The sequence below is a fragment of the Nuphar pumila genome, chromosome 15, assembly GCF_984573655.1.
Source record: "Nuphar pumila chromosome 15, dmNupPumi1.hap1.1, whole genome shotgun sequence".
NCBI lineage: Eukaryota > Viridiplantae > Streptophyta > Magnoliopsida > Nymphaeales > Nymphaeaceae > Nuphar > Nuphar pumila.
The window spans coordinates 29,338,943-29,483,121 of record NC_143263.1 but is presented as its reverse complement, the minus strand read 5'-3'; the positions used below and the strand labels follow the sequence as shown (position 1 = coordinate 29,483,121).

At 38.8% G+C, this 144,179-nt stretch overlaps 3 protein-coding genes and 1 long non-coding RNA gene across 6 annotated transcripts; 3 read left to right on the top strand and 1 right to left on the bottom strand.

Annotated features, from left to right (window-relative positions):
* Positions 1-34,331: 34,331 nt before the first annotated feature.
* LOC149814971 (receptor-like protein kinase At3g21340) lies at positions 34,332-51,964 on the top strand. Of its 3 annotated transcripts, XM_089988310.1 has the most exons (10): positions 34,332-34,515; positions 37,418-37,534; positions 39,735-39,857; positions 40,675-40,737; positions 42,162-42,311; positions 42,410-42,777; positions 42,869-42,995; positions 50,558-50,626; positions 50,723-50,915; positions 51,366-51,964. In XM_089988310.1, exons 1-10 carry the CDS (start codon positions 34,362-34,364, stop codon positions 51,769-51,771), a joined length of 1,770 nt encoding a protein of 589 aa, XP_089844436.1. In that variant the 5' UTR covers positions 34,332-34,361; the 3' UTR covers positions 51,772-51,964. The 3 variants fall into 3 exon arrangements, with proteins under 3 accessions (XP_089844436.1, XP_089844438.1, XP_089844437.1); XM_089988312.1 differs by lacking the exon at positions 50,558-50,626 and having other exon boundaries at positions 34,333-34,515; positions 50,744-50,915; XM_089988311.1 differs by lacking the exon at positions 50,558-50,626 and having other exon boundaries at positions 34,333-34,515.
* Positions 51,965-63,557: 11,593 nt separating this feature from the next.
* LOC149814970 (putative LRR receptor-like serine/threonine-protein kinase At4g29180) lies at positions 63,558-123,101 on the top strand. The gene is made up of 7 exons (XM_089990453.1): positions 63,558-63,611; positions 63,714-63,788; positions 63,904-63,957; positions 69,449-70,108; positions 75,253-75,313; positions 118,527-119,061; positions 120,108-123,101. Exons 1-7 carry the CDS (start codon positions 63,558-63,560, stop codon positions 120,697-120,699), a joined length of 2,031 nt encoding a protein of 676 aa, XP_089846579.1. The 3' UTR covers positions 120,700-123,101.
* A 1,790-nt stretch (positions 123,102-124,891) lies between these two features.
* Positions 124,892-127,913, top strand: LOC149814969 (LRR receptor-like serine/threonine-protein kinase IOS1). The gene is made up of 5 exons (XM_089990451.1): positions 124,892-125,170; positions 125,253-125,379; positions 126,570-126,638; positions 126,731-126,923; positions 127,345-127,913. The coding sequence occupies exons 1-5, from the start codon at positions 124,892-124,894 to the stop codon at positions 127,733-127,735; spliced, it is 1,059 nt and encodes a 352-aa protein (XP_089846577.1). The 3' UTR covers positions 127,736-127,913.
* Positions 127,914-128,163: 250 nt separating this feature from the next.
* LOC149814968 (uncharacterized) lies at positions 128,164-129,435 on the bottom strand. Its single transcript, XR_016427975.1, has 2 exons — positions 129,211-129,435; positions 128,164-128,621 (listed from the first exon to the last, which is right to left on the bottom strand). It is a non-coding gene; the product is annotated as an uncharacterized LOC149814968 (long non-coding RNA).
* Positions 129,436-144,179: the final 14,744 nt, after the last annotated feature.

The window sequence follows — 144,179 nt, the reverse complement described above, 5'->3', positions numbered from 1 at the left end:
TTGATCCCCGCCCGGCCCCAACCCCTATCTCTCTTTAAGAGGGGAAATGGGGCCTGCCTAGCCCCATTTGGATCGGGGATGGAGGAAGTGATGGAGGGTAGGATTTTGAGATGGGGCGGATTTGGCGACCTTGTTCCCTGCCCCAGTCCACTGCCATCCCTATTCTTAGACTTCTTTGACCGAATGGTTTCGGGTTTGGTCTTGGATCACTTTATCCGGAAATTAGCAACACCAAGACCTCTCTGGAATGCAGCTTCTCAGATTCTACTGGATGTTGGCTACTGGCAACATGATCATGGCCATGGCATTGCCCGGATCCCTCTATATTGGGTCTAGATTATACAGACAAGGTGGGTTTCTTTTATTAGACAAGGTAAACCATCCACCACCAAGTGGCAAATCTGACAAGTTTCACTTGTTCAAAAGCTCTGCAAACCGATGCGTACCATGCACAACCTGATAGATGTTATTTGCCTTCTCCGATAAGAGAAGTGCATTGAAGTCATCACCAACACACCAAAGCAACTCTGATCTAGCCCCCTGCTGGTCCTGTTTGAAAGAGTGAGAGAGACAATAATGAGAAGAGAAAACCTGCTTGTTCACACTTTTGTGACCGCAATATTTATATATTTTATTCAATTGGGAATACATATTTGATATACACTGAGTATAGTAAAACAATAAAAGATAACAATAACAAGATGACTAATCCACGATAATGTTGATAATGATTCACGATAATAGTGAAAGTTTCTCCATGATAATATTGTTGTGCACTTGTTTCACGCACATTGTTGTCACACATCTAGCAGCTGCATTTGAGGAGCAAATCACTGAACACTATCTTTAAATGGTAACTGAATCACTATCTTCAACAAGTCAAGAGAACTGTCTCCTCTTGGTGTGCCTACATTAGAAGAGTTGGTAATCCAGAGATCAACCTAGATTAATATCATCCTTATCATTCTGAGTTACCAATTATGAGGGACTCATCTTATCACGCCCCTGCAAGCTTAACGGGGGGGGGGGCACACATTGAGCTTGTGCCAGAGATTGACAAATTGCGTGAGAGAAAGTGGTTTAGTTAGTCCATCCACAATCCGATTATGCGAGGAGATGAACTGGACTTAAAGATGACCCTTGCGAACATGGTCTCGAACAAAATGGAAGTCAATTCCAATATGTTTGGTCCAAGCGTGAAAGATAGGGTTGGCAACAAGATATAGAGCCCCAACGCTGTTGCACCAGAGCATAGGAGGTGTGTGGGAAGGAAATCTGAGTTCACATAGAAGGGGGTGTAACCATAGTAGATCAGACGCAGCACAGGCCAGTGCTTTGTATTCAACCTCTATACTAGAACAAGCGATGGTCTTTTGTTTGCGAGACGACGAAGAGATAACATTAGGACCAAGAAAGACAATGAAGCCAATAGTAGATTTGCGATCATCAGGGCAACCCACTCAGTCCGTATCTGAGTAGGCACTGAGCTGAAGCGACGAAGGGGACTGAAGAAGTAGGCTATGAATGCGTTTTACGGCTGATCAGTGAGCATCAATCAGATGATGCATGAACTGGCAAACTTTATTGACAACAAATGTGATATCGGGATGAGTAAGAGATAAATATTATAAGCCACCAACAATGCTGCGATAAAGTTTGGGATTCTGAGCTAAGGACGAGCCATCTTCGGATAACTTAGAGGCAACACTCATCGATGTGGAAGTGGATTTGGCATCAGCCATGCACGCGCATTGGAAGAGAGTAAGAGTGTAGAGGCACTGAGAAAGGATCATGCCAGCAGAAGAAGAAAGTAACTCGATACCAAGAAAGTAACTCAGCTGCCCAAGATCCTTAATGGAAAAAGCCACACCAAGACGAGAAATAAGTCGAGAGATTGCGGTGGAGGTGTTGCCGGTGATGACAATGTCGTCTACATAAACTAAAATATATATATGAACATTGCCTCAATGGAAAATAAAAAGAGAAGCATCAGACTGAGAAATAAGAAAACCAAGTAAGAACTAAGTCGCTGGTACCAGGCCCGCGGAGCCTGCTTAAGACCATAGAGTGCCCGCTCAAGTTTGTACACATGATTTGGAAACTGGTGATGCACAATGCTAGGGAGTTGGCTCAAATAGATGTCTTCAGTCAAGAAGCTATTGAGAAATGCATTGTTAAAGTCCAGTTGACGAATGGGCTACTGAAAAAAGACTACGAGAGATAGAACCACGCGAATAGTGGTGGGCTTAACAACGAGACTGTAGGTCTCAAAGAAATCAACACCTTCCTCTTGAAGAAAACCTTGGGCAACAAGGCAAGCCTTATAACGAGCAAGTGAGCCTTCTGCATGCCGTTTGATGTGGTACACCCACTTAGAACCGACTATATTCAGCTGCGGTTGAGGAGGAACACGATGCTAGGTGTGGTTTTATGAGAGTGCAAACTCATTCTCCATGGCAGAGCGGCAGTGGTTATGCTTAATGGTCTGTTTATAGGTGGTTGGTTCAGTCTTGAGAAGATGGATACTAAAGGCCAAAAAAGAAATGGAGTACAGAGATGCTAAAAAGGATTTGGGTTTAAGGGAATCCGTCATGGACCGGGTTACCATTGGGTGAGTATGATCGGGAGGTCAGGTAAGGGGTGGAACGAGGACATGCTTAGAAGAAAGATCCACAAGGCCAGGAGAAAGAGACTCAGGTAGGGGAAAGACAAGAGAACACGACCTAGGGGATTCAAGCTAAGAAGACATGGGGGAGGGAGAGGAAGGAATCGAGTTAGGCATAGGTTCCAGAGTAGGTTAGGGTGGTGAACCAACAGAGGAGGGTGATGGCTTAACTAACACCATCATGAGGGAGACACCCCATTGATCAAGAGCATCCATAGTAAAAGGAGAGGACATTCTTGAAGGGGCAAAGTGAGATTCATCAAAGAGAACATGGCGGGAGACATAAACATGGGAAATCAGAGGATGAAAATAGATATAACCCTTATGATGAGGAGGATACCCGAGAAAGATACAAGCTTTGGTTTTCGGTTGAAACTTGGTGGAGTTGTAAGCAGTGATAAGAGGATAGCAGACACAACCGAAAATACAAAGATGATGATATTCAGGGGATTGGTTAAGGAAAAGTTCAAAAGGGGTTATGCGATTAAGGACAAGAGTAGTTAAGTGATTGATAAGATAGACCGCAATACAAAATGCATCAACCCAGAAGCCATGAGAAATAGATGCATGACTTAAGAGATTAAGTCTCGTTTCCACAACATGTCGGTGCTTTCGCTCCAGCAGCCCATTTTGTTCAGGTGTGTGAGGGCAGGAGAAACGATGAAACATGACATTGGTTTGGAGATACATCTCAAACTTGCTACTTGTGAACTCACCACCATTTTCTAATTGAAAAGATTTAATACAATACTCAGTTTGACTTTCAATAATAGGCTTGAAACTGGTGAAGCAGACAAAAACTTGAGACTTTGTTGTTAAAGGAAAAAGCCATGAAAACCGACTGAAGCCATCCATGATTAGGAGGTAAAACCAAAAACCTTCACAAGATGCAACCAGAGCGGGGCCTTAGAGATCAGCATGCAAGAGTTTAAGAGGATGTGAACTATAAGACAAGGAACGTCCAAATGAAAGTTTTTGATCTTTTCCAATAAGACAATGTTCACAAATAGTAGTACTTTTATTACTAAAGGAAATAACATTGGTAGATTTAAGGAAAGAAATGATTTTCTTGTTCACGTGCCTGAGACGCTGATGCCAAAGATCAAATATAGACGAAAGTCCTGCATAGACTGCCATCATCAAGGTGTCACTCACCTTAATTAGATAGAGGCCCATGTTGGCTTTCGATCTGTGAAGAAGAATCTTGCATGTCTGTCGATCCTTAACAAAAAATGCAAAAAGGGTGAATTCAAAAACACAATCATTGTTCTCCATGAATTTTCCCACAGATAATAAATTTTTTATAATGGCGGGCACGTGAAGAACATTCTTTAAAATAAATTGAGAGCCTTTGGAGAATAAAGCAAAATCACCAATATGAGATATGGATAACGTCTTACCATTCCCGATCATAATGAAATTGTTGCCTAGATAGGAGGATTTGTTTGTAAACTAATGATCATACATGGTCAAGTGATTGGTAGCACCAGTGTTAGGGTACCAATGGTTATCAGTTGTCGCTATAGAAACATAGATGAGAAAGCTTTGGGAATATCCCAACAGTTTTTTGTAGCATTATCGTGTTTGCTGCAATACTGGCAGATGATAGGGCCCTGTTGATTTGGGGAACTGTTGGGCAATTGATTTGAATTTTCGGAGTTAGGTTTGTTCTAAACACGACCTTGATTCCATCGGCTCCTGTAGAGCCACGTCTGTGACCTCATCCTCTAGAGGTCGTAAAGGCGGTTTGAGATGCTTTTGGAATTTTGATTTGCGTAGGATGAAGCATAATGACTCACCTTTCTTGATTGATCAAGAGATCATACAGGTCAACAAACGAGTGGCAGGTAGCTTCGGTGGTAATGAAAGTAACAAAACTCTCATATTCGATCGGAATACCATTGAGAGTGATTTGCACTAAGTCAGAATCATCAATTGAACTATTTGCAGTAGCAAGAGAGTCAACCAAAAACATGATTTTATTTAGGTATGTGTCCATGCCCATGCTTTTTTTCTCGATAAAGGTAAGATCTTTCTTCAGAAGCATGATTCTTAGCGGTGATTGAGATCCATGAGACTTTTCTAGCACGAGCTAGGTGTCTCGTGCGGTCTTGGTTCTCATGATTTGGCTAAGTATAGACTCAGAGATGGTAGCCTTAGTCTAGCTTAAGGCAAGTTGATCGGATTTGTGCCAAGTGTAGAACTCAGGATTTGCCTCTTGTTTTCGGTCTTCTAAGAGAATGAACTCAAGAGGTTGAGAAGAAGAGCCATCTACGAATTGAAGAAGATCTTGACTCAACAATACTGACTCAAATTGAGATCTCCAAAGAAGGTAGTTCTTTTTATTCAACTTTATCGATACAAGACTCGCAACAACATTCCACCGGGTTGAGGCAATGCTGGAAGCCAATGAAGCTCTCGAAAGAGTGAGAGAGACGATAATGAGAAGAGAAAACCTGCTTGTCACACTTTCGTGACTGCAAGATTTATATATTTTATTCAGTTGGGTATACAAATTCGATATACACTGAGTACAGTAAAAGATAACAATAACAGGATGACCAATCCACAATAATGTTGATAATGATTCACGATAATAGTGAAAGCTGCTCCACAATAATATAGTTGTGCACTTGTTTCACACACATTGTTGTCACACATCTAGAAGCTACATTTGAGGAACAAATCGTTGAATGCTATCTTCAAATGGTAACTGAATCACTATCTTCAACAAGTCAAGAGAACCAACTCCTCTTGGCATGCCGACATTAGAGAAGTCGATAATCTAGAGATCAACATGGATTAATATCATCTTTATCATTCTGAGTTACCGGTTGTGGGGGACTCATCTTATCAGGGTTCACTCCAAAAAAGTCACTTACGATCACTCGTGACCGAGCCATACAAGGACATTAAACGGAAAGCATCACCCCCATTACTATCCGAGAAGTCAATAGCGATCGAGAAACAACCAATTTGCACATTGGTCCCCATATAAGAGGCACTCCGTAGAACAAGCTCACCACCCGCCTGGCTGTGGGAGGGTACGCAAAATTGGCAACCCACCACAACTGATTAACCCAACTATGGTCAATATGCTGCAGCTTGGTTTTCGAGAGGCAGAAAATATCAAATTTAATTATGTCTTGATGAAGTTAGATACAAAGATTTGCTTCTCGATAGCTGCCAACCCCCTAATATTCCACATTTTGTTCTTCATCAATAACATTGGAAAAATGAAACCCCAAACACGCAAGAGAACCTTAGTGGGAAGCAAGCTGTCCAACGGCGTTTGCGACACTGTTGCACGAGGTTGTCAAAGGCGGACAAGACGTTGTCCCTCCAAGGGTCATCCAACCGCACCCCCAAGGCCGACCGCACCACATCATGATAAGAAGGCATTTTGTAGACCAGACAAATATTAGCTATAGCATCAGCCATTGCTTGTAAAGAAAATGTTTTAGCAACATTAAAAAGAATGTAATTCTCTTAAATAAATCAAGCTGCACGAGGTTGTCCCTTCAACTTATTTTTTTGAACACATGGCTCTACGAATATCTATTTTGGATCCAGGACTTTTTCTTGGAGCAATAAAAGATGTTATCTACTTCCACTTGGTGATGGAGTTATAAGAGAATTCCCCTTGTCTTTTTTATTAGTCAGAGACTCAACTTCTTCAATTTCATCATTATCCCCATCATCATCTCCAACACTAGAAAATGTAGCATTTGTCACTTTGTGATTTTGCCCTTATGTCTCTTCTTATTTCAGTGTTTCGAGCATCACTCTTGTTCGATGTCTTTCATTTATTCCTACTCTTTTGCAAGCTGAAACATTTCCACCAACTCTTGTTATATGTTCATTCAATCTAAAAACTCCTTCTAGGAATTTTCTTTTGAGGTTCAATCATGGATCCAAACTCCCATCCTGGATCCTCAGATGCCATTTTCAAATTTCACATAACACCCTTAAAATGAACTAAATAATGCTCCAATAAATCAATAATGTGATATCATTAAATATCTATAGTTCTATTCCTATGAATAAACAATATAAGAATATTTGATAATTGAAAAAAAGTAATCACAAGTTCACAACAAATTGTCAAAGTAGTCAGTTAATTATATTCTAATAATCAAACCATAAAGTTATAACTAATAAGAATAAAACCACAATAATAAGCATACTGCATAAGAACTATGAATAATTGTTCTTTTATTAAAAAAAAAACTTTGTTTAACTATTAAGGAGGAATGAACTAGGAATCATTCTTTTTATTAACAAAAAAAAACTATGTTAATTGTTAAGGCAAAGGGGGCTTTTGAGAAGGTTGGTTACATAAACTTTTCTGTGTTGAAGATGAGAGAGAGAGAGAGAGTGGTTACAGTTAGACAACCTTTTCTGTGTTGAAGATGAGAGAGATAGAGAGTGGTTACAGTTAGACAACCTTTTTTGTTTTGAAGATGAACTAAGAATGAAGATAAGAGAGAGGCTGGTTAACATAGGCACTACACTTGGCAGAGAGAGAGAGAGAGAGAGAGAGAGAGAGAGAGAGAGAGAGAGAGAGAGAGAGAGAGAGAGACGAAAGTAATTCAACATTACCACTCATGAAGATCAACAAAATGTTGAACCCATGAACTGAACAAGAGCAAAAGCCAAAACAAATAAAGAAAGCACAAGAGAAAAGAACATCAAACAAATAAAATGGGCTCATGCCAGAGCCTCTTGCCCAGATTGCGACAAAGGATAGGTAGCATCAGCAGGAGGGAGTGGAAGATCACTAAGATGCATACGCAAGATCGCATAAACAACTACCAAGATTTTATGCACCAGGTTTTGAATGTTAACTGGAATATGACGAAAATGAGCATCGTTTTGCGCCATCCAAGTAAACCACCAAGAAGTAAGCAACCATGTCCGCCAGATGAACCTCCACCTCTTGTTGCGCCTAATACAAATCGGCCCCAAGATCAGATCTAGTGCAAAGGACTCCTCCTTAACAAATACTTCCAGATGCCTCCAGGTCCTGCTAAACATTTCCATAAATATTGGGCAAGACCAGAACAAGTGAAACGTAGATTCTTCTGCAGCTTGACAAAGCACGAACCAACTTGGGAGCTGAATGCCCCATATCTTTAAATTACTGTGGGTTTGGATCTTATCGTGCAAAATTAACCAAGCCAGGACTCGAGAACGGGGAGAAGGACCCTTCGCCCAAAGCACATCCTCAGGCAACCAATCAGCCCCCAGCGGTAGCAACGATCTATAGACTTTTTTTGTGAGAAACTCTCTGCTTGGTGCCAACGCCCACTGCAACCACTGACCAAAATTTCTGGAGTCCTCAAAATGGTCTCTAAAGCAGGCTAAAGCCCTCAACCACGATTTACGCAAGTGCGAGAGTGCCAAACCTCGGGTTCCCAAACGAACCAGGATAAGAGCTGGATCCCCATATTTAGCAAGAAGCAAACTAGCACAAGGGTTATCTGGTTGGTGGACCAACCAACATTGCTTGGCGACAAGAACAATGCTTCGCAGTCTAGGCGCAGAAATGCCTAAACCAGCCATACGCCGAGGCAAGACCACCGAACGTCAATCAATCAAGTGACACTTACCCTTGAGTTGACACCCAGACCATAGAAAGCCTGCCAGCAAGCGCGTCAGCTGCTTCTCTACTCCCACAGGCATCACAAACATAGACATGAAAAATTCTGGAATAGTTGAAAGAACATGTCTGACTAAGGTTAGACGGCCAGCGCTGGAGAGATAAGACGACTGCCACGAAAGCAATTTGCGCTTCACTTTATGAAGTGTCAGAGCCCAAGCAGCTGAAGAGAGGTGCTTCACTTGTAACGACAAGCCAAGGTACATAATAGGCAAGTCAAAAATAGTGTAATTAAAAATTCTTTTTTCAGCTGCAAGCATATTGGCATTAACATTGAACATGGTAATAGAACATTTGGTCTCATTTAGAGAAAGCCCGTATAGGGAGAGAAAAAACTGAATGATAAGCTTGAACCTAAGCATCTATTGAACATTTGTATGACAAAAAATGATCATATCATCAGCATAAGTAAGAATATGACCCGGGAAATCAAAAATCTACAAAGGATCAATGAAACCCGATACAACAGCCCGCTTAAGCAAGACCACAAGACCCTCAGCAACTGCATTGAACAACAAAGGTGATAGGGGGCACCCTTGCCGCAAACCCCGCCCCAGCTTGAAACGGTCTCCTCTAAAACCATTGATATTTAACATGGCCTGGGCATTTGAGACCAGCTCTCTCACCCAACTAGAAAAATGATGACCAATACCAAAATTTGTTAACATTTGAAATAAGAATGGCCAATGCACAAAGTCAAAAGCTTTAAGAAAGTCTAATTTAAGGACAAAGTAAGGTTGACCGCTATGCTGCAAGGAATGGACAACCTCGGATGCCATGATGAACGAGTGTTGGATCCTCTTATTACGGATAAAGGCGAACTGAGAGTCTGAAAAAATCTGGTTAGCCACTGATTTCAGCCTATTCGCCAAAACCTTGGCAAACATCTGATAGAGAGCACTCATAACTGAGATTGGTCGGAATCGAGAAATATCAGTGACCTCATTATCTTTCAGAACGAGCGAAATAATAGCAACATGCAAATGATAAGGCAGTCTGGAGTTACGATGGAACTCATCAAACATGCTCACCACGTTTGATTTAACACAGTCCCAAAAGATTCTAAAAAAGTCGACATGAAACCCGTCAATGCCAGGCGCTTTTCAACCCGACAGATCCTTAATGGCCGTAAAAATCTCATCGTCAGAGAACCTTCTTTGCATAGATCTGGCTTGCTCAGGCTGAATTAAGCCAACTAGGATATTACCAAAGACACCCTCCGCAGTTAACGAAGCAGAATATAAGTCCTTAAAGTATAGCGAGACTGCCGAATTAACGTGTTGATTGAGATAAGAAACACCCTCAATGGAGATAGAAGGAACAACCTTCCTCCTATGACGATGGGAAGCATATGAGTGAAAAAATTTAGTGTTGCCATCACCAGCCGCAAGCCATTTCACCCTAGATCTTTGCTTCTAACGAATTTCCTCTTTGATCCTCCAGCTTTTCAAGAGCATAGTTAATTCTACGAATCTGGCCTGGAGACTGAGAAGTTGCAAATCAGAAAGAGAGTCAGGAGAAGACGTAGACTGATACAACGCAGAAATCTCTTGATCCCATGCGGCTATCTGCTAAAATTTCTCCACCTTACGACTATGAAGCCAAGCTTTGATATCCTTAGCTAGACGAGAAAGCTTATTTTGAACTCGGAGCGCGACCCAATGCACATCAACAGTTTTGTTCCAAGAATTAGTAATAACCGAGAGAAAATCTGGCTTCTGAAGCCACCATTCTTCAAACGCAAAGCTCTTAGTGGGTTGAAAGTCATCCCCCCAATGAGTGATGATTTGCCCATGATCCGAGATAGAGGGAGCAAACAACACACACTTAACGTCGGGAATGAGGTCCAATAAATTAGGGGTGACAAAGACCCTATCAAGGAACCTATAGCACAGACGAGACCGCATATTCGACCAAGAGAAGCGCTCCCCGGTTAAAGGAATAGGGTAGAGAAAATGTCGATGAACAAAATCTTGGAAACCTCACATAGAGGGATTAGAAATTACGAGGTTGTTAGAGTCATGGATAGCTAACAAACAATTGAAATCTTCCATAAGAAGGTGACAATCCGCGCTGCAAACGACAACCCTATCCAAATCATCCCAAAAAGTGGGCCTCATGGCGGCGAGATTAGGTCCATATACAACAGGAACTGCTACTTTTCTATCAATTGCCTGCAAATTGAAAGCAATAGATAGAGAGAAAAGACCCATATCTAGCTGAGATAAATTTAAAGACTGTTTTTCCAAGATAAGGATACCTCCTGCATGATTTGCCGCTGGCTTAAAGAAATAGTCAGCTCCCTGCCAGATGCTAGAGACGACCACGAGCGAGATGACCTCCATTTTAGTTTCACATAAAGCAAGAAGGTCGGGCTTTTACTCCCTAACCCAAGTAGCCAAAAACAGGCATTTAGTGAGACAATTTAAGACCCTAACATTCCAACAAACAGTCTTCATGAAACAAAATCTGTAAAAACCCGTGGTTGGTGGCACCGAGATGACCTTCTTGGGGACCTAACATCGATAATCGAAACAATTGAAAAAAGCCTTCTTCTTTTTCGCTGACCACCAGCACTGACAGACGACCTCAAGTGACCATCGAAAATGCCTAACTGCTCGCAGTCTGCTCCACCGAAGTTGCAGAGAGAGTCCCCAAGAATCGTAGAAATAGCTGAAATCGTAGAATCCATATCAACGACTATAGCTTGTAGCTGTGAAGAGGAAAGAGAGATATCCAGCAACTTAGTTGCATCGACAACCGTGACACCCAGGGGTTGTGGACTAGGATGCTGCTGAATCAAAGGCATAAGCAAGTGGCTACCCTGACCCTGTGCTGGACTACCGGAAGAGACCTCGTTTGGTGGAATACCAAAAGATTTGGTAGAAGAAAAAACCTCAGAGACATAATGCGATACATAAAGAGGATGAGGAACCGAGGAGCCAAGCACCATGTATCTTATTGCCAGGTTGGTTCTAACATTAAACGCAATAAGATTGATAACCAGATAGTCCGAGCATCTAGAGGGAAAAATAATAAGGGACGATTGCATATTCGTCCTTTGTCCATCACGCGCAAGCCTGCCCAACCTCACCTCTAAGCTGAAATGGCAATTGGTACAAAGAGAAGTAGATAACAGGCCCCGAGCTTGAGAAAAAACTAACGACTAAACTCCATTAGAGAAAGCATTGCTATCATGGTCAAATTTTTGTGGGCCCACCCTAGACAAAGCTTGTAATGGCGAGGATGGCAAAAATTTTCTCTGCTTCCCACGAGCATGCCTACCCAACCGCGCCACCAGTCCGTCATGAGAATTAGCGCAAAGAGAATCAGACGTCGAGCTCCATGCATTATAAATAGTGAGCGACAAATCTCCAAGAGAGTAAGCATTGATGGTAGAGCCAAATTTTTTGGGGCCCACCCTTGGCAGAACTTGCAACGGTTGGGAGATGCCATCAAATGCTGGCGAAGAGTCTAACATAGCTGGAGCAATAGACGGAAAAGAAAGCTCAAAGTGCTGCGGCCAGACCGGGACCCAGATTGACCCAATCTTGACAGCATTGAATGAATTTGCCGGGTTATGAAGATTTCCAATCTGCACCCATGGCGAGAAGGATAATTTTTGGGAAGGTCGTTCAGGATTCCGACTTGTCGGATGACGCACCACCCCAGAAAAATCTTTAGAGACTAGATTCATCCCCGGCGAATGGGAATGTGAGGGGTTAGATCGTCTTCGCTTCCAGACTGGGTGCCGACGAGAGAGAAAAGATAAGCCGCATTTATGACAATCACATCGTTTGTGGAAGTTCAAAGAAAAACAATTAGCACACCACCAATCCCTCTGCCTGGCATGACTCAACTGAGATCTATAGCGAACAACATGGAAAGAGCTTTGCCAAGTAGATGGGACCTGCTTCCATCCTCGATCAGCAACCTATTCTGGAAGCTCACAAATGAAGAAAGGAGAAACAAGCAAAGCCTTAATAGAGCACGCCTCGAGAGGCTCCTGTCTAATAGCTCGCAGGAAAAACCTAATCTCCGAAATACGAAGAGAGCCCACATCTAGGCATGATCGGAGGGACTCTGAAAGCTTAGAGAAGAACCAACGATTGAGTCTAAAAGGCAAGACAACATCCAATCCCCATCGGCGAAGCACAAAGGCTGCACCCCAGTCATTCACAGCTTCCTTGATGAACAGTAGGGCTCACAGGTTGACCCTCAATGGGAGATCAGGAGCAAGGCCCCAAAAACGGCTAGACGAGGGGCGCATAACCAAATGACGAAAGGCACCGATGAAGGAGCCTACGAAACTTTGAAAAGGGAATAAACAAGACAGAGGCACACCTGCGAGGGTCGGGGACTCCGGCGGTGATCGGCACGACCAACCAACGCAGGACAAGCTAGGGCAACCTACGTTCGAGTCTGCCGCTTGAAATGCAGAATTTGACGGAGAGAGAGAGAGAGAGCATTACTGGATAAGTAATCGATTTATATGGTTTTCTTGATTTTTGAAAATGAAAAAAATATATAATAATAAAAACAAACCATTGCATGGTTTGTAATTTGTGAAAATTAATGGAAAACTGAAAAAAAAATAATAAATAATAATACAAACCTGTTGAACCAGTTTGTATTTCTAAAAGAAAAAATTTAAAAAAATATAATAAACAAACCGGCTTGAACCGGTTTGCATTTGTTTCAAACCGGTTCCAGCCGGTTTGTTGCTTTTAAAAACCCCCAAAATCGTAAAAATTGGGCGCCTCCTCCATTTACGCCTGAAACTTCCTTTTTCCCCTCTTTCCCTCTCTTTCTCTCTTTTCTCACCATCCTCCACTAACACCGGTGGCTATTCCCTTCCCTACCTTCCCTTTCTCCCTCTTTCTCTGTCAAATCCGGCAACCGATGGTGGTGAAGCTTCAGTCCGGCGACGGCGTGGTGGAGGAGGTCGCCACATTCTCCCCAAACCCCTCAGGTTCACGGTGAGTGCTGAGTGTTCTTCTTCTTCTTCTTCTTCTTCTTCTTCTTCTTCTTCTTCTTCTTCTTCTTCTTCTTCTTCTTCTTCCTCTTCTTCTTCTTCATCTTCCTCTTCTTCTTCCTCTTCTTCCGATCTCTTCTTCTTCTTCTTCTTCTTCTTCTTCTTCTTCTTCTTCTTCTTCTTCTTCTTCTTCTTCCTCCGATCTTCAGCATTTTCTTCTTCCAATTGTTCTTCTTATTCCGATTTCGATTTCTTCTTCAGTTTCTTCTTCTTCTCCAGCTTCTTCTTTATGTTCTTGATGTTTCTGTAAAACGGAAATAAAAAGAAAGAAAAAACTGAAAGAAACATAAAAAGAAAAAAAACTCTCGATCCATGTTGTTTCTAATTTTTTTTAGTTGTCTATTCGATTGATTCCTTTGTAATTTTGTTTACTATAATCTTTTCTGTTTGATAGTTCGGTAGTTCCCTGTTTTGATTTTCTGAATTACTGATTTTTTTTCTTTTGTTTTCTGTGTGTGTATGAATTACCGATTCATTAGTTTTTTTTTTTCATCTTGTAATTTTGATTTTCTGTGTGTAGTTAGTAATTCTGAATGTTTTGATCTTTGCCTTTCTAATTTTTATTTTTACTTTGATTCATTAGTTGTTTTGATTTGATTTCTTGTTTTTTTTAATCTTGTTTTCATCTTTAGCATAAATCTGTTTTTCATTTTATTTCTTGATTGCTGTCAATTTTTTTTATTTCTGTTTTCAATTACAAATGTTCATGTTTTCAATTCAATAATGTTTTGTTGCTTTCATTCCACGCATAAATTCTTATTTTGTTTCCATTTCTTTTACTTACTTGTTCATGTATTTTGTGTTTGCTTAATTCCGTAGTCTTTTTAATTTCTGGTTTGTTCAGTTAAGTTTTTCCTGTTGTTAACATTCATGTCATGTTTTTCATTTAATGTTTTTAACCAATTCAATTCTTGTTTTTATGTTTTGTCATCTTCCTGTTTTTCAATACAGCTTAGTTTTCATATTCAAGTTCTTGTTATTTTTACATTCTGATATTGTGATTTTTCTTCATTTTCCTATTTTTTGTTAAGTAAACTGTTAGTTAAGTGCTTGTAATCAATTAGTTAGATTTCTTTCATATTTCTAGTATGTAATTAGTATTTTTTTTAGTATAATTCTACTTCTATCTCTGGTACTGCTCGTGTTCATTTGAACTGTGCAGGATAGCAAAGACTGGAGCGGAAGCGATTACGTGACACGAAGTACGAAGAGTAGAAGCTTCTTTTTACTTTTCAGTTTAGAATTAGGAATTTGATTCTGGGTTTGTAAATATTGCACTTTACGTCCTCTGCGAAGGGTATTCATTTGTTGTAATAGTTAGTTGTTTTTACCTCTTTTAAAACATTTTACATTTCAATAATTCGGCAATAAAGAATAGTTTAGACTTGTTTGTTTGAATACAACATATTCCCGTTCCCTGAGTTCGACCCGGTCTCATCCACTAGTGAGAACCGGTTTTTATTATTTGATGTCTGGTTTTCACATGTTTTTCATATAAAAATCTTTTCAAAATTACAACGATTTAAAAGAAGACATCAAATTTTTGGCGCCGTTGCCGGGGAACGGCGTAATATTAGTATTCGCTTTATTGCCTAGTTTTTTTTTCATTTAGGTTTAGAACCACGTATGTGCATATCTTAGAGACGAGCTTACTTTTCTGCACAGCCCACCTACTAGGAACCCCTTAGAGGTGACTGTGTACGATTGGTACCGTACACATAGATTTCATAATTCTTTGCATAATCTCTGTTATGTGTCACTGCGTGGTGTTTGTTTAGTTTTTGTTGTTTTTAGTTCACTCGCTTTGTGGTTTGCATGGTTTGGCCGCTTAGTGCGTTAGTTAGGTAGAAAACCCAAAGTTAGGACGTGTGCTACACCGGTCTACTCTAAGGTGTACGCAATGGCTGACGATCATCATTTAATCCGTCCTTTGAGGGAGTACTTCATGCCAAATACGTATACTCCCACCTCCTGTATCACGAGACCTGATGTAGGAGCGAGCCATTTTGAGATTAAGGCCAGTGTGATTCAAATGTTACATTCGTTTTATGGCCTTAGCAATGAAGACCCATATCGTCATCTCGACGAATTCCTTGAGATTTGCTCGACTGTGCGAATCAATAATTTTGGAGACGACGCTATGAGGTTAACTTTGTTTCCGTTCTCTCTCAAAGATAAAGCCAAGCACTGGTTAAAATCTCTTGAGACGGTTCGTATTACTACTTGGGAAGGAATGCAAAAAGAATTTTTAAAAAAATATTTTCCAATTGGTAAGACAAACCAGTTTCGTAAAGCTATAACCAGTTTTTCTCAAATTGAGGGAGAACAATTTCACGAGTCTTGGGAGAGATTGAAAGATCTTCTCTGCAAGTGTCCCAATCACCAGGTGCCTCGTTGGCAGTTGGTGCAGTATTTTTATGACGGGCTTACTGAAAAGCATCGTCAAATGGTTGATTCGTCTTGTGGGGGCACTTTTATGCTCAAGAGTGAGGACGAGGCGTGGTCTCTATTCGAGACCTTGAGTGAAAACACGATGCATCATAACTTGTCTTCACAGCTCGATAGGACTACATCTCTGTCTAGTGGTCCTAAGAAGGTTGGGATTTCCGAAGTTGAGTCCGAATTAGAATTGCATACCAAGGTTGACCAATTGACTAGGAAGTTAGATCAATTCCTAGCCAATTCTTCGAGAAATCAAGTAGAAAGAGTGTGCGAGCTATGTGCTAGCCCTGCACACTGTGTTGCGGATTGTCCGGCAGCATCATTATATCCTGAATTCGTTCAGGAGCAGGTGAATGCTGCCTAAGGTTTAGCTAAACCCATGCCTGATTCGTTTACAACATCATATAACCCAGGTTGGCGAAACCAATCTATTTCCCCATCCCATCAGCCCTCCCAGACACAGTATAGACCCAGTAACCCTTCACAAGGTTACTTGCATCCCATTTTTCCACAGGTTCATCTCCCAGCCCAACATGCTTATACTCAACCCCATCCTCATGAGCCTTCATTTAGTCAATCCTTCCAAGATAGGATATTACAAGTTTTGAGTTCCCATACGCAGTCAATAGCCAAGCTAGAGACTCAAATGAGACAGTTGGTTGAGACTTTCACTAGGCAAAGCCAGGGGAACCTTTATAGTCAGTCTGTTGTCTCAAAGGGAGAGGATTCCATGTCATTTGACTTGCAACCCACTGATTCACATCATAAGCAAGTCGAATCTATTATATCCCTTTAGTATGGAAAGGCGTGTCACCCCACTCAGGAATCGACTCATGAACCCCATATCATTTCTACTGACGGGTCGATCTCCATGATACCTCAGCAGAAGGGGCCTTACTCACAGCATACATTTTCATCATATAAAGCCCCATTTTCTCAGCCTTTAGGATCACCAATCGTTTTGAGTAAGCAAGAGGTGCAGATGCAGAAGGTGCTTGACCAAGTCAAGCCTGATCATATTCACCACTTGTCTGAAGTAGCATTCATTGGTACTCGGTCGGTCCTAGACTCTCGATTCTTGACCAGTCTCTCAGATGAGACTAATCTCCGTTCTTCATGTCAAGAGAGTCATGGTGCTACATTTGGAGGTAGAAGGGATGGAAACACAGTGCGTAGTGTCACAGATGACACTCTTTTCTATATAGAGCCCGATTGAGTCTGACTTCATGTCCATTGATCTCATGGACGATGAAGGATTTTTCCAAGGATCCGTCTGGCTGGGGACGTGAAACTTAGCGCTTTATGGGAGGCAACCCATATCTTGTATATTATTAGATTTGCTTAGAATTTATAGATTTTATTTTGTTTTTACTTTTTAGTTTTATTCATGAGTTTTTCATGTTCTTTTTGTTTCATTCATGGTTTTCATGTTTTGTCATGTATACATTGCATTCATTACATTCATAGAATGTGCACTTTTAATTCATGTCAGGTTATTCTACTCTTTTCCCTCATTTATTTCTCTCATGGGCATTCAATTAGTTTCATTCAAGCATGGGGGAGTGCCACTGGGACAGTGTCATTCAAGCATGGGGGAGGGTTTAGAATGCACACCTTGATATTTCTGTTTACGTTCTTGCACATGTTTACACATCTCTCATAAAAAGTAGATTTTTAAAGAAAGAGTTTGAACTTATATGAATGTTATTTCAAATCTGATGTTTTTAGAGGATTTTTAAGCCCCACGAAAAATTTTTCTGACATAAATCTAAAAATTATGGTTGTTTATGCGGATTTCGAAGAAATGATGATAGATACATGTTAGAATTTATTTTGAATCATAAATATGAATATGCACAGTTCTATTTTTGAAAAACTAAGCAAATGAACAAAAGCATAAAAATGAGCTCAAAAAGTGAGAAAAAGCATGCGTTAGGTTGTTTGGATAATTCCACAATCCTTAGTAGATGGAACTTAGATGTAAGTTGAAACTTTTAATTCCATTTCGAAAAAGAGAGTGGAAAACTTCGTGAACCTAAGTAACTGAGAACAGATACAAGTTGAAATATTTGACTCTCATGTTATAAAGGTGAATGAAGGAAGTCACTTTTATGTCTTAGTTGATATCTTTTGGTATGTATTGAAAAAGTATAGAAGATATTGACATTGCACAAGGCATAAAAGCAGACCACACGCAAGCTATAAGAGAAAAATAAGTGCGCAAAAAGAAAAAGCGTGAAAAGAAAAAAAAAGAGGAAAGAGCTTAAAAAGAAAGAAAAGTTCAATGCTTAGAAGTGTGATTGAGAAAACCTGTGTAGAAAACATATGAGTGAGGATAAGTAAATAATAATATATTTTTATTGGATTTTCTAAGAATAAAACATAAATAACTGTGATATTTAGAAAAGTGAAAGAAATTCTTTTTCTGTGGTGGTACATAAAAAACTCTAATTATATTTTGATTTTGAAATAACAGGAAATATTTGTGAAAATAAAGTCTTTAATTACCTACTGCTTATGAGGATGTGTAATATTATGCATACATGACAATGATGTTTGTGGGTAGCATCACTGCAAACCCTCACGAGACCTTACTCGTCCACTTGGGTAACCCAGGGGTTGAAAGGGCTTGTTGCATAAGCTAAATGCAACCGTGATTCCTACGAAAGTGAGTTTCATGATAGTCTCATTTCTTGCATTTTTCTAGTTTGCTCGAGGACTAGCAAAACATAAGCATGGGGGTATTTGATCATGCATATAATTCGGGGTTCATTAACATTTAAATATGCATGATTTTATAAAATAATGTTTCAAAAACCCAATTTTATGTTAGTTTTTGAGTAAATGTGCTTAAATGATTTAAAATTAGAAAATGCATGAAAAATAGTTTTATTTTACATTCTTATGCCTATTTTAGTTTTTGTAGTTGGTTTTAGTTTTTATTAAAAGAAAAAATAAAAAAATTGGAGAAAAATAGTTTTATATTCAATTTAAGTGTTTGTTTTTTTTTAGAAAAGAAAAAAATATAGTAGATTAGTTTTTGAAGTTTCTTTTATAAATAGTTTTGTTTTTGAAAATTTTCATAAGTAACCGATTTATACGGTTTTCTTGATTTTTGAAAATGAAAAAAATATATAATAATAAAAACAAACCATTGCATGGTTTGTAATTTGTGAAAATTAATGGAAAACTAAAAAAAAAATAATAAATAATAATACAAACCTGTTGAACCAGTTTGTATTTCTAAAAGAAAAATTAAAAAAAAATATAATAAACAAACCGGCTTGAACCGGTTTGCATTTGTTTCAAACCGGTTCCAGCCGGTTTGTTGCTTTTAAAAACCCCCAAAATCGTAAAAAATGGGCGCCTCCTCCATTTACACCTGAAACTTCCTTTTTCCCCCTCTTTCCCTCTCTTTCCCTCTTTTCTCACCATCCTCCACTAACACCGGTGGCTATTCCCTTCCCTACCTTCCCTTTCTCCCTCTTTCTCTGTCAAATCCGGCAACCGGTGGTGGTGAAGCTTCAGTCCGGCGACGGCGTGGTGGTGGAGGTCGCTACATTCTCCCCAAACCCCTCAGGTTCACGGTGAGTGCTGAGTGTTCTTCTTCTTCTTCTTCTTCTTCTTCCTCTTCTTCTTCTTCTTCTTCCTCTTCTTCTTCCTCTTCTTCCGATCTCTTCTTCTTCTTCTTCTTCTTCTTCCTCCGATCTTCAGCATTTTCTTCTTCCAATTGTTCTTCTTATTCCGATTTCGATTTCTTCTTCAGTTTCTTCTTCTTCTCCAGCTTCTTCTTTATGTTCTTGATGTTTCTGTAAAACGAAAATAAAAAGAAAAAAAAAACTGAAAGAAACATAAAAAGAAAAAAAACTCTCGATCCTTGTTGTTTCTAATTTTTGTTAGTTGTCTATTCGATTGATTCCTTTGTAATTTTGTTTACTATAATCTTTTCTGTTTGATAGTTCGGTAGTTCCCTGTTTTGATTTTCTGAATTACTGATTTTTTTTCTTTTGTTTTCTGTGTGTGTATGAATTACCGATTCATTAGTTTTTTTTTTTTCATCTTGTAATTTTGATTTTCTGTGTGTAGTTAGTAATTCTGAATGTTTTGATCTTTGCCTTTCTGATTTTTATTTTTACTTTGATTCATTAGTTGTTTTGATTTGATTTCTTGTTTTTTTTAATCTTGTTTTCATCTTTAGCATAAATCTGTTTTTCATTTTATTTCTTGATTGTTGTCAATTTTTTTTATTTCTGTTTTCAATTACAAATGTTCATGTTTTCAATTCAGTAATGTTTTGTTGCTTTCATTCCACGCATAAATTCTTATTTTGTTTCCATTTCTTTTACTTACTTGTTCATGTATTTTGTGTTTGCTTAATTCCGTAGTCTTTTTAATTTCTGGTTTGTTCAGTTAAGTTTTTCCTGTTGTTAACATTCATGTCATGTTTTTCATTTAATGTTTTTAACCAATTCAATTCCTGTTTTTATGTTTTGTCATGTTCCTGTTTTTCAATACAGCTTAGTTTTCATATTCAAGTTCTTGTTATTTTTACATTCTGATGTTGTGATTTTTCTTCATTTTCCTATTTTTTGTTAAGTAAACTGTTAGTTAAGTGCTTGTAATCAATTAGTTAGATTTCTTTCATATTTCTAGTATGTAATTAGTATTTTTTTTTAGTATAATTCTACTTCTATCTCTAGTACTGCTCGTGTTCATTTGAACTGTGCAAGATAGCAAAGACTGGAGCGGAAGCGATTACGTGACACGAAGTACGAAGAGTAGAAGCTTCTTTTTACTTTTCAGTTTAGAATTAGGAATTTGATTATGGGTTTGTAAATATTGCACTTTACGCCCTCTGCGAAGGGTATTCATTTGTTGTAATAGTTAGTTGTTTTTACCTCTTTTAAAACATTTTACATTTCAATAATTCGGCAATAAAGAATAGTTTAGACTTGTTTGTTTGAATACAACATATTCCCGTTCCCTGAGTTCGACCCGGTCTCATCCACTAGTGAGAACCGGTTTTTATTATTTGATGTTTGGTTTTCACATGTTTTTCATATAAAAATCTTTTCAAAATTACAACGATTTAAAAGAAGACATCACAATAGACGGAAAAGAAAGCTCAAAGTGCTGCGGCCAGACCGGGACCCAGATAGACCCAATCTTGACAGCATTGAATGAATTTGCCGGGTTATGAAGATTGTCAATCTGCACCCATGGCGAGAAGGATAATTTTTGGGAAGGTCGTTCAGGATTCCGACTTGTCGGATGACGCACCACCCCAGAAAAATCTTTAGAGACTAGATTCATCCCCGGCGAATGGGAATGTGAGGGGTTAGATCGTCTTCGCTTCCAGACTGGGTACCTACGAGAGAGAAAAGATAAGCCGCATTTATGACAATCACATCGTTTGTGGAAGTTCAAAGAAAAACAATTAGCACACCACCAATCCCTCTGCCTGGCATGACTCAACTGAGATCTATAGCGAACAACATGGAAAGAGCTTTGCCAAGTAGATGGGACCTGCTTCCATCCTCGATCAGCAACCTATTCTGGAAGCTCACAAATGAAGAAAGGAGAAACAAGCAAAGCCTTAATAGAGCACGCCTCGAGAGGCTCCCGTCTAATAGCTCGCAGGAAAAACCTAATCTCCGAAATACGAAGAGAGCCCACATCTAGGCATGATCGGAGGGACTCTGAAAGCTTAGAGAAGAACCAACGATTGAGTCTAAAAGGCAAGACAATATCCAATCCCCATCGGCGAAGCACAAAGGCTGCACCCCAGTCATTCACAGCTTCCTTGATGAACAGTAGGGCTCGCAGGTTGACCCTCAATGGGAGATCAGGAGCAAGGCCCCAAAAACGGCTAGACGAGGGGCGCATAACCAAATGACGAAAGGCACCGATGAAGGAGCCTATGAAACTCTGAAAAGGGAATAAACAAGATAGAGGCACACCTGCGAGGGTCGGGGACTCCGGCGGTGATCGGCACGACCAACCAACGCAGGACAAGCTAGGGCAACCTACGTTCGAGCCTGCCACTTGAAATGCAGAATTTGACGGAGAGAGAGAGAGAGAGAGCATTTCTGGATAAGATCATGGGAGGCAATTCGATGGAGGGAGGCACCATACGGTAGGCAGAGGTAGTGCCGCAAGGGGAGACACAGGTAGGTGGGAGATGAAAATGAAGGCGTGGGAGTTAGGATTATCCCCCCCCCTCCCACAACTATGTTTTACTGTTTTTTTTATTGCATGTATGTGTAAACTGATCCAGGGCCGATTGAGAGCGATCTTGGCGATTCTGGCATAAATCGCCTGATTTGTGTTGGGGCCCTATAGCAAATCGTTAGAGGGCCGATTCAGACTGATTTTAGGTAGTGTTTGGAATTTCAGCATCCATCTGGGGGAAGGAAACATGAAATCCACAAATTCAGTGGATTTGGTACTTACCACCTGCTTATTTGGGAGTACCATCAAAATTCTGGCAAAAACTTTCAAATCCATTATTGAAGCTGCTTGGGAGGATGTGCGGATTTCATAGTTACCTCTTCAGGTTCAAGGATTCCAAACAGACATGCAAATATGGTTTTTGCATTTTCCTTTGAGAGGTTACTAAGAAGCTTGGACTTGATGTACACCACCACTATGAATCCTGTGAAAGTCAGAACGAAAAAAACCAAAAATTGTTCAGTTATCAAAGGTTGTCGCCCAACTTCTCAATATATAATAACCTCTGTGCTAAGAAAATGACATAAAACAGAAAGATAAAAGAATTTTTAACCTTACAAAATTGGCAAACATAGTTCATTGTTAGAGTTGTACAAACATGACAAGGAATTAAATTTCAAAGTGAAGGTCGAGCTTCTATTACAACTAACAACTAATAGAGTCAAAGAAAAAAAAAACATTTTTGAAAAAGAAAGCATTGGTGTCTTAAATCTTACACATTTTCAGTTTCCCCCAATAAAAACTGCAAAAAGAACACCGAAAAATGGATTAGAATGGGTGTTGGCAGCAGTACAAAATGCATTTCAGAAGATCACAATCTAAGAAAATGTTAAAAGAAAAAATAATCCAATGCTTGCAGAAGACCACTACGAGAAAATTGCTAATTAGCGACGAAACTTTGCGACGAATTTTTTTCGTCGCAAAGTTGCGATGGATTAGCGAGAGAAAACCATCTGTCGCCAATATTCGAAATATTTACGACATTAATGATGGAATGTTTTCTGTCGCTACTTCACGATGGATTACGCGATGGAAAAAAATTCGTCGCTATTTCGAGAAGGAGTTTGCGACGAAAATATTTCGTCGCAAATTGTCGATGTAAAACACCCATCTAGGGCACAACATTTTTCTTTTTCCGTATCTTTCTCTCACCCGCGCTGCTCGCTCTGTCCAAACTTATGCTCGTCGACGATCGCCCCTACAACCTGCCGCTATCCGACGACCTTCCGGCCACCTCCCGCTCTCCAGCGACATCGCAATCGATCTAGGTTTCCTTCCGGCGAGCTCCCCTTTGGCAAGCTGTTGTCGACGACCGTGCCATCTCCCTCAGGTAACCCGATCTCTCTCCCTCTCTTGTTCCTTCGCTTTGCTCCCATCTCTCTAGGATCTATCTAGCGACAGCGTCGCCGATCCCCTTGCACCCTCCCTGACTTCTACTCCTTCTCCTTGGGTTCTCACCCTCGGTCCTGCGCAGCTCGTCGGAGCCCCGACATCGCGACCGACCATTATTGTTGCCCCTCTGCCTTGACTCTCTCATCCACTCTTCTCGCACACCCTCTCTCCTCTGCGTTTCTGACGACACCGCCACCACCCTCGCTCTCTGTCATCGATCCGCTCCGACACTACCATCAGGAACCGCTGGCTCCTCCCGTAGGTAAAACCCCTCCTCCACTTGTTTCTTGTTGGTGGGTCGCCAGAGCCGCCAGAGGGTCGGTTGTGCCGAGCCCTGTTGGTTCCCTTGGTTCTGATTGGAGGGCCAACAGGGGGCCGATGGCTCCCTACCATCTTCTCCCCCCCCCCCCCCCCCCCCCCCCCCCCCCGCACCCACCCACACACACACACACACCACCCCCACTTCATAATCGTTCGCCGGAGGGGTGACATTGGGCCAGTGGCCCTGCCGCACCCTCCCTCTCTTATGGGTAGTTGGACCCTATTACTGTGCTGCTGGAGCTGACAAAGCTTTTGGTCATGACATTGTCGACTCACATTACAAAGCATGCCTTTATGCTGGAGTCAACATTAGTGGCATCAATGGTGAAGTTATGCCTGAACAGGTCAATTTCTATCTCTACATGATTTATCTAGTTTGCTCTAAAGTTTGTTCCATCACGACTCTTAAATCTCAAATAGTTGCTTACTATGTTCCTGCTTCCCTAGTCGTGTTTTTCATTTTAAGATTTGTGCTTTTGTATTAACAGTGGGAGTTCCAAGTTGGTCCTGCTGTTGGTATTTCTGCTGGAGATAAGCTATGGGTTGCTGTAAACACCCCAAATTTTCCTCATCCATTCTCAAATAACCCTCCTCGTGCAGTGCCAACCCGGTTAGGTCAGTGTAGGAGTCAAACCCCGAGTCAGTTTCAGAAAATTACCATTTTACCCACTTTCATTAGAAAAACTACCATTTTACCCCTAGGTTATCCTGAACCCTAGTCAGTCAGAGTCAACAAAGCTCACTGTTCAGTTCAAAACATTTAGAATATCAGTCATTCCAAAGCTCATCTGAGCTCACAGTGAGAAGACAATTTTCATTTCTGACAATTCCTGCCAAAATGGGATCATTTCTTTAGAAATGAGTTCATTTCTCACTCAAATCCAAGTCAATTGTCTCCAAGTCAGTCATTCCCAGTCAGTCATATTCCTTAGAGTCTAGCCTGAGCTCACCAGGAGTTCAAGTGCTCCAATTTCAGTTCAAAACCATTTTCAAGTGTTCAAGAGCCCATTTTAGTCCATTTCAGCTCTTTCAGCTGAAATTGAGTTGAGTTCAGCCAATTGAGCTATTGTTCAAGCTTCGATTTTAGTTCATGTCAGTATTACTGACCTTTGTTCTAGCTCAAACCCAACTCAAATTCATAATTCACTTCACTCTAGTGACCATTCCGTACCATTTCTCTAAAAATGGCAGCTTTTCTCGGAAATTTAGACGAAAAGGTCAGTTGATTCAGTGTCTGGTCAGTTTACTTGAGTTATGAAACTCTAAAACCCAGCTCATTTCAGTTTAATTCAGCTCAAACCCCAATTTTCAGTGTCACTCTAGCTCGGTAGAGCCCGAAAACCATTTCTTGAGCTATTTTGCAAATTTTATTAATTTTAATGCTTTTTAAACTGGTATAGCTGCGAATCAGGGTTTAAAATCCAAAATTTTTTATTCAGGGTTAGCATTTCACATGTCATTTCTCATCATTTCATATCATTTCTCAGCATTTCATAATATTTCATCACATTTCATTTCAATTTCGAAGTCCAGAACTCCAGCTTTATAAATTTCAATCCAGATCGAGTTTTAAAAGCTTTCAGAAATTAACTTCAAAACCTCGGGTTTCCAAAATTGACATTTTTACCCCTGGAAGTCTAAATTTGGAAGTATTTTCTCGAGAAAAACAATCTGGATTTCTTCCAAAATCAAAATTTTGAATTCTACACTGGATTTGCTTCGCAACGGGGTATTGAACTTCAAAATCCGAGCTCATTTCAAAAACTGCCAAAAATAGCTCGTTTCGTCTGAAAATACATTTGGAAGTATTTTCTCGAGAAAAACAATCTGGATTTCTTTCAAAATTAATTTTTTAAATTTTACATTGAATTTGCTTCGCAACGGGGTATTGAACTTCAAAATCCGAGCTTGTTTCAAAAACTGCAAAAAATAGCCTGTTTTGTTTGGAAATTTTCTGAAAAGACTATTTTACCCCTTTAATCGTCAAAATGAATTTCAAAAGTAGAATTTGGACCTGCTATGAGATGTCCCATCCATTTGCATTTTCTTGTTTTAATTTATAAGAAAAAAATTATCTTTTTCTTTATTTTTTTTGTTTGTTTTATTTTATTTTCTTATTTTATTTTCCCTAAGGTGGGACCCACAAGAGGGTCAACCACCCTAGCCCTCAATCCAGCCCACTTCCTTTCTTCTTTTTCCATTTTTTTTCTTTATTTCTTTTCTTTCCCTCTTTCTTTCTTTTCTTTCTTTCTTCTTCCTTTTTCTTTCTTTCTTTCTTTCTTTCTTTCTTTCTTTCTTTCCTCCTTTTTCTTTCCCCTCTCTCCACTTACGTAGGCTTCTTTTCCAGCCCCTTCTCTTCCTTTCCCTCTCCTTTCCCTCCTTTCATTTCCTTTTCCTTCTTTCCTTTTCCTTTCCTTCCTTCTTTCCCCTTTCTTCTTTACCGCCTTCCATCTTTTTTAATGGCACAAGAGCCTCCAGCCATTCACGTATGCTATTCATTAAAGGCATTAGCTATTATTAGAAACTTAGGTTTTGAACTTATCAAAACCTAAGTTATCTTAAAAAACCAAATGGAAAAAAAGAGGCATACGGTGGCTATTCAATATCAACTTCACGCCTCTCTCTCTCTCCCTTGGTTTCTATTACACAACTTCTCACCTCTCTACAGCAGCTTCTCCTTCACCACCTCTCCTTGCAGCAGCAGCACAGCATCTTCATCAGCTTGCAGCTCTTCTTCAGCCACCACAGCAACCGGTATCACCACTTCAACCCTCTCCAACACAGCAGCCACAACTGTGGCATCCACCCTCAACCCCCTCTTCAACAGTTGTTGTTACATTTCCAGCAACCACAATACCTTCAGTCATCCCTACTGCATTCAGCCTCCAACAAGGCTAAGTTGCTTCAGCCCAAGCAACCAACTCCTCCGTTTGCATTCATTCCAACTGATGTAAATAAGCAAGGTTTTCAAGGTAAAGTGCCTATTCCTTTTATTATTTCGAGGCTTTTTCTTGCTAACATGAGTTTTTTTTTTGTATTAGGCTATGAATACCCTGTAAAACTAATTAAAACTGGATTTACATTGGTAAGAGACCTTGCTTTATGGATTTGAACAACATGAAATATTGGTTTTGTTATGACATGGCTATGCAAATGAGGTGATCCATCCGATAAATGGATTGGATCCCTCTACCACCAATAGCCAACATTAAAATGGATCATACCCTGTCAACTTTATTTTATTCTCATATTCCATGTACTTTCATATTTAAGTAATGCATTTAATTCATTTTCATTATTCATTTTATTCACTTTGTGTGGTTTTTGTTAACATTTAGTTTAGAATATATAAGTTTTCGGTTATAGGTATGATCCAGATGTTATTTTGCATAGATTACTTCATCAATAAATTTTGTAGATTTTATGATCTTTATATTTATGTGTCATTAAACTTCTGTAAAAAAATTGGATTAGCTTAAAATTCGTAACTTCATAAAAAAATAAAAGATTGACATTGGGTTTTTAACCCCCTGGAAATTTCCAATTTCTGCTTTAGCAGAAAAGAACCTCCAGCACCACCCTAGTGGGAGATTTGGATCATTCTCCAAAAATCACAGTGGATTCATAATTGAATCTACTAGTGATATGGAAATTTTTAGGTTTTTCCAAGTAGTGTTGACCTCTGTCAAAAATCGGATTTCTCAGACCCCTGGGAAAATTTCGATTTTCCTTTGTCAGGGTATAGACATACCCTAATTCATCAAGTACGCCCAATATCTAGCTCGTTTGCAAAAACTTTCAACACAAAAGTTCTTCCTAACATTATTTTCTGTTATTTCCCAAAATTCGGGAATTTTAGGATCTGTTTCAGTATTTTTCCTGGATTTTCTTTTTCTGTCTAACAGATTCCAATGTCCAAATATTCCAGAGATTTAGGTCTCTGATAACAATGTGGCCTTTTCCAAACCGTAACCTGAATCCCAATTGTGTCAAAATATCAAACTTTACCCTGTTTGTCAGGGATATTTTCCCACAATTTCATCCTTTTTACCATATGTTTACTATTTTCCCCACATTTTCTACCGAAACCTGTCTGTTTCTCCCAAATCCTAGAGTCGCCAGATTCCGATCCGACTTGCCGGAGTGGCACAGCTCCGACCATAGGTCAAAAGTAGAAAGTGTAAAAGACAAAAATCCTTTACTTACTTTCTTATGTCACCCCATAAAATTTGGGAAATTTTTATGGAAATTTGATATCCGAAATCTCCTTTAGAATCAGCATTTTAGGCAAAAATCACAAAATTTAGGCTTTTTATTTGAATTTCTATATTTAAGAATACAAAAAAATAGATTTTAGAGCTCTATTATGTTTTTAGGGTTAGTTTAGGTGTCCATGCCAAATTTGGCTTAATTCCAAGTTCATTTGCTTTATATGTTAGTTTGTCTTTAAATTCAGAAGCGAAAATCAGACGAAAATCAAGTTAATTTTGATATTTTATGATATTTTTTTTCATTTTAGGGTTTTATCATGTACATAAGCATGTAGAGTCATATTAGGGTTAATTTCAATCCCATTTGCATTTCATATTTTTCAATTTTGTAAAATTTATTTTAGAAAACCCTAATTTCAAGGCCATAGTCTTGTTATCGAGGGTATTTTGGTCATTTTGACCATAATTTCAAAATTTTAATTTATAATTCCATAAATTTTCATGCATATCATCATATTTCATCATATTGTATTTGATTTATTTTATTTGATTTTCAAAATTCCAAAATTTATAAAATTTCTTTCAGAAAACCCTGATTTCAAGGTCATCAGGGGTATTTGGTCATTTTGACCCCAATTTTGAATTTTCAAGTTTATTTTAAAAATTTATTCATTATTTCTCATGTTTATATCAAAGGGGGTATGATTCTGGGTTTATATCTGAATAATATTCGATAATTTCTCATATTTTTGAATAAATTCAGAAAAACCTACATTTTTGTGCTAACCTTATTTTCTAAGTTTTGCAGGAACATTCAAGAAGAAGACTTAGTTATTTCATTTCTTTATTTTATTCAATTCAATGTAAAAATCAATGTAATATTTGGAATAAGATTTACTTTTCTGCTTAGAATAGGACTGCATTGCATATAGTTTAATTTCTGCAAATTCAATATCTGAATGTATCATTCATACACATTATTTCAAATTCACTATGGTTGACACGAATGGCACGTGCACAAGCTCTTATGGAGTTTATAAACTCGGTGAGATTCGTATTTATGGTCATAGTCAGAATACGAAGAAAACCAAGATTTATGATCTTCGTATTAGTCACATTCAGCCTACACTCTTAGGCTAACTTCAAAAATGCACTGCATTTCTCAAAGTTTCAAAAGGATTTTTTTCAATTCCTCAATGAAATTCCCTTTTCAAATTCATATTCATTCATTCATATCATTCAAATTGCATCATTTTCCAAATCATTTCCCAATTCCATTGCAGAAAAATCAGTTTTCCCAAGAATTTTCAAGTCTTTCTTAGGATTTGATTTTCTCAGAATCCTAAGTTTTCAAATGACATTTCAAAGCATTTCCCAAGTTCAAATGAAGATTTTCCAATGTTTTAACATTCTCAAATTTCAAAATCCCAAGTTTTCAGAAATCGATCTTCTCAGAATTCTCGTTTTCCTGAGAATTCATTTTCCTTTTCAGAAATCATTTTCCAATGAATTTCTTGAGTTTATCAGAATTCTCAAATCCATTTCCTCAGAAAAGCAATCTAAATCTCAAAATCGATTTTCCAAAGTACAAGTTTTCCTGAGTATTCATTTTCCAATGCAAATTTCTGATTTCCAATGAACTTCAATGATTTTTCCAGGAATTCAATTTTCAAGTACTTTTCCAATCAATTTTCAAGCATATTTCAATTTTCCAAAGCAAATATCATATTTTCTCAAACTTGCATTATTTTTAAATTTTCATAGCACAAGCCTGATTCTTTGTGCATTCTAGGAAAAATAGAGCATAATTTAGCTGTTTGAGTCGATTTAAAGCACATAATTGGTCTTTGGTTCAATTACCCCTGGTAAAGTCGCCAGGAACGGTTGAACCTCGTACCGACAGGCAGATCCCATTCCACGGAATTTTCTCGCAAATTTTCAAAACGAAGGCGAGTTAATTTTCAAAACCATTTTCAAAACTTTGGTCGAGTTTGAATCACGAAATTCGTTTCTCTCTCGCAAGGGAGGGGGGGGGGGGGGAATTTTGCGATGATAACAGTTGCTCGCTACATTCTTGAGGTATCCAAAATTGCTTTTGTGATTAAGTTATGGGTTTTCCATTTTTTTTTTTATGTTCATATTTTCTTCTGCAATGTGCTTATGCACGCTCTTTTTCTTTGATAAAACAGAGGATCACATAAATTGTTGGAGTTGTTCTCTCCTTTGACCCAAAACCTATTCTGGTAATTCAAATATCCCTTGTCTGTTTGCATTGATTATTTTGTTTCTTTTTGGTTTGCTATCAAACATACATAGGGTAATCACAAAATGAAATTGTAAAACAGACTCATATTGGTGCATAGATATTTGCATTACTTGTTTCTTTTAAGCATTCTACTGATTGTGTCGATTAATCACAACTTTTGATTTTAGATCTTTCATTTTTGTATTTTCTCTACATTAACTAAAATGTAAAGTTTTTTTGTTTTTTGTTTTTTGATTTCTGGGATTTTGTTGATGTAAAAGAGATAGCATTGTTGTATAAACATTTGCTATTTTAGTTTTCATTCATCAATAGTTATGTTAAATTCTCTCTTTGATGAAAAACAGGGTGACTAAAACGGTGCTGGTGCTCATACCAACTATAGGTGAGTTTTTTCTCACTCATCATACAAAAGCTACGACTCCATTTTATGCCTAGTCATGAATTCCACCTTATCAATGTTGTGTTTGGTGTCCAAATATTCATAATTGCCAACTATCCAATTCTCGTATTTGGCAGCCTTTGTTAACAATTTTCTGCTCAGTAGGAAATCCATATGAAAACATTTTCTCCATATTATGCAATACTCTCTTTATATTTTTACTTGCTTTCACAAGAAAATAAAGTGCTCTCTTTTTTCTCAATATCATTCAAAATGATATGATTATCTGTTTCCTTAGTACAAAGTCAATGAGAAGCGATGGTGGAATCGATGTCATCAAGGAGGCTATTAGGAAACTAGGCTTGAGACACAAGGAGCACATTAATTTCTGCCTATGGTGAGGGTAATGAAAGGTGACTGACAGGGTGCCATGAGACCAGGTATCAACACTTTCTCATGGGTAAGTTTGTGTGTGTATGTGTGTGCAATTAAAAAAAGTTGGTTGCTAATTCATTATCAACTAGAAGCTTTCATTCTTATCTTTGTTTTGTGCATGCTGATTCATCCACTAATTGAACATTTTCCTCCCTTTTTGTTTCTTTTTCCTTTAATTGTAGGGTGTTGCAAATCGTGGTGCCTCCATCCGTGTTGGCCGTGACACTGAAAAAGCAAGAAAAGGTGAGGCCTTTTGAAGAAGACACACACTTTCTGGTGTTAGTTAATGTGTCAATAAATATGCTTTGGTTAGAGAGGTGCCTTTGGTTGGTGACTTATGTTTTCTCTGATTTCAACTCCTGCCACCTTGTGTTAGGTATCTTAGAAAGTTAGGTTTAGCATGCTTGAAAAGGCTAGGAATTCCCGAAAGATATTTGCGCAAGTTGTACATGCCAAGCTAAGGGGAAGACTGTCACCATGGCTAGGAATTCACTATGCAAGTTTTTTGACTGCCTTAGAACACACATGAGCATGATTCAATCACTATACAAGTTTTTTGACTGCCTTAGAACACATATGAGCATGATTGAATCAAGTTTTTTGACTGCCTTAGAACACATATGAGCATCATTGAATCACTATGAAAGTTTTTTGACTGCCTTAGAACACATATGAGCATCATTGAATCACTATGAAAGTTTTTTGACTGCCTTAGAACACATATGAGCATGATTGAATCACATATAAAGTTTTTTGACTGCATTAGAACACATATAAATATTTTGTTTATAATTACTAATATTTTGGTTTTCTTGTAGGATGCTGGAGATGATCAGCGTAGAGGAGCTGATGGAGGTATGGAGGGAGGGGTAGATTGAGAAAATGAAGAGGATGATGCCCCGAATCTTGACGACGACTAGATTCATGTATTTAATTTGTTTGATGTACTTGTAACTAATTATAACTTGGCAAAACTGTATTTTATTGTTTAGCTTAGAACTTGTGTTAATTTTGTTTCACTTGTATATGTATTTTTTGTGTATACTTTGTTTTTTATAAGTAGGTTATATGAATTGTATAACGGGAAATTTTTCTCGAGTTTCATATTTCAAATTTTTTTTATTTTTTTTAAAAACTAGCGACGCATTCGCGATGAATATAATCCGTCGTTAAGCCGTCGCCAATTTCAATCAGGTGATGGTTTGCGACGGACTTTAATCCATCGCTAACTTGCCAACCAAAAGTTAGTGATGGATTATATTCGAATATATTCTATTGCTATGCCGTCGCTAATTAGCGACAACCATAGTCTATCGTCAATCCGTCGCTAATTAACGACGGATTGGTGACCGATAATGTCTGTCGCAATTTAGCGATCAGGATTATGCGATGGACGTTATCCGTCGTTAAACACGTTAGCGATGGAGTTAATGATGAATTAGTGACGGATAGCATATAGCATCCGTGGCTAACTAGCGTTTTTCTTGTAGTGGACTCTCAATAAGATGTAACAATCATATATGAATAGAATGAGAAGAAAAGTCTACGAGATAATCATGATAAAGAAAACTCATGTTTAGCATACAGGCCTCTTACAATATTTGCAAAGACAGGAAAATATGGCATATATTGCAAGGAAATATGGTTAAATAGCAATGCAACAAGGTAAGCCTCAAAGTATCTATTACACAAACAAAACAAAGTCAGTCTAATAACAACAGTCTTAACCTATTATACAACAGCCAACAAGGGCCAACCAATAATTTAAATGAATTCAACTGCATCAGTTACAAAATAAATACCATATCATACTGACAACTAAAGACAGATTCCCATCCCCATAACCTCTTTCCTCCGTGCCCCTCCCCAATCTACACAACACTTTCAACCTTTCCCTCTCCTCTCCAACACCGGTATCTATGTCTGTTTGAGTACTATAAACTAGAGTTGTCAATCGAGGAAGCAGGAAGCGATATGAGAAGCAGAAGCGGGAAGTGAAATACTTTCAAAATGTTAGAAAGCTAGAAGCAAAAAAGAAAAAAAAATATAAAAAAAAAGTAAATAAAAGAAAAGGCAAGGGAAAAGCAAGCTTTCAAAAAAAAAAAAATTATGCTTCTCAACACATTTGGAAAGCACGTCTCATGCTTTCAAAACGCACTTCGAAAAAGCGCACTTTCCCAATACTTTTGGTGTTTCCAGTAACTCTGGTTTGGAGGCTTCCTCACATTTTCAATTTCAAAGCCAATGTTTTGGTACAAGATAATAAAAAATGCTTAGGTTAAATTGCTTACAGATGAAGGAGCTACACGCCCAAGTAGGTTAACAAAAGGTCCCTCAGCCAGGGTATAACAAAAAGGCAGGTAAGAAAAACATAAGGCAAGGCCATATTTGCAAAATTGCAATAAGCCCAAGACTATTTTTGTAAAAAAAACCTTGTTCTAATCTGGTTGGGATCCGCGTAACTCAAGCTTGCCAACCCCAAAAAAAAATCACCACATTTTGCTACTTAAAGTACCTTGCCAGTTGTATTTCACAACATTTTGCTATTTAACGTATCTCATGCTAGTTTTATAAGAAAAAATAAACATAATGCAAATATACTTAAAGTTTTGGAAAAATAAAAACTGTGCATAAGTAAAATTTAAATAACTTAGAAAGGGTAAATAAAAAAAGGGAACTTTTTTTTATTGGCATTAATAAAAAAAGAATTCGCAGAATAAGAAATGAACAATTAAAATGGACGTCATCTCTGACTTTCTTTATGCCCATAAAAGGGTGGAATGAATGACAGCAATAAATTGACGATCTACACGCAAAATCATAACCAAGTTTTGGTCAGTCATTTTTCCATGGTCGGATGTGTTTTACTCAAAAGTCTTGCTAAAGGATTAATTCTCGAGTTGAGATCAAAGGAGCGATTAGGCGACATGGCCAATCACATGACAGCATTGCATGGGGCCCACATGAAATACTGTCATGTGATTGGCTATGCCACTTTTGTTCGGGTTGGGATGAGGTGATACGGAAAATCATCACCACCACACACACACTTGTACCAAGGCATGTCAGTACTCCCAAAAGCCTTATGGTACCAAAAAGCAACTTATACCACTGGGGTTTGAACAAGTCTTCTATTTAAACTTGGAGCTTGGAATCATCAATTATAAGGGTCCCATTTGCCTTGGGGGTCAGAATAGCCCTCCAATTGTAAATAATTGCATTGAACAAGTCAAGGGAGAAGCTAGTTGTGACGATTCTTCTATTTAAACTTGCTTACTCCTTATTCTGGATACCATCTGCTGATCTTTGCACAGTACTCATCATGGCCTTTACCTTCTCTGCCGATTCCCACATCTTCCTAACAGACAATGGACGATGGAAATCCAAGAATAAGAAGATGGTGAATCAAGTTGAAGTTGGTTTCATTCTATTCTTGCTGGTGGCTCTCTTTGTGTCTACAGTTGATGGCCAATCTTGTAAGCTTTCTTTGCATTCATTTTGATCTTTGTTTTCCTGTTTCTTTCAAACGTTGGATATTGGATGAATAGTGGCTTCAAAATCTGAACATATGGCAATTACATCCCATGTTTTGAAAATGAGAATCCTGACCTCAGAGTGAAGTGGGTATTTTTAGCAGAGCCAACTCTTGCAAATGGGACTTGAGGTCACCAAAGTCACTTCAGTCCCATGTGTTGTTTTGGGACCAACCACTTTGGGTTACTCTTTAATTAAGTTTGGCTATTCAGATGGTTTTCATTCGTTTGGTGATGTTTAACGCCATTTTCTGGAAGCGGTAAAAGTGTCCACAGAAAAAAATTGACTCATCTTATCACATGGAAATTGAAAAGAATCTGATGTACAGCTGAGAAAAATATCACCACCATTTCTCGACCTTAAAGGGTTGTGAAGAAATAAACTGTCAGATTATTTTTTCTGACTTTTGGGGGTGGGGCCCATATATGAAACAAACACGGAGAAAAAAATCTTGGATTATTTTCCACTACTTGTTTTGTACGGTTAACCCTAGAAAAGAGGGATGAATAGTTGGAGCCAAGAGGTCGGACTATTTGTCTCGGATAATAAAGGCAGGGATACGCTGTTGTTTTCACTAATGTTCTCTTCTTCCTACTCTATAATGGGCCAGGCCTTATCAAATAACTCAAATGGTAAAAAACAGTTTACTTCATATACATTTATCAGCTTGACAGAGGACCCCGATTACCACATGGGATACCACTTCAGTGGTAGAACAGTTTCATTTTATAGCTATTAAGAAAGGGAGATAGAAAATCGGCCTGAATCGGCTTGTATCGGTCGATAGGAAATCGACAGGATACCAACTTGAATTGGCATTTTTTTAATTAATGGCAAAAATTGCCTAAAATTAAAATTTTAACATTGTTTAAAGGTTTTAACATGTATCATGTTGTGATAGAAACAAAATATTTTTAATATTGGATATTTTAGAAAACCTTTCTTTTCTCCACTTCACCAGCTGGATACGAAGGAAAGAATCATTCATATCTAGAAAGGGGGTCACCTGCATTAATGACTTAGGTGGAGAGCAGGCTATACTATTTATTATATGAAAGAGCCCCTCACCTTCTCTTATTTAGTCCTACAACGGTGAATCGATGGATGGATGGCCCTTTTTCCAACTGTAAAAGGGCCCTCCCCTGCAGACCGCCTTGAGATTAAAATCATGCCAAGTTGAAAATCATATATATATATATATATATATATATATAGAGAGAGAGAGAGAGAGAGAGAGAGTTGAGAATTTAAAAATATATTTGATGAGTTAGGTGGAGTAGACTAGTCTCATTATGAAAAGAGCCTCCCACCTCTAGTTGCATATGATGAATTGAGGGAGGAATGGTCCCTTTTTTAAACTATGAGAGGGCCTTCCATTCCTCAGCTCCTCAACCTTAAAAGAAAGGGCTGACCACTCGTGTCATTTTCCTTTTTGTCTTTAATTTAATTGGTAATGTTTCTTTGGGTTTGAGAATCTCATGCTAAAATTGCTTTAAAATGCCACTATTTGTTCGTGTTCCACTTGATAGACTTTCTCGAACAGCTCAAGGATTTGGATAATAGCCTGGATCCCAATGAGTTTCATGAAATTATATCAAATCTAGTATAAAATATTAATGTTATTAGTGCATCTAACAAAAGAAAATTGAAACATGGCTTTTTATATGTAAACAATGAAAACCTATCAGACTTGATTTGAGCCCAATCAAGGATCCAATATAAAATATTATTGATTCTAGCATAACATGACTAAACCAATCCAAACATGATAACGGTTGAGAGAAAGAGACCTTCCCCATTTTAAATAGTAATAGACTCCACCGGTGGAGTCAGTTCCACCACTTGATCCCTTCCATTCAGGGGCGTAGCTAGGATTCATGTGAGGGGGGGGCAAACAGGGGTGTAGAAAAAAAAATATTTGTGTAATAGTCGGGGGGTTCGGGGGCAGCGCCCCCAGAAATTTTTTTTTTTGAGATAAAATAAAAAATGGCTACAATTATTAATAAAAATCTATTTCATATGGACAAATCAAACTATTTGCTGCAGTAAGGGCTGGGCTAAAAAATGGATAAAAATCTATTTCATATGGAATCAGGGCAGGGCTAGGACTGGGCTTTTAAAAAAAAAAAAATTTTTTAACTGTTTGGGGAGGCAGGACTGGGCTACAGCCCAGTCCTGCCCCCCCCTAGCTACGCCCCTGCTTCCATTTGGTATGACCCGATTTATGGCGAAATCATCAAAGAGAGTGCTGATTTCACAATGGAGGCTGATGATTGATGGCATGGATGGTTGTCATTTGGAAACACAATGTGTTTTATTAAATGACCTCGTTTGTCATCCATTTGAGTTCGTTTACTCTTTACTGTTAGAGGAATTGGATCCAATCTATATCTAAATGGATTAAGCCCACGCGCCGGGAGAGACCTCTCCCACATGGAAACCTTTATACACGTTGGAAAAGGTTTCTCTCGCAAAGAAACCAATCAAGATAAGAATAAAGAGATTAAGAAGGTTCAAAAGACAAACAATTCTTTGTTGTTAAAGATTCCTTAGATGAAAGGGTTACAAAAACTTTTGCAACTTATAATTATTTAATGGAACCTCCTCTCTCTAAAATTAGTTGAGAGACAAAGAGGAGATAACCTTCCTGTGGACATAGGTGTGTGTGAAATGCATCCAGTGATTGTGTGTGCGCTTTCATTTACAATAACCCACTAAAAGGAAATGAGTTTCATTCATCCCCATCTTCATACCACTTTTTGAGATTTCATTGATGCAAGTTGTTTAATTTGATCAAATCAGACTCAATGGTACATTTATTAACTAAAAGAGAGCATTTTCCAGCTCCAGCACAACCACCAGACAGCAGTGGAGAGTATCAATCGCCGCCAGCTCCACCACCGAACCAAAATGGCTCTCCTCCATCGTCGCCAAGCTTATTTGCTCCAACATCTCCACAACGTATGCTCCGTACTTCTGTAGCAATGTTTGATGCAGTGTATAGCTAGCACGTCCATGATGTCTGAAGTGAATATATATATATATATATATATATATATATATATATAGAGAGAGAGAGAGAGAGAGAGAGAGAGAGAGAGCACCTCCATTTCCAACAAAAACTGGTTGTACGAGTTTGTTACACCACATATGTATGGTATGACCGGTCTCTTCATAAAATACAAATTTTTTTAATGTTTTGAAATCATCGTTACCATTGATTGTGCTAGCAGCCAAGCTCACCAAAGTGTTATGTCATAATTTCACAATGGATGTTGATGGGTGAAAGCACGGAGCAAGTCATTTGACAAAAACATTTTACAAATTTTTCTTGTTTTGAATTCACCACCGTCCATCACTTAAATCACCACCATTCACGGTAAAAGCAATGGAGCCCACCAAAAGTGCTGCAGAACAATTAGTGGCGAAGTGATAGACAATTGTGATTTCAAAACACAAAAAAATAAAAAAAAAATGCGTTTTATTTATTTATTTTAGTCGAAATGGGGTTAGACAGACCCCCTTCCAATTCAATATATGTTTTATAAGCTAAGTGGGTGCCAATCCGGGAACGGTCTTTCCATGAATGGTTTATACTAGCACCCTACTCAAAAATTTCTTTTTACAATACTGAAATCTAACTTGTAACTTCTAAATGTTCTTCAGAACGCACTACTGAACGGCGTTTCAAAATGATATTGCTATTTTTATTATTATTATTTATTTTCTTCTCCGTTATTAATCAAAAGAGTGATTGTCACACTACTTAAGAAAAATTCAAAACTTAAATATTCACCATACTTACAGACTAAATTGAACAGGTGAAATAATTTTTTTCTCAAATTAAACTAAGAGAGTGGTTTAAATGTCTAAAATTTTGTGGGTCTTAATTACTGAACTAGAAATATGTCATTTCCAACACTTTTTTTGCAAATCCAACCATGTACATATGATTGGGATGGTGAATTTGCTAGGAATCAGCCATTGGATCGTGTATTTTCAATAAAAAATATAATTTTTGAATGCTTGAATATTTACGAAGATTATGAGCCATTGATTTTAAAGCTTTAAAAAAATCTCATTTATGCATCAAAATCGGATGATTCAAGAGTGAGTTATTATAAAACCAAACATGTAGGTTAGATCAGTATGGTTAGATTCAAGAGAAAAGAACAAAAAAACCATGAAAAATCATGGCTCATACATTAGTTCTGATATTTTCAATTCTCATATTCTAGTGACTATATACAGTAATGTGCTGATTCTGCCTACTTTCTGGTTTTTCTCCCTTCAAAATCATATTTTTTTTGATATTTTTTCACATTTACACCATATATGTGATCTATAGTTTTGTTTTGTGGGAACTGGAGTTTGGATCACTAGAATCTGAATTGTATACAGGTTTTTCTAGTGATCCAAAATCAACGTTCACGAAGGTAATAGTTTTTTTTCGGCTCATAAAACATATTTTTTGTCAAAAAAACATAATTCGAGAGTTATTCTTACTAAAGCAAGAATGCTAAATACATCTAACGGTTCAAATTTATCATAAAATGCTTAAAAATATAATACACAATAGGGTAGAACAAAAAATGGGACTTAATACATATAGATGAAAATGTGTAGGTGCATGATAGCTTTTGAAGCGTAACCAGAACGAACTCGTGGGGAGCATCCATCATGTTTGTGATGAACACTCCCTGTGTGAGGTTTCATGAAATTGAGTGTTGATGTCATAATTTCACAATGGATGCTAACGGGTGATAGGACCGAGCAAGTGAATTGACAAAAAGATTAATTTTCTTTTGTGTTTTGAAGTCACCGTCGTACAACACTTCAATCACTATCACTTATTGTTGGAGCCCACCAAAAGTGCTGATGTCATTATTTGAGAATGAACGGTGGTGATGGACTGTTGTGATCTGTTGTGTTTTGTCAATCATCTGTCCTCGATAACTGATGGCATTAAGGGTGGTCGTTTTGGTATCTTGTCAAATCACTTGATCTGTCCTCCTTTCAAGTTGCGTTCACTCTTTACGATAACCCACAAAAGGTTGGAATTTTAGTTTATTAGCTTTGCCAAAACAGCACCACTAGTAGTGGGGAGCAAAAAATGGCATGATAATGGTACTTTTATTGACTAAAATATCTTATTTTCCAGTTCCATCTCCTTCACCTCAGTCTCCACCACTGCCACCACCACCACCGGCTCCAATTGGGTCACCTCCGGAAGGATACCCGCCACCACCGTCGAGTGTATACCCTCCAAAAGGATTTTCACCAGGTATACATTCGTACTTCTCTTGACATGTTTGATGTGGTGTACAGCTAGCGAGTCTCCAATCTTAAGTTTACTTGGTGGATCTTCAACCTCTTATGTTTATCTCAGTATCAATTAGTTTACCAGGTTGATCAGAAGATGAATAAAAGCGATATTTACGTTTAAAGCGGCTATTTATCGCAAAAAATTTGTGTATTTTTATTTTTAAATATTTTTTATTAATATTTTCTTATAAAAAATAAATTTTATATTTTTTAAATTATTTTTTTATTGCCAAGATTTTACCAAAAAACCCCCAAGATTTATGATTTTTTTTTTTTTTATTTCTTGGGAGTTTTTGAAAAACGAAAAATTGCCGTTTAAAACGTTTGTACTATGGGTATGACAGGTCTCCATGCAAGATACAAATTCTTTTTTTTTTTATGTTTTGAAATCATTATTACCACTGATTGTGAAACAGCCAAGCTCACCAAAATGTTGAAGTCATAATTTAACAATAGATGTGATAGGTAAAACATAATATTTTTTGTGTTTTGAAATCATCACCGTTCATCACTGCAATCCCCACTATTCATTGTAAAAGCAGTGGAGCCCACCAAATGTAGTGATGTAATTATTTTAGAACGGATGGTGGTGTGATTGAATTAATGGATGATTATGTTTTCAAAACTATATTGTTAGATCCCTGTCCTGTCCTCGTTAAGTGATGACACGATGGGTGGTAATGTTTACTCTTTACAATAACCCACAAAAAAGTTGTCTTTTCTTAAAACAGCACCACTAATGGTATGTTTATTGACTAAAAGGTCTTATTTTCCAGTTCCTGCACAGTCCCCGGACAATTGGTACATACAATCTCCAGCACCGACGCAAGCATACCCAGGTACATTCCTACTTCTCTTGACATGTTTGATGTGGTGTACAGCTAGCGAGTCTCCAATCTTAAGTTCACGTGGTGAATCTTCATCCTCTTATGTTTATCTCAGTATCAATTAGTTTACCAGGTTGATCAGAAGACGAATAGATGTACAAAAGTTATTGACCAAATTCGGAAAACGCCATACCACATAAGTTGAAGCCAAGTCTGAATACAGATTTGAATGCGGTTTGGACTGATACCTACCAAAAACAAAAGGTGATAAACTTTCACTTATGGGTCGGAGGTCCAAGCAATCCTGATATATATATATATATATATATATATATATAGAGAGAGAGAGAGAGAGAGAGCACCTACTCACACCTATTAGAAATCATAGCTGTAGGATGTATATCTACTCAATCAGACCTTATAGATGTACTTAACACAATTTATTTGATAGGAATCATATTTTGGATTATGTTTAATGATTCTAGATCATATCTATAGGGTCTGATCAACGAGAAAAACACTCAAAATTTGAAAACTTGAAGTTTGTATTAGGTGGGAGTACGTGATCTGGGAACACCTTGTCATTACTAATATATATATTGAAGAGTATCTCCCAATCTTTTATGTCCAAAACTATTTTAAATGCTTTTAAAAAACATAGTTGCATGTGTTGATTTTTTTTTTACTTAATCCTAACTTCGTCATCAATGCTTATTGACTAATAAGAAACCTTATTTCTATTTGACTAATTTTTCGTACAATATGAGCCGTCAATTTCTGATCGCTCTATATAAACATGCAAAGATGAAAAAGTCTAATCTAGCATGTTTTGTACTAAATAATCTAACACATGAGTTCATATTAAAAAACATATGAAACTTTGTTCGTTTGATGCCATTTAGGATGATTTAGGAGATGAGAGCCTTGGAGCTACTCACTAATATATATATATATATATATATATATATATATATATATATATATATATATATATATATATATAGGCCCATTGGGATATGAGAACTAGGCATTTCCAATTTTTTTTCTCAAATCCAACCCTGTACATGCACTTAGCATGGTCCTTTTGATGTGAATAGACTGTTGGATCATGCAACCTAAATCCTAGTAGAACCCCATGGATCTAAAATTGCTCAACCTGGGCCTGAAAGAGAATGGTTCGTCTAATTCAGGTGGGTATGTAAAGCCGATTGGACCCTCAGTTGGATGATATCTATCTGACCACCTGAATGTCTGCCGATGTCATGAAGCCTCTCTCATTCCTCATACATTCTCATGCACGATGTTGTTTGAGATTGACAGAACCCACAACGTTACTGCGCCCACACCCTATATTTAAGTTACGAGATGGGAATCATCTCATCCTTTTCTTGAGCGGATAATCTGTGACATAATCTTGTGTGTCTTTTGATTCACAGGACATGAGACTGGTCCAAAGAACAAGAAGAACACTCCAGCGTGGGTTTTCGTCTTGATATCCATTTTTGTCACAGTGAGTCTGATTGGAATACTTGTAGTGGCATTTATGCGCAGAAAGAAAAGGGCCACAGAAGCAAGAGATCGAGCAGGTGTGTACCCATGTCGAGCAATAGACTTTTAAGCTGTAACTAGTGTGCGTGCACCTGTGTTAGTGTGTGCGTCTGATTACTGTTCATGACCCTTGCAGAAGCAGGTGCTTGTCCCAACCCAAAAGACCCCACAAGTGGAACAGCAACAGTCTTTCGGGGACTTTCAACTTCCTTATGTTGTAGCTACACTAAGTCTTCAAGTACTGGTAACTTCAAAATAGTTGCTGTTGAGGAGAACAAATCACAAGAAGCTCCAGCAACAATACCAACTAAAGCTTCAATAGTACGGTCAAGTGCTTCGAATTTTAGCTATGCTGAGGTTAAAAGGATCACTAATAACTTTGAAAAGGTTATTGGCCATGGAGGGTTTTCAACTGTCTATTATGGCTGCCTTAATAATGGTTCTGCAGTTGCTGTCAAGATGGTGAAGGATTCATCGTCAGAAATTCAACAGTTTAATGCAGAGGTTGGTATAGAGAATTAATGCATTCAATCGATGGCAAGAATACGTAGGTATATGTTATAATAATTCAGAATTCTATGACCATTTTCTGCAGATTGAGATCTTGCTAAAAATCAATCATAGAAACTTGGTTTCTTTAGTCGGGTTTTGTGAAGAAGGTAATAACGTGATTCTCGTATCGGAGTATATGTCCAATGGAAATCTCTCGGAGCTACTGTCAGGTATGATGCTTCAATAAGACAATCCAATATGAGATGCAGATGATTGTTGATGGATGTCAATGCTGCAATTTCTTCTTTGTATGCTCTAGAAGACATCAGAACTAAGTTTTTCTTTTATTTGTATGCTCATCAAGTACTACCCTTGCTCAGTTGTGAGCAAAAAAAAAATGGCAGTTTCCCAAAACTAAGTTTTTCTTTTATTTTTTCTATTTCTATAAGTTTGTGGGTATTACGTTCTCTACAAAAGTTTACCTATATTAAAAGTTGCATGAACTTTTCGTGCCTTAAAGGGCAAGGTCCTAAAGGCCCTTACATTTTGGGTTAATTTGTACATCTCTTGGTCTCTCAACTTATCTTTTTAGTACTTGATGAATTTAACCTTCAAGAGTAAAATCGACTTTGACCAGCGCATTAATGAACTTTGACTTTGCAATGTTTTTTTTTTAAATTTTATTTTGATCCGTTTGAACCTTGACCTAACGTCTTTGCATGAACATTTATCGTTAACCTTTGACTCGATCAAGGTCTATCTTGAACTTTATCGGATCATTTAGAACCCTTTTTGGTGCCCCTCTTTGTTTAACCATTTGGGCCTATTTGGGTGGCCATTTTGGTCAGCCATGGCACATAATAACTGATCATTAATTTGGACCTCTTAAAGGCTCTTTATGATGGTTGGGGCCTATATAAACCCCAACCCTCTCTCAAGCTCTCCTCTCCTCTCTTTCTTTATATCGAGTTCTGTCTCTCTCACAAGCTTGACTCTCTTGTGAGATCAAGATCTGGTTGTAGTTTGGATTCATTCTTGAGATTAAAATTCAGTTACAGTTCAGATATATTCCTGAGATTCAGATCTGATTGTACTTCAGATCCATTCTTAAGATCCATATTCGGTTGTTATTCGGGTCCAAATCTGGTTGTTCGAATCCATTCTTAAGATCAAAATCTTGTCGTCGTTCACACCCTTACTCACTTGAAATCTGGATCCATATTCATATATAAACTCAGGATCTAAACCCAAATTGAGCCTAGATCATCAAATCCTAGTCAAAAGGTTCTTTAAGGTGGTTCTTGTAGAGGTTATCATTCTCACCTAGTGCAAGTCATGGATTGATTTTTTGCTAGTAGGCGAAAGCTCAGTTGTATCCTAGGAGCATAATTGCATGAGTACCCTTTACACCAAAGTAAGACAACTATCGCTTGAAAGATAGCACATGTATACATGTGCCTCCGAGTATACTTGGTTCAAGCTTAGTTGCTTGACCGACAAAGTGAAGCAAAATTTTCAATAATTTTCAAGCAATAGTCTTGCATATGGCAACTGTGAATGTTGGAAACCAGGATGGGGCCTATATAGACCCTAACCCTCTCTCATTTATCTTATCCCTCTCTTAAGCTCTCCTTTCCTTTCTCTCTCTCATGAATTCTCTATATCAAGTTCTTTCTCTCCCACGAGCCTGGCTCTCTTATGAAATTCAGATCCATCTCTGAGATCCTGGTTATAGCTCAAATCCATTCTTGAGATCTAGATCTGGTTGTAGTTTAGATTCACTTTGAGATCCAAATCTAGTTGTTGTTCGTATCTAGATCCGATTATTGTTCAGATTCTGTTATTGTTTGGATCTACACCCACGTGGAGGCTGGATCCATACCTATATCTAAATTCAAGATCCATACCCAAATTGAGCCTAGATCATCCTATCCTAGTGAAGAGGCTATACAGGATGGTTGATGTCGAGGTTATTGGTTTCACTTAGTGGAGGGCATCGACCAATTTTTTGCGAGTAGATGAAAGCTTGGTTGTATCCTAAGAGTATAGTTGCACGAGTACCCATTGCACTTAAGTAAGGCAACTATCAATTGAAAGATGTCTCAGTTGTGAGACCCACAAAGTAAAGCAAAATTTCGAACATATCCTACATGGGATATGGTACTCCCAAGAAAAAAATTACTCAATGCTTGGAAAGTAAATTTCTAAGTTAAGCTAAAGTAGTTAGTATGTTTTCATGTGAGAATGTGAAAAAATCCTGAATAAAAAAATCCTTACTTGAAATTTGGATCCATACTCATATCTAAACCGTGGATCTAAACCCAAATCAAGCCTAGATCATCAAATCCTAGTCAAAAGGCTGTTCAAGGTAGTTCTTATAAAGGTTATTAGTCTCACCTAATGCAAGTCATGAATTGATTTTTTGCTAGTAGGCATAAGTTCAGTTGTATCCTAGGAGCATAGTTGCATGAGTACCCTTTACACCTAAGTAAGACAACTATCGCTTAAAAGATAGCACATGTATACACATGCTTTCGAGTATACTTGGTTCAAGCTTAGTTGCCTGACCGACAAAGTGAAGCAAAATTTTCAATAATTTTCAAGCAATAGTCTTGCATATGGCAACTGTGAATGTTGGAAACCAGGATGGGGCCTATATAGACCCTAACCCTCTCTCATTTATCTTATCCCTCTCTTAAGCTCTCCTTTCCTTTCTCTCTCTCATGAATTCTCTATATCAAGTTCTTTCTCTCCCACGAGCCTGGCTCTCTTATGAAATTCAGATCCATCTCTGAGATCCTGGTTATAGCTCAAATCCATTCTTGAGATCTAGATCTGGTTGTAGTTTAGATTCACTTTGAGATCCAAATCTAGTTGTTGTTCGTATCTAGATCCGATTATTGTTCAGATTCTGTTATTGTTTGGATCTACACCCACGTGGAGGCTGGATCCATACCTATATCTAAATTCAAGATCCATACCCAAATTGAGCCTAGATCATCCTATCCTAGTGAAGAGGCTATACAGGATGGTTGATGTCGAGGTTATTGGTTTCACTTAGTGGAGGGCATCGACCAATTTTTTGCGAGTAGATGAAAGCTTGGTTGTATCCTAAGAGTATAGTTGCACGAGTACCCATTGCACTTAAGTAAGGCAACTATCAATTGAAAGATGTCTCAGTTGTGAGACCCACAAAGTAAAGCAAAATTTCGAACATATCCTACATGGGATATGGTACTCCCAAGAAAAAAATTACTCAATGCTTGGAAAGTAAATTTCTAAGTTAAGCTAAAGTAGTTAGTATGTTTTCATGTGAGAATGTGAAAAAATCCTGAATAAAAAAATCCTTACTTGAAATTTGGATCCATACTCATATCTAAACCGTGGATCTAAACCCAAATCAAGCCTAGATCATCAAATCCTAGTCAAAAGGCTGTTCAAGGTAGTTCTTATAAAGGTTATTAGTCTCACCTAATGCAAGTCATGAATTGATTTTTTGCTAGTAGGCATAAGTTCAGTTGTATCCTAGGAGCATAGTTGCATGAGTACCCTTTACACCTAAGTAAGACAACTATCGCTTAAAAGATAGCACATGTATACACATGCTTTCGAGTATACTTGGTTCAAGCTTAGTTGCCTGACCCACAAAGTGAAGCAAATTTTTTAATAATTTTCAAGTGATAGTCTTGCATATGGTGATTGTAAATGTTGAAAGCCAGGATGGAGCCTATATAAACCCTAACCCTCTCTCATTTATCTTATCCCTCTCTTAAGCTCTCCTCTCCTTTCTCTCTCTCATGAGTTCTATGTATCGAGTTCTTTCTCTCCCACGAGTATGGCTCCCTTGTAAAATCTAGATCCATCTCTGAGATCCTCGTTATAGTTCAAATCCATTCTTGAGATCTAGATCTGGTTATAGTTTAGATTCACTTTGAGATCCAAATCTAGTTGTTCAGATCTAGATCCAGTTGTTGTTCAGATCCATTCTTAAAATTCAGATCTTGTTGTTGTTTGGATCTATACCCACGTACAGTCTGGATCCATACCTATATCTAAACTCAAGATCCATATCCAATTTGAGCCTAGATCATCCTATCCTAGTGAAGAGGCTATACAGGATGGTTCATGTTGAGGTTATTGGTTTCACCTAGTGCCGGGCATAGATCGATTTTTGCGAGTAGATGAAAGCTCAGTTGTATCCTAAGAGTATAGTTACACGAGTACCCATTGCACCTAAGGTAACTATCATTTGAAAGATGCCTCCATTGCGAGACCCACAAAGTGAAGCAAAATTTCCAACATATCCTACATAGAATATGGCACTCCCAAGGAAGAAATTACTTAGTGCTTGGAAAGTAAATTTCTAATTTAAGCTAAAGTAGTTAGTATGTATGTTTTCATGTGAGAATGTGAGAAAATCCTAAATAAAAGAATCCTTACTTGAATTTTGGATCCATACTCATATCTAAACTCAAAATCTAAACCCAAATCAAGCCTAGATCATCAAATATTAGTCAAAAGGTTGTTGATGAAGGTAGTTCTTGTTGAGGTTATGAGTCTCACCTAATGCAAGTCATGGATTGATTTTTTGCTAGTAGGCAAAAGTTCAGTTGTATCCTAAGAGCATAGTTGTATGAGTACACTTTATACCTAAGTAAGGAAACTAACGCTTAAAAGATAGCACATGTATATGCGTGCCTCTGAGTATACTTAGTTCAAGCTTAGTTGTCTGACCCACAGAGTGAAGCAAATTTTTTAATATTTTTCAAGCGATAGTCTTTCATATGGCGATTGTGAATGTTGAAAACCAGGATGGGGCCCATATAAACCCTAACCCTCTCTCATGTATCTTATCCCTCTCTTAAGCTATCCTCTCCTTTCTTTCTCTCATGAGTTCTCGGTATCGAGTTCTTTCTCTCCCATGATCTTGACTCTCTTGTGAAATCCAGATCCATCTCTAAGTTCCTGGTTATAGTTCAAATCCATTCTTGAGATCTAGATCTGGTTGTAGTTTAAATTCACTTTGAGATCCAAATCTAGTTATTCGGATCTAGATCCGATTGTTGTTTAGATCCATTCTTAAAATTCAGATCCTGTTGTTGTATGGATCTATACCCACGTATAGTCTATATCCATACCTATATTTGAACTCAAGATCCATACCCAATTTGAGCCTAGATCATCCTATCCTAGTGAAGATGCTATCCTTGTTCAAGGTGGTTCATGTCGAGGTTATTGGTTTCACCTAGTGTAGGGTGTAGGCTGATTTTTTGTGAGTAGGCAAAAGCTTGATTGTATCTTAAGAGTATAGTTGCACGAGTACCCATTGTACCTAAGTAACACAACTATCGTTCGAAAGATGCCTTAGTTGTGAGACCCACAAAGTGAAGCAAAATTTCCAACATATCCTACTTGGGATATGGCACTCCCAAGAAAAAATTAATCAGTGCTTGGAAAGTAAATTTCTAAGTTAAGCTAGTGTAGTTAGTATGTTTTCATGTGAGAATGTGAGAAAATCCTAAATAAAAGAAGTGACAAAAGCAAATTAGTCGAGAAGTAAAGGTAGAGTGCTAAGCGCTCTGACCTCTTCCTAACTTGACTGAGATCCAAATAAGAAAACTAAACTAAGTAGCTAAACTTCCTAGAGACTTACACTAGAAACAATCTAAAACTATAGAAAATGATATAAAATTACATAGAGCAGCCTTTCCCTGAAGCAAAGGACAAGGAGGAAGGATGGTGCAACCAATGATATACAATCCCTCGTTTTCAATCCTGAAAAGAGGGAAAAAGACTATTAAAAAATTCTTCTCACAAGCTAAAAAAGAACCCTTAATGAAGAATTTTGACAGACTTTGTTTGTCGCCAGAATGAGCTTAGAGGTAAATTATCCATTTGCCACTAGGTTAGTTAGCAACAGATTTATTATCTTCTAAGCCTGCTAATGGCAGATCCATTATCTATTGCTAGACTACGCCAAGGGGCATTCCACGGGTATTTCAGGCATTTATAGGAGTATTGGTTCAAGAAGCCGAATTCTTTTAGTGTCTACAGTTTCAAAGTCATACGAAACAAATGATCAAGAATATCCCATTTTCATTTGGGTAATATAATTATTGATGGTGGCAAGGCAAACAAGTAGACTACCTTATGCAAAGACCGTTGCAAAAATGATCCCAGCAAATTCCCTAGTGTATGTATAGATAGATAGGATTTTAGGACCTAAAAGTAAATGACTTTAAAATTTCTGAAATTTCTACATTATAAAGTCCAAACTACACATCAAAAAAATTTGATCCAAGGGTCTATGTATACTTTTCAACCATAGAGATCACCCTAAAAATTGTCAAAAAAACACACATGTGATTTTTGAAGGTGGGCACAGCTAGGTAGACCCTTTAGTAGGACAATCCCCTTTGTCCTATGTATATATGGGCTAATATTGGCCACTAATGAAGGTACATAAATCATAGGTACGGAACACAGACGTATTCAGCATGATTTGTTTGCTAAAGGTCAATCCTTAGATCATGCTTTTCTGATGTAAAAATGTGATCTTTTGAGTTATATTTTTTTGGCACATTGTGAGCGCCATTGATTTTTAGACCCCTTTAGAAACCTAATTACTTGTCATAATCGCATGGTTCAAAACAATTTTCTTACAAAACAAACCATGTAGATTACTTCCATAACATTTGATCTACAAAATATTAGAAATTTTTGAAGAAAAAAGTGCTTTCTACTCAATAGTTCGGTACCTTCAATAGTAGCCAATATTTTTTTTGATAGGCAAGCTGGGGTTAGGCAGACCCTTACCAGTTATACAACCATACCAATGGGATTTGAACTTGCGACGTCCAAAAACAAGGTGGTGTGCACTCACTGCTCCTAACCAAACCAATGGGATTTGAACTTGCAACGTTCAAACACAAGGTGGCGTGCACACACTGCTCCTACCAGACATCCGGAGCCCTGTTGGTAGCCAATACTAACCCTATCTATATCTATATATAGAGGTTTCTCTTTGACTTGGCATGAGCTGGCCTTGTTGCCTCCCAGGTGAAATCCTGTAATAGCTGCTGTTTGTGCAATGCTAGACTTCATATTGACAAGGACGAAAATGAAGGTTACTTATTCTGCATTGTGCAAGAGCATATAAGGATGATATCAATGTAATTGCTTTTCAATATTTAGAACCAAATGAAGTACTACTATACAAAGATTGCAGCAACTTTCGTCAATATGAAAAAAAGGCTTAAATGATAAATAGTCCAATATGGAAAAACGAATAGATCCATCATAGCTATTGTTCCCGAATGAAATAAACAGGTTAGAGAAAAAATAGTTCATCAACTGATTTTGGGCTTCACCCTAGAAGGGTTTTTGTGCTTTCGTAGGATGACCTCAATATTTGTTGCACAAGACGTTAGAGTAGAAAAGTATCCGGACATTTGATTATACTCCTTGAAGAAAATTTCATATAGAATAAAATTTCATATGGCATTTTTTTTTTCATATTTTACACGGGGAAACCGCAGCCCGGGGAATGGAGACTTAGTCCGTGGCTAAGACCCTCAACCCCCAGGGCTTATGCTGGGTTTCGGATTATGCAAGGGTTAGCTCCAACGGGAATCAATCCCGAACAACTGGTGGTATGCCAGCCAAGGCCCCCTCCAACTAGGCTGACCCCTTGGGGTTGGATACAAGCATTTTGTACTGTGATCTAATTTTTTGAAAGATTATTTGGCAATGCCATCTAGGCTGTTGTTAAATAGGCAATATTTTCTGCCAGGCGAGAAAAACATAGGGGGAGCATTGACCTGGCAACAGCGGCTTCAAATCGCACTAGGTGCTGCAAAAGGTTGAACTTTTTACTTTGCTTGCTTAATTATTTTCTTTTAGACATCGCCTTTTTTCCCTTATTTTTTTTTTTATAAAATCATCGTTTAAATTGCAGGTTTGGAATATCTACATTCAGGTTGCAAGCCAATGGTCATACATAGGGATGTTAAGACAAAAAATATTCTCTTGGATGAAAATCTAGAAGCCAAATTAGCAGATTTCGGGTTGTCTAAAACTGGAGCTGTTGATGGGTCTACATATTATGCAGCAACCCAAGTTGCAGGAACATGTGGTTACATAGATCCTGAGTATGACTCAACATATATAGAAAACTTATATTCTTTCTATTCATGTTAAATTTTATGCCTTGATTCCTTACTTGGGATGTGGATGTCTGATAGCTCAATATTATTGATTTCCGCAGCTGTTCGAAAGTATATATCATAGGAACTGGTAATATTAACACAAGCACACACATGACAGCTGTGAAAAAGAAGCACATCAATAAAGGGAAAAGGGAAAACATATTCTTTTTCTTTTTGAGAGAGAGAAGAAATTCACTAGTCAAATATACTAATAGAAGACAAGTAGTAGCATGTGATGAGAGATCAACAGAAAACAGCGGAAACGGTCAAAAACATAATACAAAGGGAACACGTATTCATCTATACATGTTCTCCTTGAGCATCCATGCAATAGGCCAACATTTCATGAGTTAGCTGAGAAGCAGTTTCTCATCCATGCTCAATTTTTCACAGGTACTACTACACCCAAATCCTCACCAGGAGGAGCGACGTCTTCAGTTTTGGTGTAGTTCTTTTTGAACTTATAACTGGGAAACCTGCAATATTTTCCACAGGCAATGACCGCTATAATCTCGTCCAATGGGTCAGACCCAGGATTTTTAGGGGAGACATGGAGAGCATAGTTGATCCTAGGCTGCAAGGTTATTACTGCAACATCAACTCCATATGGGAAGTTGTTGAAATAGCAAAGAAGGCCACCGAACAGGCTCCAAATGCGAGACCCGAAGTGACCGAGATTGTGAATGCTTTGAATGAGGCAATGAAGATGGAAAATTCATGGAAGTACGGAGTTCCAACATCAGAAAATTTCAGCAGTTTTTCAGGAGTCGATACACTAGCTAATCCATTTCCAAGGTAATCTCATGCTTGTCTACTGCTATCACAAATACCTACCTACTTTTAATTTCGAACTGTTTCACATGAGTATCTCTTCCCAAGTGAAAATCACCAAAGGTTTAATTCTCCTCCTCAAGTCAATTTCCTCCTGGACATTCAAGAATATGTAATGTTATTGGTATTTCAATGAAAGCCTATAAATTGTGATTTGTTTCTTGTTTTTGCTGTTCGTTTTATCATGTGTTCGTACGTTTCCCTCCTAGTACACCTTTTTTTTTTTATTTTACTGAATCAGTAGGAGATTATACAAATCAGGAGGACGAGTGTGATGAGATATCACAACAGCCCAAGAGCAGTTACATGAAAAAAAAAGAAGAACAAGAGTCCCTCAAGGGGCTTGTCAATTGAACTGGATCCACACACGTGGTTTTCGTTATTGTGGGTGGTTCCTACAAAGTATCGGTATACAATACTTGAATTGGCGATGTAGATGCAATAGCAGCATCTGTCCCCAAAAAGATCACCGCTTTTACTTTCCTTTTATGATAAATACAATTGTGATAGCCTAATATTTTCCTATGGTTGGATGGTTATGCTGAATGGTAGATTTTCTTAATCTGCCACTCTTTGGTAATGGTCTTCACCTCTTGGGCTTAAAGTTCTGATTTATGATAAACAAACCACTCAGATATGCCATCAAGAAAGCCACTGATAAGGTCCAGTCCAACTGTCCGACTTGGGCGTCTTTCTAGTGTATGCTCGTCCCACTTGCAATGTACAAGAATAATGTCTTCCAAAAACAAATGTTCCGTACCTCCCATCATGCTGTAGCTATAACAGGTCAGGCATTACTCAGCCCGAAACTGGTCCTTTAACGAATGAAAGACATGATCAGATCCATCTGACGTGTGTTGACATTTTGAATCGGGTCCAACCCTGACGACTCCATTTGACACGAGGCACTAATGAAGGCTTTAGTGGAAAGTTATTGGAGGAGTTAAGTGAATGCGAAGAGTTCACATTCAATGTGACATATAAAGCGTTCACATACATGAATGCCATGTATGTAACCCGATACTCTCCTCCCACTATAAATTGAGACAAGGTTGCTTGATGAGGGCAACCAAGGTGTCCTTGGGCTCATTGTAGGCGTCGATAGGATAAGGAGAACACCGTACACTTACGCCAACACTCATTTCATCTTTGGTGTCTACCGGTATGTATTCTTGATTTTACATTTCGGTTATATTTTAAGAACGCCAATATTGGGTTATGGGCCCACACTTTGCATTCGTTGGGCATGTGGGTGTGTCGGCGTTCATGCGACACTCAACAGATTTTGTATCGGAAAACTTTTCTCCCGTCATATTCCAATTTGGTTTTGGAAAGTCGGATGGCGACGAAGGAGGAGTTGACCAGGGCACCACCACCTGCGGGTTGACAACTGTTGTTTCCATCCCACAAAGGAGGTGATGGTCGCCGCGATGCCAAAATCCCATTTTTTGCTATGTTTTTTTTAAGGATAAATGTATTATTGAATCAGTAGGAGATTATACAAATCAGGAGGACAAGTGTGATGAGATATCATTGTTGGACATATGGATCGGGTCTAACCCATTAAGTTACCCGATTTGACATTAAAAGCATAGTGGGGTAGTGGGTTGCATAGTGGAGGATGGTTAATGCATAGTGGAGGAGGTTACGTGAATGTAGAGTGTCCACATTCACTGAACCACCTCCCTTACCTCCACTATATAAAGAGGTGGCTGGGCAATGTATGATGAGAAACGATTGCCATATAGTATAGCCTAGCGTACATTCAGTTCAGTGGGTTCAGGGTCCTGCTCATCATCGACCTTAGGTCTGGGCTCATCGTGGGCGTCGACAGGCTAAGGAGAATGTCGAATACCCTCCACGCGCTCTATGGCAACTACATGTATGCTTTCTGTGTTTGATTATGCAGAAAATGCCAACATTGGGTTATAGGCCCATGGACTACCACACATTCTGTTGCACGTGCAGGCGCGTAGGGCCTTTCGGTGTTGTCTAAATTCTGGCCACGCATCGGTACTGCTGACCGCATGTTGTTGTGGGGTGACATGGGTCACAGGTCATTCCGACAGCCTGCCGCAAACAACGACAGATGATAGCGAATGGTTTGATCTTTGTATTGATCTTTATCTCCCTCACCAGCATCTTTAGTATGGATGGCAGTGGACCGGGGGAAAACCAGGCATCGTCTCACCTAGTTCCATTTGGACCACGGAGGGAGGACATGAAATGGAGATGGAGGTGGGGATAAAGGTTAAAATCAAAACCGATGTGGGGATGGACTTACGCTTTCTCCCATCTTGTCCTCTCCACGTCCTTGATCCCTGCCCTGCCCCAACCCCTATCTCTCTTTAAGAGGGGAAATGTGGCCCGCCTAGCCCATTTGGATCGGGGACGGAGGAAGTGATGAAGGGTAGGATTTTGAGATGGGGCGGATTTGGTGACCTTGTTCCCTGCCCCGGTCCATTGCCATCCCTATTCTTAGACTTCTTCGACCGAATGGTTTCGGGTTTGGTCTTGGAGCACTTTATCCGGAAATTAGCAACACCAAGACCTCTCTGGAATGCAGCTTCTCAGATTCTACTGGCTGTTGGCTACTGGCAGCATGATCATGGCCATGGCATTGCCCGGATCCCTCTATATTGGGTCTAGCTTACACAGACAAGGTGGGTTTCTTTTATTAGACAAGGTAAACCATCCACCACCAAGTGGCAAATCTGACAAGTTTCACTTGTTCAAAAGCTCTGCAAACCGATGCGTACCATGCACAACCTGATAGATGTTATTTGACTTCTCCGATAAGAGAAGGGCATTGAAGTCATCACCAACACACCAAAGCAACTCTGATCTAGCCCCCTGCTGGTCCTGTTTGAAAGAGTGAGAGAGACGATAATGAGAAGAGAAAACCTGCTTGTTCACACTTTTGTGACCGCAAGATTTATATATTTTATTCAATTGGGAATACATATTTGATATACATTGAGTATAGTAAAACAATAAAAGATAACAATAACAAGATAACTAATCCACGATAATGTTGATAATGATTCACGATAATAGTGAAAGTTTCTCCATGATAATATTGTTGTGCACTTGTTTCATGCACATTGTTGTCACACATCTAGCAGCTGCATTCGAGGAGCAAATCACTGAACGCTATCTTTAAATGGTAACTGAATCACTATCTTCGACAAGTCAAGAGAATTGTCTCCTCTTGGTGTGCCTACATTAGAGGAGTTGGTAATCCAGAGATCAACCTAGATTAATATCATCCTTATCATTTTGAGTTACCAATTGTGAGGGACTCATCTTATCACGCCCCTGCAAGCTTAACCGGGGGGCGCACATTGAGCTTGTGCCAGAGATTGACAAATTGCGTGAGAGAAAGTGGTTTAGTTAGTCCATCCGCAATCTGATTATGCGAGGAGATGAACTGGACTTAAAGATGACCCTTGCAAACATGGTCTCGAACAAAATGGAAGTCAATTCCAATATGCTTGGTCCAAGCGTGAAAGATAGGGTTGCAGCAAGATATAGAGCCCCAATGTTGTTGCACCAGAGCATAGGAGGTGTGTGGGAAGGAAATTTGAGTTCACATAGGAGGGAGTGTAACCATAGTAGATCAGACGCAACACAGGCCAGTGCTTTGTATTCAACCTCTATACTAGAACAAGCGATGGTCTTTTGTTTGCGAGACGACGAAGAGATAACATTAGGACCAAGAAAGACAACGAAGCCAATAGTAGATTTGCGATCATCAGAGCAACCCACCCAGTCCATATCTGAGTAGGCACTGAGCTGAAGCGATGAAGGGGACTGAAGAAGTAGGCTATGAATGCATTTTACGGTTGACCAGTGAGCATCAATCAGATGATGCATGAACTGGCAAACTTTATTGACAACAAATGTGATATTGGGATGAGTAAGAGATAATATTATAGGCCACCAACAATGCTGCGATAAAGTTTGGGATTCTGGGCTAAGGACGAGCCATCTTCGGATAACTTAGAGGCGACACTCATCGATGTGGAAGTGGGTTTGGCATCAGCCATGCACGCGCGTTGGAGGAGAGTAAGAGTGTAGAGGCACTGAGAAAGGATCATGCCAGCAGAAGAAGAAAGTACCTCGATACCAAGAAAGTAACTCAGCTGCCCAAGATCCTTAATGGAAAAAGGCACACCAGGACGAGAAATAAGTTGAGAGATTGTGGTGGAGGTGTTGCCGGTGATGACAATGTCGTCTACATAAACTAAAATATATATATGAACATTACCTCAATGAAAAATAAAAAGGGAAGCATCAGACTGAGAAATAAGAAAACCATGAGAAACCAAGTAAGAACTGAGCCGCTGGTACCAGGCCCGCGGAGACTGCTTAAGACCATAGAGTGCCCGCTCAAGTTTGTGCACATGATTTGGAAACTGGAGATGCACGATGCTAGGGAGTTGGCTCAAATAGATGTCTTCAGTCAAGAAGCTATTGAGAAATGCATTGTTAAAGTCCAGTTGACGAATGGGCTACTGAAAAAAGACTGTGAGAGATAGAACCACGCGAATAGTGGTGGGCTTAACAACGAGATTGTAGGTCTCAAAGAAATCAACACCTTCCTCTTGAAGAAAATCTTGGGCAACAAGGCGAGCCTTATAACGAGCAAGAGAGCCTTCTGCATGCCGTTTGATGTGGTACACCCACTTAGAACCGACTATATTCAGCTGCGGTTGAGGAGGAACACGATGCTAGGTGTGGTTTTGTAAGAGTGCAAACTCATTCTCCACGGCAGAGCACCAGTGGTTATGATTAACGGCGTGTTTATAGGTGGTTGGTTCAGTCTCGAGAAGATGGGTACTAAAGACCAAAAAAGAAATGGAGTACAGAGATGCTAAAAAGGATTTGGGTTTAAGGGAATCCGTCATGGACCGGGTTACCATTGGGTGAGTATGATCGGGAGGCCAGGTGAGGGGTGGAACGGGGACAGGCTCAGGAGAAGGAGCCACAAGGCCAGGAGAAAGAGACTCAGGTAGGGGAGAGACAAGAGAACATGACCTAGGGGATTCAAGCTGAGAAGACGCGGGGGAGGGAGAGGAAGGAATCGAGTTAGGCATAGGTTCTAGAGTAGGTCAGGGTGGTGAACCAACAGAGGAGGGTGATGGCTTAACTAACACCATCATGGGGGAGACACCCCATTGATCAAGAGCATCCATAGTAAAAGGAGAGGACATTCTTGAAGAGGCAAAGTGAGATTCATCAAAGAGAACATGGCGGGAGACATAAACATGGGAAATTAGAGGATGAAAATAGATGTAACCCTTATGATGAGGAGGATACCCGAGAAAGATACAAGCTTTGGTTTTTGGTTGAAACTTGGTGGAGTTGTAAGAAGTGATAAGAGGATAGCAGACACAACCAAAAATACAAAGATGATGATATTTAAGGGATTGGTTAAGGAAAAGTTCAAAAGGGGTTTTGCGATTAAGGACAAGAGTAGTTAAGCAATTGATAAGATAGACCGCAATACAAAATGCATCAACCCAGAAGCCATGAGAAAGAGATGCATGACTTAAGAGATTAAGTCTCGTTTCCACAACATGTCGGTGCTTTCGCTCTAGCAGCCCATTTTGTTCAGGTGTGTGAGGGCAGGAGAAACGATGAAACATGACATTGGTTTGGAGATACATCTCAAACTCGCTACTTGTGAACTCACCACCATTATCTAATTGAAAAGATTTAATACAATACTCAGTTTGACTTTCAATAATAGGCTTGAAACTGGTGAAGCAGGCAAAAACTTGAGACTTTGTTGTTAAAGGAAAAAGCCATGAAAACCGACTGAAGCCATCCATGATTAGGAGGTAAAACAAAAAATCTTCACAAGATGCAACCAGAGCAGGGCCCCAGAGATCGGCATGCAAGAGTTTAAGAGGATGTGAACTATAAGACAAGGAACGTCCAAATGAAAGTTTTTGATCTTTTCCAATAAGACAATGTTCACAAATAGTAGTACTTTTAATATTAAAGGAAATAACATTGGTAGATTTAAGGAAAGAGATGATTTTCTTGTTCACATGCCCGAGACGATGATGCCAAAGATCAAATATAGACGAAAGTCCTTCATAGGCCGCCATCATCGAGGTGTCGCTCACCTTAATTAGATAGAGGCCCATGTTGGTTTTTGATCTGTGAAGAGGAATCTTGCATGTCTGTCGATCCATAACAAAAAATGCAATGGGGGTGAATTCAAAAACACAATCAATGTTCTCCATGAATTTTCCCACAGATAATAAATTTTTGATAATGGCGGGAACGTGAAGAACATTCTTTAAAGTAAATTAAGAGCCTTTGGAGAATAAAGCGAAATCACCAATATGAGATATGGATAACGTCTTACCATTCCTGATCATAATGAAATTGTTGCCTAGATAGGAGGATTTGTTTGTAAACTGATGATCATACATGGTCAAGTGATTGATAGCACCAGTGTTAGGGTACCAATGGTCATCAGTTATCCGGTGTAGAAACATAGCTGAGAAAGCTTTGGAAATATCCCAACAGTTTTTCGTAGCATTATCGCGTTTGCCGCAATACTGGCAGATGATAGGGCCCTGTTGATTTGGGGAACTGTTGGGAAGTTGATTTGAATTTTCGGAGTTAGGTTTGTTCTGAACATGACCATGATTCCATTGGCTCCTATAGAGCCACGTCCGCGACCTCATCCTCTAGAGGTCGTAAAGGCGATTTGAGATGCTTTTGGAATTTTGATTTGCGTAGGATAAAGCATAATGACTCACCTTTCTTGATTGATCAAGAGATCCTACAGGTCAACAAACGAGTGGCAAGTAGCTTCGGTGGTAATGAAAGTAACAAAACTCTCATATTCGATCGGAATACCATTGAGAGTGATTTGCACTAAGCCAGAATCATCAATTGGACTATTTGCAGTAGCAAGGGAGTCAGCCAAAAACATGATTTTATTTAGGTATGTGTCCATGCCCATGCTTTTTTTCTTGATAAAGGTATGATCCTTCTTCAGAAGCATGATTCTTAGCGGTGATTGAGATCCATGAGACTTTTCTAGCACGAGCTAGGCGTCTCGTGCGGTCTTGGTTCTCATGATTTGGCTAAGTACAGACTCAGAGATGGTAGACTTAGTCTAGCTTAAGGCAAGTTGATCAGATTTGCGCCAAGTGTAGAACTCAGGATTTGCCTCTTGTTTTCGGTCTTCTAAGAGAATGAACTCAAGAGGTTGAGAAGAAGAGCCATCTACGAATTGAAGAAGATCTTGACTCAACATTACTGACTCAAATTGAGATCTCCAGAGAAGGTAGTTTTTTTTTTATTCAACTTGATTGATACAAGACTCGCAACAACATTCCACCGGGTTGAGGCAATGCTGGAAGCCATTGAAGCTCTCGAATGAGCTTGTGGCTCTGATACCATGAAAGAGTGAGAGAGACGATAATGAGAAGAGAAAACCCGCTTGTTCACACTTTTGTGACTGCAAGATTTATATATTTTATTCAGTTGGGTATACATATTCGATATACACTGAGTACAGTAAAAGATAACAATAACAGGATGACCAATCCACAAAAATGTTGATAATGATTCACGATAATAGTGAAAGCTGCTCCACGATAATATAGTTGTGCACTTGTTTCACACACATTGTTGTCACACATCTAGAAGCTACATTTGAGGAACAAATCGTTGAATGCTATCTTCAAATGGTAACTGAATCACTATCTTCAACAAGTCAAGAGAACCAACTCCTCTTGGCATGTCGACATTAGAGAAGTTGGTAATCTAGAGATCAATATGGATTAATATCATCCTTATCATTCTGAGTTACCGGTTGTGGGGGACTCATCTTATCACGGTTCACTCCAAAAAAGTCACTTACGATCACTCGTGACCGAGCCATACAAGGACATTAAACGCAAAGCATCACCCCCATTACTATCCGAGAAGTCAATAGCGATCGAGAAACAACCAATTTGCACACTGGTCCCCATATAAGAAGCACTCCGTAGAACAAGCTCACCACCCGCCTGGCCGTGGGAGGGTACGCGAAATTGGCACCCCACCACAACTGATTAACCCAACTATGGTCAATATGCTGCAGCTTGGTTTTCGAGAGGCAGAAAATATCAAATTTAATTATGTCTTGATGAAGTTAGATACAAAGATTTGCTTCTCGACAGCTGCCAAACCCCTAATATTCCACATTTCGTTCTTCATCAATAACATTGGAAAAATGAAACCCCAAACACGCAAGAGAACCTTAGTGGGAAGCAAGCTGTCCAACGGTGTTTGCGACACTGCTGCACGAGGTTGTCAAAGGCGGACAAGACGTTGTCCCTCCAAGGGTCGTCCAACCGCACCCCCAAGGCCGACCGCACCACATCATGATAAGAAGGCATTTTGTAGACCGGACAAATATTAGCTATAGCATCAGCCATTGCTTGTAAAAAAAATGTTTTAGCAACATTAAAAAGAATGTAATTCTCTTAAATAAATCAAGCTGCACGAGGTTGTCCCTTCAACTTATTTTTTTGAACACATGGCTCTACGAATATCTATTTTGGATCCAGGACTTTTTCTTGGAGCAACAAAACATGTTATCTACTTCCACTTGGTGATGGAGTTATAAGAGAATTCCCCTTGTCTTTTTTATTAGTCAGAGACTCAACTTCTTCAATTTCATCATTATCCCCATCATCATCTCCAACACTAGAAAATGTAGCATTTGTCGCTTTGTGATTTTGCCCTTATGTCTCTTCTTATTTCAGTGTTTCGAGCATCACTCTTGCTCGATGTCTTTCATTTATTCCTACTCTTTTGCAAGCTGAAACATTTCCACCAACTCTTGTTATATGTTCATTCAATCTAAAAACTTCTTCTAGGATTTTTCTTTTGAGGTTCAATCATGGATCCAAACTCCCATCCTGGATCCTCAGATGCCATTTTCAAATTTCACATAACACCCTTAAAATGAACTAAATAATGCTCCAATAAATAAATAATGTGATATCATTAAATATCTATAGTTCTATTCCTATGAATAAACAATATAAGAATATTTGATAATTGAAAAAGAGTAATCACAAGTTCACAACAAATTGTCAAAGTAGTCAGTTAATTATATTCTAATAATCAAACCATAAAGCTATAACTAATAAGAATAAAACCACAATAATAAGCATACGGCATAAGAACTATGAATAATTGTTCTTTTATTAAAAAAAAAAAACTCTGTTTAACTATTAAGGAGGAATGAACTAGGAATCATTCTTTTTATTACCAAAAAAAAACTGTGTTAGTTGTTAAGGCAAAGGGGGCTTTTGAGAAGGTTGGTTACATAACCTTTTCTGTGTTGAAGATGAGAGAGAGAGAGAGTGGTTACAGTTAGACAACCTTTTTTGTGTTGAAGATGAGAGAGATAGAGAATGGTTACAGTTAGACAACCTTTTCTGTTTTGAAGATGAATTAAGAATGAAGATAAGAGAGAGGCTGATTAACATAGGCACTACACTTGGCAGAGAGAGAGAGAGAGAGAGAGAGAGAGAGCATTACCGTAGGCAGTAGGCACCGCTGCAGGCTACTGGATGGGATCATGGGAGGCAGTTCGATGGAGGGAGGCACCAGACGATAGGCAGAGGTAGTGTTGCGCCGCAATGGGAGACGCAGGTGGGGGGGAGATGAAAATGAAGGCGCGGGAGTTAGGATTATCACCCCCGCCCCCCCCCCCCCCCCCCCCCCCCCCCTCCCTTCCCACAGCTATGTTTTACTGTTTTTTTTTTTTGCATGTATGTGTAAACTGATTCAGGGCCAGTTGAGGGCGATCTTGGCGATTCTGGCATAAATCGCGTGATTTGTGTTGGGGCCCTGTAGCAAATCGTTAGAGGGCCGATTCAGACTTATTTTAGGCAGTGTTTGGAATTTCAGCGTCCATCTGGGGGAAGGACACATGAAATCCACAAATTCAGTGGATTTGGTATTTACCACCTGCTTATTTGGGAGTACCATCAAAATTCTGGCAAAAACTTCCAAATCCATTATTGAAGCTGCTTGGGAGGATGTGCGGATTTCATAGTTACCTCTTTAGGTTCACGGATTCCAAACTGACATGCAAATATGGTTTTTGCATTTTCCTTTGAGAGGTTACTAAGGAGCTTGGACTTGATGTACACCACCACTATGAATCCTGTGAAAGTCAGAACGGAAAAAACCAAAAATTGTTCAGTTATCAAAGGTTGTCGCTGAACTTCTCAATATATAATAACCTCTGTGCTAAGAAAATGACAAAAAACAGAAAGATAAAAGAATTTTTAACCTTACAGAATTGGCAAAAATAGTTCATTGGTAGAGTTGTACAAACATGACAAGGAATTAAATTTTGAAGTGGAGTTCAAGCTTCTAGGACAAATAACAACAGAGTCAAAGAAAAAAAAAAACCTTTTTGAAAAAGAAAGCATGGGTATCTTAAATCTTACACATTTTCAGTTTCCCTAATAAAAATCTGCAAAAAGAAAACCGAGAAATGGATTAGAATGGGTGTTGGCAGCAGTACAAAATGCTTTTCAGAAGATCACAATCTAAGCAAATGTTAAAAGAAAAAATAATCCAATGCTTGCATAAGACCACTACAAGAAAATTGCTAATTAGCGACGGAACTTTGCGACAGATTTTTTTCCGTCTCAAAGTTGTGACGGATTAGCGAGAGAAAACCATCCGAAATATTTACGACATTAGCGACGGAATGTTGTTCGTCGCTAATCTGCTGCTACTTCACGACAGATTACACGATGGAAAAAATTTCGTCGCTATTTTGCGATGAAAATATTCCATCGCAAATTATCGATGTAAAACTCCCATTTAGGGCACAAATTTTTTCTTTTTCCATATCTCTCTCTCTCACTCGTGTTGCTCGCCCCGTCCAAACTTGTGCTTGCCGGCGACCGCCCCGACAACCTGCCGCTATCCGGCGACCTTTCGGCCACCTCCTGCTCTCTGGCGACATCGCAGTCGATCCAGGTTTCCTTCAGACGAGCTCCCCTTTGGCAAGCTATTGCCGAGGACCTTGCCATCTCCCTCAGGTAACCTGATCTCTCTCCCTCTCTCGTTCCCTCGCTTTGCTCCCCTCTCTCTGGGATCTATCCGGCGACAGCATCACCGATCCCCTTGCAACCTCCTTGACCCCTGCTCCTTCTCCTTGGGTTCTCACCCTCGGTCCTGCGCAGCTCGTTGGAGCCCCGGCATCGCGATCGACCATTGTTGTTGCCCATCTGCCTTGACTCTCTCATCCCCTCTTCTTGCACACCCTCTCTCCTCTGCGTTTTTGATGACACTGCCACCACCCTCGCTCTCTATCATCGATCCGCGCCAACACTACCATCAGCAACCGCCGGCTCCTCCCATAGGTAAAACCCCTCCTCCACTTGTTTCATGTTGGTGGGTCGCCGGAGCAGCCAGAGGGCCAGCTCTACCGAGTCCTCTTGGTTCTGATCGGAGGGCCAGCAGGGGGCCGACGGCTCCCTGCCATCTTCTCCACCCCCCACCCCCACCTCCACTTCATAATCGTTTGTCGGAGGGGCGACAGTGGGCCAGTGGCCCTGTCGCACCCTCCCTCTCTGATGGGTAGTCGGACCCTATTACTGTGCCGCTGGAGCTGACAAAGCTTTTGGTTGTGACATTGTCGACTCACATTACAAAGCATGCCTTTATGCTGGAGTCAACATTAGTGGCATCAATGTTGAAGTTATGCCTGAACAGGTCAATCTCTATCTCTACATGATTTATCTAGTTTGGTCTAAAGTTTGTTCCATCATGACTCTTAAATCTCAAATTGTTGCTTACTCTGTTCCTGCTTCCCTAGTCCTATTTTTCATTTTTAGATTTGTGCTTTTGTATTAACAGTGGGAGTTCCAAGTTGGTCCTGTTGTTGGTATTTCTGCTGGAGATGAGCTATGGGTTGCTCGCTACATTCTTGAGGTATCCAGAATTGCTTTTGTGATTAAGTTATGGGTTTTCCATTTTTTTTTATTTCTGATGCTTATATTTTCTTCTGCAATGTGCTTATGCACGCTCTTTTTCTTTGATAAAACAGAGGATCACAAAAAATGTTGGAGTTGTTCTCTCCTTTGACCCGAAACCTATTCTGGTAATTCAAATATCCCTTGTCTGTTTGCATTGATTGTTTTGTTTCTTTTTGGTTTGCTATCAAACATACATAGGGTAATCACAAAATGAAATTGTAAAACAGTCTCATATTGGTGCATAGATATTTGCATTGCTTGTTTCTTTTAAGCATTCTAATGATTGTGTCGATTAATCACAACTTTTGATTTTAGATCTTTCATTTTTGTATTTTCTCTACATTAACTGAAATGTAAAGTTTTTTTGTTTTTTGATTTCTGGGATTTTGTTCATGTGAAAGAGATGGCATTGTCGTATAAACATTTGTTATTTTAGTTTTCATTCATCAGTAGTGTAATAACCACGATTTTTTTTAAAGCTTATGTGATTTGGGCCCAGGATCCAAGTCGCGGATTCGGGACCCATAAAGGGGTCTTTATATATATATTTATTTCGTAAAACCTATATGTACTTACGTAAGTGCAAAATTCTTAATTAGGCAAATTATTCAAGAGATAACTATGTATATAATGTATATAGGGGCTTGGGATCCACATTTTGGATCCAATACCCAGATAGGATCCATTTGGATATAGGTAAAATACCCTATATATTCGTATACCTGATTAAATATATATAAAAATATATATTATATGAGTATTTTTAGGGGATCCAATCCGTGGATCCATACCAAGTGGGAGGCAAGGGTCCGGTCGGGTTTGGATCCTGAGCCGCAGGTCGCAGACCCGGACCCGGCCCTCTCGTTAAAATATATATATATATATAAAATTTAATTTAAGGGCAAGAAGCTCTTGGACCCGGGTCGGACCCGACCCGGATCCGTAACCCGATAGGGTTTTTAAAACCCTATATCGGGCTGCATTTGTTTTAAAAGAGGGAAAGAGCAAGAATCGTGCCTAGGGCACGATTCCTGCCCTTTCTAAAGGGGGAAAGGAAGGAAGGGGGAGGGGGGGGTCGACTGGCGTAACCGATCCCCACCCATCTCGGCATGGAAGGGGGGGGGGGGGGGGGGGGGGGGAATCAACCGATAAAAGGGAGTGGAGAGGGGGTCTCTTCCCTCGTCTCCCTCGTTTCTCCCATCCCTCGTTTCTCTCTCTCTCTCTCATGTGGGCGAGCATTGGGGAGGTGGAGGTCGCCGAAAAACCGCAGCCACCAACAACCACCGCAGCCACGGTGGGTACCCTTGTCACAGCAGCCGCAAGGGACGCGACTGCAGCTTTCGATCGCCGGAGAGTTCGCCGAAAAATTTCGTCAAGAGGTACGGGCTCTCTCTTGAAATCAAATAAGAAATGGAATGTAGATTGAATTCCATGTAGCACCTCCATGGAGGTCTATGAAAAAGGGAATAAAATCGGGTATATATTTCTCTTTTGTGCTAAACAAAATACATTTCATGAAAAAAAAAGGAGAGAAAAAAAAAAGGTTATTGTATGCTTACACCATGATATTCACGTCCTTCTGTGGAGGATCCTTGCTATGGATAGTAGGGATGCATATAAACTCGAGTTAAATGACCTTTTATGCATGTAGATAGAGAAAAATTTCTGTGCACATTTTTGTTGTTTTGTAACACACATTCTGTTCTGGCCTATGTTCACAGCACACGTAGATGCATAAGAGCCTTATGTATGCATAGATATGATTTACCATAAGTGTATGTACCAATATAAATCTGGTCTTGTACAACACACCTAAAACAGACCATGTACGAGATACATGGATCTGTTTGGAACACACACACACACACACACATATATATATATATATATATATATATATATATATATATATATATATATATATGTGTGTGTGTGTGTGTGTGTGTGTGTGTGTATGTGTGTGTGTGTGTATGTGTGTGTGTGTGCGTACTTATACATATATCATAATCCATTAGTATGAATTGGACCCATTCATTACCACTTTTGGTGATGTCTCACAGTCCGATGAGTGGAAAGAATATACACATATTTACACCCTATTGTCATGAGAAGTTTATCAATGAAAAATTCAGAGTTAGTATGTTTAATCTGGCAGCGTCTACCGATTCTTCATGTGATTGTGAAACCCATTTCTGTAAGATGTATGTAGATGGACTGGTGTGAATTCTGTTTAAAGTAAATATACGTGACTGATACTATTACATGTAGAAAATTTGGTAAACCTTTCAAAAAAAAATGTTTTCTGCTGAATTACAACTATGAACTGCATGTGCATCTGATGATTCTGATCAGTTGGTTGGCCTGGTGTTATAGCTGCAGGTTTGCATCTTGGGGTCTTTTTATTTCTTTTAGTTGTCTGTAGAATTATTAGTTCAAAAGGTTTTCTAAGCTACAACATCATATAATGCTGGGTTCAGCCAACATCATAGTAATATTGTTGAGCGTTTATTATCTATTGGCAGTTAAGCTGCAGATTGTTATAAATCATGTCATGCATTTAGCCTGATTGGTACTCGTGCAAACTCAGATGCTATTCATTATTTAGTTGGATTGACTTTTTCACGGACCATTATGTTGGGTTGACCACATGTCTCTGGATAATGAAACTGGGTTGAACCCTAGTCAATTAAGTCGGCAAAGCCTGAATAGCCAATTTCAAGAAAAATCTTATATAAACTTGATGTTATTTTAAATCCATAATTTGACTCATAGTGTGTGTTCTAAATTTCCAGACCCTAGTTGTGGGCAGGTAAGTTGTCTTTCAATACATGTTACGAATGGAAAGTCTCATGTTTTGACTATGTATACCTCTACTGGTGTTATGTATGTTCCACATGCCTATTGGTTGTGTTATGCTTATTCAGGGTGATGTTTTATTATGTGCTTAAACTTGATAAATAATCCTTGTTCGAAATTATTGTTGTAAGTGAGTGTACTTGTGCATGTACACATATGGAATTTAGATGCTTTTGCAGGGTCAAAATGGCATGGTTGTTTGTATGTTTTAATTGGATTGATTCATGAATGAACTCTTGTATTGGACACGAGTATGTGCATGTCATGAAAACATGCATTTAATGTGGGTGTGTGAATTTATGCTTATGCCTATGAAATTATTGTTTTATGCACAACTTGCATACATGAATGCGCATTGAAAAGCATGTGAAAAGAATGCATAAGTGGCATACTCTTTAGGATTCTTTGCTTATGAATGTAGTGATGATCAAATTGGATCATCAGGGGCTGGGTGAGCCTCGAGAACCAGTTGTTCTCGAATTTAGTTATTTTGATGCATTGCAACAAATCAAATGTGATATTAATGTTTTACCGCACTGTTCTATGTGGTCACGGGCTGTGGTCCCGTGAAGAAGCTTAGCATGCTGATGTGCAAGCTTATGTTATTAATTTTGCATGTAAATTTGCAAATGTAAAGGAAATGAATTAATAACCAGATAAAAGAAAGTAAAGAACAGTGTAATTCACTTTCTCCTTAATGTCTCTGCTTTAGCGTGAGAATCTTGGATATTGCGGTTTAGGGGAAACCGTGAGGATACAAAAACTCCGTGTGCGTTTTGTTGCCCCTGAACCCGATATTGAGGTTCTTCTCCTGACCACGGTTTTAGGGAGAGTTCGCCACTTTACCCGGGAGTGGTGTGTTAGTCACAACTGTGAGTTTGTTTGGTATACCAAGAAAGTGGCGCCAGTGGATGCTGTTTTCTATGGTGTCCTCGACTTTGGATGTTGTTTTCCAAGGTTCCGATTGATGGTGTTGTTTCCTGATATCGGTCGAGGGCTAAGTTTGGAACCCGGTAATAAAATACAAATTGTGTGTTAAGCTACCCCGGGAACCCTACTTGACCTCGGGGATTGTACCTGTTTGGTGTATCCGCAGGCAATGGTAAATTAAAAAGAGAAATTTAAAGATTGTGTGCATTTAATAAGACATGCATATGGAAAGAGGGGGAGCTTAAATGAGAGATAATAACGGTTCATGCATCGCACATAAGTCATGCATATTCTTGCTATGCATTAGTTCATGCATGTTTACCTGTTCACTTGGTTGTTATATGTGGATTATTGCATAATGTTGATCTCGTTTGCATTTAATTGCCTTATTGATTTAATTGTGATCACTGTTACATATTTCGTGTTCCCTCCTGGTAAATGTTTAATTATTCATGAATGGTTAATTGTCTTATGAATTGATTTTAACCGCATTCCTCAAAATATTACATGGATCTTGTTTATGCTCTTTTTCTTATTTGATTCATTAGGGAAACCTGTACGCAGAATTCTTCGGATTTCTGACCATCTCATTTTATTGGTTTTTCCCAGACACAAGTGATCAGTGAAATTGACTCGCTTCTGAGGGGATACGAGGGTCACAATTGCTTCAGACGGCTTCACTTACGGACATCGTGGCTATACTTTTATTTTCTTTTAGTTCTTCTTATTTTCTGTAATTTGTTATTTCACTGTTGACATTGAACATATTACTCTTATTGATTCATTAATAAAAGAGTTCAGTGGATTGGTTATGAGTGATAAATGTAAGTTGGTTTGTGGTTATCCAACTGAAATTGGAATTGTAGGGACCCCAGGTCTCTGGGAAGTTTTCCGCAACTCTTAGAAAAAAAAATTCTGCATTTTTCAAAGGTATGAGTTGGGGTCGTTACAGGTTTTGTATCAGAGCCACCACAAAGACTTACACTTTTATCATCTTTTTGTGTTAAATTTCTAAATTTTGGTATATGAGCCCTGTCCTGAAGCGTCGACAAGTGTGACTCGTCCTCCAGAGCAGTCTTCTTCACTGGTATGGCTATTTAATACTTTTACTTAAAGTATGTGAATTTTGTGTGATTGATTGAAATTATAGTTTAATATTCTTTGTTGTGAATTTAAAAGTCTTGGGGTGATTTCATGAACGATTATTGTTCGTGATCAACCCTAAGGGGGTAGGATCAGTAGGAGTCTAATTTGTAGAGAGGATGTACGTTGTAGATGTCGCATTATACCCGCAGAGGTGCTTCGTCCTCTACTGCTGCTCCCGCGAACTGGCAGGAACAAAGAGACTTTATGATGGAAGCCATTCATACCTTGACGGAGACCATGACGGCTCAGGCGACACAAACAGTGCAGGCGTTGCAAGCGGCCCAGAACCTCCAGGCGGCACAGGCTGCACAAACGGCCCAAGCGGCACAGGCTGCACAGGCAGTCGCGTAGGCAGCGACTCGTGACCCTCCTGTCAATATTGCTCCAAACGCGGGTGGAATTTCTTTCGAAAGGTTTCTGAAGTTGGATCCGCCAACTTTTTCAGGAGAGGCAAACCCAGAGGCAGCGGAGAACTGGGTTGAGGAGTTGGAACGGGTGTTCGACGTCCTGTCTGTTCCTGAGGACAGGAAGACATCTTTTGGCACGTACCGTCTGAAGGGCGATGCCAAGAAGTGGTGGGACACCCTGCGAAGGGTAAAGTACGTCGATTGGGACGAGATCCCCTGGGAGACATTCAGGGAAGAGTTTCTGGACACGTATTTCCCCGCATACGCTGAGGAACAGATGCAACGGGAGTTCCTTGATTTGACTCAAGGAACCATGAGTCTGGTAGATTACACTACCAAGTTTCGGAACCTCGAGAGGTACTGTCCGAACCTCTTCAGAAATAAGAAGGCAAGAGCGTCGAAGTTCGTGCACGGACTAAAGGATGGATTACGAGCTCGTGTACTGTCGGGTCGGCCTCCTACCTTGGCCGATGCGATCGAGTCAGCCACGGTTTTGACCAAGGACTGGGAGAGGTCTAGGAATGTATCACAAAAGGGAGGCACGAATAGAGGAAATGCTTCAGGCGGAAAGAGGAAGGACCCGCCGATAGGCGAAAAGACTCAGGTTGGCAAGAGGCAGCGAACCCAAGAAGGACGTCATCAAGGTGCGCATCAAGGACAACCTCAGCAGAGGCAACAACAAGGGAAAGCCCAATCAATGTGTCGTAGATGTAATGAAAGTCATCCTCAGGGTTTTTGTCCGATGTTCAAGGGAGTTTGCTACCGGTGCCAGCAGCCAGGGCACATCGCTCCCTACTGTCCAAACCCGCCAGCAGCTCAGGGGGGACAGCATCAGCAACTACAACAACAACAACCACAGAGACCTCAGCAACAACAAGGCCAACGAAAGACCAACGGGAGAGTTTATGCTGTTACGACTACTACACAGGACGATCAGGTTGATCTGGTCTAAGGTATCTTCTTTGTTGTCAATCGTTAGGTTCGTGTGATGTTTTATTTTGGCACTACCGATACTTATTTAGTACGTTTTAATTTCGAGGACGAAATTCTTTTAAGGGGGTAGGGATGTAATAACCATAATTTTTTTTTAAAGCTTATGTGATTTGGGCTCAGGATCCAAGTCACGGATCCGGGACCCATAAAGGGGTCTTTATATATATATTTATTTCGTAAAACCTATATATACTTACGTAAGTGCAAAATTCTTAATTAGGCGAATTATTCAAGAGATAACTACGTATATAATGTATATAGGGGCTTGGGATCCACATTTCGGATCCAATACCCAGATAGGATCCATTTGGATATAGGTAAAATACCCTATATATTCGTATACCTGATTAAATATATATAAAAATATATATTACATGAGTATTTTTAAGGGATCCATGATTGGATCCATTTGGATCCAATCCGTGAATCCATACCAAGTGGGAGGCAAGGGTCCGGACGGGTTTGGATCCTGAGCCGCAGGTCGCAGACCTGGACCCGGCCCTCTTGTTAAAAAAAAAATATAAAATTTAATTTAAGGGCAAGAAGCTCTTGGACCCGGGTCGGACCCGACCCGGATCCGTAACCCGATAGGGTTTTTAAAACCCTATATCGGGCTGCATTTGTTTTAAAAGAGGGAAAGAGCAAGAATCATGCCTAGGGCACGATTCCTGCCCTTTCTAAAGGGGGAAAGGAAGGAAGGGCGGGGGGGGTCGGCTGGCGTAACCGATCCCCACCCATCTCGGCATGGAAGGGGGGGGGGGGGAATCAGCCGATAAAAGGGAGTGGAGAGGGGGTCTCTTCCCTTGTCTCCCTCATTTCTCCCTTCCCTCGTTTCTCTCTCTCTCTCTCTCGTGTGGGCGAGCATTGGGGAGGTGGAGGTCGCCGGAAAACCGCAGCCACCAGCAGCCACCAACAACCATCGCAGCCACGGTGGGTACCCTTGTCACAGCACCCGCAAGGGACGCGACTGCAGCTTTCGATCGCCGGAGAGTTCGCCCGAAAATTTCGTCAAGAGGTACAGTCTCTCTCTTGAAATCAAATGAGAAATGAATGTAGATTGAATTCCATGTAGCACTTCCATGGAGGTCTATGAAAAAGGGAATAAAATCGGGTATATATTTCTCTTTTGTGCTAAACAAAATACATTTCATGAAAAAAAAAAGGAGAGAAAAAAAAGGTTATTGTATGCTTACACCATGATATTCACGTCCTTCTGTGGAGGATCCTTGCTATGGATAGTAGGGATGCATATAAACTCGAGTTAAATGACCTTTTATGCATGTAGATAGAGAAAAATTTCTGTGCACATTTTTGTTGTTTTGTAACACACATTTTGTTCTAGCCTATGTTCACAGCACACGTAGATGCATAAGAGCCTTATGTATGCATAGATATGATTTACCATAAGTGTATGTACCGGTATAAATCTGGTCTTGTACAACACACCTGGAACAGACCATGTACGAGATACATGGGTCTGTTTGGAACACGTATATATATATATATATATATATATATATATATATATATATATATATATATATGTGTGTGTGTGTGTGTGTGTGTGTGTGTGTGTGTGTATGTGTGTGTGTGTGTGTGTGTGTACTTATACATATATCATAATCCATTAGTATGAATTGGACCCATTCGTTACCAGTTTTGGTGATGTCTCACAGTCCGGTAAGTGGAAAGAATATACACATATTTACACCCTATTGTCATGAGAAGTTTATCAATGAAAAATTCAGAGTTAGTATGTTTAATCTGGCAGCGTCTACCGATTCTTCATGTGATCGTGAAACCCATTTCTGTAAGATGTATGTAGATGGACTGGTGTGAATTCTGTTTAAAGTAAATATACGTGACTGATACTATTACATGTAGAAAATCAGGTAAACCTTTCAAAAAAAAATGTTTTCTGTTGAATTACAACTATGAACTGCATGTGCATCTGATGATTCTGATCAGTTGGTTGGCCTGGTGTTATAGCTGCAGGTTTGCATCTTGGGGTCTTTTTATTTCTTTTAGATGTCTGTAGAATTATTAGTTCAAAAGGTTTTCTAAGCTACAACATCATATAATGCTGGGTTCAACCAACATCATAGTAATATTGTTGAGCGTTTATTATCTATTGGCAGTTAAGCTGCAGATTGTTATAAATCATGTCATGCATTTAGCCTGATTGGTACTCATGCAAACTCAGATGCTATTCATTATTTAGTTGGATTGACTTTTTCACGGACCATTATGCTGGGTTGACCACATGCCTCTGGATAATGAAACTGGGTTGAACCCTAGTCAATTAAGTCGGCAAAGCCTGAATAGCCAATTTCAAGAAAAATCTTATATAAACTTGATGTTATTTTAAATCCATAATTTGACTCATAGTGTGTGTTCTAAATTTCCACACCCTAGTTGTGGGCAAGTAAGTTGTCTTTCAATACATGTTACGAATGGAAAGTCTCATGTTTTGACTATGTATACTTCTACTGGTGTTATGTATGTTCCACATGCCTATTGGTTGTGTTATGCTTATTCAGGGTGATGTTTCCTTATGTGCTTAAACTTGATAAATAATCCTTGTTCGAAATTATTGTTGTAAGTGAGTGTACTTGTGCATGTACACATATGGAATTTAGATGCTTTTGCAGGGTCAAAATGACATGGTTGTTCGTATGTTTTAATTGGATTGATTCATGAATGAACTCTTGCATTGGACACGAGTATGTGCATGTCATGAAAACATGCATTTAATGTGGGTGTGTGAATTTATGCTTATGCCTATGAAATTATTGTTTCATGCACAACTTGCATACATGAATGCGCATTAAAAAGCATGTGAAAAGAATGCATAAGTGGCATACTCTTTAGAATTCTTTGCTTATGAATGTAGTGATGATCAAATTGGATCATCAGGGGCTGGGTGAGCCTCGAGAACCAGTTATTCTCGGATTTAGTTATTTTGATGCATTGCAACAAATCAAATGTGATATTAATGTTTTACCGCACTGTTCTATGTGGTCATGGGCTGTGGTCCCGTGAAGAAGCTTAGCATGCTGATGTGCAAGCTTATGTTATTAATTTTGCATGTAAATTTGCAAATGTAAAGGAAATGAATTAATAACCAGATAAAAGAAAGTAAAGAACAGTGTAATTCACTTTCTCCTTGATGTCCCTGCTTTAGCGTGGGAATCTTGGATATTGCGGTTTAGGGGAAACCGTGAGGATACAAAAACTCCGTGTGCGTTTTGTTGCCCCTGAACCCGATATTGAGGTTCTTCTCCTGGCCACGGTTTTAGGGAGAGTCCGCCACTTTACCCGGGAGTGGTGTGTTAGTCACAGCTGTGAGTTTGTTTGGTATACCAAGAAAGTGGCACCAGTGGATGCTGTTTTCCATGGTGTCCCCGACTTTGGATGCTGTTTTTCAAGGTTCCGATTGATGGTGCTGTTTCCTGATATCGGTCGAGGGCTAAGTTTGGAACCCGGTAATAAAATACAAATTGTGTGTTAAGCTACCCCGGGAACCCTACTTGACCTCGGGGATTGTACCCGTTTGGTGTATCCACGGGCAATGGTAAATTAAAAAGAGGAATTTAAAGATTGTGTGCATTTAATAGGACATGCATATGGAAAGAGGGGGAGCTTAAATGAAAGATAATAAGGGTTCATGCATCGCACATAAGTCATGCATATTCTTGCTATGCATTAGTTCATGCATGTTTACCTGTTCACTTGGTTGTTATATGTGGATCATTGCATAATGTTGATCTCGTTTGCATTTAATTGCCTTATTGATTTAATTGTGATCACTGTTACATATTTTGTGTTCCCTCCTGGTAAATGTTTAATTATTCATGAATGGTTAATTGTCTTATGAATTGATTTTAACCGCATTCCTCAAAATATTACATGGATCTTGTTTATGCTCTTTTTCTTATTTGATTCATTAGGGAAACCTGTACGCAGAATTCTTCGGATTTCTGACCCTCTCATTTTATTGGTTTTTCCCAGACACAGGTGATCAGTGAAATTGACTCGCTTCTGAGGGGATACGAGGGTCACAATTGCTTCAGACGGCTTCACTTACGGACAACGTGGCTCTACTTTTATTTTCTTTTAGTTATTCTTATTTTCTGCAATTTGTTATTTCACTGTTGACATTAAACATATTACTCTTATTGATTCATTAATAAAAGAGTTCAGTGGATTGGTTATGAGTGATAAATGTAAGTTGGTTTGTGGTGTGTGGTTATCCAACTGAAATTGGAACTGTAGGGACCCCAGGTCTCTGGGAAGTTTTCCGCAACTCTTAAAAAAAAAAATCCGCATTTTTCAAAGGTATGAGTTGGGGTCGTTACAAGTAGTTATGTTAAATTCTCTCTTTGATGAAAAATAGGGTGACTGAAACGGTGTTGGTGCTCATACCAACTACAGGTGAGTTTTTTCTCACTCATCATACAAAAGCTACGACTCCATTTTATGCCTAGTCATGAATTCCATCTTATCAATGCTGTGTTTGGTGTCCAAATATTCATAATTGCCAACTATCCAATTCTTGTATTTGGCAGCCTTTGTTAACAATTTTCTGCTCAACAAGAAATCCATAAGAAAGCATTTTCTCCATATTGTGCAATACTCTCTTTATATTTTTACTTGCTTTCACAAGAAAATAAAGTGCTCTCTTTTTTCTCAATATTATTCAAAATGATATGATTATCTGTTTCCTTAGTACAAAGTCAATGAGAAGCGATGGTGGAATCAATGTCATCAAGGAGGCTATTAGGAAACTAGGCTTGAGACACAAGGAGCACATTAATTTCTGCCTATGGTGAGGGTAATGAAATGCGACTGATAGGGCGCCATGAGACAGCAGATATCAACACTTTCTCATGAGTAAGCAACTGAGCTTTTTTTTTTTTTTGTGTGTGTGTGTGTGTGTGTGTGTGTGTGTGTGTTCAATTAAAAAAAGTTGGTTGCTGATTCATTATCGACTAGAAGCTTTCATTCTTATCTTTGTTTTGTGCCTGCTGATTCATCCACTAATTGAACATTTTCCTCCCTTTTTATTTCTTTTTCCTTTAATTGTAGGGTGTTACAAATCGTGGTGACTCCATTCGTGTTGGTCGTGACACTGAAAAAGCAGGAAAAGGTGAGGCCTTTTGAAGAACACACACACACACACACTTTCTGGTGTTAGTTAATGCGTCAATAAATATGCTTTGGTTAGAGAGGTGCCTTTGGTTGGTGGCTTATGTTTGCTCTGATTTCAACTCCTGCCACCTTGTGTTAGGTATCTTAAAAAGTTAGGTTTAGCATGCTTGAAAAGGCTAGGAATTCTCAATAGATATTTACGCAAGTTGTACATGCCAAGCTAAGGGGAAGACTGTCACCATGGCTAGGAATTCACTATGCAAGTTTTTTGATTGCCTTAGAACACATATGAGCATGATTGAATCACTGTGCAAGTTTTTTGACTGCCTTAGAACACATATGAGCATGATTGAATCAATATGCAAGTTTTTTTACTGCCTTAAAATACATATGAGTATGATTGAATCACTATGCAAGTTTTTGTCTGCCTTAGAACAGATATGAGCATGATTGAATCAATATGCAAGTTTTTTGACTGCCTTAGAACACATATGAGCATCATTAAATCACTATGAAAGTTTTTTGACTGCCTTAGAACACATATGAGCATTATTGAATCACATATAAAGTTTTTTGACTGCCTTAGAACACATATGAGCATGATTGAATCACATATAAAGTTTTTTTACTGCCTTAGATCACATATGGGCATGATTGAATCAATATGCAAGTTTTTTACTGCCTTAGAACACATATGAGCATTTTATTTATATTTTGTTTATAATTACTAATATTTTGGTTCTCTTGTAGGATGCTAGAGATGATCAACGTAGAGGAGCTTATGGAGGTATAGAGGTATAGAGGGAGGGGTAGATCGATAAAATGAAGAGGATGATGCCCCGAATCTTGACGACGACTAGATTCATGTATTTAATTTGTTTGATGTACTTGTAAGTAATTATAACTTGGCAAAGACTATATTTGATTGTTTAACTTAGAACTTATGTTAATTTTGTTTCACTTGTATATGTATTTTTTGTGTATACTTTGTTTTTTATAAGCAGGTTATATGAATTGTATAACGAGAAATTTTTCTCGAGTTTCATATTTTAATTTTTTTTTTTAAATTAGCGACGGATTTGCGACGGATATAATCCATCGCTAAGCCATCGCCAATTTCAATCAGGCGATGGTTTGCGACGGACTTTAATCCGTCGCTAACTTGCCAACCAAAAGTTAGCGACAGATTATATCCGAATATATTTCATCGCTATGCCATCGCTAATTAGTGAATGCCATAGTCTGTCTCCAATCCATCGCTAAACACGTTAGCGATGGAGTTAGTGATGGATTAGCGACGGATAGCATCCGTCGCTAACTAGCATTTTTCTTGTAGTGGACTCTCAATAAGATGCAACAATCATATATGAATAGAATGAGAAGAAAAGTCTACAAGATAACCATGATAAAGAAAAGTCATGTTTAGCATATGGGCCTCTTACAATATTTGCAAAGACAGGAAAATCTGGCATATATTGCAAGGAAATATGGTTAAATAGCAACGCAACATGGTAAGCCTCAAAGTATCTATTACACAAACAAAACAAAGTCAGTCTAATAACAACAGTCTTAACCTATTATACAACAGCCAACAAGGGCCAACCAATAATTTAAATGAATTCAACTGCATCAGTTACAAAATAAATACCATATCATACTGACAACCAAAGACAGATTCCCATCCCCATAACCTCTTTCCTCCCTTCCCCTCCCCAATCTACACAACACTTTCAACCTTTCCCTCTCCTCTCCAACACCGGTATCTATGTCTGTTTGAGTACTATAAACTAGAGTTGTCAATCGAGGAAGCGGGAAGCGATATGAGAAGCAGAAGCGGGAAGTGAAATACTTTCAAAATGTTAGTAAGCGAGAAGCAAAAAAGAAAAAAAATATAAATAAAAAATAAATAAAAGAAAAAGCAAGGGAAAAGCACGCTTTCAAAAAAAAAAAATTATGCTTCTCAACACATTTGGAAAGCACGTTTCATGCTTTCAAAACGCACTTCGAAAAAGCGCACTTTCCCAATACTTTTGGCGTTTCCAGTAACTCTGGTTTGGAGGCCTCCTCACATTTTCAATTTCAAAGCCAATGTTTTGGTACAAGATAATAAAAAATGCTTAGGTTAAGTCATGTACAGATGAAGGAGTTGCACGCCCAAGTAGCTTAACAAAAGGTCCCTCAGCCAGGGTATAACAGTAACTTCATTGTTAACCTCAATGATGATTTTGAGAGTTAACAAAAAGCAGGTAAGAAAAACATAAGGCAAGGCCATATTTGCGAAATTGCAATAAGCCCAAGACTATTTTTGTAAAAAGAACCTTGTTCTAATCTGGTTGGGATCTGCGTAACTCAAGCTTGCCAACCCAAAAAAAATCACCACATTTGCTACTTGAAGTACCTTGCCTGTTGTATTTCACAGCATTTGCTATTTAAAGTATCTCATGCTAGTTTTATAAGGAAAAATAGACATAATGCAAATACTTAAAGCTTTGGAAAAAAAACTGTGCATAAGTAAAATTTAAATAACTTAGAAAGGGTAAATAAAAAAAAGGGAACTTTTTTTTTATTGGCATTAATAAAAAAAGAATTCGCAGAATAAGAAATGAACAATTAAAATGGACGTCATCTCAGACTTTCTTTGATGCCAATAAAAGGGTGGAGTGAATGACAGGAATAAATTGACGATCTACACGCAAAATCATAACCAAGTTTTGGTCAGTCATTTTTCCATGGTTTGATGTGTTTACTCAAAAGTCTTGCTAAAGGATTAATTCTCCATTTGAGATCAAAGGAGCGATTAGGTGACATGGGCCAATCACATGACAGCATTGCATGGGGCCCACATGAAATACTGTCATGTGATTGGCTATGCCACTTTTGTCCCGGTTGGGATGAGGTGATTACGGAAAATCATCACCACCACACACACTTGTAAGGAAGGGTGGTGTATGTTCGCCCCCGATGATTCACTGAATCCCACGTCTGTGTTCGGGGGATCGAATGAGCGCCACGTATTCATGCACATGGGGCTCGTATTCCCGTGTATGTTGACATAACTTTGCATCGGACTCTGGTGCTGTTGCAAAGACTGAGTCACCCTTACTTGCTTTTCCTGCCCTGAAATGACGGTTCGAGGAAATGACAAAAATATCCTCCATTCAAAAGTTGTGAAACGACCGGTCGATAAAAAGACAAAAAAGTCCTCCATCCAGAAAGTTTGATGTTAACCATTTAAAGTGGAGACGTTCCCTATTCATTAAACCCCTGCGCCATCTGCTGTAACAGTTGCTCCCATTATCAACCAAAACTTTGCCTTCGTCTCCAGTCTAGCTTTCTGCCTTGTTTTTTATCTTATTGTACAACACACTGTCGCCTTCTCGTGCCTGCCTTGCGTTACAAAACATTCCAGTGTCTTCTCTTCATTTTTGTTGTCGTTAGGCATCATGGTAGAAAGCAAAGATTCACAAACATTCCTTCCAGTGCCATTAAGGCAGCGTGAGTAGCTTTTCATCTCATCATGCGATCGATGAAGAAGGCATGTTGTCTTATGTGCCATTAAGGCATTGTCTTGTTATTGCAGGTAGATCTTGTTCTTACGAAGGTTGGAAACTTATCGATATTTGTAAGACGCTGGAACCTATTGACAAGAATGCTTGTTTGTAGATGCTAGGAAGGGCCTCTACCCCATCAGGTATCCTACATTCATTCATCGTATGCATTGTATCTCAAACCGTTGTATTAGTAACAGACTCCCGTTTTTGTGAGATACATTTTTGTTAATTAATATCGATTTGTTTGCTATTATGCTCAAGTTCTTCCTTATCGATTTGTAATTTATTGTGCGATATATTTATCAACCTTTTAGATAGTATGGTTTTGTATCATTGATTTGTAAGTTATTATGCTGAACTGCCGCATCGATTTTCAATATCTTACAAATCGCTATGCATACATATCGTTTGTGTAAGATATTATATTTCATGTAATATGTATTTGTAAGATATTTGTACACAGACTTTGAAAACATGTGGATGCAGAAACACATCGTTACAGGAATGGCGGGGCGATTTTCGCATGCATATCGCTGCTCTCTCAGCGACTTCTATTGAACTCGCTTTAGAGCCTCGTGGATATTATGAGATCGTTATCGTCAACACACATGTACGACATGTGTATTTTATTGGCATGGTAAGCGATAAGTCGATGCTCAGTATAAGCAAACATCAAACTGCACTTGATTTGATACTGTCATGCATTAAATCGTTGCTTTGACTTGCTTAACCCTAGTGGTATCCGTTGTTATATGCATCCTGATTAAATCGTAGTAAAGCTATGCCGCTTGCTAACCCAAATTGATATATTGCTTACAAAACATTCCACTGTCTTATTTTATTTGACGTTGTTGTTAGGCATTATCGAAGAAAGCAATGATGCACAAACATTCCAACCAGTGCCATTAAGGCAGCGTGAGTAGCTTTTCATCTCATCATGCGATCGATGAAGAAGGCATGTCGTCTTATGTGCCATTAAGGCATTGTCTGGTTATTGCAGGTAGATCTTGTTCTTACGAAGGTTGGAAACTTATCGATATTTGTAAGACGCTGGGACCTATTGACAAGAATGCTTGTTTGCAGATGCTAGGAAGGGCCTCTACCCCATCAGGTATCCTACATTCATTCATCGTATGCATTGTATCTCAAAGCGTTGTATTAGTAACAAACTCCCATTTTGTTAGTTAATTTCGATTTGTTTGCTATTTTGCTGCAAAACACAAATTGATATATTGCTTAAAACATTATTGAGCTTATCATCAGGTTGTAATAAAGACGATGTAGCTGAATCCATCGAAAGATCTAGATAATTGAATATCTATACTTATGACGCAACTGAAGTATTGAACATCTGCACTAACAATTCACATGAAAAGAAGGGTGCAGGCATTAGACCCACTCTTGACTTGAATGTTCCAGCGGAAGAAATGCAATTCAATGATGAGTTAGACTACCATGACAGTGCACATAATACAAGTGTAGGCCCCGGGAATGTACACGGAAGTACACTTGACTTGAATGTTCCAGGAGAAGAAATGCAATTCAATAATGAGGTAGATTTTGATGACAGTGCACATAATAAAAGTGTAGGCCCCGGGAATGTACACGGAAGTACCCTTGACTTGAATGTTTCAGGAGAAGAAATGCAATTCAATAATGAGGTAGATTTTGATGACAGTGCACATAATAAAAGTGTAGGCCCGGGAATGTACACAGAAGTACACTTGACTTGAATGTTTCAGGAGAAGAAATGCAATTCAATAATGAGGTAGATTTTGATGACAGTGCACATAATAAAAGTGTAGGCCCCGGGAATGTACACGGAAGTACACTTGACTTGAATGTTTCAGGAGAAGAAATGCAATTCAATAATGAGGTAGATTTTCATACAGTAGGAACTGGGAATGTACATGGAATTACACGTGACTATGTTCTTGTAGAAGGAATGCAGTTTAATAACGAGGAAGATGCATATAAATTTTACAATGATTATGCCTTAAAAGTTGGCTTCAGTGTGAGAAGGTTTTCTTGGTCAAAAAATGCACAGGGTGTCTTGGTTAGAAAGACATATGTCTGTTCCAAGCAAGGTTGGAAGAAATCAATGGGAAATCCAACAAGGAGCATGCCAGAATCAAGATGTAGATGTCAGGCGAGATTGGTTTTGAGAAGACATCTGAATGAGAAATTTGTCGTGTGTACTTTAATCAGTGATCATAATCATGATTTATTTGCATCATTTATGACTGGTATGCTAAGGTCACATCGTAAAGTAACTGTAGCGCATGCTGCAATGGCTGAAATAGCCGATAGCGCCGGCATTGCACCAAGGAAGATATACAATTTGTTTACCCGCATAGATGGTGGTCGCGAAAATGTGTCATTCACTCCTTTGGATCTAAGAAACCACTTGAGAAGGAAGATGACAGATAACATGAAGAACGGAGAAATATGTTGTTTGGTTCGCTACTTACAGAATAAATCAAGCAATGAACATGGTTTCTTTAGTGCAATGCAAGTGGACGAAGATGGATATGCTGTGAATATGTTTTGGGCAGATTCAAAGTCTAGAGTAGATTATGAATGCTTCAATGATGTGCTTGTGTTTGATACTACAGTAAAGATTAATACTGAACAGTGGCCATTTGCGCAGTTTGTGGGAGTGAACCATCACGCACAGAGTTGTATATTAGGCGGTGCTTTTGTGTATAACCAGACCAAGGAAAGCTTTGAGTGGTTGTTCAGAGTATTTACACAGGCAATGAACGGGAAGCATCCTAAAACTGTACTTACAGATGGTGATCACGCAATTGCGGCTGCAGTGCTTCATGTGTGGCCAGATGCACAACATCGCCTATGTTTGTGGCATATCTTTCAAAATGCAGCAAAGAACATAGGACACATATTTAATCAGAATACAGGGTTTGACAAAACGTTTATAAGGTGTGTACTTTATAGCGTAGACGAGGTCACTTTTAAGTTGGATTGGGACAAAATGATTAAGACATACGACCTTATTGACTGTCTGTGGTTACAAAATTTATATGCAGAAAAAGAGAAGTGGGCATTGGCATATGGAAGACAATACTTTTGTGCATGTATGATAAGCACACAAAGAGCCAAATCTATGCATGCCACCCTGAAGAAAACCCTGTATTCATGTTTAACAATGTTTCGTTTCATGGAACAATATGAATTATTTGTAGAGGGTCTAAGACAAAATGAGCTTGAACAAGACGTGAAATGCTTCAATACACGACCTCAAACTTTTGGCATGGAAATATTGATGCGACCTGCAGCTCTGTATACACTAACTGTATTTGAATGGATCAAGAAAGAGGTGTTGCATGTCATGAATTGCAAAATAGAAGGACTCGTGCAAACCGAGAATATGCACAAATACCATATTTTTTGTCAGGGCGAAAAGCATCAGGAAAGGCAATAAGCACATGTCACGTACAATGTTGACAACGGAAGGGTAGAATGTTCGTGCAAAATGTATGAATTCAAAGGCATTCTATGCTGTCATGCATTAAAGGCACTCAATCAAGAGAAGATACAAGAAATACCTGAGTCTTACGTAATGCGAAGATGGACCAGACGCGCGAAGATTGAAATGCTCGTTATGAACAATGCGAGTAAATCTGGTGTTGACGAGAAGTGCCACATAGCCTCTCGTTACCAACAACTGTGTAGGTCATTCATGCATGTTGCTGATTTGGCATCGAGAAGTGAAGAAGGCTATGCATGTGTGAGAAAAGTTGCAACGGAGTTACTTGAAAATGTGGAGTTAATTCACATTAAGTCCGTTGCAGCGAATGAATACCAGACGAAGATAATGGGATCGAAAAGCGTAGGTCAAAATCATGTTTCGCTTGACACTCCTGAGAAGTTTCACCGAAGCGTAAACATTATCTTCAACAAGTCAGTAGTGAACGTTGTTGATTATGATGGACACATTCATGAAGCGAAGGGTATCAAAAGAAAACCTGCCTCTGATCGCAGTCGTCGGAGGGCAAAGGGTGCATTAGAATTGGTTGGCAAGAAGAGGAGTAAGAAACAACCTACCTGTAATAAAAAACAACAAGGCCCTTGCAATGAACAGGTATGTAAAACATTATATTGCTTCCCATTGCGATAAGCTTGTCAAATAGCTAACTCGTGTAGTGTCCATCATGCAGCAATACCATACCGAAGTACCACCAAACGTTGAAACCTACATTCCTCCCGACCTGAGTTCCGGCAACGATCGCTACAGTTTTACAAGTCTTTTGGTATGTAATCAATGTTGCGAGTAGGTATGCATTTCTTGTGAAACTTAATTCAGTGTCTAATATTTTCTCTTTCATGACAGACTCTGATGCAATCGACAGATAGGTATGGGACACAGGAGTCTTGTGTGGGCCATTAATTTAGTTGTTATGCCTCTTTGCATGCCCCGATCTCCACAATGTCGGATTTGTTTTTGCGTTTACAGTCATTTGTCACTGACGACTTGCGGTCTGTGGTTGGATTTTCTTAAATCGATAGATAGCGATTTTTGGCTTCTGCATGAAGTCGATCGATGACATCACTGTATGGAGATTTGTGATTATCGTTGATTAGCGATATGTGGCATCGCAGCGAAGGGATTTGAGTGTATTGTTCGAATGTCGATCAAAGCGGGATGACAAAGGTTGTACAAGTAAGTTTTTTTCGGCCAATGAGCAAGGTTGCGTTCCATTTTATGATCTAAGTATGTTATCACCTGCACGGTTGAAAGCCTACTTGGACCATAAAATGAAGCGCAACCTTGGTCAATGCCCCAAAAAAGCTTACTTGAACAACCATTGTCATCGCGCTTAGATCGACAGTCGAACAATACCCTCAAATCGCTATGCTGCGATCCCACATATCGCTAATCTTCGATAACCACAAATCGCCATACAATGATGTCATCGATCGACTTCATGCAGAAGCAAAATATCGCTATCTATCGATTTAAGAAAATCCAACCACGGACCGCAAGTCATCAGTGACAAATGACTATAAACGCAAAAACAAATCCGGCATTATGGAGATCGGGGCATGCAAAGAGGCATAACAACTAAATTAATGGCCCACACGAGACTCCTGTGACACCTCCAATTGCCTTTTGAAATCATTATTGTTATCCTGTGAAATGTTGTATCCATATATTATAAATAAAAGGCTAGTCAATGTGTCTTTTCTCTTCCTCACTTCATTTCTTAAGATATGTGGTTCAACCCGTGGGTTTTTTTTTTAGATCCGTGGGGTTTTTATGGACAAACGTTCACTATCCATTTATACTAGTATCGTTTAACACTGCAAATCGGCGTTGACTAACACCCTTTACAAAGGTCGAGTATTGCTGCACAAATCGCTATTCAACGATAACCACAAATCGCCATGCAGCGAATATGAAGTGGAATTACTCAGTTAAAACGGATAACAATAAATGTTTGATTTGTCGTACAGTATTCATTGATCATGTTGGTTGAGCAATACATCTTTTAGGTCATAAATAGTCGCACGAGTACTAGAAGCTAGGTTTGTCTTCTACTTCGTGAACCAGCAACAATCAAACAGACGGTTCCTTCATACATACAAACCTACACAGACGAAGATAGCTACACGATCAACAATGGCGAATCATGGGTATATTGTCTACACATCGTCTACATTTTCATCAAAATCCGTCTGTTTCATGCCGTTTTCGCGATTTGTGTTTTGTGTACTGTATAATGTAATTTCATATCGTTTGTTGCAATGTCCGCATTCATTTCAGTCGAACATCCACCGACGAAGTTGGGCGAAAACTTAGTCAATCACTCCTGGAGGACATCAATAGAATGCAGAGTGAATTCGCACAATACAACATGATCAGTAATTTTGTTAGTATGAAACTAGTAGCAGTTGTCTCTATACGTAAGCCATGTGCACGTCCGTTAACAACAACATATTTCTGCAAACAGACTATATCTGATTTCGTCAGTTATATTAAAAGCAGCGCACCAAGCCAGACTGTATGTGTCGTAAGCCCGTATTTCATGGTATATCGATTTTATTTTATGTTGTTTTCCGTTATTGATTTATTCCAATTGATTCGTATGTTATCGTTATTGTTAGCAATGTTTGGGTTTGCAGACTATCTTACGCTGTTTGCCATACTCTAGTGGATTTCAAGACGGCATACCTTATTGGGTTAACGGTAATCACTGCAGAGACCCTTTGTCAAGTGAAAAGGTAAGCAAATAAACCTACAGTGCAATATTACAGCATAACAAGTGCTAACATCAATTTTTTCGATCTATTTGCAGATATTGATTCCTACACTATGGCAATCTGAAAAGCATTGGGTCTTATACGTGATGGATTTACGCGAAAAACAACTATGGTGTTACAATTCGTTGGAAGTTCACAGTGGTTTACGGCTAAACATTTCCCATCTCGTAAGTTTCAATATCTATGTGAGGAACAAGTCGTGTACTGGGGTCATGAATTTACTATCGGTCGCATTATTCTTAGATCGGTTTCCTCAAAGCCATTTTGGGAGTCGATGCTAGCGAGTGGATCTATCGCACGGCATACAATGCTCCTTTACAAGATAATGGCGTTGATTGCGGGGTATTTGTAATGAAGTACATTGAAGCAATATACAATGGTGCAAAACCCTTATTCGACGTTGTATGCCATTTCTTCGCCTCCGTTATTGGGGATTAAGTGCATGTCTATTGCTTCTACCTTACAATCTGTTTTTACAGGTTGATATACCCGGATTCCACGAAGAACTCTGCAAAAAATTGACGTCCTTTCTAATTGCGGAGGAGAAAGTGAAGGAGGCCTCGCGAGCATCTAAAAGGCTTGCAATTGATAAAAGATGTGCGCTCAACCGGCGTGGTTGACAGTCGCTGAGTGAGACTGTGATGTATTTTAATGAACTTCTAATGTTCGAAATGATAATATTCAACATCGCTATGAAATGTTGTATGCTTAAACATCGCTTTATTGCTGGCATATGAAAAAACTGCTACCACCATGAAAACTTGTCGGTGTGAATATTATCGATTTGTTGGTTCCTTATTCACGAAGCAAAGTGGAAGTGTGTGTTGTGTCAATCAAATATTAATGAAACGTCCTATCACCCTCTGTCAGTTTTCAAGTATATACGTCAGTTTCATTAAAACAAAAGCAAATCTTCAGTAAAAATGCACTCCGCATTAATGAAAATGAACAATGTGGGGGCTATTCCAAATATTAATCAATGCGATTGGACCGAATTTTTCGATCTAAAATAAATCCAAAAGTACGTCCACACGCGTCCCAAGAAATCACCTTAGGCGTACCTTACCGTAGGTTCAGCAATACAGCGATTTCTGAGAACAAACACCAAAACCAGTAAAAATGGACTCCGCATTAATGAAATTGAACAATGTGGGGGCTATTCCAAATATTAATCAATGCGATTGGACCGAATTTTTCGATCTCAAATAAATCCAAAAGTACGTCCACACGCGTCCCAAAAAATCGCCTTAGGCGTACTACCTTAACGTAGGTTCAGCAATACAGCGATTTCTGAGAACAAACATTTCTTATTGATACGTTCACTGAATATGATTTTTAGAAATATCTATCTCTGTACAGTAGTTTTCATTACTGAAGAACAACTTCTACCAGCATTGGTTATGCGCATACGACACAAAACTATTTCTGATTACGATTTACATTTCGTAGAACACCCGTCACCGGAACGAGATGAACACCCGTCACCTGAACCGCGGTTGTGCTGAGACCTCCTCGCTAGGGAGAGGAAGACGACGTCGTGGAGCTTCTGCTGGCCATCCTCAGTGCGACTGCACCGACTGGGTTGCTGTCGAGGAGGAGGGCGAGAATGGTGATGGCGGAGCTCCTTAGGTTGTACAGACAGAACAATCGATATGTTTCACTTCACATATTTTGTCTGTCGTTCTTTTTAAACTCAATCAATTGTTCGCATATTTCGTCGCGTATTTCCGGCATAATATCCTGCAACAAAACATGTAATGTGAAATGAATATATAACAGAAATAAACAATAACATCGGATACAAAGCTCATACAGCGTGGAAAGTAACATTTATTCCATTGTATATTGCTTCAATATGCTTCATTACGAATATGCCGCAATCGACCCCATTACTTTGTAAAGGAGCATCGTCAGCACAGAGCAACATCCACTCGGCAATGTCCACACCCACAACCTCGTTAAGGAATCCCGCCTGTGATAAAAGGATAATATATTACACTCTGGTCCACCTCGAATAGCTACGATTCACCTATGGCCACAATCTTACCAAATGCATAGCGTCGCGTTCTACGCCACTGTGGCAGTCCAATGAGTTGTAGCACCATAGTTGTTTTTCCAGAAAATTCATCTCGTATAGGACCCAATGGTCGGGATTTTGCCAGAGTGTAGGAAGTAAAATCTGCGAATCGAAAAAATAATTTCTCATTCCAGAGACATATCGTGATGGGGATGTTACGACTAAACCTTGGAGAAGAGGTTTGTTCACTTACCTTTCCAAATTTCGAAATGTCTAGGCACTCATCACCGTTGTTCCAACAAGGTTCTGCATCTTTGAATCCAATGTTGTATGGCTTTTGCCGGACGTACATCTGTTGCACGAAATAGTAAGATTTAACCATCAAGAAACTTGAGTACGTAATAAAAACAAAGAAAACAACAGCGGAACAGCCATACCATGAAATAAGGGGTGATGATGCGTACTGTATTGTTGGTTGGCTTGCTCTGGATGTAATGGACAAAATCACACATTGTCTGGTTGCACAAATTAACGAACTTCAAAACATACAAACCGGAACGACCTAGAAATTGATAGTGGTTAAATACTTACAAAATTACTGATAGTGTTCCCAACTGCAAATTCTTCTTGCATCTGCTCGATGTCATCTACGCACTCGTCAGGGCGTTGCCGCCCAACCTTGACTGTGGATGTTGAACTGTGTGCACCATGAGCGTGGTATTCAGGATTCGACATTGAAATTATTGTGTACAGTAAACAATAATAGTCCAAATACGACATGAAAAGGCAAATGTTGACTAAACCGCTCAGGCGTTTCAAAAAATATACGTCTTAAGCGCTAATGCTGGTACTGTGGATGCGGTTGTGTTCTTCTTCGGCGCCGTGTCTGGCCGTTTTGCTCCCATCGTCCTCTCTGTTGCCGCTGTGCCTGGTCGTTTTGCTCCCATCGACCTCTCCGTTGGCGTCGTGCCTGGTCGTTTTGCTCCCACCGTCCTCTCCATTGCCCCCGTGTCCGGTCGTAGTGCTCCCATCATCTCTGGCGCCGTGACGGGTCGTATTGGCCCCGTAGTCGTCTTCTTGGATGCCATGGCTGGTCGTACTGCTCCGATTGTCCCCTTCTTCGGCGCCATGCCTGGACGGAGATATCGATGGCACCTTTGCAACGCAGATACGGAAACGCCGTCCTCAGTCAAATACAAAGGTAAAGTCCTTTAACGTCCCGCCCTTTTTCGAAAACAGACCGCTAATTAAATGCGTTTTAAATAAATAAAAATACGTTGTTTCGCATGCCGCCCTTTTTTCGATACCCGACGCCAAATTAAATGCTTGCTTTCGAAGTATTTAAAAATACCGATCTCCACAAACTGCCCTTTTTTCGATACAAATAATTAATAATACGTCATCTAACATGCCGGACATTTTCGGAAAACAGACCGTTAATTAAATGATTGCGTTTTAAATAAATAAAAATACGTCTGCCGCCCTATTTTCGATAGCCGCCGCCAAATTAAATGATTGCTTTCGAAAAATTTAAAAATACGTCTTTCCACAAACAACCCTTTTTCGATAGAAATAATTAAAAATACGTCGTCTCACATGCCGGACTTTTTCGAAAACACCACTGAAATTTAATTATTATCTTTTAAATAATAAAAACCCCGTCGTTTGTCGGTCGCATTATAACAAGCTTTTGGGTATGAATAATCTTTCATGATTATTCTATTGATTATCGTATATGAATACATCGATATATTCATGCAACGACAAACTCTTTTCTTATCGCTATTGACTGTTATCATTTACGCCGTCAGAACTCGTTAAATTATTGTTCAAGGCTTACATCGCCAATCCTTATTGCGATATTCTTTCGAGGCGGAGACAAATACAGCGATTGCTAAACAGAAATGATATATCTTAGCGATGCTAGAGAGGTTAGGCAATGCCACGATTTTTGAACAAACATCTATTTTCGATTGAAGTTTATTTATTTCAGAGATCCACGGACGAAAAGATGTAATAAAAAAGAATTAAACAATAAAAGAATGTCACGTTACTACAACTCATTATACAATTACAACAAAAACCTAGCGTGATAAAAATGAAAAACTATGATTTATTCCGAGGCACTTGACGAATCAGATGAAATATCATAAAATTGTCTCTCACTTTTTATTTGTGCACTGTCTATCCTGCGTGGCATCTTCGTTGCGAGACATTTATTAAGAAAACTGGTCATCATCTCTACCACTGAGTTTAATTGAATCCCCATAGTGCTTACTTCTGCCCTTAATTTCTTATTCTCCCTCTCCACAACTTCGAACCTTGCGGCAGAGACAGTGTTCTCTTTTAGTGCAAGTGTTCGCTCTTCCTCGCGATTTGTTACTGAGGGACCAGTCGTAGTAACCGGAGAGAGACGACGTTTTGGTTGTAGAGGCTGGGCTGCAACATGAGAAGGGGAAGTTGGGAGGCATGGGTTCACAATTTTTTCAATCTTCCAATTTTGCCGCATTGGTTCCCAATACCTTTCGAAATAGAAGGGATCAAATTGTCGTCCTTCATGTGGTTTCGAAATAGAAGGGATCAAACCACCTGAGTTCCAATTTAATAATTCGTCCCTGTAGCGATCGGGCCAATTAACGTTCCTGCCACCACCACTATTCAACTTCCTTCTCACTTCCAAAGGCTTATTTGAGATAGACTGCTCCAAGCCAGATTGTAGAAGAACTTGACTACCTTGCTGCAACTCGGCTTCAAAATTGCAGAATAGCCACAAATCGCGGTAAGCCAATCTAGTAGCCACCGCAACAACGTCTTCATCATCGTCCTCCCCATCTTCATAAGGTCTCCACATAACCTGTACATTGGTAATTCTTTTTAATAAAGAATGACAAATATGTTAACATTTATTTACGCATGATATGGCAACAACGATATGTACTACGGAAGACAATCCTGCAGCGATGGATACTTAAGAATGCTCAACATTACAACGATTTATAATATATTAACAATTTTAGAACGTTTACCTCGTTTAGTTGCAGCCCATCTAAAATGGACTTAGCATTATAAACTGCGACGTTTATTCTAGCCCAACGACCGATCTTTGGAAAACCACAAATTGGAGGGCCACAACGAGGACGCAATGGGATAATATGTTCCAACGCCCAGGCCTAACAAAAACAATATTATTAGTAACACCACAACCTGCAATAAGATTGTTCTACAATTACTAAGTATGTAATCAACAAATACCTGAACAAATGGCCAAAATCCACCAACTGTTTTTGTACCGTTACTCGCACGGTGGAGTTGACTGTACAAGTGTGCGAGCATAGCGGCACCCCAGGCATAGTTGTCTACTTCGTCTAAGTCTGTCAGGTACTGCAACCACATGGAACTTATTCTCGAACCAGAACAATCGGAAAATAATGTAAGACCAAAAAAATATAGAAGGAAGCCGCGCAACTCTTGGTCATCTATTTCAGATGCACAAGTAGCGGAGTGGCCTTCCCATTTATTACGAAAAAATGAGACCTTCATTGATGTGGAATTTATTCCACCAGAAATACATTGACTTCATTCGTCCACCGACATTCCTAACAGGGTCATGGATTTCTCCCTTGGCTTATAGTTTGAATGTCGTAACAGGACAGCACTGCCATCGCACTTAAGGCCAGTGATCCTCGCCACATCTTCTAGAGTCATGGTGATCTCAAAAGAATCAAACTGGAATGTGTTCGTCTTATCATTCCATTTATTTACCAGGTGGGTCATGGTATTCCAGCAAGTTTCAAAATATTGTTGGTCCAAAAGGCCACCGAAGTGCATATTTCGTAATCGGTCATTCTGATATGCACTCAGCTGACCATACCACGACAGAACTACAGGCCATTGACACCGACCTCCGAGCTTTTCACCTACTGCTCTACTTCTCCTGTGAACTCCCTGTAACACAAAATAACATATTATTCCTACCAATTGTAATTTAGTTCCATTTGTACTTATAAATACTATTCTACTAACTGCTATAAATAATATTGGTTGCAGACAAACTATCACAGTAATCGCTATACAAATTAATACCTAACACAGTAATCGCTATACCAAAATCGCTAAACATGTTATTAAATCTTCACAGACAGAACAAATATATTTACCTTGGCCGCTATTTTCTGCTGTTTTCCATCCAACCTGGGACTTTCTGGTGGGTCCACTGCCTCCAATTGCATTTCAATCTCCATCTTTACTGGCTCCACCATCGCATGCCTTTTTCTCGCCTTCCTTTTCTCGCCCTCCTTCTCCATCCTTTCTCTATCCTTCCTTTTCTCATCCTCCTTCTCCTTCCTTTCTCTTTCCCTTTTCTCCTCATCCTCATTCTCCTTCCTTTCTCTCTCCATTTTCTCCTCTTCCTTTTTCTGCTTCCTTTCTCTCTCCCTTTTCAACTCTTCCTTCCTCTGCTTCCTTTTTCTCTCCCTTTTCTCATCCTTCTCCTTTTGCTTCCTTTCTCTCTCCCTATTCTCCTCCTCCTTCTCCTTCTCCTTCCTTTCTCTCTCCCTTTTCTCCTCTTCCTTCATCTGCTTCCTTTCTCTCTCCCTTTTCTGCTCCTGCATCATTTCTCTCTCCTTTTTCGCCTCCTCCTTCTCCTTCCTTTCTCTCTGCTTTTTCTCCTCATCCTTCTGCTTTATTTCTGTCTCCCTTTTCGCCGCTTCCTCCTGCTTGTTCCTAAACCTTTTCTGCAATTCCTCCTCCTGCTTCTTCCTTTCCCTTTCCTTTTCTTCCTCCTCCTTCTCCTTCCGCCGCCTTTCTTTCTCTTCCAGTTCTTGTTTTCTTCTTTCCTGGAATTCTTCCTCCTGCTTCTTCCTTTCTCTTTCCTTTTCTTCTTCCTCCTCCTTCTCCTTCCGTTGCCTTTCCTTCTTTTCCTCATTCTCCTTCTCCTGCCTTTGCATTTCCTTAGCTTCCTCAAACTCCTTCTCCCTCATTCGCCTTTCCTTTTCTTCCTCATACTGAGGAATATTCTGTTCCTTCTTTTCCTCCTTCTTATTCATTTGCCTTCGCCTCTCCTCCTCCTTCTTCAGTAGCCATGCCTTCTTAAACATTGCACTGCGCTCCAAGCCTCTCCTCTTACATTCTGCTGCAGTTTCATCCATTAAATATCTAACATAACTTTGAAACTCCGCATTCTTCTTCATCTTTTCCATCACCTGTGCGTTAATCCTCCGCCTTCTATTTATATTCTCATCAATATTTCTTGCCTTTGCCTTATCTTCATCATCCTTGTTCTGCATCTTTCGTTCTTCAGAGTTCTTCCTTTGGTCCGCAGCCTCGATATCTGATGGATAATCCTCCGCATAATATGATTCCAAGGCTTTTTCCCTGTCTTCATCGTTCTCAATCTTAAGTATATTTTGGTATCTTTCAAAAACCTTAGATAGATGGGACTGGCGGATCACTTCTCTAATAGACAACCCATAGAACGACGGGGTATCTCTAATCTGATGAGGCGCAGACATTGCTAACCTGCACAACAATTACACGATCATCATGATTAGAAATCGTTGGAATATTTGGGTTCATAAGAAATAAATCGTTGTATAAGAAGCAATCTTCAGATTGAAGAAACACATCGTTACACAAAACTCACCGAAACGATGGGAATTTGGATATTCCAACTGTAGAGTAAGCAGTGGTAAGACAGAAACAGATGCTCTGGAACAAAGGGAAAGGATGCTCCGACGACTGCAGATGAAAGCAAAGAATCTTCGGTAGAGTGCTTAGAGAGAGAATGGATTGTTTCGAACTATTTGAATCCTACAACATAACGCTTGCTACATACGCAAACTCTGCGGAACGTTCGTTGGCGCGATAACGATGGAGGGCAGTTTTGTCCTTTTTACGAACCGACGGCTCAGTTTTCTAGAAAGAGGGCATTTATGTCCGTTCGAGGAAGATGAAGCGAATGGCGGTAAAGGGTACTGAAGTCTTTGTTGCGGCACCAAATTACGATGCAGTATGATGCGGACTGTCATCGGGAACCATGCCGGTCTCGATCGTATACGTGGCGCTATTTGGAAGCCCCGAACATGAGATCTCAGTACCGGCCCTGTTCGGGGGGGGGGGGGGAGGAACATATAACCTGCTTTGCACTTGTAACAAGGCATGTCAGTACTCCCAAAAGCCAGATGGTACGAAAAATGCCTTTGAGAGGAGCCTAAAAGCAATGTTACTAGTATCGGAGCCAGTTATTATTCAACGTAACTGGTTTGAACCACTCACTGTGGCACTTCTTCTATTTAAACTTGGAGCTTGGATTCATCAATTATGTAGGTCCCATTGGTCTTGTGGGTCAGAATAGCCCTGCAATTGCAAATAACTGCATTGAACAAGTCAAGTCAAGGGAGAAGCTAGTTGTGGCAATTCTTCTATTTATTCTGGATGCCATCTGCTGATCTTTGCACAGTACTCATCATGGCCTTTACCTTCTCTGCCGATTCCCACATCTTCCTAACAGACAATGGACGATGGAAATCCAAGAATAAGAAGATGGTGAATCAAGTTGAAGTTGGTTTCATTCTACTGTTGCTGGTGGCTCTCTTTGTGTCTACAGTTGATGGCCAATCTTGTAAGCTTTCTTTGCATTCATTTTGATCTTTGTTTTCCTGTTTCTTTCAAACATTGGATATTGGATGAATAGTTGCTTCAAAATCTGAACATATGGCAATTACATCCCTTGTTTTGACAATGAGAATCCTGACCTCAGAGTGAAGTGGGCATTTTTAGCAGAGCCAACTCTTGCAAATGGGACTTGAGGTCACCAAAGTCACTTCAGTCCCATGTGTTGTTTTGGGACGAACCACTTTGGGTTACTCTTTAAGTTTGGCTATTCAGATGGTTTTCATTCGTTTGGTGATGTTTAACGCCATTTTCTGGAAGCGGTAAAAGTGTCCACAGAAAAAAATTGACTCATCCTATCACATGGAAATTGAAAAGAATCTGTTGTACAGCTGAGAAAAATATCACCACCATTTCTCCACCTTAAAGGGTTGTGAAGAAATAAACTGGCAGATTATTTTTTCGGCTTTTTGGTGTGGGGCCCATATATGAAACAAACAAGGAAAAAAAAATCTTGGATTATTTCCCACTACGTGTTTTGTACTATTAACCTTAGAAAAGAGGGATGAATAGTTGGAGCCAAGAGGTCGGACTATTTTTCTCGGATAATAAAGGCAGGGATACGCTGTTGTTTTCACTAATGTTCTCCTCTTTCTACAAGATAATGGGCCATGCCTTATCAAACAACTCAAATGGTAAAAAAGCAGTTTACGTCATATACATTTATCAGCTTGACAGAGGTCTCCGATTACCGCATGGGATACCACCTCAGTGGAAGAACAGTTTCATTTTATGGCTTTTAAGAAAGGGGGATAGAAAATAGATACGATACTAACTTGAATAGGCAATGTTTTAATAAATGTAAAAAATTGCCTAAAATTAAATTTTTAATATTATTTTAAAGGTTTTAACATGTGTCATGTTGTGATAGAAACAAAATATGGATATTTTAGAAAACCTTTCTTTTCTCCACTTCACCAGCTGGATACGAAGGAAAGAATTATTCATATCTAGAAAGGGGGCCACCTGCATTAATGACTTAGTTGGAGAGCAGGCTATACTATTTATTATATGAAAGAGCCCCTCACCTTCTCTTGTTTAGTCCTACTACAACGGTGAATGGATGGATGGATGGCCCTTTTTCCAACTGTAAAAAATATGCTAAGTTGAAAATCATATATATATATATATATAGAGAGAGAGAGAGAGAGAGAGAGATTTGAGAATTTAAAACTATATTTGATGAGTTACGCGGAGTAGACTAGTTTCATTATGATGAGAGAGCCTTCCATTCCTCAGCTCCTCAACCTTAAAAGAAAAGGCTGACCACTCGTGTCATTTTCCTTTTTGTCTTTAATTTAATTGTTAATGTTTCTTTGGGTTTTAGAATGTCATGCTAAAATCGCTTTAAAATGCCACTATTTGTTCGTGTTCCACTTGATAGACTTTCTCCAACATCTAGAGGATTGGACAGGTCAAGTAATTTCACAAAAGAGAAATGCTATGCAGACCCCTTGGAGGTCCGACTTCACTGACCAATAATAATTTCATACTACTAAAAGCTCCTCTATTGGTAAAGCCGGTTCTACCCTTTGAAGTCTTTCATTAAAAAATAAAAATAAAAATGAATATTTTTCTCTCATTTTTTCTGCTTTACATCTAAAGCTTCTTACTTAATGATTAGGTCTCTTGAAGTCTCCCACTAAAAAACAAAACAAAAATGAATACTTTTCTCTCATTTTTCTGCTTTTACATTTAAAGATTCTTAATGATTAGGTCTCTCTCTTTTCAACCTTGTCATGAAAATAGATATTACTTTTAGGCTATGTTTGAAAACTGATGGGGTTGAAAGATTGGATTACATAACGGTCGTAGTGGTCATTAGGGGGTGGCAAAACCTGACACGACCCGCCAACCCGCCTAAGAGGCGGGTTCGGGTTAAGCTATAAACGGGTTCATGTCATAAACGGGTCAACCCGGCTGACCCGTGTTTATTAACGGGCTCGGGTTCGTGTTAGGGGTATGCCAACCCGGCTGACCCGTTTAATAAACGGGTTAGGCGGGCGGGTCAACCCTCCAACCCAACCCGCCAATCCGACAACCCGACCTGCCAACCCACCCGCTAACCCGCCAACCCGTTTACCCGACCCAACCCGTTTATCAAATGGGTTGCCGGGTCGTGTCGGGTTACCCGTTTAAAAAATGGGTCGGGTTCGTGTTTGCCACAGCCGATCCGTTTAATAAACGGGTCGGGTCGGGTTTAGGTTGAGGTATGCTGACCCGCCAACCCGCCGGGTCGACCCGCCAACCCGACCCGATTGCCACCCCTAGTGGTCATGGATTTAGCAAATCCTCAAACTCTTTAAAATCCATTAAGGATTCCCCACTTTCATAGTTATGTGGTTTGGGATGTAGCTTTTACCCTCATAAATGAACTGAGAAGGTCACCGGCGTGAATTGAAGTTGACAAAGTTCATGTTTGGTTTCCAAACAATTTTGGAAGTGGAGATTCCACACTTACCACTCCGGTGACCTTGGTTAGTCACTTTCCAAACTAAGCCTTAGATTCATTCAATCCTGATATTAAAGTGAAATTGGCTTATACCTTCTATCTCTATGCAGCATAGGGTTCATAAGGATTAGACATGAATCAGATCATGCTTGATATGAAAAAAAAAATTAAATTTGTACAATGGATTTGGATATGAGCTTGGATCCCAATCAGTTTCAATGAAATTATATCACATCTAGTATAAAATATTAATGCTATTAGTGCATCTAACAAAAGAAAACTGAAACAAGGCTTTTTTTATATGTAAACAATGAAAACGTATCAGACTTGATTTGAGCCCAATCAAGGATCCAATATAAAATATTATTGATTCAAGAATAACATGACTAAAGCAATCCAAACATGATAACTGTTGAGAGAAAGAGACCTTCCCCATTTTAAATAGTAATAGACTCTACCGGTGGAGTCAGTTCCACCACTTGATCCCTTCCATATGATATAACCGGATTTATGGTGAAATCATCAAAGAGAGTGCTGATTTCACAATGGAGGCTGATGATTGATGGCATAGATGGTTGTAATTTCAAAACACAATGTGTTTTATTAAGTGACCTTGTTTGTCCTCCATTTGAGTTCGTTTACACTTTACTGTTACAGGAATTGGATCCAATCTATATCTAAATGGATTAAGCCCACCCACGGGGAGAGACCTCTCCCACATGGAAACCTCTATACACGTTGGAAAAGGTTTCTCTCATAAAGAAACCAATCAAGATAAGAGTAAAGTGATTAAGAAGGTTCAAAAGACAAACAATCCTTTGTTGTTAAAGATTCCTTAGATGAAAGGGTTACAAAAACTTTTGCAACTTATAATCATTTAATGGAACCTCCTCTCTCTAAAGTTAATTGAGAGAGAAAGAGGAGATAACCTTCCTGTGGACATAGGTGTGTGTGAAGTGCATCGAGTGATTGTGTGTGCGCTTTCATTTACAATAACCCACTAAAAGGAAATGGGTTTCATTCATCCCCATCTTCATACCACTTTTTGAGATTTCATTGATGCAAGTTGTTTAATTTGATCAAATCAGACTCGGTGGTTCATTTATTAACTAAAAGAGAGCATTTTCCAGCTCCAGCACAGTCACCAGACACAGGTGGAGAGTATCCATCGCCGCCAGCCCCGACCGGTTATGCTCCACCATCTTCACAAGGTATGCTCCGTACTTCTGTTGCAATGTTTGATGCAGTGTATAGCTAGCTCGTCCATGATGTCGTCGGCTCTCTTATGTATAGTCACAATCTTAAGTTTACCAGATCGATCTTCAGTCTCATATGTTCACCTCAATATCAACACGAATAATTGTAGATAAGATATTGTCCAAATTCAGATAACGCTAGATCACATAAGCTGAGGCCTAGTCTCAATACAGATCTGGATGCGGATTAGACTCAAATCTACCAAAAATAAATGGTGATGAACTTTAATATATGGATCGGATGTCCAAGCCAACCTGATCCATGTGCACCTTTACGGTCGATGTCCATGATAAGATGACTTCTTCCAACCTGATTCAGAATGAAGTTGGATATATATAACTTTGTTAGATATCTTAACACTGGATTTGGTAATGCCAATATCCGGGCCAGATTTAGCCCATTCACTTATCCATATTTTATACAAGCAGACCTAAAAGGGGAGGCTAATTAAATTGAGGGAGATACATGGACACATGGAGAAAAACTTGAGAGGGTGGTGTATGTTCGCCCCCGATGATTCACTGAATCCCACGTCTGTGTTCGGGGGTCCCAAAAAGCACCACGTATATAAGCACATGGGGCTCGTATTTCCGTGTATACTGACATCACTCAGCATTGGAGTCTGGTGTGATTGCAAAGACTTAAGTACCCTTTCTTGCTATTCTTGCCATAAAACGACGGTTTGAGAAAATGACAAAAATGTCCTTCATTCAAAAAAAGAAAACAAACGGTTCAAAAAAAGGACAAACATGTCCTTCATCCAGAAAGTCGAGGGTGATGTTGAGCCTGATTCATAGTTTTTGCCCTTACAGGAGGGGGTTTGGGGGCTCCTCCCAGCGTGGGTAGCATCATTCAACTTGATGAGTTGTGGAGCCTGATTTAGAGTTTTTGCCCTTACAGGAGGGAGGTCCGGGGGCTCCCCCCTGGTGCGGGTCCCGCTGCGCGGTCAACGGGCGGGGTTCAGGGGAGGCAGCCCATGTCGAGGGCAGCGTCCCCGGACCAAATTTTTTTGGGGCCTTGTATAATTTTTTTATTTTCTTTCCCTCTTTTAACTATTGAAAAAAAGCAATAAAGCATTTTGTTTAATCGTGGGGCTCATGTTTCTTTTGGTTGTTTCTTGCTCGAGGTTTTCGTAATACCCCTTCTCACGATTTTTCTATTTTTCTTTTTTCTGTTTCTTTCCCACAATTTTTTCAATGACTCATATGAAATAGCAGATTCATGAGTACACACACTTGTGTGTATTTGCAAATTCATAAGCACATGCACTTGCATGAAATTCACAAATTCATAAACACACACTCATTCGCAGATTCACAAGCACACACTTGTTTGCATTCGTAAATTCATAAGCACACACTCATATGCGTTTGCAGATTCATAAATAGACACTTGTATGAAATTTGCAAATTCATAAGCACTCACTCGTATACCTTTGCAGATTCATAAGCACACACTTGTGTGCATTTGCAGATTCATTAGTACACACGTGAAATTCACAGATTCATAAGCACACTCTTGTATGCCTTTGCAAATTCACAAGCATGCATTCATGTGTATGTACAGATTTATAAGCACATACCTGTGTGCCGTATGATCAATCCTATATGAATATGTGATTTTGCTCATACTTAATATTATATATTGCAAAAATCGATCTATATACTTAATTACATTTTACATGCTTGATAACATGTATGCATGTTGCATGATCAGACATATATGTTGTATGATTAGATCTGCATGCTTTATTGAAAATTTATATTATATATGACAGATTCATATGTCGTGTAATCAGATCTACATGCTTAACCAATTTTTTTTTATGGTTGATGTGAAAATATACATGCATGTGATAAGGTTTGTGTGCTATATGATTAGATCTATCTACTTAACTGGGATTTTACATGATAGATGACATATTCATATGTCGTGTAATCTGATCTACATGCATAACCACATTTTTTTCATAGTTGATGATGAATATACATGCAAATGATCAAATCTCCATGCTATATGATCAAATTTATCTACTTAACTAATATTTTACATGATAGATGACATATTCATATGTCATGTAATTCGATCCACATGCTTAACCAAAATTTTTTCATGCTTACTGATGAATATATATGTGTATGATCAGATCTATCTACTTAACTAAGATTTTACATTATAGATGACATATTCATATATCGTGTAATTAAGTCTACATGCTTAAATAAAAATTTTCATGCTTGAGTACACTTACACCTGTGGTATGATCAGATCTACAAGTTATATATTGAGATAAGTGTGCTCGAAGGTAATATAGATTTACATGTCATGTAATCTTATTTATATGGTTAAATATTTTTTTCATGCTGGATAATGTGTACAAGTTGAATGATCAGATCTGCATAATGTATAAATAGATCTGCATGCTTAAATGCAATTTCAAATATTATATGATAGATTTACATGTCGTGTGATCATATTTATATGACTAAATATTTTCTAAGCTCAATAATACGTGTACATGTTGAATGAACAAATTTGCATTATGTATGATTAGATCTACATGCTTGAATGTAATTTTACATATTATATGGCAGATTTACATGTCATGTGATCATATTTGTATTATTAAAATATTTTTTCAAGCTGGATTATGATACGTGTACATGCTGAATTATTAGATATACATGATATATGATCAAATCTATATGCATAAAATTTCACATATTATATGACAGATTTACATGTTGTGTGATCATATTTATATGATTAAATACTTTTTAAAGCTAGATAATACGTGTACATGATGAATGATCAGATTTGCATGATATATGATCAGATCTACATCCTTGAATGCAATTTCAAACATTATATAATGGATTTATATGTCTTGTGATCATATTTAAATGATCAAATAATTTTTTTCATGTTGAATAATACGTGTATATGATGAATGATCAGAAATACATGCTATATGATCAGATCTTTATGCATGAATGAGATCTTACATGTTTTGTAATCAGATCTACATGCAGAAATGCATTTTCCATGCTTAATCTCACATGCAGAAGCACAAAAAACTCAATACTATAGACATAGACTGTGTCAACCTTAACTAAGGCTAATAGAAGCCAACTACAAATTTTTTTATGCACCTAATTAGATTATCTAAACCTATATGTGCCCCTATGGCACTATGCACATGCACAGAGAGATTATACTCCCTACTTCTTGGACAAATCAAACTTGAATATAATGCCCTTTCTCACTTCGTTTTGCTCATCTCCTGATTGGTACACAACCTTGTCTTTATTCATTCTCTCATGTATGAATTAGTGTGAATTCTCCAAGGTGTAAGGGAAAGAATGAGAGAGAGAGGAGGCTCATATGAGATAGAGGGAGATTAAGAGGGATCTAACGTATGGGAGAGCAGAGAGAGATAGAATAGTAAGGGAGAAAAATGATAAGCTACTTATCGTTCAAGGTGATGGCATCACCTTATGGAATGCATTGAACTTTTGTCAAAACTGCCCATTTAATTAAATGATAAAAGCTTTTTTCCCAAATCTTTTTCTCAATTATATGTGAGAGATTCTTCTTAATATTTTTTTATGATTTCACATAGTTTTTATAACATTAGCTTATGCTATATAAGATATAATATGTTAATTAAATTAGCTTCCATAAAAAAATGGAAATAGGGAGGTCGATACTCCCTTTCCTTTCTTGTCTAGAGGGGAAAAATTTTAAAATCAAATCCCTTAATAAAATTTTGTTTCTTTCCTTTTTTATTTTGTTGACCTCTCTTATGCATTTTTTATATTTTAGTCATCATCTCTAAAAATCATGTGGAATTAATCTACTTGCCAAAACCATATTTCTTCTTTATTTTCCATATGTCATTAAACATAATTTGATTTATGATAAGTGCATCCCACCAAGGGGACAACCCACTAACCTTAGGTTTATAATAACTCTTGATATGAGTTGGATTCTATCCTAATTTGGATCGACCTACGATCGAATAAAAATCTCAAAATTTGGATTTTTTTTAGATCCAAAGTCCAATTCTAGATCTAATGTAATTAGATCAGATCTAATTTAATTGCCTTGGATTAAATATAATTGGATAGGATTCGAAATAAAAAATTATTGTATTTATCTAATACTAGAATGCCACAAATAAAACAACTTTAACTAAATTCTAACCTTTTTTTTAATTCCAATTCAAACTCTAGTTAAACTTGAATTACAATTCTACTGAAATTCAGGTTATTTTCACATTGTATGTTAATTTGTTATTTACTATTATTTAACTGTGGATTGAACCACTTAAATTTTTGTGTGTAAGGTTCGGATTATGATTCAAAATTCAGTCTAGTATGGATCTTGAATATAAAGAGTGGAGTCCACCTTCAGAAATATTGACCCAGACATGAAAATCATTTAAATATTCATATTTAATCAGTAAAAAATTACTAAAATTTCTCAAAAGTTACATCCTTCTCCCTTTAAAAAGAATTTTGTCCTCGAAATAAGTTATACAAGTTGTTCAAATAAATGGGGGTATTTTTCTCGCATTGTCACCTCAGGTTCCTAAGTACATCCTTATATACTGTGATGTTGTCATCGCACTTTAACAAGTGAAATGGTCTTATTTCTTAATGTTCATTCTTTGCAATCCATAATTTTTATAGGCTTTTCTTCTATAGACAAGTGCTACTGAATATCTACATTCTCGAATTGAATCACAAGAGATGGGTCATGTATGTATTTTCTCAACATCGATACATGAAAAACATTATGAGTGTGTGTAAACTGAGAGAGCAACTCCACTCGGTAAGTCATTTCACTGATCTTCTCTAAGATTACAGAGAGACTGACGAATATGGGACTTAATTTATACTTTTAACCGAATCTCAACACACTTTTAGTCGGAGGCACCTTCACAAAGACAGAATCTCCCACCTCAAAGGTGAGTTCTTTGTGTTGTTGATCAACATAACTCTTTTGTCGACTCTAAACAAAGCATAATCAGTCTCGTATCATTTGTATCTATTGAGTATAATATTGGAGTACTATTGAAGATTTCACAGTTCACTCACCAACCTCATCCCAATATATCGATGATCTGTAGGATCATCCATTCAAGACTTTGAAATCAATCATTTTCATGATTGCACAATAGCTATTATTGTATGCAAACTCAACTAGTACCATATGAGTATCCCACTTATCCTTCCAGTCCAACATGACAGTATGTAATATATCTTTCAAGGTTTATGTCGTTCTTTTTTACTCACCATCGGTTTGATGATGAAAAGTCATGTTAAACTTTAGTTTAGATCCCAAAGCTTTTTACTACTGATCTAAAAATTAAGATGTAAATCATGGGTCTCAATCAGATATAATGGAGACAGGAACTCCATGCAGTCGCACTATCTCTTTTATATATAAGTCTACCAAACTTTCAAGAAACTTTCCATTTTGAATAGGCAAAAAGTGGGTTGATTTGGTAAGTCGGTCTACCACAACCCAAATGGTATCATGGTGTTTACGGATTCATGATGAACCCATCACAAAATCTATCATAATATCTTTCCATTTCTACTAGAGAATCTCCATCAACTGCATTGTTCCCCAAGTCTCTAGTGCTCAATATTGATTTGTTGATAGGTCAAGCATTTCAAGACATATCTAGTGACATCTCACTTTATGTCATTCCACCAGTACTCACGTTGTAGGTCTTTAAACATTTTTGTACTACTTGAATGGATGGTGTATTTACTATTGTGTGCATGTCCTAACAATTCTTCTCGCAATTCTGAGTTACTTGGCACCTAAAGTCTCCCTTGCATTTATATGATCCTATCTTTTTTTAGACGAAAAGAGGTATTCACTTACCAGGAAGTGTCTTCATTTTCTCGTACTGAGGGTCTTTTAATTATTCAGCAATGACCCTGCTTTGAAGTTTTGGTTGAGTTGTCATACTCGATAGCCTTATCACCTTGGTTGCTTGAAAATGACTTTCATTCAACTAAATTTGCTAACAATTTTCACTCTCTCTTCACCAAACATGCTAAAGTACCTCCAGCCTTATGGATAAGGGCATCGATTACTATATTTTCCTTCCCTTGGTGATAAAAATAGTGAATTCATAGTTTTTTATGAATTTTAGCCACCTTCTTTGCCACATATTTAGTTATTTTTGTGAGAACAGTTACTTCAAACTTTTGTGGTCTATGAACACTTCAAATTGTTTACCACCGTACAAGTAATGTCTCCATGTCTTTAGAGCAAAGACAACTGCTGCTAATTTTAGGTCGTGAGTCAGATGATTCCTTTTATGAACCTTTAACTATCACAATGTATAGGCAATAACTTTCTCATGTTGCATTAAAACACAACCTAGTCCAGTACTAGATGCATTTATGTATACTATAAATCCACCATTTTCTGATGGTAATACCAATACTAGTGCCGTTGTGAGCTTTGCCTTTAGTTACTGAAAACTTTCTTCATATTTCTCATTTCATAGAAATTTTGCTCTCCTTCTTAGAGTTTCATCATGGCCATAGCAATCTGCAAGAAATTATGTATAAATCATCTCTAATAACCTGTTAGGCCGAGAAAGCTTCTCAGCTTGCTTATATTCTTTGGTTGTACCCAATTCATTACCGCTTCAACCTATTACATCATTCATAATTTATCTATGATAATTTTACTAAGGTAATGAAATTGAAAAGAAATTTTTAGTAAGGATAGCCTTTCACCTTTGTTGGGTCCACTGAAACTCCATTCTTCAAGATAACATGTCCTAAGAACATGACTTTATTGAGCCAAAATTCATATTTTAAGAATTTAGTTTACAACTGATGTGCTCGAAGGGTTCCCAAAACAATCCTTAGATGTTTTCGATGTTGTTCCACATTCTCAAAGTATACTAAGATATCATCAATAAAAATGATTATAAAGGTATCCAACTAGGGCTTAAATACCCAATTCATCAGGTTCATAAAAGCAATTGGGGCGTTTGTAAGTCCGAACAGTATCACCATAAATTCGTAATGCCCATATGTTATCTAAAATGCCATCTTTGGAATGTCTTCATCTTTGATCCTAAGTTGATGGTACCTAGATCTCAGGTCAATTTTTTAAAAGACATTGGCCTTCTGCAGCCGGTCAAATACATCTTCTATGTGTGCCAAAGGATACTTGTTCTTAAGAGTGACCTAGTTATATATTTTGTAGTTGATGCATAACCTCATAGATTTATCATTTTTTACAAATACGACTAGTGCTCCCTTAGGTGATATACTTGGTCACATGAATGCCTCTTCTACTTTTGAGAGGTATTTGTAAGTAAAATTCATGAGTAGGTGAGATATGTGGTTGAGTTTGCAAGAAGAGAGATGGTGGGTTGAGCTAGAGTCTAACCCTTTTCTCAAAAAACGTTCCTCTAGGTTGACCCTTGTCCCTCTCTAGTTTCGTGGGATTTTTTACAAATTTAGTAAGCTACTTTATGCTCTTAAATCATCCCAAGGTGGAGTGTTAGGCAAAATCGCACCCCCCCCCCCCCCCACCCCCCTTGGTTGGCTTAGTTGGTTTCATTCCAACTAAGTCTAACCAACTAGTTACTTTTAAAATAATGATGTTTTATTTGAAAGTTCTCATTTGATTTGTTATTACTTATAGAAACCTCAAATTATAAAATTTCCATATTGGGTCTTCTAATTGGATCTGACTCCAATTGGATCCGATCTAAGTCCAAACTCACTTGATTTATTCAATACTTAGCACTAGGCTTTATAAATCATAGTTTTGCTTAATGCATCTATGTACTAAATTTTCATCAAGTATTAATTCACTACTATAGATTTTTTTTGATTTTTTCTCTGTTAGCAAATTGTTATTATTATTATTAGTAGTAGTATTTATTTTCTTAGTTATTAATCAAATCAGTGATTGTCACACTACTTAGAAAAACTTCAAAATTTAGATGTTCATCATACTTACATACTAAATTGAACAGGTGAAATGATTTTTTTCTCAAATTAAACATAGAGAGTCTGATTTAAATGTCTAAAATTTTGTGGGTCTTACAGAACAAAAAATATGTTATTTTCAATACTTTTTTTGCAAATCCAACCATGTGGATATGATTGGCATGGTGAATTTTCTAGGAATCAACCATTGGATCTTGTATTTTCAATAAAAAATATAATTTTTGAATGCTTGAGTATTTACGAAGATTGTGAACCATTGATTTTAAAGCTTTGAAAAATCTCATTTATGTATCAAAATTGGATGATTCAAGAGTGGGATCTTATAAAACCAAACATGTAGGTTACATCCACATGGTTAAATTCAAGAGAAAAGAAAAAAAATCATGAAAATGATGGCTCATACATTAGTTCTCATATTTTCAATTCTCATATTTTAGTGATTATATATATATATATATATATATATATATATATATACAGTAATGTGCTGATTCTGCCCACTTTCTGGTTCTGGTTCTGCTCCCTTCAAAATCATATTTTTTTGGTATTTTTCACATTTTACACTATATATGTGATCTATAGTTTTGTTTAGTGGGATCTGGCTTTTGGATCGCCAGAATCTGAATTGTATACAGGTTTTTCTAGTGATCCAAAATCAATGTCTATGAAGGTAATAGTTTTTTTCTGGCTCATAAAAAACATATTTTTTGTCGAAAAAACATGATTTAAGAGTCGATTCTTACTAAATCGAGAATGCTAAATACATCTAATGGTTCAGATTTATCATAAAATGCCTAAAAATATAAGACATAATGGGGTAGAACAAAAAATGGGGCTTAATATATATATATATATATATATATATATATATATATATATATATATATATACATGAAAATGTGTAGGTGCGTGATCACTTTTGAACATGACCAAAACGAACTCATGCAAAGTGTCCATCACGTGCGTGAAGGGCACTCCGTGTGAGGTTTCACCAAATAACACCTTTAGCGGTGGCAAAAGTCACTGCTAAAAGTTTCAATGCAGAAACACTTCCATTGGGCATCCATACCTTTAGCGGCGTGTTATTTGGCGGAACCTCGCACAAAGCATCTTTTGTGCATTGCACGAGTTTGCTTTGGTCATGTTCTAAAGTGATCATGCACTTATATATATATATATATATACATATATATATATATATATATATATATATATATATATATATATATATATATATATATGAAAGAGAGATAAAGACACACCTCCACTTTTAACCGAAACTGATTGTACGAGTTGGTTACACAACTTATGTACAGTATGACATTTTTTTATGTTTTGAAATCATGATTACCATTGATTATGCTAGCATCCAAGCTCACCAAAGTGTTATGACCATAGGCGGAGCTGGGGCAGAACTGGGTTGTAGCCCAGTCCTGCCTCCTGAACCAATTAAAAAAAAATCTTAAAAGCCCAACCCTGATTCCATATGAAATAGATTTTTATTTATTTTTGTAGCTCAGTCTTAGCCCAGCCCTGACTGCAGCAAATAGTTTGATTTGTGCATATGAAATAGATTTTTATTCATAATTGTAGCCAATTTTTATTTTATCTCAAAAAAAAAATTCGTGGGCGCTGCCCCCAAACCCCAAACTATCACACCAATTTTTTTTTTGCTACAACCCTGTTTGCTCGCCGCCCCCCTCCCCCCCTCACATGAATCCTAGCTACGCCCCTGGTTATGACATAATTTAACAATGGATACTGATGGGTGAAAGGACAGAGCAAGTTATTTGACAAAAACAATTTACAATTTTTTAGATTTTTGAATTCATCACCGTCCATCACTTCAATCACCATCATTCACGGTTAAAAGCAATGGATCCACCAAAAGTGTTGGAGAACAATTTGTGGTGATTGAAGTGATTGACAAGTGTGATTTCAAAACACAAAAAAATAAAAAAAAATTGTGTTTTATTTATTTATTTTAGTCGAGCTGGGGTTAGACCAAACCCCTACCAATTCAATATATTTTTTATAAGTGGGTGCCAATCAAGGAACGGTCTTTTCCATGAATGGTTTATCACAGCAGATTATATGTTCTCCCCCGAAGAGAGCATTTAGCTACATCTTGTGTTCAGGGGTCCCAATGAGCACCACGTATTTAAGCATGTGCATCTCGTATCCCCATGTTTGTCAGCATTAATTAGTGTTGGAGTTTGATGCGATTGCAAAGACTTAAGTACCCTCTCCTCCATTGGTGCCAAAAAAAATGAAGATTCTAGAAAAGGAGTGGTTGTAAAGATTTAAGTGCCCCGAAGATGATTATTTAAGACCCAGTCTCTGCACTGCAGGATTATCCGAGAAAGAAATCTCCTCTGGAGGAGGCCATGAACATCAACCCTCTCACTCTCTCTCTCCCTTCTCTTTCTGCTTCTGTGCATATCCAGCAGAAGATCCTACATTGCTCCATCAAGCACCGACTGACCTGCACATTGACTGTTGTGGAGCTTGATTCAGAATTTTTGCCCTTACAGGAGGAGGGTTTGGGGGCTCCTCCCAACGTGGATAGCATCATTCAACTTGATGAGTTGTGGAGCCTGATTCAGAGTTTTTGCCCTTACATGAGGAGGGTTTGGGGGCTCCTCCCAGCGTGGGTAGCATCGTTCAACTTGATGAGTTGTGGAGCCTGATTCATAGTTTTTGCCCTTACAGGAGGGGGTTTGGGGGCTCCTCCCAGTGTGGGTAGCATCATTCAACTTGATGAGTTGCGGAGCCTGATTCATAGTTTTTGCCCTTACAGGAGGAGGGTTTGGGGGCTCCTCCCAACATGGATAGCATCATTCAACTTGATGAGTTGTAGAGCCTGATTGAGAGTTTTTGCCCTTATAGGAGGGGGGTTTGGGGGCTCCTCCCATCGTGGGTAGCATCGTTCAACTTGATGAGTTGTGGAGCCTGATTCATAGTTTTTGCCCTTACAGGAGGGGGTTTGGGGGCTCCTCCCAGTGTGGGTAGCATTGTTCAACTTGATGAGTTGTGGAGCCTGATTCATAGTTTTTGCCCTTACAGGAGAGGGTTTAGGGGCTCCTCCCAACGTGGGTAGCATCATTCAACTTGATGAGTTATGAAGCCTGATTTAGAGTTTTTGCCCTTACAAGAGGGGGGTCTGGGGGCTCCCCCTTGGCGCGGGTCCCGCTGCGCGGTAAACGGGCGGGGGTCTAGGGGGTCGCTCCGGGTGGGGGGCAGCGCCCCCCGGACCAAATTTTTTTGGGGCCTTGTATAATTTTTTTATTTTATTTCCCTCTTTTAACTATCGAAAAAGAGCAAATCATGTTTTGTTTAATCGTGGGGCTCATGTTTCCTTTGGTTGTTTCTTGCTCGAGGTTTTCGTAACACCCCTTCCCACGATTTTTCTATTTTTCTTTTTCTGTTTCTTTCCCATGATTTTTTTAATGACTCGCCTACATCGATTTTTAGTGATATCGGGTCTCCAACGAGCCCCACAGCGATTTATAGTATTGTTTGGTCTTCCAACAGCAATTTCTAGTATTGTCAGGCCTTCCTACAACAATTTGTAGTATTTTTGGGTCTCCAACGAGCCCACAATGATTTATAGTGTTATTCAGCCTTCCAATAGCGATTTGTAGTATTGTCGGGCTTTCCTACAGCGATTTGTAGTATTTTCGGGTCTTCAACGAGCCCCACAGCGATTTATAGTGTTATCCAGCCTTTCAACAGCGATTTGTAGTGTCTTCTGCAAATCACTATAGCGATTTATAGTGTTTTGGGGTCTCCAACGAGCCCCACAGCGATTTATAGCAGGTAGCAATTTACAACGATTTGCTTACTGAATAACACTACAAATCGCTATAGTGATTTGTGGAAGACACTACAAATCGCTATAGTGAGATCCAACAACACTATAAATCGTTGTGGGGCTCAATGAAGACCCAAAGACACTACAAATCGCTATAGTGATTTGCGGAAGACACTACAAGTCGCTGTTGAAAGACCGAATAATACTAAAAATCGTTGTGGGGCTTGTTGGAGACCCGAAAACACTATAAATCGTTGTAGGAAGGCCCGACAATACTACAAATCGTTGTTGGAAGGCCGGATAATACTATAAATCGATGTGGGGCTTGTTGGAGACCCCCGCTCGCTGACCGCGCAATGGGACTCGCGTTGGGGGGGAGCCCCCAGACCCCTCTCCTGTAAGGGCAAAAACTCTAAATCAGGCTCCACAACTCATCAAGTTGAATGATGTTACCCACGCTGGGAGGAGCCCCCAAACCCGCTCCTGTAAGGGCAAAAACTATGAATCAGGCTCCACAACTCATCAAGTTGAACGATGCTACAGTCAGTGTACAGGTTAGTCGGTGTTTGATGGAGCAATGTAGGATCATCTGCTGGATGTGTACAGAAGTAGAAAGAGAATGGAGAAAGAGTGAGAGGGTTGATGTTCATGGCCTTCTCCAGGGGGAACTCTTTGTCTCCCTTGATTTCTTCTCTAGAGAGAGAGAGAGAGGGTTTTACAGTGTTTTACAGAGAAGGAAGAAGAAGAAGATGACGATGAAAAGTTCAAACAGACATTTTTGATGGCTCAGGTTCGTTTCGCCGGATGACCATCGGATCGTTGGCTCACCATCGTTTCGCCGGATCACCATCGGATCCTCGGCTAAGGTTCGTTTCGCTGTGTAGACTTTGAAGAGTCAACATCATCCTCGACTTTCTGGATAAAGGACATGTTTGTTCTTTTTTTGAACCGTTTGTTTTCCTTTTTTGAATGAAGGACATTTTTGTCATTTTCTCAAACCATTGTTTTATGGCAAGAATAGCAAGAAAGGGTACTTAAGTCTTTGCAACCACACCAGACTCCAATGTTGAGTGATGTCAATATACACGGGAATACGAGCCCCATGTGCTTATATACATGGTGTTTTTTGGGACCCCCGAACACAGACGTGGGATTCAGTGAATCATCGGGGGCGAACATACACCACCTTCTTATGGTTTATACTAGCACCCTATTCGAAAAATTCTTTTTACAATAGTAGAATCTAACTTGTAACCTCTAAATCTTCTTCGGGGGTCATAGAAGCAACAAAAGAATGTTGAGTCCATGTACCCTACCTGCCAAAACTAGCACAATACCACTCTCCCTATCTCCAAAATTACCTTCCCTACAATGCACACTACTCACCATCCTCTATCTTTCCGGGGCTGACCCATCCATGGGGAGGAGGGTCCCAATCCTGTAGATATCATCATCTCGTTCCCTCAATGTTTTAAAGTTCTCATTACCTGTTCACCACCCCAAAAAATGTCTTTTGTCAAATCATGTATCTATTCTCGATTGGTGACAGCGCGAAGGTTGGTAATATTTGAGAGGGTTGTGTATGTTCTCCCCCGATGATGCACTGAATCCCACATCTCGTATCCGGGGTCTGAATGAGCACCATGTATGTAAGCACATGGGGCTCGTATTCTCGTGTATGTCGATATCTGAGTCTGATGCAGTTGCAAAGACTTAAGTACCCTTTCTTGCTATTCTTTCCATGAAACGATGGTTCAAGAAAATAAAAAAAATGTCTTTCATTCAAAAAAAAGAAAACAACGGTTCAATAAAAGGATAAAAATGTCCTCCATTCAGAAAGTCGAGGATGATGTTGACTCTTCAAAGTCTAAACAGCGAAACGAACCTGAAGTGCTCTCTCTTTCTTTTCTGTTTGAACTTTTCATCATCATTTTCTTCTTCTTTCTTCTCTGTAAAACACTATAAAAACCCCTCTCTCTCTAGAGAAGAAATTAACGGAGGCAAAGAGTCGGCGATCCAATGGTGATCGTCATCCTCTTTCTGCTAGTAGTGGTCGAAATGCGCTGCTCTCATCCAACGAGCAACTGACTGCAATAGCTCCTCCTCCGCCTTCGAGGAATACCTACAACTAAATCTTCCTTCAGTACACCTACAACGAATACAGCCTCTGGCTTCCCCATCATGAACCTCAAGACTGCCATCGGGATGGCTGGCGATTATAGCCTGATCACGGCAAAGTTTGTGTTCAAGAGAGCGGTGTTCGGCATCGTGATTTACGAAAATTGCATCATGCCAAAAAAATGGCAAATCACAAAATCGAGTAACGATTTATGAAAATCGCATAGAGAAAAAAAATAAATGGCAAATCGCTATGCGATTTTCGTAAATCGCTATATCGAGTAGCGATTTACGAAAATCATGTAGCAAAAAAAATGGCAAATCGCTAAATCGAGTAATGATTTATAAAAACCGCGTAGCGAAAAAATGGCGAATCGCTAAATCGAGTAGCGATTTACAAAAATCGCATAGCAAAAAAAAAAGCAGAAAAATAGTAGGAAAGGGTGTTACGAAAACCTCGAGCAAGAAACAACTGAAGGAAACATATGAGTACCACAATCAAACAAAACACTTTATTGCTCTTTTTCGATAGTTACAAGAGAGAAAGAAAAAAAAAATTATACAAGGCCCAAAAAATTTTTTTGCTCTGGGGCGCGCTGCCCCACAGAAACCCCCTGTTAGGGTCAGTCCCCCCTGGACCCCCGCCCGCTAAAACCGAGTCTCAAACATAAGCTCAAGAAAAAATTTGGTCCTGGAACCCCCCGCCAGGGACGGGTCCCCCGGAACCCATGCCGGGGGGAGCCCCCAAAACCCCCTCCTGTAAGGGCAAAAACTCTAAATCATGCTCCACAACTCATCAAGTTAATTCATGTTACAGTCAGTGTGCAGGTCAATCGGTGCTTGATGGAGCAGTGTAGGATCGTCTGCTGGATGTGCACAGAATCAGAAAGAGAAGGGAGAGAGAGAGGGTTGATGTTCATGGCCTTCTCCAAGGGGGATTCCTTTCTCAGATAATCCTGCAGTGCAGGGACTGGGTCTTAAATAACCATCTTCGGGGTACTTAAGTCTTTGCAACCACTGCTTTTTTAGAATCATCATTTTTTTGGCACCAATGGAGGAAATGGTACTTAAGTCTTTGCAACCACATCGGACTCCAACACTAAGTGATGCTAACAAACATGGGGATACGAGCTGCACATGCTTACATACGTGGCGCTCATTGGGACACCCGAACATGAGATGTAGCTAACCGCCATCTTGGGGGGGGGGGTGCACATTTAACCTGCTTCGGTAATATTTTGTATTTTGTCAAATCACTCGATCCGGCCTCTTTTAGGGTGCGTTTACTCTTTATAATAACCCACAAAAAGTTGGTTTTTTAGTTGATTCGCTTTGCCAAAACAGCATCGCTAGCAGTGGTCAATAGGGACCAAAAAATGGCATGATAATGGTACGTTTTATTGACTAAAAGATCTTGTTTTCCTGCTCCATCGCCTTCACCACCGGGTGCAGACTCGCCTCCACCGCGGGATGTATACACTCCACCACCACCGTCGCAACCAGGCTCACCTTATAAACCAGGATATTTACAAGGTACATTCATACTTCTCTTGACTTTTTTGATGTGGTGTACAGCTAGCGAGTCTCCAATATTAAGTTTACGTGGTGGATCTTCAGTCTCATTATCTCAGTATCAATTAGTTTACCAGGTCGAGCAGAAGACGAATAATTGTACAAAAGTTAGTTTACCCACCTCGCAAATTTCGTGAGCTGTTTTGCTATGAAGTTAGAGTTTGTACCGATACTTACCAAAAACAAAAGGTGATAAACTTTCACATATGGATGTGATCTAGGATATTTCAAAGTTTAAAAATCAATGGCCCAACGTCTTTGTAAATATTTAAATCACATTTTTCATAAAAGATACATGATCCGACAGTCAATTCCTAGCAAATGATCCACACAATGCATATGGTGGATTGGATTTGCAAAAAATCATAGAAAATGCCTAGTTCATACTCTCGTTCACATATTTCCAGTAAACATATTCTAGGGACCCCAACACACACACATATATATTATATAATGGCAGAGTCCAGACCTAAGTTTTCAGCCATAAAACATTAGTAAGCTACTTTATGCTCTTAAATCATCCCAAGGTGGGGTGTTAGGCAAAATCGCCCCCCACCCCCTTGGTTGGCTTAGTTGGTTTCATTCCAACTAAGTCTAACCAACTAGTTACTTTTAACATAATGATGTTTTATTTGAAAGTTCCCATTTGTGTTGTTATTACTTATAGAAACCTCAAATTATCAAATTTTCATATTGGGTCTTCTAATTGGATCCGACTCCAATTGGATCCGATCTAAATCCAAACTCACTTGATTTATTCAAATCTTAGCACTAGGCTTTATAAATCATAATTTTGCTTAATGCATCTAAGTACTAAATTTTTATCAAGTATTAATTCACTACTATAGAAATTTTCTGATTTTTTCTCTGTTAGCAAATTGTTATTATTATTATTATTATTTATTTTCTTCTTAGTTATTAATCAAATCAGTGATTGTCACACTACTTAGAAAAACTTCAAAACTTACATGTTCATCATACTTACATACTAAATTGAATAGGTGAAATGATTTTTTTCTCAAATTAAACACAGAGAGTGATTTAAATGTCTAAAATTTTGTGGGTCTTACGGAACTAGAAATATGTTATTTTCAATACTTTTTTTTGCAAATCCAACCATGTGGATATGATTGGCATGGTGAATTTTCTAGGAATCAACCATTGGATCTTGTATTTTCAATAAAAAATATAATTTTTGAATGCTTTAGTATTTACGAAGATTGTGAACCATTGATTTTAAAGCTTTAAAAAATCTCATTTATGTATCAAAATTGCATGATTCAAGAGTGGGATCTTATAAAACCAAACATGTAGGTTACATCCGCATGGTTAAATTCAAGAGAAAAGAAAAAAAATCATGAAAATGATGGCTCATACATTAGTTCTCATATTTTCAATTCTCATATTTTAGTGATTATATATATATATATATATATATAGTAATGTGCTGATTCTGCCCACTTTCTGGTTCTGTTCCCTTTAAAATCGTATTTTTTTGGTATTTTTCACATTTTACACTATATATGTGATATGTAGGTTTTGTTTAGTGGGATCTGGCTTTTGGATCACCAGAATCTGAATTGTATACATATTTTTCTAATGATCCAAAATCAATGTCTATGAAGGTAATAATTTTTTTTGGCTCATAAAAAACATATTTTTTGTCGAAAAAACATGATTTAAGAGTCAATTCTTACTAAATTGAGAATCCTAAATACATCTAATGGTTCAGATTTATCATAAAATGCCTAAAAATATAAGACATAATGGGGTAGAACAAAAAATGTGGCTTAATATATATATATATATATATATATATATATATATATATATATATATATATATATGTGAAAATGTGTAGGTGCGTGATCACTTTTGAACATGACCAGCATGCGGAGTGTCCATCACGTGCGTGAAGGGCACTCCGTGTGAGGTGTGTGAGGTTTCACCAAATAATGCCTTTAGCTGTGACAAAAGTCACTGCTAAAAGTTTCAATGCAGAAACACTTCCATTGGGCGCCCATACCTTTAGCGGCGTGTTTTTCGGCGGACCCTCGCACAAAGCATCTTTTGCGCATTGCACGAGTTTGCTCTGGTCACGTTCTAAAGTGATCATGCACTTGCGTGTGTATATATATATATATATATATATATGAAAGAGAGAGATAAAGACACACCTCCGCTTTTAACCGAAACTAGTTGTATGAGTTGGTTACACTATGACCGGTCTCTTAACAAAATACAATTTTTTTTATGTTTTGAAATCATGATTACCATTGATTATGCTAGCAGCCAAGCTCACCAAAGTGTTATGACATAATACTGATGGGTGAAAGGACAGAGCAAGTTATTTGACAAAAACAATTTACAATTTTTTAGTTTTTTGAATTCACCACCGTCCATCACTTCAATCACCATCATTCACGGTTAAAACAATGGAGCCACCAAAAGCAATTAGTGGTGATTGAAGTGATCGACAAGTGTGATTTCAAAACACAAAAAAATAAAAAAATTTGTAATTTATTTTATTTATTTTAGTCGGGCTGGGGTTAGACCGAACCCCTACCAATTCAATATATCTTTTATAAGTGGGTGCCAATCGAGGCACGGTCTTTTCCATGAATGGTTTATACTAGCACCCTACTCGAAAATTTCTTTTTACAATAGTAGAATCTAACTTGTAACCTCTAAATCTTCTTCGGGGTTTACAGAAGCAACGAAAGAATGTTGAGTCCATGTACCCTACCTGCCAAAACTAGCACAATACCGCTCTCCCTATATCCAAAATTACCTTCCCTATACTCACCATCCTCTATCTTTCCGGGGCTGACCCATCCATGGGGAGGAGGGTCCCAATCCTGTAGATATCGTCATCTCGTTCCCTCAATGTTTTAAAGTTCTCATTACCTGTTCACCACCCAAAAAAATGTCTTTTGTCAAATCATGTATATGCTCTCGATTGGTGACAGCACCAAGGTTTGGTAATATTTGAGAGGGTGGTGTACTGAATCCCACATCTCGTGTTAGGGGGTCCAAATGAAAGCACATGAGGCTCGTATTTTCATGTATATCGACATCACTTAGCATCAGAGTCTCTTGCGATTGCAAAGACTTAAGTACCCTTTCTTGTTATTCTTGCCATAAAACGATAGTTCAAGAAAATAACAAAAATGTCTTTCATTCAAAAAAAGAGAAACGGTTAAAAAAAGAATAAAAATGTTGTCTATTCAGAAAGTCGAGGATGATGTTGACTCTTTAAAGTCTAAACAACGAAACGAATCTAAAGCACTCTCTTTTTTTTTCTGTTTGAACTTTTCATCGTCATCTTCTTCTTTCTTCTTCGTAAAACATTGTAAAACCCCCTCTCTCTTTCTAGAGAAGAAATTAAGGAAGGCAAAGAGTCGGCGATCCGATAATGATCGTCATCCTCTTTCTGCTAGCAGTGGTCGGAATTCTGCTCTCGTCCAGTGGACAACCGACTGCGACAGCTCCTCCTCCGCCTTTGAGAGACACCTATAACAGAATCTTCCTCCAGTACACCTATAACGGAGTACAGCCTTCGGCTTCTCCATCATGAACCTCAAGACTGCCATCGGGATGGTTGGCGACTACAGCCTGATCACGATGAATATCGTGCTCAAGGGGGCGATGTTCAGCATCACGATTTACGAAAATCGCGTCGTGCCAAAAAAAAATGGCAAATCGCAAAATCAAGTAGCGATTTATGAAAATCGCATAGCAAAAAAAAATGGCAAATCGCTATGCGATTTTCGTAAATTGCTATATCGAGTAGCGATTTACGAAAATCACGTAGCGAAAAAATGACAAATCACTAAAGCTGGTAGCAATTTATGAAAATCGTGTAACAAAAAAAATGACAAATCGCTAAATCGAGTAGCGATTTACGAAAATCGCATAGCGAAAAACAAAAAGCAAAAAAAAATGTAAGAAACGGTGTTACGAAAACCTCGAGCAAGAAACAATCGAAGGAAACATATGAGTACCACGATCAAACAAAACACTTTATTGCTCTCTTTCGATAGTTATAAGAGAGAAAGAAAAAAAAATTATACAAGGCCCAAAAAAAATTTTGTTCTGGGGGGCGCGCCCCCCCTAGACCCCCGTCCGCTAAAATTGGGTCTCAAATATAAGCCCAAGAATAAATTTGGTCTGGGGGGCAATGCCCCCCCCCCCCCCCCCCCTCTAGACCCCCGCCCGCTGATCACGCAACAAGACCCACGCCGGGGGAAGCCCCCGGACTCCCCTCCTGTAAGGGCAAAAACTCTAAATCAAGGTACTTAAGTCTTTGCAACCACTCCTTTTCTAGAATCGTCATTTTTTTTGCACCAACAGAGGAAAGGGTACTTAAGTCTTTGCAACCGCATCGGACTCCAACGCTAAGTGATGCTGACAAACATGGGTATACGAGCTGCACATGCTTACATATGTGGCGCTCATTGGGACCCCCGAACACAAGATGTAGCTAACGGCTATCTTCGGGGGGTGCACATATAACCTGCTTCAGTAATATTTTGTATTTTGTAGAATCACTTGATCCGGCCTCTTTTAGGGTGCGTTTACTCTTTATAATATAACCCACAAAAAAGTTGGTTTTTTAGTTGATTCATTTGCCAAAACAGCATCACTAGCAGTGGTCAATAGGGACCAAAAAATAACATGATAATGGAACGTTTATTGACTAAAAGATCTTGTTTTCCAGCTCCATCGCCTTCACCACCGGGTGTAGACTCGCCACCACCGCCGGATGTATACACTCCACCACCACCGTCGCGACCAGGCTCACCTTATAAACCAGGATATTTACAAGGTACATTCATACTTCTCTTGACTTGTTTGATGTGGTGTACAGCTAGCGAGTCTCCAATATTAAGTTTACGTGGTGGATCTTCAGTCTCATATGTTTATCTGAGTATCAATTAGTTTACCAGGTCGAGCAGAAGACGAATAATTGTACAAAAGTTAGTTTACCTACCTCGCAAATTTCGTGAGCTGTTTTGCTATGAAGTTAGAGTTTGTACCGATACTTACCAAAAACAAAAGGTGATAAACTTTCACATATGGATGTGATCTAGGATATTTCAAAGTTTAAAAATCAATGGCCCAACGTCTTTGTAAATATTTAAATCACATTTTTCATAAAAGATATACATGATCCGACAGTCAATTCCTACCAAATGATCCACACAGAATGCATATGGTGGATTGGATTTGCAAAAAATCATAGAAAATGCCTAGTTCATACTCTCGTTCACATATTTCCAGTAAACATATATATTCTATGGACCCCACCACACACACACACACACACATATATATATATATATATAATGGCAGAGTCCAGACCTAAGTTTTCAGCCATAAAACAATATACGTATCTCAGAATAAAGTTTAAGTGGACCATTATTTTTCTCTTGGAACTTGGAGAAATTGAACGAAAATGATAAAAAATTGACAGGGTTTCTCAACCTTGACTGTGGACTCCAAGTGGGTTCAAACTACACCAGCGAGACAGGCCTAGTTTACACTTCGGATGACGGGTACACGGACAATGGGGTGAGCAAACAGGTCGATTCTAGCATTGCCAACAGCGTCCCAAGGATGTACCAGACAGTCAGAGCCTTCCCGGATAGCAAGAGGAATTGCTATGATCTATCACCCATGAATGAGGGGAGCAAGTACCTGGTCCGTGCCTCTTTCATGTATGGCAACTACGATGGTTTGAGCTCACCACCAAGTTTTGACATCTATTTTGGTGTGGACTTGTGGGATAGTGTAAAGCTGGACAATGAGTCCCATATTTTTTGGACTGAGGTGACTGGTGTAGCTCGTTCAACGGCCGTAAGCGTCTGCCTTGTGAAAACAGCTAATGGAATACCTTTCATTTCTGGGCTGGAGGTTCGACGTATCGAGGGAATCTTCTCACCTGCCAACCTTTCCCTCTCTGTTGTGACGATCATGAGAATAGATGTTGGAGCATCCACCGTGACAAGGTGAGCAACTTATTCCTGTGATAAAAGATGAGCTTCTTACCACCGAGGTGGTATCCCATGTATTAAGCGGGATCCTGTGTCACGCTGAAGGCCCAGGATCGAATCCCTCTGCCATATGGGGGGTGTCTGAAAGTGTATGTTATAAAGCAATTCAAGGGAGCAAAAACATTACCCATGACCACCAATAGCAGGGTTACTGTGCTGTTGCCAATGGGGTCGGCTTAAGATATAAGTTGAAGGATGTCATGAGTTCAATACCCAAGAGGGGCATCCTTTGCCCTATTGCAAAAGCAGCAGGTTTCATGTGCAAACAATAGGTTTGTGGTATTAGGTGCAAAGGTGATAAGAATAGAAGCTGGTACAGTTGGGCTCTCACTACAGTTCTTCTAATGTGGACCTTCGATCCATCTTATGATATCCGTTTCATTCTATCATCTTGGAGGGTAAGGGGGTGGCTGAGGGGTTTTAACTGTCTGAGGGCGAGCCTAACTGCAGAGCAACAATCTCGCTGTGGACCTTGCCAGCTGAACCGGGGTTTTCCCTTGATAAAAAGAAGAGGGTAGAGCGGGAGAGTCAAATTAATTAATTATAGCCGATAACAATAAGTAACAAGATGTCACCCAAGCACTCAAAAGAACAGCTGAAAGCATCATGAAGAAAATGCAATAGAAAACAAGAGCTCACACTCTATCCTACACTAAACTCAGCAAAAAAAATTCATACTTAATATTTTAATATACAAACTATATTTATTAAGTGATATGTACAAATTAAAGGGTTAAACTCAGACATTAACATACTAATATATCCATAAAATTAATAAAAATAGAACTATTAAAATATAATCCGTGCTAACGCTGGTAATGTGTCCTTGAGACATTGGTCAGAACAAGCCGGAAAACAGGAAGAACAGACTTAAAGAAAATGTAGTTGTAGCCAAAGAGCAACAAAATTAACTTACAGCTCCAACTTTCTGGGCAAGCTAGACCTCCAATCCTTGATGTCACTATGGTTCTCTCGATAAGGGAAATCCGTTTGAGCTGCAGGTACCCAGATGATCGATTTGATCGCATATGGACACCAGATGATGATGCATACGGGATCCCACTCAACACAACTCAGAAAGTAAAGGAAGAGACAAGATTGCGATTTGGATTGCCTTCCCGTGTAATGCAGACTGCCGTCTACAAGCTCCTCAATCCACCCGATCGCATAGACATCACTTGGCCTACTGATCCCAATGCCAGTTACTATATCTTCTTGGCATTTGCAGAGCTGTTACAGTACCCCAAAAACGAAAACAGAAGCATCATTATAATGAAAAACGGAGAGGAATGGGGTGATTCTTTTATTCTTGACTACCACAGTAGCTTTGTGGTGTACTCACCGGAGCCCATGACCCAAGGGCATTTTTTGATGTCGCTACAGCCAGCCGACAATACCACATATGGTCCTATGCTAAACGCATTCGAGGTTTACAAAGCTGTTAGTGCTTCGGCATCTTCCACCTTTCGCCAAGATGGTGTGTGGCTTGAAACTTATTTGCTATGCTTTCTTTTCTTCTTATATAGCAATCTGTCACATGGATACGGCTGCAGATACGAGGATTCAGCCATTTTTGTCAAGTTTCCAATATGACTTGTATATAAACTTATAAAGGGATACGGAGCGGCAATCAAAACAGAGTATCCGTTTGACATAGATGGCAATAGAAGCTAAATATAGATCTATCACTAATATATACAATCTCTTTTTTGCACTTGATTTGCAGTCGAAGCGATGGTGGCAATAAAAAAGTATTATCAACTGAAGAAGAGAAACTGGAGAGGTGATCCATGCCTTCCACAGAATTCCTTTTGGGATGGATTGACTTGCAACTATGATAATGCCTCGGCACCAAGAATAATTACTCTGTGGGTGGCATTCCGCTCTATACTTTCTCCTCAATAGAATTCTTTTTTTTTTCCTGTCTTTTCTTATTCTTTTTTTTGGTAGTTCATGATTTATAATAATCAGTAGCTCATTCCATGCACCCATTCCTTAGGGATCTTTCTAATTGGGGACTAGACGGCTACATTACAGATTTCATAGCAAATTTGACATCGATCAAATCACTGTAAGCATAACACACCATGAAATGGTGATTTTCTACTTGGTTTGTTTTGTAACTAATTCCATTCTCATGTTCACATTTCAGGAATTTGTCAGGCAATAACTTGAAGGGTTCAATACCTGGTTCTCTAGAGAATCTAAAAGATCTATCTGTACTGTAAGCATAATTCTAGTTTTTACTTTTTTTCTCTTTTTTTATTTTTGTTAAGGTAATCAACTTTATTTGGTGGTACAAAAACTTGACATACCCGGGTGACAAGTCATCAGTACAGAGATAACCAATGTCAAAATCAGGTAACTACATAACCAACAACTGCAAACCGCAGCATGAACTTTTTAAAGCCCTCATAAGCCACCTAACCAGGTATTTGGAGCCCTCATGGGCAAGTTTCATTTGTAATTGAACAAGAAAAGAAGTGCAGAAAACTGAGCAGAAGCATGTAACTGCATAAACTATAATCCCCAGTATAACAGGGGCTTTTTCCCAGTTCTTGATACTTTTTCTTGCATTGTCAGTCCTTCCACCATTGATACTAGCAGCTTGTTACGATGAAATTCAACGGATTACTTACAGAACCTGCACAGCTGATAATGGCCACTATTGTCTGACCTCTGTCCAATACTTTTATTGTTGTAACATCAAAATGGCCGCACTACCGACTCCCCCAACACAAAATTTACTTGCTGCTTTGGCATACAAAGGACTCACTGCTCATCTAACTTGTCCTCCACTACCAGCCTGCACCCAATGCCAATTCTTCAGCCTTGCCTGCCATAACATCTCCACAAACGAGTACTCTTAACTGTTGGTAACTTGGTATTCAACTCATCTCTGCCAAATCTTCTGCCACCCAGCCATGAGACATCTCGACCTGCCCATTTAACTCCAATCCATATTTTCAATTCGCCTGCTGTAAGCTATATTGAATTGCATCAACATGTTTTATACTTATTGTCAGGTTAATTTTAATGCACTGTAGTGTAGAATAGTTGGTTCGAATGTGTTGCATGGAAAATTGGAGGTAATCACATTTAAAATTTTATGTGGAAGTCTAGTTTTGAAATAAATACCTTGAAAGCAACGGGGAACTTACAAAAATCATGGGCTGAATGCAGAGATTTGTCGAGCAACTATTTGGCTGGACCAGTTCCAAATGCTTTGCAAGAGAAACAAAGCAAAGGATTGCTAGTATTGAGGTTTGCTGAACTCCCTTGACCATGTATAGTTTGTATTTTTCAGCAAGAAGCATCCTACAAAGTATTTTAATTCGATACAACACTACAAGAAAAATGCTAATTAGCGACGGAAATTTGCGACGAATTTTTTTCGTCGCAAATTTGCGATGGATTAGCTATAAAAAATTATCCATCGCTAACATTCGAATGATTTGTGGAATTAGCGACGAAAAAATTCTGTCATGAATCCGTCACTAATTAGCGACGGATTCGCGATGAAAAAACTTTCATCGCTAATCTATCTCAAATTAGCGACAAAAGTAGCGATAGATCAGTTCTTTCGCTAACTAGAGACCAGAAATTTGTGATGGACGTTATCCATCTGCTAAACAGTTTAGTGATGGATAGCGTCTGTCGCTAATCCACAGTTTTCTTGTAGTGCAAGGACTAAACCAAATATCTACCACTATTTGATATAGGTTTGGTATCCAAAAGGGAAGCAAGAAGAGTCACCGTTGGATCTGGGTCGTGCCTACCACCATTGCAATAGTTCTCCTCCTGATATGCATTCTGGCAATCACAATCAAGTTGAAGACCAAAAAGCCACCAGGTGCGCCCATGCTAAGCTACAGCCTTAGGATGTTCTTGGATGCATCAATTGGTTCAAAGAAGTTTTCAAACATCAAATGGCCAAACATGGAACTAGTGCTTGCATGCTGGTGTTGCATACCTTTGCGGAAACAAAAAAAAAATCAAAACTTAAATTTTAAACTCCAAGAGGGTGTTACAACACTTTCTTCTCAAGTTCTCAAGCTTGAGGATATAGACTTTTGCTTACAAGAATCCACTCTTTGTGCTCTCCTACTGGTAGAAGAAAACTTAAGCCTTTTATCTCTCACAATGAAGAAGAACCTCACATTCTTATCTCTCACCACGTGTCTCCCGACTCAAAACTAATACGCTTATCCAGAGAATGAGACGCTCCCGTTCGAGTAACCACAGCTTTACCTTCGCCCCGAAACCGTCTACACGTCAAATTCTCGATTGCCTTCTCTTGAAGTTGATGTACTGATGGTGTTGACATCTGCTAGAAATATTGAGCTTGTTTTGTTTCTTTTCAATTCAAATTTCTTTTCTTTTACTTCAGATTACTATCTGGAAAGTTGGCTCGTTTCTTCTTCAACTTTCTAAACTTTCATATTGCAGCTTCCACTTGCCGTGCTGCAAGATTTCATACACCTCATTTTTCCGGATCTCATCCTTTTTTTTCTCTAAGAGGGCTGCATGGTTGATCTATGTAGGCTGAGTTTAGTGCAACTTATATCCAATTGATCAGCGTTTTATAGCATATTGAATCCATCACTCGTTCTTAATATATGTGGCAGAAATAAGATCCTTTCCCGTGCATAATGTTGTAGATAAAACCCATCATTTCTGCACAGAATACTGAATACTTATAGGCAATATTGTCAGACTGGGATGATCTCAACTTTTCCAACTATCAAAGCAGCTGTTTCTTGAATGCCAATAAACTTTAAGACAGTATTCTCTATCGTTTGATTGACAGAAGCTCTATCTTAGAAGAGCGCATTATCTGTTTGGGGTTTGGTTATGACATCCATTTTTTATGCAGTGACTTTTTTTTAGACTGTACCATGTGAGAGGCATCTCTGAGGATATTATCGTCAGAGGTGCCTTGGATACAACCCAAAACACCACCATTTTTTCTTGTTTTTTAGCCATTCATTGTTTGTGTTTTAGATGTTCATCTATATGATGAATGGCACACTGAAACTTTTTTGTGGGACCAGTCTGAGAGATGTTTTCAACCATGGTGTTTGGGTTGCCGTTCATCACATGAATGAACGACATCCAAGGCACCTATGACAGGATTACCGTCTGAGGTGCCTCTGACCTGATCCTCTATCTTTTTTCTTTTTTCCTTTTTGTCCTCAAAATTTCATTAAAATAGTGTCAAGAAGTTACAAAAGCATGACTATTTACGAGGTGTTATCTCCACAGAAAGTAATCGATTGATCCTCAAAATAAAGCAAAAAGTAGGATAGGAAAGTCCAAGATACAACAGAGCAAAGAACCGCAACCAAGACCAATAATAAACAGGTGAAGTAGGTCCAGGAGCGAGCATTGTATCTGAAAAGCTATATCAGATGAGCATCGCATACTTCACCTGCTTAGCATTAGCCTCTGCAATGATTCTGTGAGGATTAATTTTTGGTAGTATTTGTATTTTTATTTGCTAGCGAAAAGTTTCAGACTATATCTGTGTTGCAATTTTGTGTGTGGGATGTGTGATTTCTGCTCGTGCTCCCTCCAGAATCAGCTGCACATAACAACTTGCGAGAAGCCACAACTGAAAAGCCAAAATCCTTACATGGACCTTCAAGTGCCCTGAATACTAGCTATATTGAGTTTTTTAGTGTCGCTAATAACCACGAAATAGAAGCTGCAGAGAAGAACAAATCACGAGCAGACACAACTGAAACACCGAGTAGACCCTTACTTGGAGCTTCAAGTCCCTTGAATGCTAGCAGTAGAGTTTTTTAGTATCACTAATGACCAAGAAATAGACTTTGCCAAGGAGAACAACTCACAGGAAGCCCCAGCAAGAGCAGCCCCAGTAGTACGTTCAACTGCTTTGAGTTTTAGCTATGACAAGGTTGTAAGGATCACTAATAACTTTGAAAAGGTCATTGGCCATGGAGGGTCTTCAACTGTTTATTATGGCTGCATGGATGGTTCTGCATTTGCTGTCAAGATAATAAAGGATTCATTGTCAAAAGCTGAAAAGTTCATTGCAGAGGTTTGTATGAAGAATCAATGCATTCAACTTATGGAAAGAATACATAGCTATACGTTGTTTGACATTTGACAAATTTCAACAGATTGAGATCCTACCAAGGATCCATCATAGAAACTTGGTTTCTTTAGTCGGGTATTGTGAAGAAGGTAATAACCTGATCCTTGTATCCGAGTACATGGCCAATGGAAATCTCTCCGTGCTACTGTCAGGTATGATGCCTCAATAAACCATAATACAGTATGAGATACAGATGCTTGTTGATATATGATAATGCTGAGATACAGATGCTTCTTAATGGTTGAAAGTGCTGCAATTTCCTACTTTATGAAAACGTGAAGACAGTAAAGAATGCCTAAGAGATTTCCAAAAAAAATGAAAAACCTAGATTTCACATGTTTAAGAGAAATAGAAGATAAAACCAAACCTGGTTTAGATACTTAAGTAAGATTAAGCAAGCAACACCCGGAATGATGTTTTGCAATCAGCAAACAGTAAATCCACTGCTAGTACATGGGACTGGGAGTAGAGCCAGCAATTTTCACAGATGGGGGCTAGAACTCATATTTTTGTCTTGGATCCATTTGAATCCAAATAAAGTCCTAACTGCAGTACTTTTAGTGTATTTTTAGGTCAATAGGCCAAAGAAACTTTAGTATTTTCCTAGTTACTTGTGCTTCTACAGGTAACTTTAAGGAACTGTTAAGAAAATGTTTTCAATATCAAGGATAAAAAGTGCAGGATAAAAATATATTCGAGAATTTCAGTATATTTAGGAGGTTCCCACGTTTTTGGAGGCAAATCTAGCTTTTGTAAATTTATTTGCACAGGTAATCTGTCAAAGACGCAAAATCAGAGGCACTCAATGTGACCCACAAATTATGTATAAGAGAACTTTTAGTGGATGGGGGAAGCCTGCCTCACTCTTGAAAATTTGTGACATCAACTATTAGAAAATTATGCTAGGAATAAGACAAGCTACATTTTGTGCACTTGGGTAAGTCCCTATAGATGACCAACTTCTTATCAATATTGAGAATGCAGTGAATACTGCTTTAAACAATCCAAAACCCCTCTAAATGTTAAAAGAGTGCTCAAAAGAACCTTCTAAACTCATTTAGCTGAACAAATAATAAATAGTCCAATCACCAATGTTGAAAAATGAAATAGGTCCATCATATTTATTGCTTCCAAATGGAAAGGTCTCCAAAATACAGACAACAAATAGCTCGTGGAGAACACTTGCAAAGCATTTGTACTTTCCAAGGATGACCACCACTCTGTTATGCTTGATCTTTCCACATCTTGAGTATAACTATGCCAGCATATTCTATTCTTAACCTTGAAGAAAAATCCATCTGACTGGATATGAACATTTACAGTAAATAACACTTTTTGCCAGGCAAGTCAAACATGAGCAGAGCCTTGACCTGGAATCGACGACTTCAAATAGCACTAGGCACAGCAATAGGTTTGAATCTGAAGCTTTCTTGCATAAAGTTTCTTTAATTTGGACTTCTTTTATTTCTCCTATAATTTTTCATGAAATTGTTTTGACTGCAGGTTTGGAATATCTACATACTGGTTGCAAACCAATAGTCATTCACAGGGATGTTAAGTCCACAAACATTCTTTTAGATGAAAAACTAGAAGCAAAATTAGCAGATTTTGGGTTGTCAAAAAACGGAACTGTTGATGGGTCTACACTTCATGGAGCAACCAAAATTGCTGGAACACCTGGTTACATAGATCCTGAGTATGACTTCTTCGTAAAACTTGTCTTCCCTATTTTAAATGCCATAGCCGTAGTGTACATTCATTTAAAGAAACGGAAACTATGTATCATACATGTCCGAATCCTCAAAGTTCTCAATCCTGACAATCAATATTCTGGCTTCTAAGTATTCTATAGCTGTTTTGGAAGCATATAACAAAGGAACCATGGTAGTAATAATTTCAAGTTTTCAACACACACAGCACACACACAAAACATGCTGTTTGGCAATGAGCAGTACTATGTTTCCATGATCTATAAAGCACTAGAGGAAAAGAAATTACATCAATAGAGGGGAGCACACATGTATCTTTTCATAGTTTCCTTGAACATCCATGTAAAATATCAACATTTCACGAGTTAGCTAAGAAACAATTTTTCGTCCTCGTTTGTTTTTCCACAGGTACTACAATACGGAAATGCTCACCAGAAAAAGTGATGTCTACAGTTTTGGTGTAGTGCTTTTCGAGCTTATAACAGGGAAGCCTGCAATATTTTCTATAGGCAAACAACACTTTAATCTTGTCCAATGGGTCACACCCAAACTTTTCAGAGGCGATATAGAGGGTATAATTGATCCTAGGATTCAAGGTTACTGCAATATCAACTCTGTATGGGAAGTTGCGGAGATAGCTAAGAATGCCACTGAACGTGAAGCAAAGAAGAGACCTGCAGTGACTGAGATTGTGAATGCTCTGAAGGAAACTTTGAAGCTGGAAGTTTCACAGAAGGAAGTGAGTCCACCATCTGAAAATTCGGTAGTGCATACATCAGCTAATCCACTTCCAAGGTAATTTATGCTTCTGTACCGCCATTACAAATGTCTACCCCACTTTCAATTTCAAACTGTTTCAGAAATGTACGGTATGTCGTCCCAAATAAAAACCTCCCAAGGTTTTTGCTCCTAAAATTAAACACTCGAGAACATGTATTGGCATCAATGAAACCCTGCAAAGGTGATTGAGCGTGTAATCTTCTACCAGAGAGTTCCTTCACAGTTTGAATTTTACATGCTTCAAATTCCAGGAGCTCCCACCAAACACATTCCTTCAAGAAAGCAAGCATTCTGGATGCATAAAACAAAAAAATTCTAAACATAGAAGAATCAAAAGTTTGAAACTAAACAGCGCAAGGACTCGAAATTTTATTTCTTTTTTTTTTGGTAAAAGATGTGATAATTTGTTAAGCCATAAGTTTACAAACATTTGGCTCCTACCAAGTAATTCAAGACTCATGCAACTATCATGAAAAATTAATGCACCATCCATATAGTCTCAAATAACCACATTCCTTTCGTACAGTTATGATATATTTTGTTTGAAAAACACTTCCGTACAAGAAATAATAATACAGCGGATCATGATCTCATTGTTCTTGGCTCTCAAAGAGAAAAGAAAAAACAGAAGATATCACACCATATCATGATCTAAAAGAATCACCACCTCGCGAATAAGCTACTTTAGCTCTTGGTAGAAGCACTTTTTGTTTCGCTTCTGGCATTCTTGGTTGTCGGTATTTTTCTGTAAACTTCCTTTATCCTGAAAGAAAGCAAAAGATCCAACCCGAACCCAATGGCGCAAGCTACAGCCATAATCAAGAATACGATCCGGTAGCAATGAGCTCCGACGCAGGTGTTGAAGCCTTCGGGCTCTGGGGTTGCCTGAGCATCATAAAGGATCCCTGCTAGAAGACCCGAGAATAAGTATGAGGATGTTGTAGATGAGACCATAGTATTTGAGGCCAAAGAACTCAGAGGCAGTCAGAACCGAGACGGCAATCCGAAAACCATAACATATCCCCCCCACGATCGACACAATGTAGAGGGATCCGGGCAATGACATGGCCATGATCACGTAGCCAGAATCTGAGAAGCTGCATTCCACAGAGGTCTTGGTGTTGCTGATTTCTGGATAAAGTGTTCCGAGACCAAACCCGAAACCATCCCGAAGAAGCCGAAGATTAGGGATGGCAGTGGACCGTGGCGGGGGACAAGGTCTCCACCCCCGCCCCATCTCAAAATCCTACCGTCCATCCCTGCCTCCATCCCCAGTCCAAACGGGGCTAGGCGGTGTGTGTGTGTGTGTGTGTGTGTGTGTGTGTGTGTGGGGGGGGGGGGGGGGGGGGGGGGGGGGGGGGGGGGGGCGGTCCACTGACTTGGTCGGGGGTGAGGGCTATTTAGCCCTCACGGTGCGCCTCCTTCCCCCACAGACGAACCAGAGAGAGAGCGTAAGAGGGAGAAGGGCGGTGAAAAAAAAAACAGAGGGCTTACCGGCGACGGCAAGGTAATCGTCCTCCTCCTTCTTTTCATCTTCTTCGTCTTCGGCGGGTTGAGGGCCGGCAGCCATGGCTGCCGGCGAGTGTTGCAGAAAAAAAAAAGGGGGAGGGGGGGGGACTGTGTGTGTGTGTGTGTGTGAGAGAGAGAGAGAGGAGGGGGCCGGCCTCTCTGCTGCAAAAAGGGATAGAGAGGGCCGGCTCCGACGGCCGGCCCCTCTCTGACAGAGATGAAGGGGAGACGGAAGGGAAGCAGAGTGTTTTTGCTCATGCCGACATCGTGGCCGTCTGTTTGCATTTTGGATGAATGCCACGTGGTTTTGTTTTTAAAAATGCAAATCGGATGGCCACGATGTCAGCATGAGCAAAAAGGCTGCTCATGTTCAGCATGACCTGATCTGCTTCCAGACGGAAGGGTGGGTCGCGCCCAGACCGAGTCAAGCCAGTGAATAAAAAAAAATAGTTGTCTGGTTCGGCCTGGGTGCGACCTAGGGGTGGCAAAACCTGACCCGACCTGCCAACCCGCCTCTTAGGCGGGTTCGGGTTTGGAAAATATGAACCCGTTTAATAAATGGGTCGACCCGCCTAACCCATTTATTAAACGGGTCAGGTTCGTGTTAGGGGTATGTCAACCCGCCAACCCGACTGACCCGTTTAATAAACGGGTTAGGCAGGTGGGTCAACCCGCCAACCCAACCCGTCTACCAACCCGCCAACCCGACCCGTCAACCCGCGAACCTGCGAACTCGTTTACCTGACCCAACCCATTTATTAAATGGGTTGGCGCGTCGTATCGGGTTACCCGTTTATTAAACGGGCCGGGTTCGTGTTTGCCACAGCCGGCCCGTTTAATAAACGGGTCGGGTTCGGGTTGAGGTATGCTGACCCACCAACCCGTCTGGTCGACCCGCCAACCCAACACGATTGCCACCCCTAGTGCGACCTAGATCGAACCGTGGGGTTATGTATTTATAAAAATAATAATAATAATAAGTGAATAAATAATATTTTTAGTCAAACCGGTTTATCCAATCAGACAGTTTTGAATACGGACTAGTAATAGGCCTGGATCCAATTAGATAGTTTTAGATTTAGATCAAAAGTGGATCTGGATCGAGTTATGAGTTTCGTCTGAATTATGAAAATAATTTGAAATGACTAAAATGCCCCTATAAAATATCCAAAATCCATTTTAGTGAAATTCACATAACTTTGCACACTGAACTTAGAATTGAATGAGGTTTGGTGTGTTGGACTCGTATCGCAGAAGGAAATCTGCTTATCTACTAATTTTAGTCAAATTAGTGATGCAAAAATTGAGGACTCTCGAGTCAATTCGAAAAAGGTTTTTTAGTAATTTTATTTAAAAGATAAGCGGTTTTGTACATTAATGCAAATGTGCTTATTTAATGACCAGATTCTACTGCTAAAACATCTTGAGACTCGATTGCGACTAAAGCATCATATTTGTATTTGAGGTAAGAGATATTATAAATAATTTTAGATGTGAATAAACCTTTTTACGTTGCATGTTATTATAATATCGTGAATTAGCATAATAACTTTTGAGTGAGAATATGATATGCTTTGAAATGACCATACATGGTATTCTGAGATGATTGCATACACATATGAGTTGTGATATACATATTAATTATGGTATATCATATATATTAGACAAATATTATGTTTGTGATAGCATGTAAGTGTAATTGATAATAACATGCATTGTGATGAGAATGTCTTTAGATTGGAGTTCCAATTAGTCTATTCATGTTATATACATGTATATATTGAGATTGGCATGCATAACTCCTTAAATCTCGAAAGTGATGACCTGTGGTAATAGCTACCTGGTTCACGGCAAGAGTGCAGCCACCATGGAGAGTGCGTCACCGGTGATTTAACGATGTGGAGACCTTATATCATTGCGTGCTTAGTGTGAGTCCTAATGTTATCATGAGATTAAAGAATGAGATCTGTCGTGATCATTTCACCATGTCACTTGTAAGAAAACAAGTGCAATACGAGTTTGAGAATATGGGTTTATATGTTGAACTTAACCTATGACTTAGGGTTAGACTCATACAGTGTTTGAGGACTCTAGAGGACCATGGATTGTTGAGAACTATCATGGTTAGGATGTAGAATGAACCATACCAAGATTGAGATTGAGCCTGACCTCCCGGTGGAGTCCCCTTCTTGTTTCACTACAGTGCCTAGTGGTCCGGAGACCACTGGGAGTGTATGGTCCATTGTTTGGCCAACATATAGAATTGGGGTATTCTACATGGGTTGCTACGGCTATGACCGGTATAGCTGACATAGGATTAGTTTGGTGTGATCAGAGTGTTTAAGAGGGTGATGGGGGGGGGGTTAATTAAAACATACAAACTTGTGTGGTGTGTCGAAAACTAAACTCAGACTAGGGGCTTAGAACCCACTACAGTTGTAAGTTTAAGTATTTATTTGCTTATAATTATTTCTTACTGGGTTGTAGATTCACCTTCCTATTTAATTACAACTGTAGGTTTTAGGTACACTAGTACAGGCAGGACTTGATTGACTTCTTCTTCGACAGAATATTTAGAACTTTTTCCTTTCATGTCATTAAACAATAATGTATTTGTTATTTTCTTTTGTTATGAATGATGAACATTATGAAAAAAAATAAGTTATTGAATGATAATGAAAAAATAAAATTTTAGCCATGTTTCTCTGTGTGAACTCTGTACTCTTTTCTTCTAGGAAGTAATACCAACCGAACTCAGACTTTCGAAGTCCCAGATTGGGGTGTTACACCTTCGTTATTCTCATCAAGCAACCATGTCTCTTTATAGATTTTTGAGAAAAGCCTGTAGTGGGAGGTTACCACAATCAATGGTTATCCTCCATGGGCAATTGCATTAACTACCTGGTACTCCCATGAGTCATGTTATCTCATGATGTACCCATGTCAAATCGGGTCACATCAGGTTAGATATGCTCTATATTCCAATATTCTACCACATGACCCATTGATATGAAAAAATACTTCATCAAGGTTTTATTGTTGTCTCGATTCAATTTTCATGTGGGTTCACATGCTATCCTGTATCACAAAAATGAATTATACGAGTGATGGAGATAAACACTTTTTTATGAAATATTATATTTTCATGCACTATAATATAATTCATTTTCAGTGTTTTAGCGTGTTAAAATTATTGTTATGAATAGGTTGGTCTCTAACTCATTATATTGGTCCTTTAACATTGTTATTCTATTATTCTCTCGACCCAAATAAGAGATCCTTTATGCAGAATCAATAATACATAAAACCATAGATAATCAATTTAGGTTCACAAATGTGATCACATATAACCATAATATATTGTCATACATTAGAAGAAATCAAACATACTCGTCTCTTTTACATGTTGAGAATATAATCACGGTGCTAGCCCTTTAGAAATGAAAATTGCAGTCATTTCCTTTATGCCAATTGCATCAATACATATTAGATGATTCTTAGTACTTTCTTTAATAATAAAGTACTTTAACTCTATGTGTCGACACAAGGTTGAGCTTTTGTTGTTATTCAAGAAAGATACGATAACTTCATTATCATATAAGATCTTTAGTGGCCTCCCAATAGAGTCCACTTTATCAAGATCCATAATGAAGCTTTTAATCCATATGACCTGAGATAAAATCTTGTATAGATCAATAATTTTCGCTCCAATGGCTTTTAGAAATTCCTTCACTATCCCGTAGAGAGAGAGAATACCTCAACTATTCTTAGTGGCTCGCTATTACAAAACCAATATGCTAAGATTATTTGAGCACTCTCACTTCTCATAAACATCTTTCTAAGTGCTCCCACTTCTCATAAACAATCTTTACAGCGGTTGTTCTATTCTCCATATGTAACAAGAGGGAATTCAGCATTGTACCTTTAGGTACGAACATGCTTCATGGGCTGGTATACATATCTACTGTTACGCCTTATATGAATTTGGAATACAATGACCTACTTTTGGGTATAATCATTGATTCATAAAGTCACACACAATCATAATACTAAATCTTAACACGGTCCAAAAAAATCTCAATTAACATAACTCATATCACTTTGGTAATTGCATGAGTCAGGTGATCGAGGTTTTTTACCGCAAACATATTCGTATTATGAGCATGCTCATGCACACATGATAATGCATGCATATTGATGATGAAATATGTATTATATCATAAAAAAATATAGGTTCATGCTTTAACTTATATGTATATATAAATTTTGATGAAAACACATCATATATATCATGAATTTAATCATAATTCATACTTAAATATCATACATAACTTAAATAACATCAAATGCATGTAAAAAGTCATGCTTTCATGATAATAAACACCTATAAAGCATGAAAAATAACAAAAATATGCTCTTTTGAGTAAAACCCGAGGTCCACATGCTGAAATCATTTTAAAAATGCTCTGAACTAGTCTGAAATGGCTTCGAACCGATTGACTAAGAGCCTGAACCGATCTAAAACATGTACAAAAGCCTATAACCCTTAAAACCGAATGAGAAAATCCTTTTTCCTTTACTGATTCATGAAAACAGGGTTCTATATTGAAGAATTGGTGAAAAATCGATAAGAACCGATCAAAAGGGGCTTTGAACCAGTCCCGGAATGCTCTGTATCGGTTATAGAACCGGTTCAGGTGTAAATAGTACATGGTCCTTATTTTGGACCCGATTCAATTAAATCTGGATTCAGATCCTGTTTCAGTTGATCTCAGGTCGGTCCCCTAGGTTCAGATCCAGTCTGGATGTAGACCTGTTTATGACCAGGTCCTAAGTTGGAACCCCATGATGCAGACCCGATCTGGATCTAGATCAAATTTGAATTCACAAACTGATCTAGAACTAGACCCAGTCCAAACATGATCTGGGTCGTCGAATCGATTCAGATCTGAATCTGATTCACAAAGTATTCTTGTTAGATCTGGATCCTCGACCCGGTCCAAATCTATATTCGGGTCAGATTTGAAGACTGGATTTAGACTGTCTGGATCAGACACGGACTCGAAACCTCAAATGGGCCTGGGTAGGATCCAGATCATCAAACTGATCTAGATCCAAACCCGATCCAAACAACACTTAAGTTGAATCTGGTCCACAACCTGATCTAAATCTAGATCCAATCCATAATATATCTAGGGTGAATCTGGATCCACGACTAGGATCAAAATCTAGACCTGGCCCATAAAAGATTTGGGTTAGACCTGGATCTTGGGTCCAATTTGTTTGAGTCAAACCTAGACCCAGAACCCAAATGGGTCTAGGTTCGGTCCAGGTTTCTAGGTAAGAGCCAGACTTTGTGTGACACTTGTAAAATTTTATCGCCAAATTAAACTTGAATTTCATGTTCACAAGTTGGTATGATGATATTCTCATTGTTTTGTCTTTTATTCTTATTTGGATCCTAGATATCCTATTCGAATCTTCAATATTGGATCTTGGATATCCTATTTGAATCTTCGATATTGGATCCTGAATATTTTAATTGGATATCTAATAATAGATTTCATTTAATGGTTCAGATCCTTAATATCAGATCCTCGATATCATAGTAGATTTGATATTGGATCCAAAGTGTATTAAGTGGATCCATGAATTTTAAATTGAGTCTTGGAAGGAATTTTTTTTATATGGAATTCATAGCATTTTATTTGGATTAATAATAGTTTACCGAATGTTTGGATCCCAAAATTAGTACCCCAAAAAACTGGATCCAAAATACCTTATTTGGATCTTTGACATCGGAATTTCGATGTCTTAATGTAAATTTTACATTGAAATGATAAGGGTCCAATTAAAATTTTTATTTTGGATCCATAGTAATTTATTTGGATCCATACCAGAAGTTTTAAATCCGTGTAATATAATATTCAAGCTTTGGATCTTTGGGCGGATCTGGATAGCTAATATGGATCCATGAACATATTGGATTGTAGATCTATATCACACTAGCACACATTATTGCATGGTCCATTTGAAAAAATATATAGAGAAATTAACGTGTGTCACTTATAAGTGGGATTAGGGTTAAACCCTAATCATGTGAATATGTTAGCAATGAAAAAGAAAAGTGAAATACATTAAAAATGAAGTGCGTGAAAAACAAAAAAAAAGTAAGACATGTTAACCCTAAAAAAAGGTTTTACTTAAAAAGAAAAGGGAAAACATGAAAGAGGGGAGGGGGCTATTCACGCTGAGTGGAGAGAAAAGGGGGGAAAATCGACCCAACTCTCTCCTACGACCCCTCTCGTCTTCCCCATTTTCTTTCCCCAATCCTCTCTCACACAACCCTTAAAAGCTCCCTCTCCCTCTTCCAATGGTTATTCCTCTCTCTTGTGGTCTCTCTCTCTCCCTCTCTTTTGCACGGTTCAAAAAGAAGAAGTTTCACGTTTTCATTGCAATAATAGGGGAAGGCTCGATTCACCGCACCCAATCAAGATACGGTCTCTATGATTTTTGTCTTGTGCTTTTTTTCAAGGATTATACAATGGCAAATCAACACTAGAGAGTATCTCTGGAAAATTTGGTTATGTGTGGAACTAGATTACAGTAATCTTCTCTAAAAATACTAACTGGCCTACTATAATGATTTTGATAGACCGTTCAACCATTTATCATCACCCGGCTCATTTGGGATTGGGTTGGGTGTTTGATCTGTTTAATTTAGAGATAAACGTGTTTCTATTAAGGGAAATCTGAGAATCTCTAATCAGATTAGGCATTAAATTTGTTGTTAATCACAAAATGGACTAGATCTATGGGTAAAAATTGTATTCTATTAGCTTTATTTTTTGTTGGTAACATGATATGCAATCTGATGGGGCTGCATTTATTACTTGATAAATGCAGTGCTTGAGATAATAAAATAGAGGTTGTAATTTCATTTAAAGACTCTGAAAAGAATTCTGTTACGAACCTACATCAATTACTTTTCCCAAATTTTAACATAAGTTGATTTAGCAGTTTTGAATGTATGCCTTTCTTTCTATGTCTCATGTCGAGGGAATTGTGATGACAACAAACCTTGTAGTAACATCATTTTTTTCATTTTTTCTTGAATGTTATTTCCTATTAATATGGACTGGTATATGTATATGTTTTTTTAGCATTTTAATTAAACTGCATACTTGGGTACTAGCCTTGGTTATTCCTTTCTAATCGCAGGACTGTTTTCCTGTAAAAAGTGTGGTTAATTCAATCAGATTATACCTAATATGAATTATTATTGCTTTAGATATTTATATTTTCTTTTGTTTCTCGTTGGCTGAAGTCTTGAATACCGTATTGCACTACTCCGTAGGCACATCAAATTCTTGTTTCAATATGCAGAAAGTTGGTCACACTAAAATTTATTTTTGTCAAATTACAAGTGTACTGAAATCAGACACTTAGAAACTAAATATCTTTTGCTGATGATAGGTGTGCTCGGTTTAGTTGCACAAAAATTATTTTAACTATATATTGAACTTTGTCATACACAACAACATATACAAGCATTTTAAACAGGAATTTTGGAATGAATGTATACAACAGTTTTTGTGTTGAGTCATAAATAAAAGTCCATACTTGTATGCTTCCTGAATTACTTCAAATTAGAGTGAACCTTATGTCTTGCTACTCGACACCTTTGCCTTAACTTCAGTGAATGAATTTCTATGTATAATAAATGTAGTGACAGGAAAGACATTTTGTTTTAAGTCTAATAACAGATATTAACTTTCTATATTGAGTTCATTTATAGCAACAAATTTTCTGCAATTAGGGCAATGATAGAAATCGTTGACTGCGTAGTTGTAAATTTTTGTGTGTGTAATATTAAAATCCATGATTAAAAATCTATCTATTGAATTAGATTCTTTTAGTTTGGAAGTAGAATTTGGTGAATATTCTGCTCATTTTTGTTCTGCTCAGTTTGTTTGATGAAACACTCAAGATGAGAAATGATATATTAACATAATCTACATCATAATATGTGCGAACTACATGTGTTCCTATGAAATTGTCACTAAGTAATAACAACAAACTGCTGAAAAAATTTTCAAGGATGATATCCTTACATGTAAGGTCTGCTTTTAAAAGTTTATGCCAACAACCTTACATAAATTTTAATTATATATAAAATGTACAGTGGAGTACTTTAAGTTCTTGTGTATAAAACTTGTAAATTGTACATTATACCAATAGTAACATTTTGTTTGTAAATACTTTAATGCAAAGGACTGACTGTATGTGCCTTGCTCCGATAAATTTCTAAGTCCAAGGTTGAGTGATATTAGAATTGTTCCTTATGAAATGACTATAGGTATGAAGTGTTACAATTACCTTTAGGTGATTAACTTGAAAAGTAACTTACTTACAATTCCCAAAGAATGGTTATATAACCGAGCCTATGGTCGGTTTGATGTTGGCTCATGGGTTGCCAAGCCAAGGAATAGAGGGTTCTGCATTGGCCCTCGAGTTTATAATGTTAATACAAGTATATATAAATTTTATATTTTGCCTGACTGGTTTAAATGTATCGGGGCACTTGTGCTCGTCCGGTTTGAAGGTACCGGAGCATACTGGGTGAGATTAAATAAATAACTTAATAATTAACAACCTACCTACTGAAGGTAGAAACCTCTGGGCTTACTATACCATGGTGGTATGATTCATTTCATATGTGAGTACCTGCAATATTAAGTTATTGGGTTCAAATCAGGGAAAACCCTGAAAAGTTGGGTAACAAAATTAATATGATAAGCAAACTACTCAGACTCGGGCTTACCTTGGACAGGGTAGGTGGTACACAATTCTAGAGATATTTGCTATTTAGCTTCGAGCGACAATGACTCATTGGTTCTCAGTCCTCAAACCTCAGAGTTAGGAGACTCGGACCACCAATTTGACATGGCGGTATATCTAAGTTCTTCTGCAGAAGTTAGGATGCATCATGTTTTGTTCTGTCTTCGAGAGGTTCTCTCAGTTATTAAATTGCTCCTTTAGGTTTTCAGTTTTAGTTAGACATTCAGGTTAATAAAACACCCACGAGACAAATCCCATTTGAAATGGATGGTGTGAGTTTGTCAAATGCTCGACAAGCCGCTACATTAGCGGCGCATAAACTATGTTCGTCAACCAAGTTTGTTCAGTGGTCGTAACGTAATTGGTTTTTTTGGAAAAACCTGTAGTCTCTTTTAGTAGACTACACTTGACGGCCGGGACTAACAAGAATTAGCCGAAGTGTTGTGTTTGTTCCATCACGACGGAAGTGAAAAACATAATAAACCCTCAAATATTTTCTTCCTTAGCCTGCGAGTGCATGCGATATAATTAAAGAGAAACTTAAATTAAATATTTTATTTTCTTCATTCATGTAAAATTTATGAGATTCTGTACTTAAATTTGTTATCATTTATTTGTCTTATTCATATATCAGAAATCAATTGTACTATTAGTGTTCCTGTGATATTCATTTAATTATTTCATGATTATGCCATAACTTACAATTCATTGAATATCTAATATCATTACACATCCTTGTTACATTGTACACATGCGTAATCATAGTAGTCCTACTGTTTCGACTAGTTGTAGTTCAATACAATTACTATACCATTTTGAGGTAAAGAATAGAGAAATGGGAGTGATTGTGGGATGATATATAGGCCATGATGCACAAATTTTTGATGTTCTCGAAACAATAAGAAATAGATTAGTTATTTTCATTTCTGTTATCGTAATGTTCTGAGCATTTGGTATACAGTTAAATTTTATTGGAAATGGAATGAATTATGTTGCCTTGATTTCTGTGTGACGTACTATGCTTAACCTGAAATGGTTTGAATAGTTCTGCCGTTATAAAAAAAAATCTTGAAATTTGAGTTAAATTTTGGGTTGTTACACTTCGGGTCCAAACCCGATCTGGGTCCTAGATCGGGTCCTCTTGCGACGTGGATATGATACCCAGTCCTAGATCGGGTTAGGGATGGCAGTGGGGCGGGGCGGGGGACAAGGTCTCCACCCCCGCCTCCATCCCCGGCGGGGAATGGATTTTATCCTCCATCCCCGCATTCATTCTCGTTTCCCCGTTTCATGTCCTCCATCCCCGGTTCAAACGGGGATGAGGCGGGGCGGGGCAGGGATATTGCAAGGAAAAATGGTCGGTGCGGGGAACGGGGCGGGGCGGGGAAAAGTGCACGTCCATCCCCGCCTCCACCGCCGGACGGGGATGGATTTTAACCTTCGTCCCCGCCCCCATCCCCGTTTCATACCCTTCATCCCCGGTCCAAACGGGGCGGGGCCCCGCTTTCCCCCGGTCCACTGCCATCCCTAGATCGGGTTCGTGTCAGGTTGATAAAGGTGGTTGTGCTCAGTCATATGTAGCCCTTCGGCAGGCCAAACACCGCCCCCTGCTCCACCGAAAGTTGCAGGTCACTGGCACTGCCGTGTTCATCCAGGTTGTGTTGTTCCCGCCCATACACAACACCACACACATCTGCCAGTAAGGTAGAGGGGAGATCCACTGGCTGACGACGAGCCACTGGACGCCGTAGCCGATGAAGCCCTCGAGGGAACCCATGAGGAGGATGGCCCCTGTACCCAGACGGCGGTCACCAGGCCCAGCCATTTCCATGCCAAGAGGGATGCCGCGCTTCGCCTGACCACAACCCCGTCGTCTTTCACCACGGGAGCGCACCGTTTTAACCTGTTGCTTTGCTGCTTCCTGCTGCGGGAAAATGATGGGCGGGGGTGGGTTATAGCTTTGCTGCTTCCTGCTATTGGAAGATGATGATATATTTTCTGGATAGATTGTACACGAACCCAGACCTTCAAAAAGACACCACCAATACGTACTCTGAGGAACTCAATAATAATCAATAGAAAAGCAAAGAAATTGTTGTTTTGATGTTTTAGCTTTTCCGTTGGGAGCAATCAGTTACCGAGAAAACTGTTATACGGTAGGATATTATACTATGATTCATTGCAATTTTCACGATGTTGGAGTTTCCTAGAGAGATGGTTGCATAAAAAACTGACATAGATTGGAGCAAGATGTGCAACTGGAACCATTCGTTTTTTATGTTTGGACTTTTTCCATTATTTTAATTTTGGTATCAAGTTTATGGATTTTAGTGAGAGATAAATACATTTTCCATTTTCTCTATAAATATTTATGTAGAATCTCAGTCTGAAAGATTGATTATGTTTCTATGAATATTTGCTTTAATTTCTTACATACTTTCGTTAGATTCTTAGCTTAGCTTGACCTAGCGTAGCATAGAGTTGACATAGATCGCGGTGTTGATGTGCAATCCCACTATGAGTTTCCTACATCAAAGTAGTATTATAGCAGGTTTCTCCACTGAATTGACTCGTTTAAAGTGACAGGAGAGTCCAGTGTTTGAATCAATGATCAAGGAGATCAACGGTTGCATTTATCGACTTGATATCAAAGTGACTGCAGGATTCGCAGAGATGGATCAGGAGATCATACAAATCAGAGAGCCCTTAATGATTTGTCTGCTAATAGTAAGGCTAAGATGTAGAATCTTCAATATCATACAAATGTGAACCAATGAGTGGGCAAAGGTTCAATAACCTTAATCCATCCCCCCCTTCCATCGTTTGAGGCTTCTCCATGATGAGAAGCACTGAATCGGTTCAGCTGCGAATGGTTAGCTTAGTCTAGTAACCTGTGTTTTCCAACCAGTTGAACTGCTCTCAAGAACCAGTTTTGGTTGGAAGAACCGGCTTCACCATTCAAACTTTTTTTATGGGCAATGAGAGAGAGAGAGAGGGGGGGTCATGCATGGGCCAACCCAATGAATAACTGAGCTTTTCCAATACCTAGTTTGCTTTGCTAGCTATTTGACCAAACCAGGTTTTGGATGCAAAACTTGTTTGACACTCAAAACCAGGTTTTCAACCTGGTTTTATGTGTCATGGAAACTAACAGAATCGGATAGTGATCCAAGAATTTTTTTCAAAAGGTCAGGCGCTTTTCATAAAATTTTGAAAAGTCAAAATGGTCACAGGTAATTTTGCCAAAAGCTAGGCACCTATGTGACTTTCCCACTTAAATATGTGTTAGCAGCACATTGTATTGAAGTTGTTTATCCTATACAAAAACATGATTTGCGTAGGTTGCAATGAAACAAACAAACAAACATAGAATCTAAAATGGTTGGTTTCTAACAAATTAGCAGCAGTTTGAAACTAATGAAAGAGGTGAAGGACAATCATGGGAGAAAGTGCGATTATAATTTTGCAATTTGTAAATAGTAACAATTAACAAGTTTCCAAGTTTTCATGAATTCAATTAATTATCTTTCTATTTTTCATATAAAATTAATGTAACTAATTAGTTAGATAGTAATAATTATCAAGCTACTATGCAATAATTACTTCTTCTTTTTTTAATTTTTAAGTTATTACAGAATTATTAAATAACTCAGGCCCATTGACCCGGACCGGTACATAAGGGGCCCGGTCCTAAAACTTTGCCCCATATTATCACTTATTATCATCTCTCACATGATGTTTGGTAGATAAATTGGTTTCTTTCCGTCATTTGACCTAAAAGTTTTAGTACAGTTGTAATATTATGGAAGTAACTGGTTGACACCATCCCTTAATCTTATGTTATTCGAACAACACGGATTGACAATCAAACCGTCTATCCGATCATGACCTCAATGAATCATAATTCATAGAAAAACTTTGTTTGTAGTTTTTTTTTTTATGTAAAAAACTAAAAATTAAGATTCATATTTTCTCATCTTCTTAGTTAATCAAGTCAGTTGTGTAGGTCAATCAAATTGCTTGACTTGGTAGAACTGCCCTTGGTTTCAGTTTGGTTCCCACCCGACGCTGATGTGATGCTTTCTTGAAAAAGTTAGAGGGAGAAAGTCAAGACCATTAGCTATAGACAGGACCTTTTCTTAACAAATATAAAAAAAAAACATTCTTCACTCTCAAGGATAATTTAATGAGTAAGAAAAAGTGATTTTTGGCAGTTTTTGAAATTAAAAAAAAAAAGGAAAAGAAGAGAAACTGAAAAACATCAATAATGAGGACTGTGGCTCAAAGACAAAAGTTTGACTGAGCGGCGACTTAGTTGTTTTTGTTGTTTCATCCATATGCTTTTTGGTGGGTTGTCATGCATGTTTTTAAACCACTGCAAATACAAATTTATCACTAAGTGTATGTCTGTGTTGCATATGACTAAGTGCATAGAATCATTCCATTCCAACAGCATTTTTTCTCACTTATGCCCTGAGTTTTCATTTTGGGAAATTTTCTTTTACCAACAGTTCCAAAAATGAATCTGACTTCTCTAAAATTCTAGATATGAGTCAAACTTTTCATGAAAACAGTCATATAGGACCTCGAGTAAACATTTATCATCTTGGATAGCGTGATTCTTTCTTGGTATCCATCATTTTTCTTTTAATATTAAAAATGCTCGTTTATTTTCATAAAAAACGAAAAAGTAACAGTTTGAAAAAGTAAACTCACTGTGGCAATTCTTCTATTTAAACTTGGAGCTTGGAATCATCAATTATGTAGGTCCCATTTTGCCTTGGTGGTTAGAGTAGCCCTCCAATTGCAAATGATTGCATTGAACAAGTCAAGGGAGAAGCTAGTTGTGGCAATTCTTCTATTTAAACTTGCTTACTCCTTATTCTGGATATTTTGAAAGAAAAAAAAGTCCTGCCTTATTGGGTTTGTTAAAAAGGTCCTAACCTTTCTTGCTATTATGGCAAACTGGTCCTTCTGTTACAGAGGCATTAGCTAATCATGGTCAGACGTTCACCATGATTAGATGACATTGTAAAATGACTGTCATGCCCTGGGCATCCAGAATTGAGCATGAAGTTCCACAAGAACACCGTGTTCTCCCAAACCCTAACCATATCGGCTTTGGATTTTAATCAATTGCATGTTCTTGTTTGCCATAATTTTTTTCTTTTTTCTTGTGTTGGATTAGGTTTTTCGATTTTGTTTGAGTGCATTTTTCCTTTTGGTTCTGTAGTTGTAGGGCGGAGCTACATGCTGTCCAAGGTGCTCACCCTGACCTGGAAATCCTCGTTAAGGGGGGTTTGGGTCAGGGTGCGTATAGTGGCAACCCTGACCCAAATGTTGTGTCGTTCCCTTCTCTCTCTCTCTCTCTCTTATATATATACATATGAGAACATGTGTGCTCACCCTAACTTGGACTTCTGGATCCTCCTTGAGATTTGCAACATCTGTGCAGTGAGAAGATGAGGCCTCCCTTGATGGAGAGCCTCAGCGATGGGGTATTGATAATCTGTCTATTCTGAATTGGGTATATTGATGATTTCTTTGTGGAATAGTGGTTGTCGCTGAAAAACTAAGTCTTGTTTTGCATTGGTTTTCTCTCATTAGGCTTTTGTTTTGGGTTTTCAACAATCTAAGGGATCAATAAGTCTCCCCCTTTGAGGAACACTTTCCATTGCAATATCAATATAATCTTATCAAAGGTTGTCTTGTCTTCTTTTCCATTGTTTTGAGGCTGAAGAAGGCTTCCTCACATTTTTTCAATTCCAAAGACAATGTTTTGGTACAAGAGAATAAAAAATGCTTCAGGTTAAGTTGTTTACAGATGAAGTAGGTGCACGCCCAAGTAGTTTCACAAAAGGTCACTTAGCCAGACTGTATCAGTAACTTCACTGTTAACCTCAATGATGAATTTGAGAGAGTTAACAAAAAAAGGCAGGTACCAAGTTGTGGTCAGTCTTTTTTCCTTTGTTTACTCAGTTTACTCAAAAGTCTTCCTAAAGCACTAAGCGGTTAAGTCATAGCCCATCACATGACAGCATTGCATGGGGCCCACATGAAATCCTGTTATCTGTTGGCACTTAGTCGTGTCTTAATTCTCACATGGGAGCTAG

Coding starts and splice junctions, on each gene's coding strand:
- LOC149814971 (XM_089988310.1), top strand. CDS start 34,362: ATGGCCTTTACCTTCTCTGCCGATTCCCACATCTTCCTAACAGACAAT. Junction 34,516..37,417: donor TACAGTTGATGGCCAATCTT/GTAAGCTTTCTT, acceptor AGCATTTTCCAG/CTCCAGCACAACCACCAGAC. Junction 37,535..39,734: donor TGCTCCAACATCTCCACAAC/GTATGCTCCGTA, acceptor CTTATTTTCCAG/TTCCATCTCCTTCACCTCAG.
- LOC149814970 (XM_089990453.1), top strand. CDS start 63,558: ATGCCTGAACAGGTCAATCTCTATCTCTACATGATTTATCTAGTTTGG. Junction 63,612..63,713: donor TTTATCTAGTTTGGTCTAAA/GTTTGTTCCATC, acceptor TTGTATTAACAG/TGGGAGTTCCAAGTTGGTCC. Junction 75,314..118,526: donor CACTGAAAAAGCAGGAAAAG/GTGAGGCCTTTT, acceptor AAAAATTGACAG/GGTTTCTCAACCTTGACTGT.
- LOC149814969 (XM_089990451.1), top strand. CDS start 124,892: ATGCTAGCAGTAGAGTTTTTTAGTATCACTAATGACCAAGAAATAGAC. Junction 125,171..125,252: donor CTGAAAAGTTCATTGCAGAG/GTTTGTATGAAG, acceptor AAATTTCAACAG/ATTGAGATCCTACCAAGGAT. Junction 126,639..126,730: donor AGCACTAGGCACAGCAATAG/GTTTGAATCTGA, acceptor TTTTGACTGCAG/GTTTGGAATATCTACATACT.